Here is a 136,267-nt window from a genome sequence, read left to right as displayed (position 1 = left end):
TGGGCCCGCTTTGGCCCGATCCAGCTGCTGCAGGCCTCTTTGGGTGTTCATTCCCCTCCCCACTTCCTCATGCCCAGCACAGGGCTGTGTGGGCCACTGAGGCCCACAGCAGTCGTGTAATGCTCTGCCTCCAACCGCAAGCTGATCCATCATTGCCCATCCCTCCTGTGAGGCGGGACCGATAAGAGACCTCTCCAGTTCACATTGCCAAAGGCAACAGGAGATGGATGGCCCGGCCAGTGTGTCTGGGCAGTGAAGGCAAGCAAACAATGGAGAAGCCAGGAGGCTTGCTGGAGAGAGGAAGTTCTCCTCCTGAATTGGCTTTTCCTATTGAGATAAGGGAGCACACCATCGAGCCAGCCTCTTTGGACAGGCGGGAGTGCACAGCGGTGTTGCAGACCTGCGCTTGCCTTTCAGGGCTGCCCTGTGGGCGAGGGGCAGGGGATGGGCCTGTGTGCCTCACAGCTGAGCAGGACCCTGGCAGGGGCATGGTGCTTAGCCTGGGGACGGTAAAACAGACCTGGCAGCAGAGCGGGCATTCCTTTCGCCTGGGGTGGGCAGGCTGGCAGGTAGGCAGGCAATGAAGGCATGCCATGGGGCCGGGCAACTGGGCACCACCAAGCAGACAACAGATTCCATTCCCAGCCTCAAGGATCAACTGGTGCATAACACAGATGGTGGGCACCCCCTCCTTTGCCTCTGATTGCCAAGGCAATCTGAAGTCCCCCCCCCTTGTGGTTTATGGGTAAAATTTGGAGGTGCGTCTGCGTGGGGAATTAGTACTGCAAATGGGTCACTGGCAACAGGGTTAAAAAAATAAAATAACATTCTCCTCAGAAAGGATGAGAGAGAGAGAGAGACAGAGACAGAGAGAGAGAGAGATGGCAAGGGAGTTACAGGCTGCATTCTGATGCTGAGGATGTTTGTGTGGACAATGCAAAAAACTTGCATGCGTGAGGAACCCCCACGATAAACAGTCCTTTGGAAGCTCCCTTAGACGTGATGGTGCAAGGGGTGGAAATGTGCACAGCAGAGAGGCCCCTGGTTGAGATGGAGCTTGTGCGGGAGAATCATAGAATCATAGAGTTGGAAGGGGCCTTGTAGGCCATCGAGTCCAACCCCCTGCTCACAGCAGGAAATCCACAGCTAGAGCATCTCCCGCAGATAGCTGTCCAGCCTCTGCTTGAAGACATCCAGCGAAGGGCATCCCACCACCTCCCTAGGCAGTCGGTTCCATTGCCCAACTGCCCTTACTGTCAAGAAGTTCCTTCTAATGTCCAATCTGAATCTACGCTCCTGCAACTTAAAACCATTAGACCTAGTCCTACCCTCTGGGGCAACAGTGAACAAATCTGTACCCTCCTCTATGTGACAGCCCTTCAGGTACTTAAAGAGTGCAGTCATGTCGCCCCTCAGCCTTCTCTTCACCAGACTGAACATGCCAAGTTCCTTCAACCTTTCCTCATAAGACTTGTTCTCCATACCGGCTATCATCCTCGTCGCCCTCTTCTGAACCCGCTCTAACTTGTCTATATCTTTCTTAAAATGAGGCGCCAAGAACTGAACGCAGTATTCCAGATGAGGCCTGACCAATGCAGAATATAGTGGGACTATTACTTCCCTCGACCTGGAAACTATAGTTCTGTTTATGCAGCCTAAAACCGTGTTTGCCTTTTTTGACGCAGCATCACACTGCTGGGTCATGTTCAACTTGCGATCCACTACAATTCCAAGGTCCCTCTCACACACACTACTGCTAACCCGGGTATATCCCATCCTGTACCTGTGCATTTTGTTTTTGTGGCCTAAATGCAGAATCTTGCATTTGTCTTTATTGAATTTCATTTTATTAATTTCAGCCCAATTTCCTAGTCTATCTAGGTCCCTTTGGATTTTATTCCTGTCTTCCATTGTGTTAGCTATCCCTCCCAGTTTCGTATCATCCGCAAACTTCATAAGGCTTCCCTCCACCCCATAATCTAAGTCATTGATAAAAATGTTGAAGAGTATCGGCCCCAGGACAGAGCCCTGTGGCACTCCACTCGAAACCTCCTTCCAGTCCGAAGCAGAGCCACCGACGACCACTCTTTGAGTATGGTTTTCCAACCAGTTGTGAATCCACCTGACAGTATTTCCATGTAGTCCGCATTTGATGAGTTTGCTAATCAAAAGGTCATGGGGGACTTTGTCAAACGCTTTGCTGAAATCTAGATAGATGACATCTACAGCATTTCCACCATCTACTAAGCTAGTGACCCGATCAAAAAAAGAGATGAGATTAGTTTGACAGGATTTTTTCTTGACAAACCCATGCTGGCTCCTTCTAATCACAGCATTGTCATCTAGATAGTTGCCAATGGACTCTTTTATTATCTGTTCTAATATCTTTCCTGGTATTGAAGTCAGACTGACTGGCTTGTAATTCCCCGGATCTTCTTTTTTACCCTTTTTAAAGAGCGGGACGACGTTTGCCTGTCTCCAGTCCTCCGGCACCTCTCCCGTTCTCCAGGATTTCTCAAAGATGATGGCAAGAGGTTCCGAGAGTACATCCGCAAGTTCCTTCAATACTCTGGGATGCAGTTCATCAGGCCCTGGAGATTTGAACTCATTTAGGTTAACTAGGTATTTCCTGACTATCTCCTTATCAATCTTGAACTGCAATCCCGACCCCTTACTGAGATTGCTACCGATGCAAGGTTGCACACTGTTCCCTTTTTGGGAGAAAACGGAGGCAAAATAGGCGTTGAGCAGTTCTGCCTTTTCCTTGTTATCTGTCAACATTTTGCCATCCTCATTGAGCAGCAGTCCCACCGTTTCCTTGGTCTTTCTCTTGCTTCGAACATATCTGAAAAACCCCTTTTTGCTGTTCCTCGCTTCCCTCGCCAGCCTCAGCTCATTCTGGGTTTTAGCTTTCCTTACGCTATTCCTGCAAGCCCGAGCCGCTCGTCGGTACTCTTCCTTGGTGATGCGTCCTTCCTTCCATTCTTTATACATGCTCTTTTTTATTTTTACCTCCTCCACCAGTCTTCCGTGTAGCCATATTGGCTTTTTCCGATGTCTTCCGTTTTTCTTCCTCTTTGGAATTGTTTGCGATTGCGCTTTTTGTAATACCTTCTTCATGAACTCCCACGCTTCTTGGGCTCCTTTTTTCTTTAGTCTATCTAGCCACGGGATCCTACCCATCATTTCCCTGAGCTTGCTAAAATCGGCTTTCCTGAAATCCAAGGTCCATGTTTGACTATATTCTTCTTTGGCTTTCCCCAGAATCACGAATTCCAGCATTACGTGGTCACTTTCCCCCAAGGTACCAACCGCTTTAATTCCCGTGACCAATTCGTCCCTGTTAGTTAAGATCAGGTCCAGGATTGCCGATCCCCTTGTTCCTTCTACTTTTTGAAAGAGGAAATTATCAGCAAGGCCCATCAGGAATTTGTTGGAGGCTTTGTGCTTCGCAGAGTTTGTCTCCCAGCAGATATCCGGGTAGTTGAAGTCCCCCATCACTACTGCCTCTTGCCTCCTTGAGATTTCAGAGATTTGTTTGAGAAAGGCCTCGTCTACCACTTCTTCTTGGCCAGGGGGTCTGTAGTAGACACCTACTACCATGTCGGTTTTATTTGTTTCTCCATTTATTTTTACCCAAATGGTCTCTACTTTGTTCGCTCTCTTGGATTTCCATAGAGGTGTATTTGTCTTTGACGTATAACACTACTCCCCCTCCTTTTCTGTTGCTTCTATTCTTTCTGTAGAGTTTATATCCTTGAATGGCTATATTCCAATCATGGGAGTCATGGGAGTCATGGGAATTGTGTGCTGTTGCAACTCAGTTTTTGTCTTCCATTGCCTCTGATGTCCTCCTTCGTGGGATCCCAAGTCCGCTGGTTCACTTTTGCCTTCATGGGGAGATGGGTTGTGTGTGTTAGATTATTTTCCGTTTCTGATTTTAAAAAGCATCTCAGAAACCAAACTGGTATCTTAAATGCTTCCCTTCTAACTTTCAACCATTTAAAAGCCCACACTTTTATGAAAGTAGGTAGAATTTAGGGGACTGGACGTTGGCAAGACTTGTGAACCCCTGGATAGAGTTTCCAGGCTCCATTTGCCTGCTAGTAGGAAATGCTCAGTTTTGCACTTTGGTGCTTTAATTTACCTCAGCCATTCACCTTGGTGGAGTTCAAAAAACCAATGTTTTGAGTTTAGCCCTCTAAAAGACAGACCTCCGCTCATGTCTCTTTGCCCTGCCTGTTCCCAACTGGGGTAGGGAGAAGGTCTGACTTCCTCTCCTGCAGGTCGATATGGGCTGCTCATGCATCATCCATGGCCTGAAATTACCACCTCCCCCCTCTCCCCTCCAACTTCCGGAGGAGGCTCTCCAGGCAGGCACGACCCCTGGATGGTTGTGCAGAAGCCATTTCCTTGGTGCCCGGCCCAGCTGGGCCACCATGAAATTGGGTGTTGTTTCTGCCCCTTGCAGGAGGTGCTGGCTTGGGCCCACGGATGGCATGGGATGTGCATTTGGGCAGATGAACAGTCATCCAGCCAGTTTTGCCAGGAAACGCCAAAGTGGCTCCCCTCACCCCCCCCCCCGCCATCCCAAAAGGGCCTTTTCGAGGCCAGGAAGCATTGATGGATAATGTCTGTCACCACCAGAGTGCCCAGCTCCCTCTTGATGGGGGCCTTATCAGCTCTGCAAAGCTGGTGATAACTGAGGCCCCCAGCCACAAAGCCGGCCAGCCTTGGGCCATTGTGTCTGCAGGCAAGACAATGTGGCGCAGGCAGCCAAGGGAGGGCCCCTGGCTTGCACTCTCTGACCTCTCCCGGCTGCCATGCGCTGGCCACTCCAGCGCACTCACGGCTTGGGGACGCACATGGGCTAGGACAATAGGAGCAGCTAGGGTGGGAGCTGAGGGCTGGGAGGTGGGGCAGCTGCTGGGAAGTCACATGCTTGCTGCAGCCCATTTGTCCAGATCCTGGCCTCTGTCCCTTCCCTCCTGATAAGAGAGAGGCATGGGAGCCAGATAATCTTTTCCATGGAGACAATGCGCCCCCCCCCGCCTCTCTGTCCCTGCACGAGCGCCTCCTCCCTCGCTTTGCCCTTTGCAGGCCACATGGCAAGCGGTGAGATGGGCTCAGCAGGGCTGCCGCTGGAGGTCCTGGTCCTGGGGTGGGTGTCACAGCTGGATCTCCGGGCCATGGCCCAGAAAGGAACCCTTCAGGCCAGCCAACAGCAGGCTCCTTCACACCCTTTGAGCCGCTGGGCTAGATCATTGGCAGAATAACTGGCTCCAAAGGCAACCAAGGCTGGATGTGCCGCTTCCCATCCAGGTCCAGTTCAAGGTGCTCACGCTTGTTTAAAGCCGTCCATGGCTTAGGCCCCAAATACATGAGTGGCCGCCTCCTGCCTTACAGGCTCCCTCGGGTGCGGAGGTGGGCAGAGAGGGCTGTGGCAGCCTCTAAGTTGTGGGACTCCATTCCCGCCTCCTCCCCCCCCACTGGGGTGTGCGTGGCGCCTTCACTGTACTGCTTTTGGCAAATGCTGAAGACGCACGCCTTCACCCTGGCCTTTGACACCTGAGATGTATGTTTTCAAGACCCATCCTATTCCCGTGATTGTAATTTGTTTTGAAGTGTTTTTAAAATTAAAATTTCAGCAGCTGTGGCCTGCCCTGGGACCTGTTGGTGAAGAGGGTGGGTAATAAATCTGCTGCTGCTAGTGGGAATAATAAGCAGCTAAAACAAATTGGGAGGTATGTGGAGAGGGGGGGAGTCAGAGGGAAATATTTGAACAAATTCTCCTAACCATGCAGAGTGCTGAATTCAGAGGAAGAGAGACCAGACCTGCCCGCTGTGTGCAGCACCCAGCACCCCTGCCCAGCTACCCTGCTCTGGAGCAAGAGGCCCCTCCCCTCCCCACCCCACTGAATAATCTGGCCATAATGAAATGGCTGTGGTTGACTCGGGAGGAAGACAAATGGAAATCTTCTGCTTGAACACGGGGAAATTCCTAATAGTGGTTGCTAACTGCAGAAACGCACTTTAGAGAGTATGCACTAATAGGTAAAAAAACCCTTGTGGTTTAAGAATGTGCCTACAACCAGCAGATATTCTCTCAAACTTGGGAAATTGGGCAGCACCAGGGGGGCAGGAGACCTGGCTTCCTCTCTGAGGTATTGTACTACCCTACAAATTTGTAAAAATGCAAACACAACTTGGGTTGCTGTCCACTTCCTGTGTAGGTTGCAAGAATTTGGTAACGTGTCTCTGAGCATATGGTGATTGGAAGGGGGGAGGGGAGGATGGAAGAGGGGATGATGGAAGAGGGGACAGTAGGTTTGATCGTTTGCATGCTTATTGAGTTCAGTGGGATTTACTCCTGTGCAATCATGCTTAGGACAGGTGAAACTGACCTGGGGGAGGGACAGGGAGGGGATGAAGGCGGAGGGGAGAGAAGGGGAGGAGATTGGGTAGGTGGGCACTGGGCAGAAGAAAAGCCCCTTTCCTTTCCATTCCATTGTGAACAGTATCATTGCTTTTCAGGGTTTCCCCCACCTTTTTATTCTACAGCAGGCACAAGTAAGTTGGGACATGTACAGCAGGTGAGATTGATGCTGCTTGCATCACCGTTTAATTCTCAGGGTTCACATGACACTGCAGGCAAAGAGAAGCTAGGATGCAGTTTTTCCCTTTAAAATCTGCATTAAACCAATCTTGGGATAATGCGAAAAATGAAGGGAAAACCATCTCCGCTTCACAGCACTACTCCATGTAGTTGCTTTGCATCACTGTTTTTTGCTGGGGGCGGGTGGATGGTCACTTGCAGGTAGTCCCCTTTCTCCGCCCACTAAACTCTCCATGAATTCCATTTTACTTCCGGAGGCTCAAAAAGCAACTTCCGAGTGACGGCTCCTGAACTGCTGCAGCCCTGCTTTCTCCCCCCCCCCAGTAAACTGTCTTCCTTCACTCCTGTTCTTGTTTTCTTTCTCCTTTAAACTCTGGCACGGTTCGAACTCCTTCCACCCAAACTCCCTCAGGCTTTGTAAAAGCGAAGCTGAACTACCCCCGATACGTTTCTGCACAGCGCCTCCGATCTGCAGGAAGGAAGGGAACATTGGGCTGCAAAGCATGTGGTGTCGGTGTCATCTATGCCCTGGCATGATAAACGGGGCAGCCCAGAGTGCATAATGTGTTCTTCTGAAATCACTTTTATGGCCCAGGCTAACAACTTCGGCAGCTGCACATGAGGCACTGCTTTTCCCTTCCAGTTTGCTGCACGCCACCCCAGCGGAGGGGGAAAGGAGCAACTCTGGGGTAGCCTGAGACACCTCCACATCTCTCCAAAACCACAACGTTCCCTAGCCCCGGACTATTCCTTAAGGGTCCCCCCCCCTTGCTCACATGCACACATGGTTGTCCTGCAATAATATTTTTCTCTCCTAAGAAAGTTTCTTCATAAGACTCACAGGTGATCCTGCAACTCTCGTAAAGTAAGATCAGGGTCAGTATTAGCAAATGAGTGACAGTTTTTGACAAAGGATGTAACCCCCTCCCAAACATCGCTTTAGGCTCTCTCTCTCTCACACACACACAACCTGTCTTCCACTAGCTAATTTTAAAAAAGAGAAAGGAAGAAAGGGTTTTACTAGGAAGGGGGGGTGTCTAGTCCCATTTTCTGGCTGTTTCCACAGTTAATAATGCCCAGTTGTGAAAGTGGACCTCCCAGAGTGGAACAGGAACACAAACTCTGGCAAAAGAAATGCAAGAAGACAATAAGGGATGCTAAAAAAAGAATTTGAGGAGCACATTGCTAAGAACATAAAAATCAACAACAAGAAATTCTATAAATACATTCAAAGCAGGAGACCATCTAGGGAGGCGATTGGACCCTTGGATGATAAGGGAGTCAAAGGTGTACTAAAGAACGATAAGGAGATTGCAGAGAAGCTAAATGAATTTTTTGCATCTGTCTTCACAGTGGAAGATATAGGGCAGATCCCTGAACCTGAACTAACATTTGCAGGAAGGGATTCTGAGGAACTGAGACAAATAGTGGTAACGAGAGAGGAAGTTCTAGGCTTAATAGACAATATAAAAACGACAAATCACCAGGCCCGGATGACATCCACCCAAGAGTTCTCAAAGAACTCAAATGTGAAATTGCTGATCTGCTTATGAAAATATGTAACTTGTCCCTCAGGTCCTCCTCCATGCCTGAGGCCTGGAAAGTGGCAAATGTAATGCCAATCTTCAAAAAGGGATCCAGAGGAGATCCCAGAAATTACAGGCCAGTTAGCTTAACTTCTGTCCCTAGAAAACTGGTAGGAAGTATTATTAAAGCTAGATTAACTAAGCACATAGAAGAAGAAGCCTTGCTGAAGCAGAGCCAGCATGGCTTCTGCAAGGGAAAGTCATGTCTCAGTAACCGATTAGAATTCTTTGAGAGTGTCAACAAGCATATAGATAGAGGTGATCCAGTGGACATAGTGTACTTAGACTTTCAAAAAGCGTTTGACAAGGTACCTCACCAAAGATTTCTGAGGAAGCTTAGCAGTCATGGAATAAGAGGAGAGGTCCTCTTGTGGATAAGGAATTGGTTAAGAAGCAGAAAGCAGAGAGTAGGAATAAACAGACAGTTCTCCCAATGGAGGGCTGTAGAAAGTGGAGTCCCTCAAGGATCGGTATTGGGACCTGTACTTTTCAACTTGTTCATTAATGACCTAGAATTAGGAGTGAGCAGTGAAGTGGCCAAGTTTGCTGACAACACTAAATTGTTCAGGGTTGTTAAAACAAAAAGGGATTGCAAAGAGCTCCAAAAAGACCTCTCCAAACTGAGTGAATGGGCGGGAAAATGGCAAATGCAATTCAATATAAACAAGTGTAAAATTATGCATATTGGAGCAAAAAATCTGAATTTCACATGTACGCTCATGGGGTCTGAACTGGCAGTGACCGACCAGGAGAGAGACCTCGGGGTTGTAGTGGACAGCACGATGAAAATGTCGACCCAGTGTGCGGCAGCTGTGAAAAAGGCAAATTCCATGCTAGTGATAATTAGGAAAGGTATTGAAAATAAAACAGCCGATATCATAATGCTGTTGTATAAATCTATGGTGCGGCCGCATTTGGAATACTGTGTACAGTTCTGGTCGCCTCATCTCAAAAGGGATATTATAGAGTTGGAGAATGATCAGGGGGATGGAGCAACTCCCTTACGAGGAAAGGTTGCAGCATTTGGGGCTTTTTAGTTTAGAGAAGAGGCGGGTCAGAGGAGACATGATAGAAGTGTATAAAATGATGCATGTCATAGAGAAAGTGGATAGAGAAAAGTTTTTCTCCCTCTCTCATAATACTAGAACTCGTGGACATTCAAAGAAGCTGAATGTTGGAAGATTCAGGACAGACAAAAGGAAGTACTTCTTTACTCAGCGCATAGTTAAACTATGGAATTTGCTCCCACAAGATGCAGTAATGGCCACCAGCTTGGACGGCTTTAAAAGAAGATTAGACAAATTCATGGAGGACAGGGCTATCAATGGCTACTAGCCGTGATGGCTCTGCTGTGCCACCCTAGTCAGAGGCAGCATGCTTCTGAAAACCAGTTGCCGGAAGCCTCAGGAGGGGAGAGTGTTCTTGCACTCGGGTCCTGCTTGCGGGCTTCCCCCAGGCACCTGGTTGGCCACTGTGAGAACAGGATGCTGGACTAGATGGGCCACTGGCCTGATCCAGCAGGCTCTTCTTATGTTCTTATGTTCTTATGTCATGTCAATTTCATGCTGAGGCGCTCTGGGCAGCGGAACAGTCATGGGGATTGCAAACTGTTTTTTCAAGGCAAGGGGGAAAATTTACTCTGAAAAAAAGGGACCTTGGAGAAATGGGGGACAGATGACAGCACTTCTTTTCAACTGCCAAACGTCTGGAACTGATTGGGGGCAGGAGGTAGTTGAAATACTGTGCAGGTGAAGAACTTTTGCACATGCCCAGTAACTGAGCAACCAGAGGAAGTACACATGTAAAATTAGAGGGTGGGGCCAAAAGGAAGCAGTGATACTAAACCTTTTGAGAGGAACGCAGACTAGTGTGAATGGAAAACAGCAGATTGGAAGGTGGGAAGTGTGAACCTTGCAAATCTATCCTGATGGCAAAAGCTGGGTCTTTAATACGAAGTCCTGCTCCTGTGTGAATTAGCTCGTAGTCTCCCACCCAAATTGAAACCAAAGCTGTCACTGGCCACATCCACACAAAACCTTTATTCCACACAAAATAGTTCTGGCTTCCCCCCAAGAATCCTGGGAAGTGTAGTTTGTGAAGGGTGCTGAGAGTTGCTAGGAGACCCCCCCCATTCCCCTAACAGAGCTACAATCCCCAAGAGGGGCTGACTGTTCAACCACTCTGGAGCTCTGTCAGCGAAATAGGAGTGTCCTAACAACTATGCTTCCCATTACTTACTTACTTCCCCCCTCACCTACCTCTTCATTTGCACATTGTAATGTGCTTTGTGGGCTCCCGGAAGGAGGCAGGGAGAAAACCTGGGATCCTGCCTGGCTCTCGGAAGACCTCTGGGGTGGGGTGAGGAGAAAGAGGCAGGGGCTGTGGTGGTCTTGCTAGCAGACAAATGTCCATCCCTGGAATTGGTGCAACCCTGGAGTAAAGCATCAAACTTTAAGCAGTTTAATACGTAAATTAATTCTCTCCAGCTTTAATTGCACATTACCTTGTCTGCCCCCAGACTGATGGGTGGGACTGAGGTGTAGGGATTCATTTAGGGTTTGTTTAAAATATTACAATATCACTTTCGCCTATGCATAAAACAATTCAAACCACAACCAAGGGTAGCATCCTCAACCTCACATTATGGATCCTAGGCTGGCTTCCAGCTGAGGGGTTTACTTGGGAGACAGTTGACGGGTGGCCCCCAGAGAGCGGGGAAAGTGATCCCTGCTGACTTGCCTGCATGCCCATGACCATCCCAGGCACTCTAGGAAGAGAACTCTAGGAAGGGTAACGTTAGCTCGGCCAGCTGAGGCTCCCTGGGAAAGGAAGCCTCTGATCTTCAGCTGGAGCCACCTCGGATCTTGTTCCTAAAGAGGTGACGCTGGAATGATGCAGCGCACGCAGGCAAAAGTTTCTTTCAAAGTTTTTAAGAAGGTAGAGAGCACCGGGGGGGGGGGAGCATGGGGTCGTCTACTCTGCCTTTGACGCCCTTGGAACTTGCTTCTTGAACCAAAGGGCCATTTTTGCAAAGCTGAGTTTGACCTGTCTGCCGCAGGAGCTTTTGGAAAGAAAGGGGGTCGCTGTGAGATGACCCCACACTCTCCTTCTGAAGCTAGCACCAAGGACATCTCAGTAACTGGACATGGCAGCCATGCAGGAGGCCAGGCTCTGTTTCACCCAAAGGAGAGAGAGAGAGATTTGCCTGAGGTGCTTTTTCTGAGGGCTGGCCTTGTTGGGCGGCACTGTACTGGACCTTGGCTCAGCCTGCGTGAGCGTTTCTTGTAGGAACCCACCTGCAAATGTGATGGGGCTGTTTCCTGTAGACATGAGAGATTCTGCCTGTGGGGAGGAAGGAGTCCAACATGAGAGGAGGAGGAGGAAACATCTGAGGCTGGAAGGTGTCTCACATACTTGAAAGGTGATCCCCCCCCCAAAAGCAGGCTGTCTGATGAGAATGTGATACCATCAGGTGGTGGTTATTTTGGGAATTTGTGTCCTGCCACCTGAGCAAAGTGCACAGGCCTTTGGGTGGATTGGCGTGGTTGGCAGGTTCTGCTTGGTGATCTCTTGCAGAGTCACTGCCAGCCCACCCCTGGAGCCAGTGGGCATGGAGAGGTCCCTCCCTCCCTCAGCACTCTGCAGCTGAGATAGCAGCGTGGCAGCTGGTGGGCAGCAGCTTGGGCTCAGTGACTCATGGGCTGGCTTCCATTATTCTGACATTCTGTGAACTGCAGTTACTGTTGTGTCAGCAATAAAACATCACATGGCTTGTTTTCATCTGCTACATAAAACAGCTTATGCAAGGACGTGTTTACGTGACCTGCTGAATATAAGAAGAGCCTTCTGGGTCAGACCACAGCAGGCCCATCTGGCCCAGTATCCTGTTCCCAAGAGCCCCCTGGGCTTCCCAAACCTTCACCAGATGCTGCTCATGTATTTTCAGATTTTAAGAACACAAGAATCTCTTGCAGGGTTGGACCAAGATGGGCCCATCCAGCCCAGCGCCCTGTTCCCACCAGCATCCAGCCTGATGCTTCCAGGGAGCCTACAAGATGGATAGAGAGGCAGGGCCCCCACTTCCACGGCAGGTCTTCAGAGGGCGACTGCTTCTGACCAGGGAGGGTCCATTTATTTATTATTTGATGTATATCCCGCCCTTCCTCCTGGCAGGAGCCCATGACTAAAGGCCACTGGGAGCTGTACCCTCCTGCATCTAATCCTCCTTCAAAGCCATCCAAGCCGCGACCACCACCACATCTCATGGCGGCTGCTTCCCTGAGTACATGGGGTGTGTTGTGTGCTAGCTTTCGAAGGGGGGCCACCTGCATTTGCTCCACGTGGCAGTTTCATTAGGAAACATCACAGGAGCAGCAACAGCAACGAAGAGAGAAGAAGCAGAAGCCTGAAGGGACACAGAGAGAGGAAGGGGGCCTTGCGGGGCCATAACTGTGCGTGTGTGGGGTGAGCTTTGCCTTTGCCTCCAGCCATCCTCCTTCAAGGGGCCACCCATGTGAAGAGGGCCAATGGACCACCCTGTCTATCAGGCTCCTGTACACTCTCCTGGCAGACTTGACCTCTCTGCAGATACTCCTGGAAGGATAGGCACGAGAGGGCCGGGCGGGGGCATGGGATGCCTGCTGATGAGCTTCCGTTTCCACCCCGAGCAATTAAAAGTCCAATCAGAGACGCAGCCCGCAATTCAAGGGGACTGGGACTATTCTGCGGGGGACGGACAGATGCTCTGTCCCGAGGCAGAGTTGTGCCCGTACGGAGTGCTACTGGGGCAGAACACAAGGAACACCCTCCCCCCCCAAGCAGCCCCATGAGGGACAGCCACGCCCTCACTCCTGAGACCCATTCCTGAGAAGGCAGCTTCCTCCCCTCTCTTCTCTCACCTGTCCAGGAAAAGAGGGTTGTTCCACGGGTGAGGCTGGAGACTGTGGCAAGAGGGGTGGGGTGAGAATTCCACCCTGAGAAAGGGGAAGGCATGAGAATGGCAGAGGCCATGGGGGCACTTTCCGTGGCAAGGTGCTGGTGACATCTCACAAAGACATTTTTGTGTGCCCAGGAATGTTTAAGGGGTGGAGAGTGCAGCCCTCTGTGGTGTTAATGATGGTATTAGTTGCTCCTGCCTGCTTAAAGGAGTTTATATTAAGAACATAAGAAGAGCCTGCTGGATCAGGCCAGTGGCCCTTCTAGTCCAGCATCCTGTTCTCACAGTGGCCAACCAGGTGCCTGGGGGAAGCCCGCAAGCAGGACCCGAGTGCAAGAACACTCTCCCCTCCTGAGGCTTCCGGCAACTGGTTTTCAGAAGCATGCTGCCTCTGACTAGGGTGGCAGAGCACAGCCATCATGGCTAGTAGCCATTGATAGCCCTGTCCTCCATGAATTGGTCTAATCTTCTTTTAAAGCCGTCCAAGCTGGTGGCCATTACTGCATCTTGTGGGAGCAAATTCCATAGTTTAACTATGCGCTGAGTAAAGAAGTACTTCCTTTTGTCTGTCCTGAATCTTCCAACATTCAGCTTCTTTGAATGTCCACGAGTTCTAGTATTATGAGAGAGGGAGAAGAACTTTTCTCTATCCACTTTCTCAATGCCATGCATAATTTTATACACTTCTATCATGTCTCCTCTGACCCGCCTTTTCTCTAAACTAAAAAGCCCCAAATGCTGCAACCTTTCCTCGTAAGGGAGTCGCTCCATCCCCTTGATCATTCTGGTTGCCCTCTTCTGAACCTTTTCCAACTCTATAATATCCTTTTTGAGATGAGGCGACCAGAACTGTACACAGTATTCCAAATGCGGCCGCACCATAGATTTATACAACGGCATTATGATATCGGCTGTTTTATTTTCAATACCTTTCCTAATTATCACTAGCATGGAATTTGCCTTTTTCACAGCTGCCGCACACTGGGTCGACATTTTCATCGTGCTGTCCACTACAACCCCAAGGTCTCTCTCCTGGTCGGTCACCGCTAGTTCAGACCCCATGAGCGTATATGTGAAATTAAGATTTTTTGCTCCAATATGCATAATATTACACTTGTTAATATTGAATTGCATTTGCCATTGTTCTGCCCATTCACTCAGTTTGGAGAGGTCTTTTTGGAGCTCTTCGCAATCCCTTTTTGTTTTAACAACCATGAACAATTTAGTATCATCAGCAAACTTGGCCACTTCACTGCTCACTCCTAATTCTAGGTCATTAATGAACAAGTTGAAAAGTACAGGTCCCAATACCGATCCTTGAGGGACTCCACTTTCTACAGCCCTCCATTGGGAGAACTGTCCATTTATTCCTACTCGCTGCTTTCTGCTTCTTAACCAATTTCTTATCCACAAGAGGACCTCTCCTCTTATTCCATGACTGCTAAGCTTCCTCAGAAGCCTTTGGTGAGGTACCTTGTCAAACGCTTTTTGAAAGTCTAAGTACACTATGTCCACTGGATCACCTCTATCTATATGCTTGTTGACACTCTCAAAGAATTCTAATAGGTTACTGAGACAGGACTTTCCTTTGCAGAAGCCATGCTGGCTCTGCTTCAGCAAGGCTTGTTCTTCTATGTGCTTAGTTAATCTAGCTTTAATAATACTTTCTACCAGTTTTCCAGGGACAGAAGTTATATTTCATGATGTTTTATGTCACTGTAGGCATTTTAGTTTATACCCCATTCTGTGATCTTTCTGGATGCAGGGAGGAGTGAAAGCAGCCTTCACACACCAGTCAGTCTCAAGGCTGCATACAGGGGCTAGACTAGATGTGGATTAAAAAGTGCAGTGTGGATTGTCCTGTCTGTTCTGCTTCCGCTGCCTTGTTGTTGCAGCTGGTCACTCATCAGAGGCGGGGGGGGTGCCACCTGGAGGGTGCCTGCCTTCATTCCCTGCTTGTTCACCTGCCCTCACCTCCTCCTCCTCCTCCTCCTCCAGCTGCTGCCCTGCTGTGGAACACTTGCCTGAACTGGGAGTGGCGAGAGCTCCAGCAGGAGGGCCCTTTATGTTCCAACCAGACCGAGGAGCCAGCCAGTGGCTACAGCAAACACCAGCCATAAAACGATTACAAAGGGAGTAAGCAGAAAGGTGCACTTTCCAATGTACTGGAGGACATCCTCCTATCCAAACAGCTGGCTGGGGAAGTTGCCACGGTGTCCTCAGGGCTGCTTCTCAGCTTTCTATCAGTTGTTCCTTTCATTCTCCCTGGGATTTTGCCTGCTTTCCTCACAAGAGTATGGACAGCAGCAGCAAGGAGAAAGGCGCAGTTCCACTGGCTTTCCCAAAGGGAAGCTGCACAGCTCATGGCTTCTTGCAAGACCCCAAATGCGCTGCTGCATCAAACTACTAGTTTTTTCCTTGCCACTGCAATGGATTCTTCATCAGGGTGCAAAAATTCTTTTTAAAATTTTGTTTTTAATTTTAATTTTTAAAATAAAATTTAAAAACTTTTAAAAATTAGCAAATGTCTCTCTTGTTCTATCTTCTTACAAACATGCTAAATCTACACTTACAGTCTCATTAAAACAAATTAATGGCTCTGTCACACTCACACCCATTGAGTTACCTACCAATTAAACATGGGCATTCCTTTCCATTTTTCATCTCAAGTGGGTGAGTCTGCCAGGAAAATGGAACATTAAAATGCTCCAGCCTGTCTCTTCCATTCAAATTATATGTGACTAGAGAGCAACTCTCTTCACTCTCAAGACGTGATGGAAGTCTTGCAAAGCGGTCTGGATGAAGGGCATAACTAGACCTCACCCCCTCATACTTTGCTGACAGGGAAAAAAGTATCTCAAGGTTGCAATCAGCTGTGTAGGGGAATACAACTGAACAGAGGAATTATGCAGGATGCCCAGTACTCTGCACCGCTAACATCATCAGCAGTTATAGTAAAGATTTTAATTCATTTATATTGTCGACTAGGGGATGTTGCCCCTGCTTGCTTCGCTTACCCACCCCACCATCTAACCCCTTGCCCCAAACACTCTTCTCCTCTTAAATGTAAATGTACTGCCTTCAAGTCGATTCCGACTTATGATGACCCCATGAATAGGGTTTTCATGAGGCTGAGAGGCAGTGACTGGCCCAAGGTCACCCAGTGAGCTTCATGGCTATGTGGGGATTCGAACCCTGGTCTCCCAGGTTGTACTCCAACACCTTAACCACTACACCACACTGGCTCCTTCTCCCCATAGAGCTTGTCAAACACCTTTCATGTCCCTCTCCCCACTTCTCCTTTGCCTCCCACAATGCGGAAGTGCCAAGGAATGCCAACCCTACCCATCCCCCTCAGCAAATGCCCCCTCCCCTCAGACCCAGTCTCCCTTCCCCCCTCGCTTTACACAGCGCCGTGCCTTCATTTCCCCCATTAGACTTTCTCCTGGGAGGAGGGAGGTGGAGACGGGTGATGGAGGCAGCCCGCCCAGGAACACTTAGGGCAGGCCGGGGCAGCTCCTCAGCAACCATTGTGCCCTCCCACTGCTTCCCTCCTCCTTGCCCTTTGCTGCTGAGGCTGAAATGGCTTCGTCAGTCTGGTGTGCAGCAGCGGTGGTGGCAGCAACAGAGCAGGACAGTTGCTGAGGAGCTGCCCTGGCTTGTTGTGATTGTGCCTCTGTAGCTCGCTTGAGCTGCTGCCGCTGCCCTCAAGTGCTGTTGCTGTGGAGGCCTGGCAGCATTGAGAAAGGTGTCGCCACACTGTAGTTCGCAGCGCCACCTGTTGGTGGATGGCACTACAATGGCACTGTGAACTACAGTGTGATGACAGCCTTTGAAAAATGTTATAGGAAGGATATGATGTTTTATAGTGACACATTAGTGCAGTTTAAGACTGATAATGACAAGCTGTAACGAGTCCAGAGGAGCAACACAAAGATGGCAAAATTAGGGCTGGAGACCAAGTCTGATGAGGAACAGCAGGAATTCAGGAAAGGGGGAAAGATTATTAAGAGGCGACATGAGAGCCATATTCAAATATCGTAAAGGCTCTCTCACAGAGGACTGAGCAGATTTGTTTCCTTTTCCTTCAGAGGGCAGCAACTGAACTGAAAGGTTTAAGTTACAAGACAGTGGATTCTGAATACACATTGGGAAGAACACCCTTACGGCACAAGCTGTTAAGCCAATGGAAGAGGCGGGCTGCCACAGAAGATGGTGGTGGGCTCTCTTTCATTGAAGGTTTTTAAGCAGAGCCTGGATGGCTCGCCTCTCAAGGGACTCTGTCACAGTGAATCTCCTGCAGTGGTAGAGGGTTGGTGTGGATGACCTTTGAGGGACCACCCAGCTCTATAGTTCCATGATTCTACAAGGAAGGAAGGATGGGTAACACAGTGGGCAGTGTTATGGGGATCAAATATTCATAGCATGTATTAACTAGGTATACATCCGTCAACTCGGGTTTCAAGTATTGCAAATATTTCTGCACTGAATCATAGAATAGTACTGATTGATTGTACTTATATATTGCCCCATAGCTGAAGCCCTCTGGGCTGTTTACAATAACTAGTAGAGTTGGAAGGGGCCTCTAAGGCCATCCAGTCCAACCCCCTGCACAATGCAGGAATCCAATTCAAAGCATTCCCGACAGATGGCTGTCCAGCTGCCTCTTGAATGCCTCCAGTGTCGGAGAGCCCACTACCTCTCTAGGTCATTGATTCCATTGTCATACCGCTCTAACAGTTTAGGAAGTTTTTCCTGATGTCCAGTCAGAATGGGGCTTCCTGCAACTTGAGCCTATTATTCAGGAGGGGGCGTGGGCGTTGCCTGGCAACGAGGGCAGCGGCGCACCTGTGAACGGCCAGGCCACACGCGCGCGCGGTGGCGCCTCACGGCGCGTCCTGACGTCACATCCGCCGGAGCGCGGGCGGAGCCGGTTGGGCGCTCATCGCCGCCGGTGGCGCAGCCGGGCGACCGCCCTCCCCCCGCTGGGCGCGCACGCGGAGGAGCCCCCCCCGGGCCTCCGCTGCCTCGTCCTCCGGCGGTCGGGAAGGCGGAAGGGAGGAAGGACCAGCCAGGCACCGGCAGCAGGTGAGGAAGCCGCGCAGGAGGGCCGGATCCCCGGACGTCGCTTCGGAGCGGCTGACACGTGGAGGGGGCCTGGGCCTCGCAGCGGCAGAGGGACAGAGGGAGAAGGGCGTCCCCGGGGTCGCGGCGGCGGCGACCGGCTGCTTCCTCCTCCTCGGGACCCCCCCCCATTTGGCGTCTTTTGCCGGCAACGGCGGTGGGTTTCCCGGCGCAGGGCTGAGTCCCAGCCGGCTGGTTTGGCGGACACGTGCGCGTGTGGCGCCCCTTCCTGCCCGGCACACGGGCGGGCCCTTCTTCCCCCAGGTAAGGAGTCAGGCGTGGGGTGGGGCTACCCCTGCTCCCTCCGGCCTCCCTGCCGGGCTGGAGCTGCGGGTCGCGTCGGGGAGGGGGGAGGGGGGGAGGGGGAGGGCAAGGTCCGCTGACGGGCCGGGAGCTGCTTAGCAGGAACCTGAGAGCGGGAGTCGCGGGAAGGGCGAGTGGGGAGAAGAGGTGCTAGGCAGGGTGCCCCCCCTGCCTGACTCGACAGCCGGGCTCTGGGATGCCCCCATTCCGGGGTGTGTGTGTGCCTGGGGGGTCCTTTTGCCCTTTCAGCCCCACTGTGCCCCATCCACCGTTGATGCTAGAACCCCGCATGGGTCAACATCCGGTGAACCAAATGTCGGAGGATTCAGGGCAAGCGAGAGAAAGTCCTTCTTCACACACTGCACAGTTGGACTGCGGAACTCACTCCCACAGGAGGAAGTGACGGCCACCGGCTTGGTCTGCTCACCCTTGAGCAAAGTAAAATTACTACTGCTACTTCTGCCATCAACCTAGAGGACTTTACAAGCAGATTAGACAGATTCATGGAGCATAGTAAGGCTGTCAGTGACTGCTGTGCTTCCCAATACAAGAGGAGGGCAGAGTGCTGTTGACCTTGGGTCTTGCTTGCGGGCATCTTCCCTGTGAGGGATCTGGCTGGCCACTGTAAGAACGAGATATGCTGGCGTAGAAGGGCCCCCCTGCCCTCCCCAGCCCTTTGGCCTGATCCTGCTGCAGCACAGTTCTTCTTCTGTTCTTATGGCAGCAGGCAAAGGACTCAGTGGGGGTGGTTTCACTCCCCTTACAGGATCCGTCCCATGCTAAAAATCACAGTATTGGAAGCCAGTGTCTTGCGTGGCCACATTCCTGTACTATAGGCAATGTTTTATTGTGTTCGTTTTATATTTTAATTTTTATGCTGCTTGTTTCTTATGCATGTTGTGGTTTTATGGTTTGTTGTTGTTATGTGCCTTCAAGCTGATTTCGACTTATGGCGACCCTCTGAATCAGTGACCTCCAAGAGCATGAACCACCCTGTTCAGATCTTGTAAGTTCAGGTCTGTGGCTTCCTTTATGGAATCAATCCATCTCTTCTTTGGTCTTCCTCTTTTTCTACTCCCTTCTGTTTTTCCCAGCATTATTGTCTTTTCTAGTGGATCAGGTCTTGTCATTATGGGTCCAAAGTATGATAACTTCAGTTTCCTCATTTTAGCTTCTAGTGATAGTTCTGGTTTAATTTGTTCTAACACCCAATTATTTGTCTTTTTCACAGTCCATAGTACAGTATGCTCAAAGCTCTTTTTTCTCCTGTCTGCTTTGTTCACTGTCCAACTTTCACATCCATATACAGAGATCGGGTATACTATGGTCTGAATGATCCTGACTTTTGCGTTCAGTGAAACATCTTTGCATTTGAGGACCTTTTCTAGTCTCTCATAGCTGCCCTCCCCAGTCCTAGTCTTCTTCTGATTTCTTGACTACTGTTTCCACATTGTTGACTTTAAAGTTACATAAATCTTCTGTTATCATTACTTTAGTCTTCTCAACGTTTAGCTGTAGTCCTGCTTTTGTGCATTCCTTTTTAACTTTCATCATTTGTTTCAAATCATTACTGGTTTCTGCTAGTAGTATGGTATCGTCTGCATATCTTAAATTATTGATATTTCTCCCTCCAATTTTCACACCTTCGTCATCTCAGTCCAATCCTGCTTTCCGTATGATATGTTCAGCGTATAGATTAAACAAGTAGGGTGATAAAATACACCCGTCTCACACCCTTTCTGATTGGGAACCAGTTGGTTTCTCCATATTCTGTCCTTACAGCAGCCTCTTGTGCAGACTATAGGTTGCACATCAGAACAATCAGATGTTGGGGCACCCCCATTTATGTTAAGGCATTCCATAGTTTTTCATGATCTACACAGTCAAAGGCAGTAATCTATAAAGCACAGGGTGATTTCCTTCTGAAATTCCTTGGTGCGTTCCATTATCCAAGATATGTTTGCGAAGTGATCTCTGGTACCTTTCCCTTTCTGAATCCAGCTTGGACATCTGACATTTCTCGCTCCTTGAGCATTACTTTACTTGCATGGGATATGAAGGCAATAGTTCAATAATTACTGCATTCTCCATGATCCCCTTCTTTGGAAATGGATGTATATTGAACACTTCCAGTCTGTGGGCCATTGTTTTCTTTTCCATATTTGTTGACAAAATTTTGTCAGAATTTGGACAGATTCAGTCTCAGTTGCTTGTAGCAACTCTATTGGTATGCCATCTGTTCCTGGTGATCTGTTTTTTTCAAGTATTTTGAGAGCAGCTTTCACCTCACATTCTAACATTTCTGGTTCTTCGTCATACGGTTCCTCCGACAGTGAATCTGTCATCCGTACATCTCTTTCATATAGTTCTTCTGTGTATTGCTTCCATTTTCCTTTTATTTCATCTCTGTCAATCAGTGTGTTCCTCTGTTGATTATTCAACATCCCTACTCTTGGTTTAAATTTCCCGTTCATTTCTCTAATCTTTTGGAATAGGGCTCTTGTTCTACCCTTTATGTTGTCCTCTTCTATTTCTATACAGTAACTATTGTAATAGTTCTCTTTGTCCCTACGTACTAGTCGCTGTATTGTTGCATTTAGGGTTCTAAGCTTTCTATCTCCTCTTGCTTTTGCTTTCCTTCTCTAACCATTTTAAGAGTTTCTTCAGTCATCCATCGAGGTCTTTCTCTCTCTTTAACTAGAGGTATTGTCTTTTTGCATTCTTCCCTGATAACGTCTCTGACTTCACTCCATGGTTCTTCTGGTTCTCTGTCAACTAAGTTGAAAGCCTCAAATCTGTTCCCTATTTGATCTTTATATTCTTCTGGGATGTTATTTAAATTGTATTTTGGCGTTATGAGTGCTTTGTTGTTCTTCTTGAGCTTTACTCTGATTTTCGATACAATCAGTTCATGATCTGTACTGCAGTCTGCTCCTGGTCTTGTTTTTGCAGAAAGTATGGAACTTCTCCATCTTCTGTTTCCAATTATATAATCAATTTGATTCCTATATTGGCCATCTGGTGATGTCCACGTGTACACTCGTCTTTTTGGTTGCTCAAAAACTGTGTTGGCAAGAAACAAATCATTGGCTTCATAGAATTCAATAAGTCTTTCTCCTGCTTTATTTCTATCTTCTAAGCCCCATTTCCCCATAATTCCTAGTTCTTCTCTGTTCCCTACTTTTGCATTCCAGTCCCCCATGATTATCAGCACGTCTTTTGTTTTGGTGTGTCATCAATTTCTTCCTGTACTTCTGCGTAAAATCTCTCCAATTCCTCTTCTTCTGCATTTGCCTTTGGGGTGTAGACTTGGATCATGGTTATGTTAGTAGGTTTTCTGTTAAATCTCATTGATATCACTTGCTCAAACCTTGCGTTGTAGCTCCTAATTGCTTTTGCTACATCACTTTGTATTATTGAAGCAACCCCATTTCTTCTTGATTTCTCAGTTCCTTCGTAAAATATTTTGTAGTTGATTGAAAGTGTCCCATCCCATCCATTTTAATTCACTTGCGCCAATTATTCTAATGTTGATACATTTTATTTCTTGCTTGACAATTTGTAACTTTCCCTGGTTCATGCTTCTCACATTCCATGTTCCTGTTGTGTGTGTCGTACAGCTCTGGACTTAGGGGCAGGGGGAGAGGTGCTTTGGTGTAGCACGTGGCCTGGTAGCCTGCACTGAGTCCTGGTCAGGAGTCTGCCTACAGCCTTGCACTACAGCTGGGCCTGACAGAAGCGGGAGCCGGGTATTGAACTCTTGGGGCAGGGGCTGCAGCTTGCAGCTAAAAAGCCCCCACAACTGTGGCAAGCCTGCCTGCACTTATAAAATGAGGATTTCCCACTCTGAAGTGGGGTGGTGCTCCTGTACTTTCCCAGCTTCTGGTCCAGTGGAAGAAAGTTACTGGTCCAGTTGTTTGGATATTAGTGGCATCTCCCTCCTCAGCATCTGTGAGTAGGCACTGAGATAGCCTGAAGTAAAGTTGGAGGACAGCTGTGGTTTCCAAACATGTGGCAGCCTGAAAGGGATAATAGTACATTGAGCCAGGACCGAAATTGGTGCCAAGTGTGCTGAATAAGGTTCAGTGTCATTTTTTGATAGGTTTGTACTTCAGCAATTGGAAAATAAGTTGTGACCTTGCAGTTATCACCGTCTTATCTGTTTTTTATGATCCTGCATTTGGTGCCCAGTTCCTTTTTCAACAAATTGCTGTGTGAATAGCCTAGATAGTTTATTTGACCCTACACAACACAATATGAGTTATGGTACCTCATATCACACATCTCCATCCCCAGGAAACTCTCCCCTTTGAGGTGCATCATCATTCCTTGGGGGAAGAGGTGTTGTTTTTGCGCAAAGCACATAGAACCATAGAGTTGGATGGGGCCTGTAAGGCCATCAATTCCAACCCCCTGCTGAATGCAGGAATCCAAATTAAAGCATACCCGACAGGTAGCTGTCCAGCTGCCTCTTGAATGCCTCCAGTGTTGGACCCAACTGTGGTAAGCAGGACTTGAGTACAGAGTATGGTGAACATCTGTTTGCGAAGCAGATAGATTGTTATTACAATGACTAATTTTAAAATGAACAAGTTAGACCATATATTCCCAGGAGAAACTAAATAAACATTTAAGTTAACGTGAAATTGTGCAGTTGTTTGTGAAGTTGCTATCATTCACAGTGCCTTGCACACAAAGAAAGCAGTGGGCCGGACTCAAGTCTACAGCATGCTGTTGGGGACGTTTGCCTGGTGGTATGGAAGTGTCATTTGGGGGGACCCAGTGCTTATTTTGGGGTGCACAGCTACAGTTCCCTTACACTTAACTGCAGACTGTGGTCACTGCACACTGATGTGCTTTGTGCAAAAACAACAACACCTACCCCAGGGAATGATGATGCATCTTGAAGGGGAGAGTTTCCCGGGGATGGAAATGTGTGACGTGAGGTATCTTAGGTCACATTTTGTGGTGTAGGGCTGAATAAACTATCCAGGCTATTGACACAGCAGTTTGTTGAAAAAATAACTGGGCACCAAATTGACCATTGTAAAAAACACGTAAGACAATGATAACTGCAAGGTCACCACCTATTTTTCAACTGCTGAGGTATAGTCCTATCAAAAAATGACACTGTACCTAATTCAGCACACTTGATACCAATTCACTATTTCTGGTGGCGTTGCTCATGTACCCTGTATAATTCCCCCAGGAAGCCTAGCACTAAATGGAAGTACAAATCCCATGTGGTTTGGTGAGGTAGAACTTGGAGGGGTGTTGTTTCTATGTTTGGCTTTTCAGCCCTCCACTCTCTTTGGCTTTTGGTGTAGAAGAGACCCTTCTAGGAATACCTCTGCAGTTAGAGTGGCTGAGGAGCTGAAGTGGGGACTAATGTGCCCCTAACCTTTTTTAAAAAATGTGTAACGCATTGAAAAGAGATGGATGCGCTAAGGGCAGCGGCGGTGACTTGTCCTAGTGCAGGGATTGCTGTCCTTTTTGAGCCATTGAGCACGTTTGGAATTGTTAAGAAGTGCTGGGGGCAGTCTGTCACAAGATGGCTGCTGTGAGATATGTGGCATAACACAAAATGGCTGCCACACCTAAAAGAGACAAGACTACAGAATGGTGCTGGTATGCCTCCTCCCATCACTGGAAGTAGGAACACCTACATCAGCCACCTCTGCGCTCACTCACAGAGAGAAGATCTTTGCACCGCTTCTCTGTTCAGAATGGAAGCAAGGGTGGTGGGGGTGTGGGGGTCCAATTCTGGCATCCATTGAAATGTGAGCATGGTTCAATGATGGAGGGGAGCATTTCAGTGTAGGAGACGCTGAGCAGGTGGAAGCGGGAGCAGAAGAAAAAGAGCAAACAGTCTCTCATGCATTGAGGATTTTTGAGGGGCTAGTTACTGAGACCTGTTGTGGGTGCCATAGGAGGTGCTGGCGAGCCGAGGTGGCGATCCCCGCCCTGGTGTCTTTGCCCAGAAGGGGCACAAAAGAATGTTCTACATCACACAACTGAGCTTGTGCAATCAATTCATTGCCACAAGAAGTGTCTTTTTTGACTCCACTCAGATCTCCCTTTTTGTGCTGTAAGGCGCTTTGAATACATCTTGTTAAATAGTCAGTGAAAACAGAAACATTAAAATCACAATTAAACATCATGACGACCAAATGCAGCAGCACCAGTTGTCAGTGGTCAAACGGCCAGTTTCTAAGAAAGCATGTGCTTATAGAGCCCAGAGCTGCAGGTGCTGAGCCCTGTGCTAGCCAACGTCATCTGGGGAGCTGTATGGTGTCGCCCCTCTTTCAAGGGGAAGGGCCGTAGCTGGGGGGCAGAGCACACGCTCTGTGCTGTGTGAAAGGCCCCGGGAGGGGGGTCAGGTCTTGGCATCTCCAGGGAGGGCTGAGAGAGGCCCCCCGACTGAAAGTCCAGTCAGTGCAGACAATACTGAGGAAGGTGAACCAGTGGTCTGACTTGATGTATAAGGTATTTCTCTCTGCCCTAGAAGGTGAAAACTTGAACAAAAGCTCATCTTCTGTGTTTTATTTATTTATTTATATTTCTACCCAGCCTTTCTTTCCATGATTGAAACCCAGGTGACTGACATATGGTTCTCAGGCGGTCTCCCATCCAGGCACTGACCAGACCTGACCCTGCTTAGCAGCAGGGAGCTGGCCCCATGTGCCTTCAGACCATAACGTGGGAAGCTCCTCTCCATTTGGAGGAGGGGAAGCATTGCCTGCATTCATGGCCCACAAGGCAGCTCTAATGAGCCAAGCTGGGCAGGGGTCAAGTGCACCTGCAGCTAGTCTCATTCCCCCTGGGAGGAAGGGCGGAATATAAATGTAATAAATAAATTAATAGTATCCCATAGGCAGGCTGCATGACAGACTTGAGCGGGGGGGGGCGTCTATGTACCCAGGGTATATTCTGTGGCAACTGTGGTGTCCCAGGTCAACATGCAGGTGAGCAACTTTATCTGCGAAATGTTTTGCAAACTGGTCAAGTGGGCCGTGTGAGGGGACGTGCTTCTTAGCTCAGTGACAGGCAGATCAACTGCTTGGTGTGCGGAAGGGCCCAGGTTCAATCCCTGGCAGCATCTCAAGGTGGGTTGGGAGAGACCCCTGCCTGAAACTCAGGCTTGCGAGTTGTGTGGGTCACATCTCAGCCCCAGAATAATCAGTGCCAACCAGAGCAGCAGCCATGGGAAAGCTGCTGAGATAGTTTGGAGGGCTGGAGAGGGGTGTGTTGTGGCTGCTTCAGGATCTTGGGAATTGTGTTTCTGGGTGCAGTCAGACTGGGTGGGCTCTTGAGTTCCACCTATGATTCTGCATCTCCCAAGAGAAGGTTGCTCTTGTCCCCCTCCAAGGTTGCTATTTGTGCACATGTGTGTTCTCGCGCGCGCACACACACACGAGAATGTGTGTCACTTTTTTTGTTCGCTTTTTGCTGAAACACACTTGCAACAATGAGATGTGCTTGTTAGAGCCAACTACTGGGCATCCATCCAACATGCTCAGCTGGAAGTTTGCATATCCTTGCCAAACTCTGGAGATTTCCCTCATTATAAGCATTACATTTACAAGGAGTGGAACAGCACAGAGGAGGTGCTGAAATACGGGGCATTCCGTTAGCCTCTGTGAGAGTTTACTTTTTCCCATTTTTAAACACTTTATAGTTTTGCGGTGAAGATTCAGTTATTCTGAAGGTGATCAAAGTTTGCAGGATTTCTCTGGCTCATAAATGCTAAGTGCTGCTTGGCCTTGAGTTGAGCCTACCCAGGAACGAAGATACTGAGGGTAAAGTGCAGGATTAAGTGGGGAAAGGTAGGGTTGTCTCTCTACAGAGCTACTTGTTGAGAGCATTCACAACCAGACCGTGAGTGATTTCTTACAAAGGACTACAGTCCTTTGTAAAGCTCTAGCTCTGGCTAGTTGCCGCCGTGGGCTCCTGCTGGGAGGAAGGGCAGGATATAAATCAAACAATAAATAAATAGTTCGCCAACTATAACACCTTTTGGACAGAGGTGACTTGGCCATGGTGCTCCATACTCTGGTAGACTAGATTATTGCAATGCTCTCCTCATGGGGCTGCCCTTGAAGACAGCTTGGAAACGTCATCTGGTCCAAAATGCAGCAGCCAGATTACTGTGTGGGGTTCCTTTTAGAGCTCATATAACCCCCATTTTGAAACTGCTGCACTGGTTGCTAGTGTGTTTCTGGGCTGTATTCCAGGTGCTGATGTTAGTATTTAGAGCCCTAACCAGCTTCGGTCCCAAATGTCTGAAAGATTGCCTCCTTCCCTACAGACCCTCTTGGGTGTTGGCTGTCTTGGTAGTTCCACTGCCTCCTGAGGTCTGGGGGGTGGCAGCCCCTAAATTGTGGAATTCCTCCGCACAGAGGTGTGTCTGGCGCTGTAGTTATATAGTTCCCATCGTGTGCTGAAGATGCAGCTCTTTACCCTGGTCTTCGACACCTGAGTTGTATGTTTTCAGGGGACACCCTGTTGCTGTGGCTGTGATTTGCTTTAAACTGTATGTAATAATTGAATTTTAAATGGCAACCCGCCCTGGGACCTTAGGGTGAAGTGCGGGCAAGAAGTTAATCAAATAAATAGAAAGACAGGTTTGTGGAAGCCAATAGATGTATCGATAAGTATTTGCCTTGATAAGATGAGCCAAATGGAGCCTGCCTGATTCAGAGGCCACTTATCTCTGACTGATGGGGCGAAGAGGGTCTGGCATTATACTTGCCTAAGAGCTTCCAGGGTACTTGCCAGGATACCTGCTGGAGATGGGATGATGGACAGACAGGATGGACCTCCTGGCTCCGTTCCTTAAGGTGGTGGCTGCTGCAGCAGCTATAGCGATAGCCTTCTTGGCAAAGGTTTGTGGGTGTGTGTTACGTATTGCTAGTGTATGGTAAAGAGGATATTTCTATGGCTCCTTGATGTGTACGGGCATCAGGAAATAGCCAGATATGGTCAGGGCACACGGCTAGACTTTGCGAGTGTGCAAATTAGTCAACCCTTTTGGTGATAAGCAGAGGGTGTCTTAATGTAATTCATTTGCTCTCCACATGAGCAATTCCATCCCTGGGTATGTTATTGTGTGGAAAAATGTAGAGTCAGATTCTGTACATATTTAAATGTTGTGCCTGTTTGGTTGGAATTAAGCCCCACTGAGTCCAATAGGACTTTTAACTCTCACGTGTCTGTTAGACTGGAGCTGCAATGCGTGATTGCTGGATCACTGATAATCATCAGCAATTAGTGCGTGTGTTGCAATCTTTGCTTTTAGATCTAACTTGATGAATGGAATGTGGCATGAATTCTTTTGCAGTCCACAAAACATATAATTATGTAAAGAATCCACTTTTTACAAATGTAAATACCATTTTGGTTTGGTGTTTGCTAGATACAATGGTCTTCCTCAAGCCTAAACTCTGAAACAAAAGCCTGCATTATACCAGAAACCCCAAGATGGGAAGTGATAAAAGGGACATTGAGAGGAGAGCTTTGTTGAGATGGAGTTGGTATATGTGAAGCGTCCTTCCCTGGCTCTCCCTGTCAGGTTCCTACCTGCGCGTGGTTACTGCCTGTCTCTAGGCACCACCAGGGACTCCACCAGTCCGGACCGCACTCTCTTACGGTTTACCTATCCGCTCTAGCACAGATCTCAACAGATCCCCCTGCTAGGCAACCACCAGTCACGTCCTAATACTAGTATTCCCAGAGACTCTGAATACTGGTATTGTTATTCTCTTCACCGCTGCCACCATTTGTTACAGTTCCCCTTCAGCCTTGGTCATTACCTTACCCTCCCTTCTGGTCTGTGAAACCCCAGCCAAGGATCAGGCCTTTGGTAAACCAAATTAAGTATTTATTAAAGATAACAAAGCTAACAAGATTAACAAGATTTCTTCTTAAGGCACATAAGCATATGGTTTTACTCAATACTAATCCGAACTCCACCTCCCTCCTGGTAAACAACTCTCTAAACCCCACCAAGCAATCCACTCTTTCTCTTCTCCCCCCCAGATTCCACTCTCACTCTTCCTTTTATACATTCAGCCATTTTAAACACTCAGCCAATCATCTCGCATTCTACTGCCCATTCACTCCCCCTCTTTCACTCCACTTACCATGTATCTTCTAAAACAACAACACTTACCATATATACATTAATATAGGAACATCACATTCCCCCCCCCCCTTAAACAACAGCAGAGTATTATTCCTGTTCCAGGATTTATATGTCGCGTTAACAAATAAAAGTCTCTATGGGGAAAATGTCTTTCTTTGTTCCTCTGTCTGGTCACGTCACTGCAGTCCCAGCCACTTGCCTGGAAAGTCCATCGGCCAGTACATTGTCCTTACCTTTGATGAACTGGAAGTCCACTTGATAGTCCTGTAGGGCCCAGGACCACCTCTGCAGCATAGTGTTATGGTTTTTCATAGTCTGCAACCATAACAAGGCCCGATGATCCGTAGTCACTGTGAATCTTCGTCCCCACACGTATGGGCACAACTTGTTCAGTCTCCACACGACCGCTAGGCACTCCTTCTGGACTGACGAATAGTTTTTCTCCCTCGGCGTCAGCTTGCGACTCAGGTACGCCACTGGATGTCTGGTGCCTTCTCTCTCCTGCAGCAAGACGACTCCCAGCGCCAGGTCCGACGCATCTGTAGCCACGATGAATGGTTTCTCATAGTCTGGTGCTATTAATATGGGTCCTTGACACAAGGCTTGCTTCAGTAGATCAAAAGCCTTCTGACATTCATCCGTCCATACCACACGCTCAGAACACTTCTTCTTTGTTAATTCATGCAAGGGGGTTGCTATTTCCCCAAAATTTCTCACAAACTTCCTATAAAATCCAGCCACACCCAGAAATGCCCTTACTTGTTGTTTGGTTAAGGGGATCGGCCACGCTTGTATTGCCTCCACCTTGCTCCATAAGGGGGTGATTTTCCCACTCCCCACCTTATGTCCTAAATAGATTACTTCCTTTAGTCCAAACTGGCATTTCTTAGCTTTTATTGTGAGGCCTGCTTTTCTTAAGGCCTCCAATACTGTTGTCAGGTGTTGGACATGCTCAGGCACCGACTTGCTAAAAATGGCCACGTCATCGATATAGGCCACTGCAAAACCTGACATGCCTCGCAACACAGTATTGATTAGCCTCTGAAATGAACTTGGTGAGTTCCTTAGTCCCATGGGTAAGGTCACAAACTCATATAACCCATCTGGTGTACTGAAGGCAGTTTTGGCTCTGGATTGCTCGTCTAGTTCCATTTGCCAAAATCCTTTACAGAGATCTAGTGTAGAGATAATGGTTGCTGCCCCCAATAACTCTAACATAGCGTCTACCCTAGGCATAGGATACGCATCTGGGACAGTAATTTTATTGATTAGCCGATAATCAATGCAAAACCTTGTCGTTCCATCTTTTTTCGGAACCAGGACAATACTTGAGGCCCAGGGACTGATGGATTCCCTGATCACTCCTAATTCCAGCATCTCTTCTACCTCCTTTTTGATCTCATTCAAAACTTTCCCATTCGCACGGTATGGAACAGATCTGATTGGGGCATGATCTCCAGTATCAATGGAATGTATAACTATACTGGTTCGGCCAGGTTTGTTGCTAAAGAGATTCCTATAGGTTTTCAAAACTCTCAGAATCTCTTCTTTTACTTCCTCCTCTACCTCCTCTGACCATTCCACTTGATCTACCCCTCCTTTGTCTTTACTTTCCTGTACCAAATCTGGAAGTTCAGGCCCACTTCCCTCAGGGAATAAGGTAACTTGCAACACCTGTGCATCCCTGGTATGGTAAGGCTTCAACATATTTACATGAACCACTTTGCTTTTGTTTAATTGGTCTGTGGTGATTACATATGTCACTGTGTCAAGCCTTTCTCTGATGGTATATGGTCCTTCCCAGTTAGCCTGTAATTTGTCATGTTTCCTGGGTATGAACGCCATAACCATATCTCCCACATCATACACACGTTCTCTGGCTGTTCTGTCATACCAGTAACTTTGCTTCTCCTGTGCATGACTCAAATTCTCTTTCACCACTTCCATCATTTGTTTCACTGGTTCACATTCACCCTTTCTCTCAGCAGGCATCCACAGTCTATATAAAATCCCATTCTCACACACAACTTGACTCCTCAGCTTGTCAGCGAAAGGAATCTGCTGGGTCAGAGCCTGTTCCTTTATTTGACTCAAACTGGTATCCTTATTCAATTCTTCTCTGAAATGCTCTGTCTCTTCCCCAGAGACCACTTGATACAGTTTGTCTTCTTCAGCAGGCCTGCTAGTGGTTGCTATGGTGACCTGAGGCTGGTTAACAGATTCCACCCTGTTTGCTTCAGCCCCCCTTAATATGGCTTCTTTTTCTCTGCCAATTTGCTGTCTGGTCACTACATATATTTTCCCCTGTGCCCCCATAACATCTCTTCCCAGTATTACTGGTTCTTGTTGCTGGGCATTAATACCAACTTTATATTGGCCCTTTCGGCCTCTCCATTCCATTTTCACTAGGGCCACAGGCAAACTCTCTGGTTGACCCCTCACTCCTTGGATAGTCACTGTTTCCTGAGGTAATATTTCTTCAGATTTTATTAAATCTAGCCTCAGTAACGTCTGAGCGGCACCAGTGTCAAGCAATGCCCAATAAGTTGCCCCTTGTACACTCACTTCCTCTCTCAGACTTGAATCAAGGTCTGTTACTTCTGTCCAGTTTATCTGGCAGAACTGAACCTTTTTCGCTGTTTCTAAAGCCTTGGGCTCTGTTTTCACTGCCCTTGTCTGAGCAGGATTACTAATGGGGTTGGCAGCCTCACATTGAAAACGTAGGTGCCCTGGTCTACCACATTTGTAGCATAATTTCTCCTCACTTTTAGGGTACACAGATCCACTCTGGGGTGTCCTGTGCCCTTCAGATTTTAATGGAGGACTCACTCGCTGTGGTACCACATCGCTTCTGCCAGCACTATATGGTCTGGGTTTAAACTCTCTTGATGTTTTCCCCACCCAGCCAGTTCTATTGGAGGCGAAGTGATCCGCCATCTCTGCGGCCTCCTGCACAGATGTAGGGGAACGGTCTTTGACCAGGAGCCTTATTTCTGGTGGTAACTGATGGTATAATTGATCCAGTATCATGAGGCTTTTCACCTCTTCCACTGACTGAGCTTTGGCACTACTCATCCACTTTCCAAATATATCCATCAACTTTGCTCCCAGTTCCACAAAAGACCTCCCTGTCTGTATCTGGCAGTTTCTGAAAAGCTTTCTAAAATAATCAGGCCCCAGTCTGAATCTTTTAAACACTGCTTCTTTGAATTCAGCATAGGTGACGGGCCTGTCTGAGGGGAAATATTGGTATACCTCAGCCAATTCCCCTTTAATCAGGTTTGATAAATACTGCATGTATTTATCTTCAGGTAGCCCCCACAACTGAGCTGCTTTTTCAAAGGTGCTGAGGTAAATTTGAGGATCTTGACCAGGCTCATAGACAGCAAAGTCCTTTGGAGTAATTTTTATTTTTGCTCCATCTCTGTCTTTCCTTGTCTCCTCAGAGTGAAATTTCTCTCTATCAAATTTTAACTTTTCTACTTGTAATTCAGCATCCAATGCTCGTTGCTTCTCCCTCTCCTCAAACCCCAATCTCATTCTCTCAATTTCCAACTCCCTCTGCTTGTCTTTTTCCTCAGCTTCCATCCTCAATCTCTCAGCTTCCATCTTCAATCTCTCAGCTTCCATCTTCAATCTCTCAGCTTCCAACTCCCTCTGCTTGTCTTTTTCCTCAGCCTCCCATCTTAACTTCTCTCTTAAGTACTCTATATAAGCGGGATTGCTTAAATATCCTTCTGGGGTCTCTTCCCTGACAGGTTGTTTTTGCTGGGCAGTAGCAAATCCTATAAGTGCTACCCTCAATTCATCTACCCCTTTACCCTCGTGAGGTAAATTGAATGTTATGCACTTCTCCACCAGCTCCTCTCTTTTCATTTTTATGTATTCAGCCATGCTGTTTGAGTTCACTCACTCTTTAACACACACTCTTTGCCAGTCACTCTCACAAGAAATCTTGTTTTGTTATTTCTGTTTGCCACACCACTGTTCTGGATTCTCTAGTATTCGTATCTGGATTCTCTGCTGTTCGTATCCCACCGCTACTGCCACCACATGTGATGCGTCCTTCCCTGGCTCTCCCTATCAGGTTCCTACCTGCTCGTGGTTACTGCCTGTCTCTAGGCACCACCAGGGACTCCACCAGTCCGGACCGCACTCTCTTACGGTTTACCTATCCGCTCTAGCACAGATCTCAACAGATCCCCCTGCTAGGCAACCACCAGTCACGTCCTAATACTAGTATTCCCAGAGACTCTGAATACTGGTATTGTTATTCTCTTCACCGCTGCCACCATTTGTTACAGTTCCCCTTCAGCCTTGGTCATTACCTTACCCTCCCTTCTGGTCTGTGAAACCCCAGCCAAGGATCAGGCCTTTGGTAAACCAAATTAAGTATTTATTAAAGATAACAAAGCTAACAAGATTAACAAGATTTCTTCTTAAGGCACATAAGCATATGGTTTTACTCAATACTAATCCGAACTCCACCTCCCTCCTGGTAAACAACTCTCTAAACCCCACCAAGCAATCCACTCTTTCTCTTCTCCCCCCCAGATTCCACTCTCACTCTTCCTTTTATACATTCAGCCATTTTAAACACTCAGCCAATCATCTCGCATTCTACTGCCCATTCACTCCCCCTCTTTCACTCCACTTACCATGTATCTTCTAAAACAACAACACTTACCATATATACATTAATATAGGAACATCACAGTATACTTGTAAAATTTCTAGGTATTCATTAAGCAATGATGTCATGCGCATTGTGCCAGGTTTGTTAGTGGAGTAAAGTGTGAGCTTCATTTGCTGTTCAGCAATGGAGGAGAAGGTCCTGGTGGGGGCTGTCTGTGTCAAGGCAAAGCGGAGAGAGACAGATCACGAAGTTGGGAGGGGGTTTGGGGTGCACAGAGGTGGAAGCCTCTGAAACAGGGCCACAGCTGGAGGAGACAAAGGCGCAGGTTCTCCCAAGTCAGTGGGGAGTCGCCTGCCAAGCATGGCTGCTTTGCCATTTCCCATTCACCGGAGCTGCTTTTCAGGGGCACTGAAGTGAAGCTTTGTTTACAGGTGCAAATGGTAACCTTTCAGGCACGTGCTTGGGTGATTTCTGGAACTTCGCTGGGGAAGGGGCATTGCTCAGCGGTAGAGTGTCTGCCTTGCTGTGATAGATGAGATGGTGTCAGACAGTGAACTTCCAACTACTATGCCCTCCGAGACCTGTGTGGTCTGTAATTTGGTCTGTGTATTGCTCTAGAGTTAAATTTTGCATTAAAAATAACGGAGAACAGCATATAAGTGATCCTGAGACTGATTCCCACAGGGTTAGCCAGAATGTTTACTCAGCCACGCCAAGATGATTATATTTCCCCAATAAATGATATACTTATTTTGCATACATTGAAGCTCTAATTAAACTGTCATAAACTACTTTTTGCATTTCATTGCCATCTAAACCCCACCTTTTACAAACCACTCCCACACCCGTGTAGCTACCAGTTGAGCCAGAAGCAGCAAAGAGTCTTGTGGCACCTTAAAGGCCAAGGCACAGACTAGGTGCATCTGATGAAGTGGACTCAAGGCCGTGAAAGCTTATGCCATAATAAATGTGTTAGTAGCCTGCTATGCCTTTTTGGAGAGAGATTACTTGGCCACTGTACTCCATGCTCTGGTAACTTCCAGACTGGATTATTGCAGTGCACTCTGTATGGGGCTGCCCTTGAAGACAACTTGGAAACTTCAACTGGTCCAAAATGCAGCGGCCAGATTACTGGCTGGGGTTGTTTTTAGAGCTCGCATAACCCCTGTTTTAAAACAGCTGCACTGGTTGCTAGTTTGCTTCTGGCCCTATTCAAGGTGCTCATGTTCATATATAAAGCCCTGAACGACTTAGGTCCCAAATATCTGAAAGAGTGCCAGCTTCCCTACAGACCTTATTGGGTGTTGAGATCAGCAGAGGGGCCCTCTTGGTAGTTCGACTGTGTCCTGAGGTCTGGGGGGTGGCAGCCCGAGAGAAGCCATTCCTTGTGGCAGCCCCTCAGTTGCAGAATTCCCACCCCACAGAGCTGCAACTAGCACCTTCACTGAACAGCTTTCATCATATGCTGAAGATGGACCTCTTTATCCTGACCTTTGACACCTGAGATACACATTTTCAGGATCCACCCTTTCCTCCTTGTAAATGATATAGTTGTAATCAGCCCAGGGATCTCATGATGAACGCTGGGAAGAGTAATAATGATAATGTGCTACAAGGATCTCATTATTGCATTTCCTCATTGCTTTTTACAAAACGGCTCAAAAGTAAGGTAGAGAATATTTAAAAATAATGTAGTGTTATTTATTTATTTATTTATTTATTAAATTTGTGGGTCTCTTGGTTACCCAAAAGTCTCCAAGCAACTTACAATGCTGTTAAAAACACAAATAAATGTATTATACCACAATAACAACAAGCAGTATCACCTTAATCTAAAAAAAGCCTGGGGAAAAAGGCAAGTCTTTACCTGGTGCTGAAAAGATGTCAATGAAGGCACCAGGCGGACCTCACTGGTGAGCGAATTCCACAGATGGGAGCCACAACTGAAAAGTCCCTTTCTCTTGTCACCACTCTCTGAGCCTCCTTCGGGGAGGGGGGCTGGAGAAGGGCTTCAGACGAAGGGTCTGGGTAGGTTCATATTAGGAGAGGCATTTCAGAAGATATTAGGGTGCTGAGCTGTAAAGAGCTTTATAGGTTAAATTTCAAAACCAGCACTTTGAATTGGGCGTCGAACCATGCAGGCATATGTAGGCAGTGTAATTGGAACACAATTGGTGTTACATGATCTGTCCATCTTGAACCTGTCAACAGTCAGGCAGCCACACTCTGCACTAATTGAAGCTTCCAAACCGTTTTCAAAGGTAGCCCCATGTGTAGCGCCTTGTAATAATCCAACGTTAAGGTTACTAAAGCATTGATTACTGTGCCCAGGTTATCCCTGCCCAGATAGGGTCGCAGTTGGGCCCCACTCTAAGCTGATGGAAGGCACTTTGTGACACCAGTGCATCCAGGAGAACCCCCAAATGATGAACCGGCAACTTCAGAGGCGATGTGACCCCATGTAGACCCTTCACACCACTCAGCTAGTCAGAGGAACCACCCACCGACAGCATCTCAGTCTTGGCTGGATTACGCTTCAGTTGATGGACCTTCATCCAGCCCAACCAAGCTCCGATTGAGCACATCCACTGCTTCACCTGCAGACGATGAGAAGGAGGAATAGAGCCGCATGTGATCAGCATACTGATGGCAACGCACTCCAGAACTCCATGTAACTTCACTCAGAGGTTTCATGTAGATGTTAAATGACATGGGGGACAGAACTGATTCCTGCAGGACTCCATGCTGGAGAACCCAAAAAGTCGAGCAGTGCTCCCCAAGAACCACCTTCTGGAGACAGCTATCCAAATAGGAACAGAACCACCACAATGCAGTGCCCCCAGTACTCAGCTCAGGCAGTTGCCCCAGAAGGATGCCACGGTCGGTGGTATCGAAAGCTGCGGAAAGTTCAAGGAGCATGAAGCGAGTCACACTCCTCCTCCCTCTCTCCTGACACAGGTCATTGTACAGGGCGACCAAGGAAGTTTCCACACCAAAAGCCAGGCCTGAATCCCAATGGAAATGGATCTAGAAAAATCTGCCCCTTCCAAGAGTATCTGGATCTGATGGGTAACCAACATTTGTGTCCAACAGTTAAAATGAATACTAAAGAAGACTTCAAAGTGTTCATCCATCAACAGGAATAAAACAGATGAATCTTGACATGTCCCCGCTAAAAAATGAACTCAGGTTGTATTTGCTGCAGCAATCGTAAAGTGACAACCCCTCTGGCAGCTGTTAGCCATTATGTAAGGCATGGGTCAGGCAAGCAAGCTTCATTGTCGTACAGGTCGCCTAGATAGGAGTACAGCAGCACAAACTCACCATTTATTGTTTGGGTTTGGAGTTGCCGCTGTCCATTTTTCTTTATTGAGGGGTAAGATTGCCGGGGGTCTGCTTGCAGCTGGCTGGAGCAGAGTTGTCGTTAATCACTCTGCCTTAGCCCTAGGACCTCTGCCAGCAATTAGGAGATAATGCTGGATTGCATTCTGGAATTCTTGTATGCATAATGGGCTGCTTTAACCTTTGGACAGCAAGGCGGACAAGAATAAAAATGGACCACCTTGGAGGGTTGACATAAGGGCTACTGAGATAATATAGGTGTTTTCAGTGCAACTCCCAAAAGCAGAACAAATGCTAACCTTGGTGAAGTTAAGATTTGTCTTCTTGCCGCCGCCTCCTTCCTCCAAGACACGGGGGGCAAGCTTCATTTCTTTTTCATTTAACAGTTATTTGTCAGTCTCTTGCAAAAGCCAGTTTACTGATAAATGTGGGGCAGTGTGTGAACTTGGTGAATCAGGCTCTTGCCCTGACGCCCAGCTGTCCCCTATCCTGGTACTGCTGCATTTTCCCATTGTGGCATCTGGTTGGCCACCATGAGGACGGGATGCTTGGTGAGGTGGGCCCCCCACCCACCCCCTTTTACTGACCCAGCTGCTGCTTCAAGGCTCCCCTTGTGAATCTCTTCTGTCCACACATAGCCTCTCCCTTCTAGAGTTATAATTGGGTGCCACTCAAATGACGACAGCATGTGGGGGAAGTGGAGGGGTCTGTGTGCAGCTGGGGGGCTGCTGCTGGCCGGTGGGGTTTCCCTTGGTCTTCCAGCCCCGATCCCTTTCCTCTGGAGCTTGGCGCAGGGAACCTGAGTTGTCTGTGAGCTCAATAGGTGAGGCCATAGGATGTGTTTACTGCTTAAGGTGGGAGCCTTAACATGTAAATTTCATTTGGGGGGGCTGAGGGGGGGAAAGGACATGGTTTAATATGTAAAAGCCTTGACTCTTAACACCTGGCTGGTCTTCATAAATGTTCTAGCAAATGTTTGGCTGTGGATCTGGGCCCTGGCTGGTGTGGAATTTCCTCTTCGGTCTCAAGGAGTTGACTAGTCACTCCAGTGGGTAAATCTCTTCCTTCTGCATTGCGGAGGAGTCCCAAAGGGCTTGTTTGCATGCTTTGTGGCAAAGAAGGTGTTTCTGTAGTGTGTTTGTGGTTAAATTCATGGCTGAAGTTCCTCCTAATAAGTCTCTTTGCACACATTGAGGTTTCAGCCATCTGAGAGACAGACTTCACTAATACGTATTTATTTAAAACATTTATATACCACTTAATCATTGGCATTTCGAAGCGGTGTATATAAACACAAACTATGAATCCATCATAAAACTGAACACTACCTTAAAATGCTTGCTGGAACAGGCATGTTGCCGCCCTGGGCTCCTGCTGGGAGGAAGGGTGGGATATAAATCAAAGAATAAACAAACAAACAAATAAATAAAGCTTTAGTCATGTGTCCACAGTTCAGCAACTATAGGTGGCGCCATCACCTTGGCTCCCTCATGGAATAGGCTAGAGTGCAGTTCAGCACAAGGTCAGGAGCTCTAAGAAGATCTTGCCACCTGCCTCCATGGTTTCTCCTGCCCTCCTAGTCTTGATCTTTCTGTGCCCCTCTGGGAAACACAAGCCCTCTTCACCTTGTGAAGCTGTCCTCACCCTGGCCTTTAGCTGGGTGGTCTGGGAGATGGTGCTGCCTCAGTGGCCAAACTGCAAAATGGGAATAAGGGTAAGCTGTTTCCCAGAGGGGGTGAAGACAAAGACGGTGAAGCTTTTAGTGGAGCTTGGTGTTTGCTTGGATGTCACACTCTATCTCTAAATGAACCAGTAGCAGTTTAGCAGTAGTTAAGATACATCTGCTGATTCACTGGAGAGCAAAACTATGTTTCTGAGGCTTTTAAGGAGCCCTGGAAGCTTTTAAGTTTTTTTAAGGGCTTAAAGGCTCTGGAAGTTTTGAAAGTGTTAAGATCTGATTATGGTGGGAAAAGTTCTTATTTACTGCCTTTTAGTTTGTTTTTATGTTGCATTTGTACTTTTGGGTTTTTTAATTGGACTGCAATTTAAATTAAATTAATTTGTATGCTGTCCAGAGAACTTTGGCTGTGTATAAAATTGCTGAAAATGTGGAAGCTGTGAGCAGGGCATTTGCAGGGATGCTTCTGACTACATGCCCTCTCGATCCCTGCCAATCATGGCTGGTGCAATTGAGCTGATGGGGTTCATCGAGTGGGTCCCGGGAGTGGTGAATGCTTCCTGTGGTGGTGGTGGGGCAGGGTGGCCACTGCTGAAGAAGCCAGCCCTAGACCCAGTGGATTGCCACAACTATCACCCAGTCACAAAACTTTCTTTCTGGGGAAAGTGACTGAGAGGGTTGTGGTGGAATAACTGCAGACATTCTTGGGTGAGACTGACTTTCTGGATCTGTGCCAGTTTGGGGCCAAATCAGCCCTGGTTGCCTTGATGGATGACCTTTGTAGAGAGAAGGGCAGGGGGGGTGCAACCCGCTTCCTCCTGCTCAATCTCTCGCTGCCTTTCAGAACCACTGGCTTGATTACTGCAACACACTTCATGTGGAGCTGCCTTTGTTACTGGTCCAGAGACTTCAACTAGTGCAGAATGCAGCAGCCAGATTGCTCACAGGAGCAGATTACTGTCAACATGTCACTCTGCTCCTGTGAGGGCTGCTCTGGTTACTAATTTGCTACCAAGCCAAGTTCAAGGTGCTTCCTTTCATTTGCAAAGCAGGTACCTTCGGAACCATCTGATTCCTTATGCTACCCCTCGATCACTGAGATCTTCTGATAGGGCACTTTTGGCAGTTTTCCACATGGCCCCTGAGGTTAAGTTGGCCTCCACCAGGGTCCAAGCCTTTTGTGTGGCAGGCTGCCCTGTGGAACTCCCTGCTGGTAGAGGTTTGGCAGGAACCGTCTCTTCCTCCTTTCAGACATCTTGTGAAAACTGTATTGTTTAGACAGGCCTTTGCAATTTATTTATTTTCTTTTTAACCAATTTGTATTTATTGATGTTTTACTGATGTTTTAAATGATTTTGGGGGCTGTTTTTACTTATTTTATTTTTATATGTTGTACTTTGCCTTGTGGATTTTATCTGTAAGAACTCCTGTTTCTAAATGCTTTTATACTACTGTTTTACTGGTTTTATGTTGTATTTTTGTTTTAATGATATTGTTGACTGGTTTTTTATTTTGCACCACTTAGATATTTTTTAAAAAATATTAAGCAGTTTTTAAATGTTGTAAATCAATAAATACAGTGTATGGTGAAACTGCCAACAGATGTGGTGGTGGTGATCACCAACAGGCAACTTTAAAAAATGGCTGAACAAGCTCATGGAGAAGGAGGAGGAGGCTAGCAGTGGCTACTGGGCTACTAGTCACGACAGCTAGCTGTTTCCCCCAGTGTAGAGGGCAGGGATGCCTGTCAGTACCAGTTCTGGGGGAACATGAGTGGGATGGAGCTGTTGCACACGTGCCCTCCGTGTGGACTTCCCAGTGGGGCGTCTGGGCCAGGTGGGCCTTTTGCCTGAACCAGCGGGGGGGGGGGGAACAGCATGTTCTTGTACCTGTTTCCAAACCAGGGCTGCTGGCACTCTGTATGTAATACCCAGTCACTGTGAGGTCTAGCTCAGGGGTTCCCAAATTTTGTCCCCCACTCACCACTTGAAAGTTGCCGATGGTCTTGCGGGACCACTTTAATAATTTTTTTGCCTGCTGCAGCTATTGTAATCTGCTGCGCTAGGTGCTGTGTGGTTTTTAAAAATTCTTTATTGCTTCCTTCATATTACAGTTTGAATTCCATAGAATTCAGATTGTGATAAAATAAAATACAGTATAAGAGATAAAAGAAGCGATACCAGACCAATTAAAAATCAATATGAACACAGAGTGCAATGGATGTGCCATCTCCCATCGGATGAAACCATACGCTTGTTGACTGTACCTTTAAGTAAGTAATCTTGTTATTCCTGTGTACAGGAGGGCCCCACTTCCTGGCGCTTTGCTTCCCGGCATTCCGCTAATGTGGCAGCTTTCATTCCCCATTTTAAAGCCGATTGTTGCGCTTTTGCGGCATTTTGCTGCATTTTCGCATCTCATGATGCGCCTCATTATATTCAATGGGGTTCCGCTTTACGGCGATTTCTGGAACGGAACCTGCTGTATAAGCGGGGCCCGCCTGTGTATAGATAAATATTTCTTGGTTTACCTAACGCCTGATCCTTGGCTGGATTACACAGACCAGAAGGGTGGGCAGGGCATATACCAAGGTTGGGAAACAGTATCAATGGTGGCAGCGGTGAAGAGATAGTGTAACATCATCAGGTATCCAGAGCAACCCAGGGCTGTATGATTTGTAGGCACAAAGATACAGGGGGGTTGTGACCTGCAAGTGCACCCAGACACAAAGTAGCAATAAGCCAGGAGGAGACTAAGGCAAAGTCTCAAGGCAATATTGTTAAACAGGGAGTGGCTGGTGGTGCTGCCTAGCAGTGGGATCTTGAGAGATCTGTGCTAGAGCTGGTGAGAGAGAACCGTTTTGAGAGCGGGACCCTGAGGTGGGACTGTGACAAGGCTGTGACCACAGGCGAGATCCTAAAAGGTGGCGCCTGAGGTGGGATCCTGACAGGAAGGGTCAAGAATGTGGGCACTGGAATCCTCTGACTGGCCCACCCCACGCATATTCAGCTCAAGTTCCTAGCCATCATCAATCAACTCTTGGCCTCTTCCAAGACATGTTTAGGCTAGCTTGGTTGGTGCTGCCATGTTGCCCACTCCAGGTCTAGCCTTAAGATTTATTCCATGGAGCAAATGATAATGGGCAGTAAGGCTGACTTCATCTGTGAAGTGCTGGCGCCTGTTTCTCCATGTTTGTGTCTTGCCCTGTAAGTTTGCTCCAGTTCAGAGCACAAAGCCACCCATTGTCTGAGCAAGGAAGGGTTTGGTCAGCAACATCATATCCTAAATGCTTGTGGTGCTACAGATAACATCAGGCCTTGTGCCTGCCCATGGGGCTGGGGCCTTGGCCCCTCGCGGGCCATTGGCGTGCTTTGAATAGGGTGAGCGGCACCAGCAGCCTGGGGGCTGCAGGCACATCCTCCAGCCCAGCCCCACCATTCAGTCTCGCCATTGTTGTGGCCTGTTTCTTTTTGGGTGTTCCCCTCCCCCCCAAACAACACTCCAAGGCAAGGATGCCAAATGCTCTTTGATAAGGCAATGTGAGCAGCCTTTGGAGATTTTCTTTTTTAAGGTTTTAGACAAAATAGTTCATTGGCAGGACTTCCCTTGTAGATAGGGTGCTGGCGGTCCAGAACTGCTCTGGACAAGCTCCAGGGATAAAAACGGCCGCAGCTGCAGCAGGCGAGGGCAAAGCTGGTGGGAGCTGCCTGGTGCCAGGGGGCGCCTGCCTGCCTGCTGCCACGGCTCCCTTTCACGCTGACCTGCCTCGCACCCGCTTTCTCCCAGGCAGGTGCTGTCCATATCACAGGTACACTCACTGTGGGTGACAGAGGGGCAGCGAGGGGTGTGTGTTGGGCTTTTATACCAGAAAGCAGCCAGAGGTCTAGGTCGGAAGCTACAAGGGCCACTGACTAGTGAGTGACCCGGAATTAAGGTTCTGGTGGTTTCTGTTTAACCCTTAAGGCCTCATGCAGTTTTATGAACTTTTGCAATGCAAAGTGCTTTTACATTGGCAGTGGTGATTCCTCAGGATTGGAGTTGCTGAGGTCCAGAGGGTGGGGTTGTGTTTGCTTTTTTGGGCTGATCTTGTTTTATTCCAGAGCTCAAGCTGAGAAGGAAATTTTGATTTAATTTTAAGTTTTACCCTCAACCTTTCAGGTTCATAATTTCAAAAGTTGGCATGTTACTTAAGAAATACTTAATAGTGAAACCGTGTTACTTGTTAGACAAATGTTAAATTATTTTAGGAGCGAAGTATTATTAATTTCAAAGTATTTTCTCCTTTCTGTATTACACAACATTTTCTTTTTTACTTAGTGTCTTGCTGTGTGATTGTCAGCACTCTTACCTTTATCAGTGGATGAGGCGATAACATTCTCTGTTACAGAAACGAGCAGGACCGGCAACAAAAAGCTGCCTTGTGGAGTGGCCAGCCATGCCCTCCTCCACGATACTCCATTCCATTCCCTCCACTATCCACCTGGTTTTCTGTTTCTCCTCCCAACAGCCAGTCTGCATTCTGTGGCCACTAGGCATGCTCAGTCCTCATTGGCTGCTTGGGGCATTATTAAAAAATACGTCTTGTGCTTTTGCAAACCTTGGACCTCCTCCAAGTCCGCTGGTGCCTCTTTCCATTTTGGATCCTTACGGTTCGGCACTCATGCCTGCACGTCCGTGACTGAGGGGAGGGTGATCTCCTTCCCTCTTAGAAGGATGTCCTGCTGCATGCCTTCATGGCCTAGGGTGGTGGGCCGTAACGGGGTGTGTGTGTGTATGTTTTCCGCTGCTTCGTCCTTCCTTTCTCAATTCTCCCCTTCCAAAAGGTTAGCTTAACTCATGTTCTTTGTTCCATTAGTGTTCCCGTTTCTGAATCTGTAAGGCAGACTTTGCCAGCCTGGCACCCTCCAGATGTTTTAGACTATAACTCCTATCAGCCCCGGCCAGCTGATGGGGGGGTGTAGTTCAAAACATCTGGAGCGCACCAGGTTGGCAACGGCTGCTTTACGGTATGTAGACGGAGAGTTTTCCCTTCTCCATTTGAGTTTGTTGCTGCTGCTGTCAAGATGGCTTCAGGGATTGTCTGTGCAGAGTGCTGTGGGATCCAGAGGTGGCCACTATGAGGTTACAGTGCTCGGTGGCTGTCGCCCTCCTTTAGGGCTGCCCCCTGCATTGAGCTGCTGACCTCCGCGCCCGAAGCAGGACCCTCTCTGGCTCATGGGATTCCTTTCCTTTGGAACCTTTTCCTTTTCCTCCTAGATCAGGTTGCGTTGTCTTCTTTCCCTGTTGGCCTGTGTTGGAAACAGAGCAGTTGACCCATAGCTGTTTACAGACTGGTTGGTTGATGAATGCACAGCGCTACAGGGAGAGTATTGTACGGAATCCTTGGGGTTAATGACCCTTGGGAGGCCTTGGTTTCATTCCCTAGAATAACTTTTGAAGAAGGGGGTGTTCAAAGACTTGTGAACTGAAACAGAGATGTTTGACTGCCAGACCCAGAACAATCCCCTCCCCACTTGCAAGTCCTACGGATGCACTTAATGAGGTTTGTCCAAGAAGGCAAGAGCTGAACGTACAAAAATGTCCAAGGATGAAACTGATTAGTTCTGGTGCTTTTTTAATGAGCTGTCTCTCTTCTCCCCACACCCCCAATCGTGCTTGGCTGCAGACTTTGATGTAACTCTTCATTCATTATGCAGCTAAAGCCTTTGATTTGCAAAGCTACTGGAAGGATCTGTCTCTGAGCCTGCACAGACATTTGCCTTTGCTGTGTTGTTTGAGCCCAAAGGGCCGCATCTTGCACATCCCGTGGAAAGCCTTTCACAAATTTAGGGCAGTTGCTAACAAGATTTATGGGGTGATTGCCCTCTTCTCCCCTCCCCCCAGTTGAGCTATTTAATCCTGTGAAGGAATATATGACTATATGACAATCACTGTTCTTAAGAAGTATTGACATAGCCCCCCTTTTAAAAAAATCAACAAAACCCCACTGTTTGGAAGCTAAAAGCCCAACTCATGAGCCATTCTTCAAGGGGTCACAGGAAAGCACGGGAGGCTGATATGTCCAACGGATGCATTTTTAGCCATTTAGATAAGCATGGATGCTATACCGGGATGCATTCTGAAAACTGTTATTTTAATAGGGGTATGGGGAGGAATCTTTGCAGGGGTGGTGGTTTGGTTTTGGGGTCAGGCTAGCTTAGCATTTCATACAGTTTCTGAGCTTGGATTTCTAACGTAGCCGACAGTGGTTACGTTACGTTTGGGTCCATAGATGTTGCTGGACTACATTTCCCACAATTCCTGACCATTGGCCGTACTGGCTGGGGCTGATGGGACTTGTAGTCCAGCAACATCTGGGGACCTAAAGGTTGTGGAAGGCGACAGGATTTCTGAGCGTTGGTGCGAGTGGGTCTGGTAGATTTCTAGTACTTCAGTTCAGCATGCAGTGTGCAAAAGCTGTATGAAGGCAACCCCCCCCCCAACTGCAGCTTGTGTGGAGCCCAGTTTGATCTCTTGAAATGTTTCAGGAGGGCGGTGAGAGCAGAGGTTGGCCGAGTGTCTCTCAGGGTGGCATCAAAAGCTTAACATAAATCAAATGTGGATTTTGGGTTCTCCTGTCAAAATGACGTGTGGTGGCTGTTACCGTTCTCTTGCTGACTCATTGTTGACCCCTATTTCGAAGCACAACCCGGGCACCCTCTGCTAATCCTCCAGCTGTCTGTATAACAGACAGGAGAAGTCAAGAGGTCTGTTGCAAGGGCCACAAGGTGTCTGCACAGGAGGAGAAAGGTGTGCGGTGTGCTATACAATGTAGACGTAGTAGCTTGAACACTTAATACAGGCGGGTAAATATGACTTGACAGGTATAACTGAAACTTAGTGGGATGACTCCCACGACTGGACTACAGCAGTTGAAGGATATAACTTGTTCAAGAAGAACAGAAGGAATAAAAAGGGAGGTGGATTTGTGCTATATGTTAAAAATATATATCCCTGCACAGAAATACAGGAAAATGAGCTTGGTAGCTCCACCGAGAGTATCTGGATTAAAATTAATAGGGCAAGTAATGAAAGGAATGTGGTGCTTGGAGTCTACTACCGACCACCCAGTCAAGGAGAAGACGAGGATGAAATTTTGAAAAGCAAATTGCCAATGTTTCGAGGAGGCATGATGTAGTAGTGATGGGGGGCTTCAATTACCCCGATATTTGTTGGGAGACAAATTCTGCCAAACACGGCCCCTCCAAGAAATTCCTGACCTGTGTTGGGGATAACTTTCTCCTACAGAAAGTGGAGGAAGCAACCAGAAGATCAGCTATCCTGGACTTGATTCTAACCAGCAGAGATGATTTAGTGGATGAAGTGACAGTTACGGGAACTCTGGGGAAAAGCAACCATACCATACTTGAATTCTTGATTTTACCAGAAGCAAAAGCTGAGAGTAGCCATATTCGTACCCTGGACTTCAGGAAAGCTGATTTTAATAAACTCAGAACATTTGTAAGTACGGTTCCATGGCAAGCCACCCTAATGAGAAAAGGAGTCCAAGATGAGTTGGAGTTTCCAAAAAAGGAAATTCTAAAAGCGCAATGGCAAGCAATTCCAACAAGGAAAAAAGGGGGGAAACAGCAGAAGAAGCCAATGTGGCTTCACAAAAAGCTTAAGAGGTGACCTGGTAACAATGACAGATGCTCTTGGAGATCACTGATTCATAGTGTCGCCATAAGTCGTAGTCGACTTACAGGCACATAACAACAACAATAGGAAGTGGAAGGAAGGGCCCAGACCACAAAGGAAGAGTACAAGCAGGTAGCACGGAATTGCAGGGATAGCGTAAGGAAGGCTAAAGTTGAGATGAGTGAAGACTGGTTGACTGGAGAAGGCCTAATGTCCCTATCTTTGGAAAGGGCAAAAAGGAGGAACTTGGGAACTCTACACCAGTCAGCATGACATCGATCCCTGGGAAAATTCTGGAGCAGATTATAAAGCAGTCAATCTGTAAGCATCTTGAAAACAGTGCAGTGATTACTAGGAGCCAACATGGATTTGTCAAAAACAAATCCTGCCAGACTTACCTTCCCTCAGTTTTTGATCAGGTAACCTCCCTTATGGGCATGTGGTGGACATAATATATCTTGACTTCTGAAAAGCTTTTGACCAAGTGCCCATGATATTCTTATAGGCAAGCTAGCTAAATGTGGGCTGGATGGAACAACTATCAGGTGGATCCACAGTTGGTTCCAGAATCGTACTCAAAGAGTGCTTATCAATGGTTCCTTCTCAAACTGGGTGGAAGTAACGAGTGGAGTACCACAGGGCTCGGTCCTGGGCCCAGTGCTCTTCAACATTTTTATGAACCACTTGGAAGAGGAGTTGCCGGGAATACTTATCAAATTGCTAATACCTTCGAAGACAGAAGCAAAATTCAAAGGGATCTAGATAGGCTGGAGCATTGGGCTGCAAACAACAGAATGAAATTTAACAGGGATAAGTGCAGAGTTTTACACTTAGGAAAAAGAAACCAAAGGCACAGTTATAAGATGGGGGATACTTGGCTCAGCAATACCACGTGTAAGAAGGATCTTGGAATTGTTGTTGATCACAAGCTGACTATGAGCCAACAGTGTGACATGGCTGCAAAAAAGGCAAATGCTATTTTAGGCTGCATTAACAGACGTTGAGCTTCCAAATTGTGTGATGTACTAGTTCCCCTCTATTCAGCACTGATTAGGCCTCATCTTGAGTACTGTGTCCAGTTCTGGACACTGCACTTTAAGAAGGATGCAGACAAAATGGAACAGGTTCAGGGGAGGGCAACAAGGGTGATCAGAGGACTGGAAACACAAGAGAGAGAGAGAGACTGAAAGAACTGGGCATGTTTAGCGAGAAGATAAGACTGAGGGGAGTATGGTAGCACTCTTCAGGTCCTTGAAAGGTTGCCACACAAAGGATTGTCCCAGAGTGCAGGACACGGAATAATGGGCTCAAGTTGCAGGAAGCCAGATTTTGACTGAATATCAGGAAAAACTTCCTAAACTGTTAGAGCCATACAACAGTGGAACCAATGACCTAGAGAGGTAGTGAGCTCTCCGACATTGGAGGCATTCAAGAGGCAGCTGGACAGCCATCTGTCGGGAATGCTTTGATTTGGATTCCTGCATTGTGCAGGGGGTTGGACTGGATGGCCTTGTAGACCCCTTCAACTCTACTGTTGTATGATTCTATGAACTGTATTATTTTAAAAGGCCTGAAACTGCTATTCCTGTACAAAAATTTAAAGTACAGCATGACCTACTTTCTCTCCAGGCTTCCAGTTTCCAGCATTTCTGTTGTCATATAGAAGCTTAGCAACGTGGATGATGGTGGCGTAAATTTACGCCAAGTTTGTGGAAAGTTATTGTGAGAATAATTCAAGAGAGTGTCGGGGCTGTTTGTCATAGGTGATAGGATTAAATGAAGCGATGGTGAGGAATTTGTTTGGGGGCAGAATCCATGGGGTGAAAAGGCTGAGGAGGTCTCATGAAAGCTTCACAGGGAGAACTAGAGCATGCAAAGATGGCGTGTCATGAGTGTGCACACATTGGCTGCGTGATCCAGGCAGGCAGAGAATGAATCCAGCGACAACTTTCCTGGAACAAACATGCACTGTGTAGAAGCAGAAAATATCCCAGGAAGGAAATCCTCCCTCACATATGCTATGTAGGTTTGGGAGTCTGAGCTGCTTTGCCTGGTTGACCACCCATGAAAATGCTTTCTCTCTCAGTTCATTTTTTAAAAATACTTGTATTTATTATAAGACACACAATTAAATGTATGCCAAGAGTTTCACACTTAAATGTTACTATATCCGTGTTATTTATATCTAACTGTAAACCTACCTTCTACTGTAATGATTTTTCTATGTGAGAGTGCTGTTGTTGGCGTTGTGTTTGGTGAAGCTGACCTTTAAGCGGGCTGTTGTTTTAATGTGTGCTGACACAATTGGGATGTGTGTGGTGCATGTCAGTGTGATCTGGTACTTGGGATTAATTGGAGAAAATTCAGGCAACAGCTGCAGGTTGAGCAAATCTTTTGTAAAATGTGTCTTTAAAGGCTTGTTTTTCCTTTCTCTCTCAGGACAGGCCTTCCTGTGTCTGACCACATTACGTTGAACATGGAAAATGAGGAAGAGTTAGTGAATAAAGGCGAGGAAGATGAGATGGTAATTGGCTTTATGACCTCGTCACTTAATCTTAAAAATAAAGTGTGTGGGTGGGGAGCCTTTCTTTCCTCTCTGGAGCAAAGAGCCGCACGGCCTCATCCAAAAGGAGATTGCAAACTCTGAACAGTCCTTGTGAGACTTTTCAAACCCAAGGCTTTTTAGCACAGAAGTGCTTTCCTTTGGAATTAAGATGTGAAGTGTTGCTTGCACAGGACATCCGCTGCCAAGCTGAGCCTGGGAGTTCCTGTTCCTCTCCCGCACTGGCACCTGCAGGGTCCCAACCCCCGCCCCTCCCTGCACTGCAAGAAGACGCCTTTAGCCAACAGAAAGCTTTTTTCAAGCCTAGTTGTGTGTGTGTGTGTGATTTCGGATGGTGGTGGTTTACAGCTAATGAGGGGAGAGTTGTGAGTTGCATTGCGTGTGTTGTGCCCACAACGGGCATTTCTCTTCTTTGCACATGTGCCCATAGGCCCTAAAAAGTTGGTGACCCCAGTCTTGGGTCTCTGTAGCTGGCTTGCCAACACAGAAGCCTTTGCCTTCCCTCTTGCCTCTCACAAAGGAGTCTGCTTTTGTTTTAGGATGAGGAATTCAAGTTGTAGATTGCACCCCAGAGGAGAGATCCAGAGGGATCTCGCCAAGCAGGAGTGCCCAATAGTCAATAAAATGGCAGATCAGGTTTATCGTGAGCAAGTGTGAAACGACGCATGTTAGGCAAGAAATCTTACCTTTGCATGTACACTGATCGTAATGCTGTTATACAAATCTGTGGTGTGACCACACTTGGAATACTGGGTACAGTTCTGGTTGCCTCACCTCAAAAAGGATATTGTAGAGCTGGGAAAGGTTCGGAAAAGGGCAGCCAAAATGATCAGGGGGATAGATTGACTCCCCTGTGAGGAAAGGTTGCAGCATTTGGGGTTTTATAGTTGGAGAAAAGGTGGGTAAGAGGCGATGTGACAGAAGTATATAAAATGAAGCCGACAGAGAAAAGCTTTTCTCCTTCTCTCATAACACTAGAAGTTGTGGACATCCAGTGACGCTGAATGCTGATAGATTCAGGACGGACAAAAGAAAGGACTTCCTCACACAGCGCATTGTTAAACTATGGGATTTGCTTCCACTGGAGGCAGTGACGGCCACCAACTTGGTTACTAGCCACCGTGGCCATGTTCTGACTCCGCTGTTGGGGGCAGCTTGCCTCTGAATAAGACCAGTTGCTTGGGATCGCGAGAGGAGAGCGCACTGCTCTTGCGCTCAGGTCCGCTTGTGGGCTTCCCATTGGGGCATTGGGCCGGCCGCTGTGAGAAGAGGATGCCTGGCCAGATGGGCCCTCTGTGGCCTGGTCTCACAGGCTCTTCTTGCGCAGTTCTGAGCTGCTGCTTGCAGAGTGGCCACTGCAGAAAAGGCCAGGAGTCCCTTGTGGCCTTTCTCGGTTGCAAGATGCGGCTGCTGCTCTTTGGGGTCTTTGCTGCATTCCTCCTTTTGCCTGGTTGCTTCGCCTACCCTTCCTTTGGCCAGGGATTGCCAGGTCGCTCACCTGCCTGCCACCTTCTCATGGCGAGGCTTCTCAAGGTGCTTTTGAGCTTCTGGCCTGGATTGAGGTTTGTTTTGTTGGACGGCCACAGCTTCCCACATAGCGCTGTTGTGCAAGAGGCTGCTGACCTCCTGCTCCCTGCGCTCCTGCCCCGTTGGCTCCTGTTGTGGCCTCAGCCCTGTTGCTGCTGGAGCTCACAGACACTGTCCGCAGCTGCTCTGGACAGGTTCCTGCCCAGATGTCCTTCCTGCTGGAGTGGGCCTCTGCCGCTTCCGTTTCCTCTGTGCTACAACTGTGGAAATAAACCCATGGCTGTTGTCCAAGTTACCTGCCTGTGTCCGATGCCTGCTGCTGCCCCCTCCCTGTTAACTCTTCCAGAGAGTCAAATCCTGTCCAGATGGAATAGACCATGATTAGATTCATTTGAATTATGTCTTCCTGCTTTATAATTTTTAACTGGGCATGCGCTGAAAAACGTTGCTGCCCTCCTCAGGTTATGGGGATGATGCCCTTGAGTGACTAGGATGTGGTGATGTGGCATTTCTCTGACAATTATGCCCTATGCCTTTAATTGTTAGTGTTTGTCTTCCATGTATCGCATGTGCAAAAGTGTTCCACTGGGCAGGTGTCACCACACCCATAGTCAGGAAAGCCCATCCTTGCAGAGGCTGTAGGATTCTGGGGTGGTGGAACTTGAGAGAGCAGAGGTGGGTGGGTGGAGAAGTCTCAGTGTGTTGTGCATTGGGGAGTTGGCAGTAACAGAGGACAGGAGCAAACTCTCTTCGCTGGCCAGAAGTTTTTTCTCCGAAGTGTTCAAAGTCCCCGTCCCCCCATAACTTTGGTCTGCATTCTTCCAAAACAGAGAGAACTGCCTGGAACAAGTCCCTGCTGTCACTCTGTTTTTTATTTTAAAAGAGGTGGCAGCAGCGTCTGTCCCCTGCTGTTTGTCTGCCGCCTTCCTCTTGCACTCGTGTGTGTGTGTGTGTGTGTGTCTGTGTCTGTCCCCTGATTGTGCTAGCTGGTGAGCGGCAGAGCAGGGTGACTGGGCGGCTTCTTCCTCCTGCTCTCCAGGTGCTGCCGGGAGTCTGATCAGACCAACTGCTCTTGCAACAGGCTGCGTCAGTGCGGGGTGCTTGGTAGCACTTCCTTCTTGGCACGCACAGCTCGCTGCATCTGGGCCAGAAATCTGCCTGAAGCAGCTCCGACAACACTGAACTAAGCAGTCTCCCGGAATTCCCCTGGGAAGGAGGAAGAGCTCAGGCACCCGGAGTCTTTTCGGAGCTGAAGAAATCGCTCCTGACGCGGTTGATTCTGAGCTGTTCCGCTGAAGCTGTCAGGATGCCATTGTCTCTCTCTGATATGTTTCCCTGTTTCCGTGCAGAAGATTTATGGCTACACGTTTTGCCGGTGGAAGCTGGTCCTCGTGGCGGGGGGGGTGCTCTGCACGGGCGGCTTCCTCCTCCTCCTCCTCTATTGGATGCCTGAGTGGCGGGTGAAAGCGACATGCAAAAGGACTTCGCTGAGAGGCTGCAAAGTGGTGCTGCTGAGGACCACCGTGAGTTTCTGCTCTTGGTCCTGAAGTGCCCGATTTGGCAGAGATGCGAGACCTTGGACCGATCGTGTCATCTTGACAGGGGAACAGACTTTGTCTCGCATCAGAGTTTTTTGCTTGACAGTATAAGCTTCTTATCCACAGGGCAATCTCTTGGGTTGCTGTTCCCCCACCATTGATTTTATCCTAATATTGTATTTTAATCTTGTTTTGTACACCGCCCAGAGAGCTATTAGCTATGGGCGGTTTAGAAATGAAATAAATAAATAAATAAAATTGTTTAAAATACAGCAGGAACTAGCTAATAATTCTGGAAGTTTGCAAGCTGTCACGTGGGCTTGCTCTAAAAGAGTGTTGTGAGCAAGCAATTCTCAAAGTGTGCAGTGAGGGCCTTTGGTGGCCCTGGGCTTCTTGCCTTCACTCGTGGCCTGTCTACCCCTTTTTCTTTGCTATGCAGAGATCTCAGGGTAGGAAGGAAACAATAAAGAACAAAGTGACTTCCAGTGCCATCTCTGACAAGAGGCTTACCCATTCCTTGGCCATATTCATCACAGCCTGAAATTGCCACCACCTTCCTTATCTGTTCTTTTTTTTTAATAAAAGCACCTAAGAAGTGCTAGGTAGTGTTAAAACATTAAATGGCCCTGTCCCTGCCTGCAAGCTCACAATCTGAACTGTGCACCAAAAAGAGAGGGGAATGGGTGAGACTAAAATAAAATAAAAAGTAAGGAAGGGGCCTCTATAGGTTGTATATGCTCAAGATGACCCCCCTCCTCTTCTGAGCATGTTTGAGACTTTACCAGCTCAGTAGGCAGGAAGCCAGAAGCCGTATGCAGAAGAAAGGGTGGTTCTCTCTTTGCCTGTGTATCTGTTGGGGAGGGGGATGTCGGGGAGAGCTCTAAGCCCCTGAAGTCCCCCCCCCGGCTTAGCTGAATGGTGTAATCCCGCCCATCCTCTGGTGAGACAGGCCAGCCTTGCCTTCTGGGCTGGACCTCCCTTGGGGGTCCCACACACACCTCCTAGCACTGTAGTTAAGCATCTCCTCATAGATTAAATTAGTTTCTGGGTTCAATTCAAAGTGCTGGTTTTGACCTATAAAGCCTTATACGGCTCAGGACTCCAATACCTCAAGGGCCACCTTTCCTTGTATGTAGCAACCCGTACCCTGTGCTTGGCTTCGGAGGCCCTTCTTCTTGATGTGCCCCTTCTAAAGGAGGTGTCAAGAGTGGCAACATGAGAATGGGCCTTCTCAGGGGTGGCCCCCCATTTGTGGAATGCCCTCCCTAGGGAGGCATGCCTGGGGCCATCATTATCCATCTGTAGGCACCAGGCAAAATTACACCTCTCTTCTCCCAGGCATTTGGAAGCCTTCTGGAGGGCTTCTGTTGTGTAGCCTTCCTAAGAAGGGTTGTTCCACTGCCTTATGCACTGTTTTGTCTTTATCTTTTAATATATTTTTAATATTTTACTTCTTTATTTTAATTTTTTATTAACCTTAAGTCACTTTGAGTGCACATATATGTGTAGAATAGCAACAACGAAATGTAATAAAATCAATCAATCAATTGCCAGCCCTGCTGACCAGCTGCCAGTTCATCGGAAGGTGTGAGAATGTCATTGTACATGTTCTGTTCTGTTCTGAAAATCTTTTTCCTGGTTTGTTTTTTAAAGGATGAATTCCAGATATGGTTTTGTGCAAAGGTTCGCATTGTGCTTTCTTTGGGACCAAATCTGTTGCAGACCCCAAAATATGTGTCGGAGAAGATGAGAAATGGCTGCAGTGGTCATTTATGCATAAATCCGGCTGAAGAGACAGGAAATGATTTGGACAGATGCTCCCAGGCTCACCTACAAGAGGTATCACTGCCCAAGTTGTGGAATTGTCCTCTTTGTGGCAATTTCCAAAATGTAGCATTATTTATGTATGTTTGCTTCTGCCTGGGACAACTGCTGTCCACAAGGAGAGTCTTGGGGAGGACTGGGGGGTTCTAGCTGTGTGAGCGGAGTCCTCGCCCATCTTTTCCCCTCAGCTGGACCTCCTAGTTAGGGCATGGAACCCTAAAATATTTCTTACACTAGCAAATAGCTCTTGAAATGCTGACACACGTTGTAAGCTTTAACTGTATGTGGATGCTGCAGACATGTATGTTGATTCAGAATTGTGAAGAATGTAAGGACCTCTGATGCGAGAGCAACTGCAGGGCCTTTCCTCTCTTGCTTCACCTAATAGTAGACAAAATTAGATTATTAAGCGATAAACTGGCAACATGGAGCAGCCAGAACTCCACACGTTTTTTTATTTGCTTTTTAAAACTTGTTTGTTTTTATTAGTGATCTCTGTCAAGCCATGCTCTTTGACTGCCTAATTGTATTCATGTGTCTTCCAGATCCGTTATTTCACCCACCACAGTGTGAAGTATTTCTGGAACGATGTGGTACAAAACTTCAGCATCATAAAGTAAGAATTGCTGCTGTTTTCCATTCCTGTCAGCTTCAGGGCTGGGGGCTGGGCAGTAACGGAGCAGCCGGCAGTTAGCTGGCAATAAATCAGTCAAGGCCAGGCAGATAACGGAGGCTGGCTGGCAGAAGGAAGGCTTGACAAACTACCCAGTAGCAGTGTCCAAGAGCGTCGTCCAGGTAGGGAAGCAGAGTCCAGAAAGCCAGGGGTCCAGTCCGAAGGTTTAGAGGCTAGCAACGGCGTCACACGCGAGGGGTTACAACCGACGTTGTAGTCAGCAGTCTGCTGCAGCCACGAACTGCCTTTTATAACAGACTCCCTAAACCAGGTGCCCGTGATTAGTCTCCCAGCTGCTCAGAGCTGCTTGTTCTTAAACGACCCGACCTCTTCCTTCGTTGCTGTGCTACTCGCTGGCGTCTCCTTTCTGCAGGGGGGAGGGGAGCCTCCTGTTCATGCCCAGAATCCGATTGAGGGGCTTCAGCCAGGTCCTGGACATTCTCCAGCTGCGGAAGAGCCAGAGCTGTGTCCTCAGGGGGTCCACTAGTTCCTTCTGCTGGGTCTGCCAGCTCTGCCTCTTCCTCTTCCTCCGAGTCCTCTGAAGGGGCCATGACAATTCCCTTCTTTAGCGGACACTGATGAAAGGGCTCTTCTCTGCTAGCAGGTGTGTGTGTTTGTGCGTGCATGCGTGTCATCTTAATAAGCTCTGTTTCTTTTAGGGGTCTGGATGAATCTACTTCCTGTTCTTCAATTCACAATGAACACAGTGCAGGCCTCACAAAGGGGATGCAAGATTACAGGTATGTGGTAGAGCTAGCAACTGGCCAAAGACATGTCGCTCTTTGTTAAAATGTGAAAGTTGTGCAGTTACACTCAACAATTGGTAGTGTGTATAATTTTTTTGTGTTGTTTGAAGTCTTCTGTGTGGGTTTCAGAAAGTGGTTTGAACTGGTTCACCTTGTGTTGAGACACTGTGACTTTTGGGACTGGTAGAAACATGCATTCATTCATTTATTTATTTAACAAAATTTGTATACCTCTTAACTGCAAATAAAACCTCTAAGAGGATTTTTGCCTTGAGCAAATTAAAGGAAATGTGAGATATAAATGGAATAAATAAGGCCAATATCCACAGAGTTTGGGGGGGGTAGGGTTAGTCCTACTCAGAGTAGACCCAGTGAAGTTACATGACTAACTTAGGTTCATTAATTTCAGTGGGTCTACTCTGAGTAGGGCTTAGCCTTATGTATCCAGAAGCTCTTGCATTGAGCAGGGGGTTGGACTCTATGGCCTTATAGGCCCCTTCCAACTCTACTATTCTATGATTCTGTGAAATCAGACTCCAGGGTGGATTTTTCCAGCTGGATCAGAAAGACGAAGATCTCTGGCTTGCACAAGACAAGACTGTGACCAGGACAGTGGAGCTATTTCACCTCAGCGATTCCTAAATGTTCCCTGACAAATGCATTGGGCCACAGTCCACTGTGATTGGCCTGCAGTGGTCATGCTGTCCGTGGGATGATTGGCTGCCTCTGTCAGTGCAGCCACTACACCCGCCTGTCCCCCTGCAGCCAGGGTCGGAGGCTGGGCAGGAGGGGAAGCGCCTTTGTGCTGCCAGGTCAGACCCTTGGCCTGTCTCCCTCAGCGCTGTCCGCAAACGGGCTGGCTGGAGCAGTTCTGTAGGGTTTTCAGGCAGTGTGTTTTCCTAGCTTGTCTGGAGGTGCCATCGGAGATTGAACCTGTGGCATCTGCATGCAAAGCAGATGCTCCACCCACTGGGCCAGGACCCTCCGGTGGCATCAAGACAGCGCTCATTCAGGAGTCTTTATAGCTGCAAAAGGGGGTGGTGGGATCTTTGCAGTTAGCTCTCTCTCTGCCCCGCCTCCCCCGCCAGAACCGAGATTCCAGTACTTGTCTTGGACCTCCTCAGCTGGGCCTGACGAGGCTCATCATTCAGTTGGACCGGACTGAGCTATTTTGGGTCATTGGGTTTGCAGGAGGCACAGCCTTCCTCCTCACCCTTCATGCTCCCTCCTTCCTACTCACTTACATTGCTGTTCATGTTAATGCTCATGTAGGCGTAGCACAGTATTAGTAAGCCAAATTTAAATGCTTCTGTTTTCATCACCTTTTGATACAGAAAATTATTCTATGGAGTAAATGAAATTGCCGTGAAAGTGCCTTCCGTTTTTAAACTTTTGATTAAGGAGGTAAGAATTGCATGTGTGTGTTTGAGAGAGGAGAAGGTGCACTTGTGGGGTCTCAATTTGGGGAAAACTGTGTGTGAGAGGATTAAAGGCTGTCCAGGAAAAGCTGCTCAGATTTCTCTTCTGCTTATGAAGACCTGAAAGTGCAGCTCTGAATCTCACCGGCTAATTTGCAGCAAGCTGGGCAGATGGTCTGCTCTTGTGGGGCTGTTGCTTTTCAGGCTTTATTTAGTCCATTCATTCCTGACTTGCAAACACTCAGCCTGATCCCTATGAGCCATAAGCCTCTTAAATGAAGCCAAGCACACTGCAAGTGTGTCGTCACATTATGCTCGGATGTTGCAATGGGGCCTGAATAGTCAGAATTCCAAAAATGTATAATAAGAGGTCATAAATTTCTTCGCCTTCAGCACTCCAGAGAGAGATGACTGAGGCTCTTTCTTGCAAAGGGCATAATCTGGTGTTTTTGTTTTTCGTCTCCCCGTCCCCTTGTAGGTTCTCAACCCTTTTTACGTTTTCCAGCTGTTCAGTGTGATTTTGTGGAGCACAGATGAATATTACTACTATGCAGCAGCAATTGTGATAATGTCTCTGATATCCATTGTTAGCTCACTGTATACCATCCGGAAGGTAAGTTCAAAAGGTGTCTTCAGCTGCCCGCCTGCCTGCCTGCCTGCTGCAGCCAAAGGGCTTGAATGCTCCCAGTTGTGAACTTTCACTTCTGTGGCCTTTTAAGTTTTGGGGCCAGCGGCTCTTACGTGTAACTCAACCCCAGGAGCTTGTTGTAGGATGTTCATTGTCTTCCCCCTCAGTTGTCTGCGTGACTGGAAGATCTCAGCGGGAGATGATTCCACCTTGCAAAAGCACTCCTGGCTGAAATAGCACCTGCACTTTCAAACACGCTTCTGAGGGTTACGCAGCATAGCTTGGAATCAGAGAATAGTAGAGTTGGAAGGGGCCTACCAGGCCATTGAGTCCAGTTGCTGCAGTTTGTTGTAACAAACACACACAGCAGCTAACTGGGCTGGTTGGAAGTGCCACGTCGTGTTCTAAAAGATGTGTGACTCTAATTATGATGTTAACGAAGGAGGACAGGTTGGCCTTGCCTGATTTGGCCCTCCCCCAGAGGGATCTGTCCAGCCACGGAGTACTTCCGTCAGCTCAAGGATTTCCATTTGTGCAACGGAGCGTCCCCTCCCCAGACCTGCTCCAGGGGGGTGGAGGGAACCCCAGAACAGAATGAAGGGGCCCCACAGGGAGAGGAGAAGGTGGGGAAGCACCATTGCACAGCCAGAAGTCCTTGCGCTACGGAGCTACTTCGTTGGCTCCGCCCAGAGTCATTTGGACAGCCGGTGCTGGTGGAAGAGAATATTCTGAGCTAGGTGACCCCTGGCCCAATGTGGGAAGGCTCACATTATTTCTTCTCTCCCCCCCCCCCCGAAAAAAAGTAAAGGTAGCCATGTTGGCCCAGAATAAAATTTCAAAATCTATAGTAGAGCTAGATGGACCATAAATACCTTTATTAGGGCAACCCAAATATCAAAATAGTGTGCAAGCTTTTGAGTTCTCCAGGACTCTTCATCAGGCCACATGGTAAACAGATCAAGGGATGGGGGTGGGTAATGGTGGGTTGGTTGGATGTTGAAGCCATGGAGTCTGCATCTGGTAACAACAGTCTTAAGTGTCAATATGTGTGCGTGTGTGAGCAGACATGCAGCGGAGGCCTCCTTAGCTGCCCGGCAGGGATCACCATGCACCAGGGCCTTGCACACTGTCTTGTGATGTTTTGGGTGGCCTAATAAAGGTACTGCTGTGTTACAGATTTTTGGGATTTCCGTTCCAAGTACTGGCAAGACTGGTCTGTTAAGAGAATGGAAGTGTGTGGGACGTAGAAGATTTTGGTTTTCTATAGGGGTGTGTGTATGTGATACGTTGGGTTTGTTTAAAGTCACGTTGTTACACTGCGTTGCTATTGCTGCTGTTGTGTTCAATTCCTACCTGCTGCCTCTCGGTACCCTTGAATCCCCCTTATAAAGCACCAGATAACACAAGATGTATACTGTTCCATCCCCCCAGTTTAAAAGCCTTTAAAAACGAAATCCTAAACTGCACTAAGAATCGGAGATCTGCAGAGCACAACTTCCTATTCCTCGCATTTTTCACATGAGGGAGGAAAAGCCTCCTGAAAAATCTAGTCTTAATCAGCTTCTTAAAAGAGGACAGCAAAGTGGCCAGTCAGGCATATCCATGGGCAGGGAGTTTCAGAGATGAAGCACCACAACGCTCTAGTCCTTGTTGCTGCCTAGTGGGCTTCTGAGCATGGCTGTATCCTCAGAAGGGCCTCTTTGGATTAGGTGAATGCATGGTGTGGGGCAGAAAGGAGGAGCCATTCCTTAAGAGAAAGCTGGGCTTTTAAGGTGAAAACCAGCATACTTTGGACTGAGCCCAGAAATCAGCTGGTTGCCATTGCAGCTCTTCCAGGGCCTCTGGGGTCAGTCCCTGCCATGAGGCCGCCTGCTGCCTTCTGGGCCTGCTGCCAGTTCTGAACAGTCTTCATGTGACTCGTCTAATCTGCAGCTTGCCAAAGCATGCATGATGGAGGCCAGGGGTGCAGCTGGTGCAGCAGGTCTCGCTGAAAACTTAAGGCACCCCTTGGCACAGTTGCCACCAGAGTATCAAGGGGCACCTCCCCACGCTGACTCTGTTCCCCTTCCAGAACAGATTGGCCTCCTGTGTCGCTTGACAGATTTGCCAGCCATAAACCTCCCTCCCTCTCACTTGGACTGGCATTCTGTTCATTGGCCCTGTTCCTGGCGGCAGGCCAGGAGCGCCGCTTCCTTGCCAGAGCATGAGGGGTGGGCGGGTGGGGAGTTGATATGATGGGGTGTTCCTGGCCGGTGTGGTGGTTTGCTGCCAGCTAGCGATGCCATCTGCTCCTTCTCTCTCCAGCAATACATGATGCTGCATGACATGGTGGCGGCTCATAGCATCGTCCGGGTATCGGTCAGCAGAGCAAACCAAGGTAAGTTGGGTGGGTGAGTGGGCAGTTTATCTGAAAGGGAAAGCGAGAGGAAGTGGACTCCTCCATGTCTGGATGGATTCCCTGCCTAAGGTCCTGATATTCGTTCTCTGAGCGGGGGCTTCCCTGAGGGAAGGGGCCAGTTGCCCCATGGCTTCTCCTCCAGCTCAGCTCAGCTCAGCTCAGCTGAGTGTCTTGGCAGGGGTGGGAGGGGCTGTCTGCCCAGGCTGCTTGGTGGCAGAGTGGCCGTGGCAGTCCTCCGGGAAGCATAACTGGAGGCTACAGGCCGTGGACCAGCCACCTTCGGCAAGGACCCGAGAGGGAGGCCGTAGACCACCCCTGCCCTGGCGAAGGTGTTTTTAGCCTTCAGCCATCGTGCAGTGCTCTTCCTCAGATTTCCGTTCAAGGCGCAAATGTTCTGTCTCCTACACACGCACACATCCTCTAGCTCTGACGGCAATCTCTGTCAAAATCCCAGAGAGATCTCCAGGTGCCTCAGTGAGCCACTCTGGGCTGTTGGCCTAACGGAAACAGAGCCAGAAGCGGTAACGTCAGGATCCTCAGTGATCCTTTTGCATTTGGGCAAATGTGTTCCTCACCTCCAGGTGTGGAAGAGATCCTTTCCACGGACCTTGTCCCTGGAGACGTCATAGTGGTCCCTCTGAATGGGATGATCATGCCTTGTGATGCGGTGCTTACCAGCGGAACCTGCATCGTCAACGAAAGCATGTTGACAGGTAACGTGGAGCAGCTTGTCTGGAGGGCAGTGGCCCAGAGCTGGGACGCTGGACTGCACCAGCGCTGGCGTCTGGGAGTGGTGTTTTGGGCACCAGTCAGGCTTTGCTCTCGTTGAAGGCGAAAGTGTTCCTGTGACAAAGACCAACCTGCCACATCCCACCACGGAGCCCAAAGGAGGCCCGGAAGACGAAGTGTACAGTCCTGAAGAGCACAGGAGGCACACGTTGTTCTGTGGCACGACCGTCATCCAGACTCGCTTCTACACTGGAGAGCTTGTCAAAGCCATTGTGGTCAGAACAGGTGAATCTACTAGGAATGCGCAGTTAGCAGATGCTGTTGGGTGTATATTTGCATGAATGCCCTGTGTAGAATCCTTATGGAGCCGTGTTAGGTCAACAGCCCCACTATTTATTTATTTGATTATTTTGGATTTCTTTTTCTCTCCCTCTACCGTGACTAAGAGAGCCAGTGTGATGCAGTGGTTGGAGTGTTGGACTAGGACCTGGGAGACCGGGGTTCGAATCCCCACACAGCCATGAAGCTCACTGGGTGACCTTGGGCCAGTCACTGCCTCTCAGCCTCAGAGGAAGGCAATGGGAAACCCCCTCTGAATACCGCTGACCATGAAAACCCTGTTCGTAGGGCAGCCATAAGTTGGGATCGACTTGAAGGCAGTCCATTTCCATTTTTCCATTTTCCATTTCCACCATGACTCATGATCCTTTACGACATCCAGTCTAGCTTGGCGCTGGCAGCTTTGTCGACTGTTGAGGCAGAGGTGTTCCTTTGACCCACATGACATCTCTGAGCTGCCAGGGAGTCCGCCAGAAACTCAGGAACCTGCCTTATGTCTTATGCCAAGTCAGGCTGCTGGCCGTTCTGACTGGCAGCAGGCTCTCCAGCCTGCATGCTCTGGCATTTCCTCAGCAGAGAGTGGGGTGGGCATCTGTTCAAAGGGTGCTCTCTCTCAGATTGGAATGGGTCAAGATAATCTGTTGCATCCAAGAGTACTTGCAATTGCTTTGCCACAACCTTCTCAATCACCTTCCCTAAGAAGGGGGTATTTGCAACCGGGTGGTAGTTGTCACAAACCAGTGGGTCCAGGGTGGGCTTCTTTAAGAGTGGTCGGATCATGGCCTCCTTCCGGGCAGCTGGGACCACTCCCTCCTGCAACGACACGTTGGCAGCACCCTGGATCTGCCTAGTCAAACCTCCCTGGCAAGGTTTGATAAGCCAAGGCGGGCAAGGGTGGAGAGGACACGTTGCTGGCCGTGTTCTCCTCCCCTGCAGGAGAACATGTCTGGCCACTATGGCTGAGCTGCTGCTGTTGCTGCTGAGTGCCATAAACGTCAGTCGACCTGCCTGCCTAGAGAACGTTCCTTTGCTGTGTTTGTGCCCCATTAACGAAATGCCCTCTTGGCTTTCTAACTTAGCAGGATTTTTGGTGGGCTTTGCTCTTCTCATACCTTCTCTGGAAATCCCCTCCTTCGTTACAGGCTTCAGCACTTCTAAAGGGCAGCTGGTCCGTTCCATCTTGTACCCAAAGCCAACGGATTTCAAGCTCTACAGAGATGCTTACTTGTTCTTGCTCTGCCTTGTGGGGGTGGCAGGTGTTGGATTCCTCTACACGGTCGTCATCAGCATTCTCCACGAGGTACGATTTCCACCCCTCTGGTCTCCTGCCTGATGCAAAGAATTCTGCAGAGCATGGACTCCCCCTAGTGGTGCACATGTCAAACTGCACCTGTGCCAACTCTGGCCCCTGAGGACACGTGGGTGCCCTTGCCCAGCCTCCGAAGCGTGCCCCCCCCCACACGCCCACATGCCTGCTCAGTTCCTTTCTGGACCACCCCAGAAACAGGAAGAGGGAGATTGCCTGCTCCCAACGTTTCCAGTTCGTTGAATTCAGCACAGACAGGCAATTGTTCGCTTTGCTAGGCTTTACTTTTGAAACATAAAAATGCAGACCCCCCCCCCCCGCTGCCGTGCTTCCAGCGTGTGGGATGCCTGTTGCATTATAATCTGTGTCTAAAGCTTTTTAAAGAAAATGTTTTTAACGTTTTGTTTTAATGTATTTTAAGGTCTGTTTTTATGATGTTTTAAAGTGTTTTTAGCGTTTGTGTTTGCCGCCCTGGGCTCCTGCTGGGAGGAAGGGCGAGATATAAATCAAATAATTAATATAAATAAATAAGGAGGATAGAAAGCGGCCTTGTCCCAGATCTGCCTGTTTGTCTGTCTGCTCTGACTGGCAGCATTTCCCCAAAATGTCAGGCAGCGAGACAGAGACCCTTCATACCAGATGCTGCCTGATTTGGGGGCCTTCTGCATGCAAGACAAATGCTTCTCTCTCCCCCCCCATTTCTGAAGTGGTGGCCCCTCATTCCCCTCATGCAAGGTCTTGTCCGGGGGGAATTGTGCCACAGGGGGAAGGGCCATAGCGCAGTGGTTAGAGCATCTGCCTTGCATGCAGAAGGTCTCAGGTTCAGTCCCAGCGTCTCTCTGTCTGAAATCCTAGAGAGCTGCTGCCAGTCAGTGTAGACAGTGCTAAGCTAGATGGACCACTGGTCTGACTTGGGATAAGGCAGCATCCTCTGATCCTGTGCTTCACTAGATCAACAAACCAAAGGCAACACCGAAACGTTTCTCAGAAAATGACTTCAGTGGAACCGGAGGCAGATTCCCTGATGCTTCTGCCAGTGCTGGACCCAGTTTAGCCTCTTCATCGCTGGGTGACTGGAGCTGGCAGTGACTGGCCCTCTTTTGTCTTTCTTCTAGGTTGCAGCCCACATCATTGTCATTGAGTCTCTGGACATCATCACCATCACGGTGCCCCCAGCTCTTCCTGCTGCAATGACTGCGGGGATTGTTTATGCGCAAAGGAGGTTGAAGAAAACTGGAATCTTCTGCATTAGCCCTCAAAGGATCAACATTTGCGGACAGCTAAATCTTGTGTGCTTTGACAAGGTTAAAGCTGCTTTTCAAACTTCTTTTGCTTGGGGAATCCTGTGCTGAGTTCAGGGTGAGGCTTCTGAGGTCACCCCGTAACTGTGCTTTTAGAATAACCTTGCTGTGGGTCCTTTCCTGTATGAACCAGTTGGGTGGATTGTCCTGAGTTGAGAGCAGACCTAGAAAGTGGACAGTGTGAGACCTCCACATTTTCTCTTTATTTCATGCTCATCCTGAAGTTTCTGGGCAGGAGATTTAATTCATTGAGATACCCATGAAGAAGCAAATCACAGAGATAAAACACACACATTGGGCTGGGATTAGTCTAAAAGTCTTACTCCTCTGTTGCCTGACAGGTGTGTGAATCATTTAGTAAATGTTAGAAAACTGGAGAATGTTGATAACTCCTTGGGAAGCCAGTGCAATGAACTGGGAAGCTGTGATGCTTCCCAGTATAGAATTCTGGATTCTCTTTGGCCAGTGCCCAGATTCCCCCCACCCCAAGCCTTTGGTCAAAGTCAACTGTTAGCAGTACATCAGAGAAGAAGAAGGGAAGAAGCATCCCTCCAGAAGGAGCCCAGGGCGCCAAACAAAAACACTAAAAGCACTTTAAAACATCCTCTTTATAATCCGCTCCATAATTTCCCCAGGAATTAATGTCAGGCTGAGTGGTCTGTGGTTCCCAGGTGGTCATTTGTGATCATTTGGGGGGGGGGCTTTGCCTAGTACATGCAGAATTTCGCTTTCTTCCCTTCCCTTTAACTGACCCCCAACATTATTTTAACTAAACCCTCAATTTAAAGTGCGCACAGACAGAATAGAAGGACTGAAATGCCACAGAACAGTCTTCCTTTTTATTGCAAGAGAAAAAAGAGTTTGAAGTGGCTCAGCTTAGAGGAGAAGTTTTGTAAAACTGTTTGATAATTCTCCCTATGGGGCACTTATAACCACAAAAGCATTGGGGAGGGGTTGATTTTTTTTAGCGACTGAGTGACCCTTTTAAAAAACAGAACATGAACATGAACCTGATCTCTGAATACATTGCTTTTTGTTTTAAAATGTGTATTTCGAAGGCACTGTGCTGCCTTTTCCCAAAACTTACTAGAGACCTCCTTTGATTTAGAAGAAAGGACAACCAAGCAAACTGAGGGGCAGGGAAAGAGAGTTCACCAGGAAAAAAATGTGGCTGTTTTTCTTTTTCAAAGGACGTTGGAATGCAAACCTTGGATGGTGTTTGAATTCCTGCAGCTCGTTTTGTGCACGGCTGATTACTTTTGATTCATTACAGTTACATGTTCTCAGGAGCTTAAGAGCAGCGCAGTGCTGACCCTTGCTGGGGGGGTATGTGTGGCACCATCAAGAGAAACCTTGCCTTCCTCTCTTACTGCTGCCTGTTCATGGCTATTCTCAGATGAGCCCTTCCGCGCAAGAGCATACTCCTGCTCCTCCCCCGTCTCTTTTCATCTGCTGCTGCTTTAAGGGATGGGAGGGGTGGACGTGCCCCCCTGCCTGGGCAGCTGGGTTGATGCTTCCTGCCTTTCCATGCTGTGCCGGAGCTTTCAGCCCTTGCCAGTGCCGTGTGGCAAGAAGGCATTTGCCACAGCCCTGCTTTTAGCCTCCTGTGGTCACGCAGGACTGGGTGGGGCTGCATTTCCAGATGCAGGTATTCAGTTGCACTGGATGATCTCTTATTTATTTGTTTTTTGATATATACCCTGACCCTTCCGAGTGCAGCTTCCTCAGGACAAAGGAGTGTCTTGCCCCAACCCCCTTGTGAATAGTTCCATAGTTACTTTTGCAAACGGGAGCCAAAATCACACCTCCATTTCAGCATGTGTTGGGAGGAAGGTGAAGTGTTTGCAAAGTTTCCCCCCTCCCCAGTTTTGGCTTGCAGCTGTGTTAGGGTGGGGGTCCCTTCTGGATCCCAGGCAGCAGACAGGGCAGACTTGCTTACTTCCAGGATCAGTCCCGTATCCGTCTAGACCATTTTGTGGGCCACAAATTTGAGATGCTGCTCTTTGTGTCTGTGCCCATGGTCAAAAACTTTCCTTGGTATCTCAATCTCTCTTAAATTTCATTTCCCCCCCTTTTTCCCATCAATAGACAGGCACTCTAACTGAAGATGGCCTGGATCTTTGGGGGATCCAAAGGGTTGAAAATGCTCGGTAAGTTGCTGCACGTGTAAGAGTTGTTGCCGTGAAGTGTAGGCAAGTCCAGGGCTTTCTCCTCCGCTGACATGCCCAGTAAACAGGGCTGTGTGTGCTACTCTTTGTGAACACCTTTGTGATGTCCTTATATGTTAAAACCTGTAAATATGGTAAGTGCAGGTTTATTAAGGGATATATGGTAAGTGAATCGAATGAGAGGGGGGAGAGCATGGGTTGGAAGGCTGGAGAATGCTGGATGATGATTGGCTGAGTGTTTGAATGGCTGAAGGTATAAATGGGAGGATGACAGTAGAGAGGAGGTCAGTTGGTGAGAGTTGTTGGAGAGTCGTTAGTGGAGAGTTATTTGGATGGGTTGGTTAGCAGAGTTCTGAGGGAGGGTTGGATTATATTTGGCTGATATTTAGACAGTATATGTATGACCAGAAACATAAAGAGTGACACTATATGAAATCATACGCTTGTTAAACATTCCTAAATAATCTTGTTGTTTCCTGGTGTTATCAAATAAATACTTTTATTGGTTTACCAAAAGCCTGATCCTTGGCTGGGGATACACAGACCAGAAGGGAGGGCAGGGCAATTACCAAGGCTGGAGGGAAACCGTATCATATGGTGGCTGCATCATATGGTGGTGAAGGAAGAAACTGTAACAATGTCAAGTATCCAGAGCAACCCAGGGCTGTATGCTCTATAGACAAAGATACAAGGGGGTTGTGGACAGCAAGGGCACCCAGACACAAAGTAAAAAGCTATAGAGAGACTGAGGCAAAGTCTCTAGCAGTATTGTTTACAGGGAGGGACTGGTGGTGCTGCCTAGCAGTGGGATCTTGAGAGATCTGTGCTAGAGCGGGGTGAGCTAAAGAAAAATAAAAACTACATGTCTCCCTGGTGGTAGCCGCGGGTGGAAGCCTGACAGGTGGTGCCAGGGGAGGAACATTACAACCTTCCTGCCCCAGGCTACCTGCTCATCCATCACCCATCGGGCTCTGTTTAAGCGCCAGGAATCTTGATCAGGTTATGCAAGAGGAGCCCCCCTTGCAGAGGACTTGTGATCATTCTTTAAGATAAGTTGAAACTACATTAACTGAACCTTGCTCCTCCAAAATGCTTGATTGTCCAAATCCATTTTGTGTTCTTGTAAGACTGTGTGGTGGTCTTCAGTGTTTCCAATCAGAATTTATCCAACTTTTTGGCTGAATGACATTTGGGTTTCCTGTGAAATGCAGACTTGAAAGGTCTATTTGGGTGTTTGGTTTCAGAGAGAGAATCAAACCTCCTGCAACCAGCTCATCTGTGAAACCACAGTCATGGGCACGTTAGTAATGACCCCTTGCCAATCTTCCTTCTTTTTCTGCATCTAGTTTCATTTTGCCAGAACAAAACGCTTGCAGTGAGAGTTTGGTCAAGTCTCCCTTTGTTGCTTGCATGGCAGCCTGTCATTCCCTGACAAAAATCGAAGGAGTCCTTTCAGGAGACCCGCTTGACCTGAAGATGCTCGAAGCCACGGGATGGGTGAGAAGCAGTGTTAGCCCCAGGAGGGCAGCTGGGGGGCGGGGAGGTAGTGGAAAGGTGGGTGTTCAGTATATCAGAGAGTTAGCTGTGCTTGCCTGTGAATGCACCCCCCCTAAAATGGCACCTGCTCCCTCTTAGGAGCCGGGGACAGGGACATGGGTGCGGTGTGGGGAAGGAGGCTTCCTTCTCCACTTCCTTGCTTTGGTTTTTATTCTGAGAATTTTTGGAGGTTTTGGGTCTTAGGAGAGCTCCTTCCTTGGGTTTTGGCAGCTGTTCTGTGTTGCAATTTATGACTGTTCTAGTTAGCATTTTTTAAAGTTAAAGCATTTATAAAAGCCACCTTTCTTATAACCCTTCATTGAGCGGCTAGCAATCTTCATAAATGCAATACGCAAATGATGGTTTTGAAATGACAAATTGACATTAAAATTCAATGTAACGGTAAGAGAAAGGATAGGAAGGTAGAGCCCTCTTGCTCAGTTCCAAAAGCCCATATGAATAAAGGATGGTTTTAGCGTATGTGTGGTGACAGCCAGATCTCCACTGGGAGGGAGTTCCCCAACCTGGGCCCTCCCACTGAAAAGGCCCTGCTATGTATGGTAGGCCCCAGGCTGCACTTGCCAAAGGCACCACAAGCAAAGCCTCCTCCACCGATCTTTAAAGCCCAGGTTGGTGGGTACTAGGGAAGGCATTCCTTCAAGCACTTGCATCCTGGGCTGCTTAGAGCCTTGTACACTAGCGTTTGCACCTCGAGTTAGGCTTTGTACTTCATTGGCAGCCAGTGTAGTACTTTCAGGGCTGGTGCTCCCATCTCGTTGCTCTTGAGAACACATGGACAGTGGCATTCTGCACTGGCTGCAGCTCCTGGACAGTCTTTAAGAGAAGCCCCAGGTAGAAAGCATTGCAGTAGTCCAGCCGGGAACTTAATCATGGACTACTGCAGGCAGGTTATTCTGGTCCACGAACGACTGTAGCTGGACCCATTAAACCAAAAGGCAGGGTAGAAATATTTTAATAAAGTATCTGATGCCTCTTCTCGGCCCCCAAGGTCATGCTTCCAGCCGATTGACACGCAGGCTTCCAGAGGAGTGGCATCCAGCTCAGAAGGGGGCAAATATAAGCCACCTTCCCAGTGCATTTATTCTGCCTGGGCTCAGCCCAGGGAAGGCCTCCACCGCATGTGGTTCACCCAGGTGGTCAGAACGCAGCCGTGCATTGTGACCTGCCAGCAGTTGATGACCCTCTCCCTGCTGGTGTTTGGTTTGGTGCGTTTCAGGCTGTGCCAGTGCAAATTAAACAGGAATTTCAGTGTTCCTGACCAAGAGATCTGTGGGTGTGGGGCGAGATGCAAATAGAATAAAGAGATAATTATGCAGCCACGCCTGTTCTGTGGCCATTTAATGGGAGCCAGGAGCTTTGCATCAGAACTGTTGATCCTGGGACTGAAATGGTACCATGTGCTAATGTGGGCGTATGCGTATTTCCTTTAGATTCTCGAAGAAGCGACAGAAGAGGAAACAGCCCTTCATAACCGGATTATGCCCACTGTTGTCCGACCGCCCAAGCAGCTTCTCCCGGGCCCAAGCCCTGCAGCCCCAAAAGAAATGGTAGATCCGTGCAGAGCCTTCCTTTCCCTCTGTCCTTTTAGCGACAGCAGGCTCTCCGTCCTCCGGCACAGCTGGCCGGGCCAGGGAGCTGTAGCAGCTGAGAGCTCTGGCCTCCTGCAGCACACTTGGCTGGTCCAGGGTGTGTGCGTGTCTGTCCGTCCATCCCATGGTTGATCCCAGCAGTTTCTGAGCTACATGGCCCAAGGGCCTGACTCAGTTATCAGGCACCTCCCTGCGTGAGGACGTTGTGGGTGTGCAGAAGGGGCAGGTGGTGGAGCAGAGCAGAGCAGCGTGAAGACAGTTTCTTCAGCCTTATTTGTGTATCAGGCGCTGGTGAAGGGAAGGTGCCCTCCCATGTTTCTGCTGTGCACAATGATGGAACAAGACAGTAATTAAGGTTTTTTCCCCTTTCCCCCCGCCCTTTGCAGGAGCTCTTCGAGCTTTCGGTGAGTGTTTTCTGTTGTCATTGTGCCTTCGTCACATTTCCTCAACCCTCATGCTGGTGAGTAGGCCTAACGCCCTCCCTCTCATTTGGTTAGGCCAGTTACGAAATCGGCATTGTGCGGCAGTTTCCATTTTCTTCTGCTTTGCAACGGATGTGCGTGGTGGCAAGAGCCCTTGGGCAGAAGCGGATGGATGCCTACGTGAAAGGGGCGCCAGAGGTGGTCGCTGGGCTGTGCAAGCAAGAGACCGGTACAGTGAGAGACCCTCTTGCTCCCCTCCAGCTGTCCAAGTGGGATTCTGTTTGCCCTGACAGGTTTCATTGTGTTTCCTCTAGTACCTGTTGATTTTGAAAGAGTGTTGGAAGAGTACACCAGGCAGGGCTTCCGGGTCATCGCTCTTGCTCACCGAAGGCTGGAATCCAAACTGACCTGGCACAAAGTCCAGAATGTTGGCCGGTGAGTTGACCCGAGGGGGTGGTTGAGCTCATCCCTGAGCACACGGCTGTTGCTGCAGAAGAACGAGTTCCTGGTGGGTGGGATGGGAATACTCTGCGTGACTTGAACTTATACCGTTGACTGAGCTCAAAGTTCTGCAAGGCTACAGGGAGCGGCCCCAACAACTAAAGCAGTGTCCTACATTCTGCCAGCGAGGCAGCATCCTGCCCGTGGCCCCTCTGGGCTTTGCCTTTCCCCTTTGGGGCATCCCAAGCACCTTGTTGACAGCCTCTGACGGCTTTTAACTTGTTAGCCGTTGACAGAGCTATTTCCCACAAATTTGTATAAGTTAGGGTTTTTTTTGTCCCAAGGTGCATCACTTTCCTTGCAGGAGCAAACTACCACCAGCAGGTAACACTTTGCTTGCGAGACTTGCACTGGCTGCCAAACCGCTTCTCGGCCAGGATCAAGTTTTGGTTTTAATATATAAGGCCCTAAGCAGCTCCAGACCAGGTTACGTGAGAGACCACCTTGTCTCTCATGTACCCAGTACGAGGTCACCGTATTCTGCCGGAGAGTCTCTCTTTGAAATCCCTAAAATATCAGGAGCCTGCTCCACAGTCACTCAGGGCAGGGCTTTCAGTGTGGCTGTCCCTGTCTTGTGGACAGGCACCCGCTATGTGTACTTTCCAGAAACAGTTGAAGACACTTTTGTTTTGTCAGGCTTCTCCAGCTAGGTGAAAAGGTCTCTGCCTTGGGTGTATTATTTTTGAGTCTTTTGTGTGTGTGTGTGGGGGGGGGCAGCACTGTTTTAAAAACTATTTTTAGTTGTTCTTATGGTATTGTATATTTGTAAATCACCCTGAGGCACATGTAAAACATAATTCATCAATTAATATAAAATAATCTCATGTGCTGTTTCGCTGTCTGTTCACCCGGTTTGGACAGGGCCTTTGGAACTCTGCACAGTCTGTGTGGGATTTTACTGCCCTGAGTAATGTGGTGCCTCCTGCATTTCCAGTCACGTCTCTGCCCCCTGGCTGCTTAACCTTGATTACTTTTCAGTGAATCACCTACTGGAGGTAACTGTAGCTTTCTGTCTTTGCTCTCTCTCTCCCTTCCTTCCCCCTGTGTTGCTGCAGAGATGCCATTGAGGGCAACTTGGATTTCATGGGTTTAATTGTAATGCAGAATAAGCTCAAGCAAGAAACCCCGGCTGTGCTTGAGGTTTTGCATAAAGCCAACATCCGGACCGTCATGGTTACAGGTTTGTGAGCAGTTGCTACAGCACTTTCAGGCCACCGGGACGTCTGGCCGGCAGCTCTTTCTCTGTTGCTGGAGTTTGCATTCTAGTACAGCCCTCTGCAGCCAAATGCTCTGAACTGCTTAGCCATGGTTGGGCTGTGGGAACGGCACCCTCCCACGCTACCAGCCCCTTCCCAAATCCCCCTACCCAGAACCGGAGTCCAATTAGGAACCTTCTCCCTAACTTTCTGTCTATGAAGTAGGAAGCGTGTGTGGTGGAGGCTGGTCCGGCTGTAGCCACTGGCCAGGACTGTCACCCAGCAAGAGAGGTGTGTGCTGTGCAAACCTTTCCCAACACAGTGGAAAAGGTAACAATGGAAACAGACGGAGCAGCTCCTGCTTATGAAGGGCTGGTGCATGAGTCACCCCCTTCCCCGCCTGCAGCCACACACAGATCTCACTGGCAGAGCTTTTTCTGCAGAGGATCTCAGGTTTGATCCCTGAAGGTCCTGTCTAATTTAATTCCAAGTTTAAAAATTAGCAAGTGCAACATAGTATTATTATCATCATCAACAGCAACAACAACAATAATAAGGGGAAAGTGGAGAAGTTCAAAACTGGGCTGGTAATTGGAGCCCAGTTTAATGAAGGGCTGTGAAGTCACTCCTGGTCACTTTGACCCCAACCCTCTAAGGCAGCCTTTGCCAACATGGTACCCTCCAGATGTTTTGGACTACAATTCCCATTAGCCCCAGCTAGCTGGACAATGCTGACCGATGCTGATAAGAACATAAAAAGGGCCCATATCTGGATCAGGCCAGTGGCCCATCTAGTCCAGCATCCTGTTCTCACAATGACCAACCAGGTGCCCATTATGGGAAGCTGGCAAGCAGGACATGAGCGCAAGAGCACCCTCCCTTCCTGTGGTTTCTAGCCTCTGCCTCTGACTGTGGAGCATAGCTATTGTGGCTAGTAGCTATCGATAGCCATATATCTGTCTAATCCTCTTTTAAAGCCATCCAAGTTGGTGGCCAACACTGCCTCTTGTGGGAGTGAATTCCATAGATTAACTATGCAACGCTGTGTGAAGAACTTCCTTTTGTCTGTCCTGAATCTTCCAACATTCAGCTTCATTGGATGCCCTGAGCTGTAGCATTATGAGAGAGAGAGACTTTCTTTGTTCACTTTCTCCGAAATGAAAAATGGAAATGGACTGCCTTCAAGTCGATCCCGACTTGCAGTATTCAGAGGGGGTTTCCCATTGCCTTCCTCTGAGGCTGAGAGGCAGTGACTGGCCCAAGGTCACCCAGGGAGCTTCATGGCTGTGTGGGGATTCCAACCCTGTCTCCCAGGTCGTAGTCCAACAACACCTTAACCACTACGCCACACTGGCTCTCTTTACACTGTGCATAATGGGAGTTGTAGTCTAAAACAACTGCAGAGCACCAGGCTGACCAAGGCTACGCCAAGAGGTTAGACTGTAAATGGAATGAGGGAACAGCTGAGCAAGAGTGGTGGGGAGGAGGGGAATGAGAGGGACGGGTGAGAGGCCAGGCAGCAGATGTCTGCTGGCTGCAAAATGGAACCCAGAAGGAAGAATGGAGGCTCAATGAAATGTGCTGTACTTTCTTAACAGGTGATAATATGCTGACTGCCATCTCTGTGGCCAGGGATTGTGGAATGATTCTACCTCAAGACAAGGTGATCATTGCTGAAGCGCTACCTCCAAAGGATGGGCAGACAGCCAGGATCAACTGGCATTATGCAGATGCCCTTGCCAAAGGCCCTGATTCCTCACCAGCCATTAACTCAGAGGTAACTGCAGATCTCCATGGGCCACAGAAAGGGCCAGAAACAACTTGTTTTCCCCCATGTTTGGGTAGCTCTGAGGCATGCGTTATAAGTGAGAAAGACACTTGTGGTTTATGTCAGGAGGAAATGTGGCTCCTTGGAGCCCTGAGAGGCGTTCAAGGGACAGTCGGCAGAGGAGGAGGTGTTTCTACACATTCCACCCCATGGCTGTTGGTTATGTCCCTATGTGTCAAAAGCAGTCATCCTAGAAGAGGCCTTCCCTCCTCACTATGGGATGAAGATGGAATGCCTCTTCCAAGGTGGCACCTGACACCTGTGGTTTTTGTTAATACTTTGTAAGTGTTGTTGAACCGATTGGGAGCAGTGAGCACAGTGCTATTAAATTAAACATACATGTAACTGGCCAATTGCCAAGAAAATCCAACACGGTCACATTTGACTTCAAAAGAGGAAACTTCACAAAAATGAGGGGATTGGTAAAAAGAAAGCTGAAAAACAAAGTCCAGAGGGTCACATCACTCGAAAATGCTTGGAAGTTGTTTAAAAACACTATATTAGAAGCGCAACTGGAGTGCATACCGCAGATCAGAAAAGGTACCGCCAGGGCCAAGAAGATGCCAGCATGGTTAACGAGCAAAGTCAAGGAAGCTCTTAGAGGCAAAAAGTCTTCCTTCAAAAAATGGAAGTCTTGTCTGAATGAAGAAAATAAAAAAGAACACAAACTCTGGCAAAAGAAATGCAAGAAGACAATAAGGGATGCTAAAAAAGAATTTGAGGAGCACATTCCTTAGAACATAAAAACCAACAACAAAAAATTCTATCAGTACATTCAAAGCAGGAGACCATCTAGGGAGACTATTGGACCCTTGGATGATAAGGGAGTCAAAGGTGTACTAAAGAACAATAAGGAGATTGCAGAGAAGCTAAATTAATTCTTTGCATCTGTCTTCACAGTGGAAGATATAGGGCAGATCCCTGAACCTGAACTAACATTTGCAGGAAGGGATTCTGAGGAACTGAGACAAATAGTGGTAACGAGAGAGGAAGTTCTAAGCTTAATGGACAATATAAAAACTGACAAATCACCGGGCCCGGATGGCATCCACCCGAGAGTTCTCAAAGAACTCAAATGTGAAATTGCTGATCTGCTAACTAAAATATGTAACTTGTCCCTCGGGTCCTCCTCCGTGCCTGAGGACTGGAAAGTGGCAAATGTAACGCCAATCTTCAAAAAGGGATCCAGAGGGGATCCCGGAAATTACAGGCCAGTTAGCTTAACTTCTGTCCCTGGAAAACTGGTAGAAAGTATTATTAAAGCTAGATTAAGCACATAGAAGAACAAGCCTTGCTGAAGCAGAGCCAGCATGGCTTCTGCAAGGGAAAGTCCTGTCTCAGTAACCTATTAGAATTCTTTGAGAGTGTCAACAAGCATATAGATAGAGGTGATCCAGTGGACATAGTGTACTTAGACTTTCAAAAAGCGTTTGACAAGGTACCTCACCAAAGGCTTCTGAGGAAGCTTAGCAGTCATGGAATAAGAGGAGAGGTCCTCTTGTGGATAAGGAATTGGTTAAGAAGCAGAAAGCAGAGAGTAGGAATAAACGGACAGTTCTCCCAATGGAGGGCTGTAGAAAGTGGAGTCCCTCAAGGATCGGTATTGGGACCTGTACTTTTCAACTTGTTCATTAATGACCTAGAATTAGGAGTGAGCAGTGAAGTGGCCAAGTTTGCTGACGACACTAAATTGTTCAGGGTTGTTAAAACAAAAAGGGATTGCGAAGAGCTCCAAAAAGACCTCTCCAAACTGAGTGAATGGGCAGAAAAATGGCAAATGCAATTCAATATAAACAAGTGTAAAATTATGCGTATTGGAGCAAAAAATCTGAATTTCACATATGCGCTCATGGGGTCTGAACTGGCGGTGACCGACCAGGAGAGAGACCTCGGGGTTGTAGTGGACAGCACGATGAAAATGTCGACCCAGTGTGCGGCAGCTGTGAAAAAGGCAAATTCCATGCTAGCAATAATTAGGAAAGGTATTGAAAATAAAACAGCCGATATCATAATGCCGTTGTATAAATCTATGGTGCGGCCGCATTTGGAATACTGTGTACAGTTCTGGTCGCCTCATCTCAAAAAGGATATTATAGAGTTGGAAAAGGTTCAGAAGAGGGCAACCAGAATGATCAAGGGGATGGAGCGACTCCCTTACGAGGAAAGGTTGCAGCATTTGGGGCTTTTTAGTTTAGAGAAAAGGCGGGTCAGAGGAGACATGATAGAAGTGTATAAAATTATGCATGGCATTGAGAAAGTGGATAGAGAAAAGTTCTTCTCCCTCTCTCATAATACTAGAACTCGTGGACATTCAAAGAAGCTGAATGTTGGAAGATTCAGGACAGACAAAAGGAAGTACTTCTTTACTCAGCGCATAGTTAAACTATGGAATTTGCTCCCACAAGATGCAGTAATGGCCACCAGCTTGGACGGCTTTAAAAGAAGATTAGACAAATTCATGGAGGACAGGGCTATCAATGGCTACTAGCCATGATGGCTGTGCTCTGCCACCGTAGTCAGAGGCAGCATGCTTCTGAAAACCAGTTGCCGGAAGCCTCAGGAGGGGAGAGTGTTCTTGCACTCGGGTCCTGCTTGCGGGCTTCCCCCAGGCACCTGGTTGGCCACTGTGAGAACAGGATGCTGGACTAGATGGGCCACTGGCCTGATCCAGCAGGCTCTTCTTATGTTCTTATGGATAAAAAATTATTTTTTAAAAAAATCTGCTACCCTATTGGCTGAGGCTCCTTTTGTAATCACTTAAGAGGTTTTTGATCATAGAGTTACAGTGTTATCCTCAAAGTACCTTGGATTAAAATGCATCATCTCAATATTATAATGGATTCTGAAGTTTGATTTTTTTATTTCAAATGAAATATTGCTCATTTATTTGTTTCCAGTATTTATTGTCCACTGTAAAAACAATCTCACATCAGGGTACAGAAAGTTTTTTAAAAATACAATACATCTAACAAAACACAAGAAAAATCTACTATTCACATTCTTAAACAACTAGTAAAATCTAATATACATTTGGAAATTAGGTTCAAGTACTAATACCCACCAAACTCCAGAAGGAAGAAGGTGCATCTTCAGCTGGTGCCAGAAATTCAGAGTTAGCTCTGGCCATACATGTAGAATCATAGAATAGCAGAGCTGGAAGGGGGCCTATAAGGCCATCGAGTCCAATCCCCTGCTCAATGCAGGAATCCAGGTTAAAACATCCCCGACAGGTGCCTGTCTGGCTGCCTCTTGAAGGCCTCCAGGGTTGGAGAGCCCATCATCTCCTGAGCTCATTGGTTCCATTGTCGCACCACTAACAGTTAGGAAGTTTTTTCCTGATGTTCAGCTGAACTCTGGGTTCCTGTAACTTGAGCCCATTACTTAGTATCTTGCACTCTAGGATGATTGAGAAGAGATCCCGGCCCTCCTCTGTGTGACAACCTTTCTCAAGAGGCAAGGGAGTTCCATAACTGTGATGCCCCCACCCCCTTCAGTTTCATATAGCTGTGGTCCTGCAGGAAGGGCGTCCTGCCATAGGTCGTAACTGATGGGCAGGTCTATCTGAGAGAAGCCCCCGCCCTTCAAGGATTCAGGTTCCAAGTTCCAATGGGCTTTGTAAGTTGAGGCAAGCCCCTTGAGTTTGACTCAGAAGCAAATTGGCAGCCAGTGCAGTCATTGCAGGACTGGGGTTAGATGTTTTCAGTAGACTGCCCCATGTGGAGCACATTATAATAGTGCAGCGTTGAGGTGACCAGAGAGTGGATCACTGTGGCCAGGCTATCGCTGCCCAGGAACAATTGTAGTGGCAAACCAGCCAGAGCTGGGAGGAGGCACTTTTAGCCACAGACGCTACCAGCACTGGATCTAAGAGCAGCCCCGGACTACATGGCTGTTCTTTCAAAGGGACCTGCACAACCCTCTCAATGAGCTCTGGGTCCCGTGCGGGTGATTTTGAGAAGTAGGGACATTGTTGCTTCTTTAACGGTGGCAGGGACCACACACACTGGCGCTCACCACAGCCTGGGTCCACCCCCCTGTGCCAACGGCTGAGAGGACAAGGGCTGTGGTTGGTCTGATGGCCCCAAGTGCCTAGTCTGCATCTCCTGGCCTCAGCAGCTGCAAACCCACCTTGCCATCCCAGACCAGACGCCTTTCACCAGTGAGCGGCTTCTCCCCAAGCCTGCTAGGCAGCCAGTAACCAATGCGGTTTTCTCTATGCCCCCAGCATCATTCTTTCAGAAGGTGTTTCCCCCTTAGCATGTCTTAAACATGTGCTGGGTGTTTAGCCTCTGTTGGGAGGTGGGTTGTTCCACCACTGTTGCATGTATGTGTTTTTAACCTTTTGTTAAGTTTTTATACTAGTTTTAACTTTTTTATTGATTGTAAGTCTCTTTGGGTTCTCTTTTGTGAAGAAACGCAACTAACACATTTAATGAATAAATATCAGTAAATAGAGGCTTTGCCAAAGGAAAGGAGCAGCCGGTTTCCATTGTGAGCCAATGACCCTTTGTGTTTTGTTACAGGATATTCCTATTAAATTGGCCCAGGAGAGACTTGAGGACCCCCAAATGACCAAATACCACTTTGCTATGAACGGGAAGTCCTTTGCGGTGATCCAGGAGCACTTTCAGGATCTTGTCCCAAAGGTTGGTATCTGGGATGGCTCCCCCCCCCCCCGCCCCCGGCTCCCTCCCTGAATGCTGTTAGCTGCTTTGATTACACTCTGAGACAGAATTAATGCGCTTCTTCACTCTTGCTGTGCACAAACAGCTGGATGGGGGGGCATTTCCTCCGTGCCTCCCATTTGTGTCTCAAATGGAAAGACAGATTATTATGTATTTATTTTAGAAACACTGAAATGGTATGATTCCTCTCAGTATGAGCTGGAGCCTTGAGCGCTGTGTCCTCCTGTTTCCGCTGCTGGCTGGGGCTGATTGCAGATTAGCGTGGAGCTCAGTCTTGTTCCAGCAGTGCTCTTAGTTGTGTAACCAAAGGCTGAATGCTAACCAAGTTATTGTATTCCAGCTAAAAGGCAGAGTTTACGTTTGAGAGCTGTGTGGTAGCCCGCTGCATTTATTTATTTATTTATTATTTATTTTATTTGTATCCCGCCCTTTCTCCCAGCAGGAGCCCAGGGCGGCAAACAAAGCACTAAAACACTTTAAAACCTCATAAAAACAGATCTTAAAATACATTAAAACAAAACAGCATTAAAAAACATTTTTAAAAACAACCTTAAAAAGGGTTAAAAACATTATTAAAAAACATACTAAACAGTTCTGACACAGATGCAGACTGGGATAGGTCTCCACTTAAAAGGCTTGTTGCATGAAACACCGAGATTCCATTTGTCCTTCCAGAAAGCGCCCAGGCAAGGCAGCCACGTGGCGACAGCTCCTTGTGCACTTAGCCACTCTCCTCAGACGGCTTCACACCTGAAGGCTCAGCACTTCCATGATTACTAGCAGCCACCTGTAGCCTTTCCTCCTCCATTGGATTTGTCAAATCCTTTTTTAAAGCCATCTCACTAAGCCTCCTCTAGGATGCACACCTTAACGTGGTGAGGGGGCTTGAGAGTGTTGAAGAAGCCAAGAGCAAGGCCGTCAGGAGTCTAGACCAAGAGGCTACACTCCAAGCAGGGGCACCAAGGCGGAATGGTCAAAGCTGAGACACCAGATTAAGATGCATCCAGACTCAGAGGAAGGCAATGGTAAACCACCTCTGAATACCTCTTACCACGAAAACCCTATGAACAGAGTATCCAAAATGCAACACGAGATAGTGCTGGAAGATGAGACCCCCAGGTCAGAAGTCATTCATCAAGCTACTGGGGAAGAACAAAGGACAAGTACGAGTAGCGCTGTGACTAATGACGCAGCTGGGTCAAAGCCGAAAGGAAGCCCAGAGGCTGATGCGCACAGATGCGAAAGGAGAGTCCGGAGTTGTACGACGCACACAATAGGAACATGGAATGTGAGAAGCAAGAACCAGGGAAAGTTAGAAATTGTCAAGCAAGAAATGGAACGTCTCAACATTACAATCCTTGGTGTGAGTGAATTGAAATGGACGGGAATGGGACATTTCCAGTCAGGCAACTACAAATTCACTCCATTTTAATACACTCACATTGGCTCAGACATCCTTTAGAGGCAGCAGAGGCTTACATTGGATTCCAAGAAGGATTGCAGAAATTTCCCCCCATAATCACGGCCGGTTCTAAAGGGCGGCCAGGTTGGGCACTGCCCCGAGGGCCCCAGAGCTACAAGAGCCCCTGAGGGGCCCTCTGCTCCCCTTCCGCAAACCACGCCCCCCCCCATCTACCTGTCAGCCGGCTTTTTAGCATTGCCCTTAATGAAGATGGCGGCCGCAGCTTCCCTAAGGTACTGAAGCCGCTGCTGCCATCTTATATGATGGCAGAGATGTGCGCGCATAGCATGCACGTGTGCCATCAACAAAGATGACAGCGGAGGCTTCATTCCCCTTAGGGAAACCGCGGCCACCATCTTCATTAAGGGCAATGGTAAAGACTAGACAGGTAGGGGGGCTGGGGGGGGCGCGTGCGCATACGTGTGTGCACGCACACCCACACACCGGGGGGGCAGGGCAAGCTGATGCCCAAGGGCCCCCGGATGCCTGGAGCCGGCCCTGCCCATAATTAAAGTTTCCCAGAGAGACGTGTGCCCATGCTGTCAAAATTTCTCAAACATCACACCAGTGTTATTCGATCTACACTGGCTTCCAGTTGTTTTCCGGACCCAATTCAAGGTGTTGGTATTAACCTTTAAATCCCTATACAGTCTCGGCCCAGTTTATCTAAAGGAGCGCCTTCAACGCCACCAATTATGCCGCCCGACAAGATCAGCCACACAGGGCCTTCTCTCAATCCCACCGACAAAAACAGCTAGATTGGCGGGAACTAGAGAGAGGGCTTTCTCAGTGGCGGCCCCCACCCTTTGGAACTCCCTCCCACAAGATCTACGGCACGCCTCTTCCCTAAATACATTCCGTAAAGCCTTAAAGACATGGCTCTTTCAACAGGCCTTTGGGATTTCCGGGGAGGGTTAACTTTTATGATTGAAATGCCTCCTACCCTGCACTAGTATTGTTATCGCCCCTGTATCGTTGTACTGTTCATATATTGTATTATTGTATTTTACTGTATGGTGTTTTAACTGTTTACATGTACGTCGCCTAGAGTGGCCATTGGCCAGATAGGCGACACATAAATTAAATTTTATTATTATTTATTAACTGCGTGATCACTGATCTTTTCTGTGATCTCCGTTCAACTGTTGCTACAAGAAGTCTCTCTCATCCCCCCCCCCCCCATTTTCCAGCTTGTATTGCATGGCACAGTGTTTGCTCGCATGGCCCCGGAGCAGAAAACGCAGCTGGTGGAGGCTTTGCAAAATGTAGAGTAAGTATCCCTCTGTGCTGCTGGTGGGGGCGGCTGGTGACAGACCTTTGCTGTGACCTAGTTATCTGTAGAGAGCCAGTGTGGTCTAGTGGTTAAGGTGCTGGACTACGACCTGGGAGAGCAGGGTTCGAATCCCCACACAGCCATGAAGCTGACTTCGTGATCTTGGGCCAGTCACTGCCTCTCAGCCTCAGAGGAAGGCAATGGGAAACCCCCTCTGAATACCGCTTACCATGGAAACCCTATTCGTGGGGTTGCCCTAAGTCAGGATCGACTTCAAGGCAGTCCAATAAACTTTTTAACTTTGAAGCTGTAGTTTTAAGGTTTAAAGGTCAGGATTGCTGTTGGGAAGAAACAGCACCACCTAGTGAGAGAAGTGGTCCCTGCTTGCCCTTTAAAAATAGACACGATTGCCCTGGGCAGGTGAGGCAGGTGACCACTGCCCAAGGTGCTCTGCGCTGGTGGCGTGGAGTGGCCATCATTTGACGCCCCAGTACTGAGCCCCCCCGTTAAGGAATGAACGGAGACAAGAAAGCAAGTCACTTGGTTGAAAGAGAAAACTGTGTTGGAGAGACTCTGATGGCTGCAGTTCTTTCAGGACAGCTCTGCTCCTCTTTGTGTCCCATCCTCGGAGCTCTCTGGTGGGAAGACAGTTGCTGGGGTCACCCCGACAAGATAATGGACGCTGGCCTGGAGCTGTTGGATGGCTTGGCTCACAAGCGGGGTGAAGGAAGTCTCTATCCCAGGTGTAGGCTGCAGAGATTGCCTGTGCTGCCAGCCATCGGGATGAGTCCGTCTCAGAACTTAAAGAGCCCTTAAAATCATAGAATAGTAGGGTTGGAATGGGCCTATAAGGTCATCCAGTCCAACCCCCTGCTCAATGCAGGAATCCAAACCAAAGCATTCCCAACAGATGGCTGTCCTGCTGCCTCTTGAATGCCTCCAGTGTCGGAGAGCCCACTTGAATTCCAGGGAGAGATGGTCTCCGGAACCAGCCATTTCAAGAGAAGCCTACTTGGAACACCCCCCACCCTGGCTTCATGGGGAAAGGGGGTCCTGGAAGTCCTCTAGGCAGCCGGTCAGGCCACTGACCTTGCGCACTCCTGCCCAGGAGTCTGTGTAAAGGGGATGGGGAGGGCATCCCCTGTGGCTGAGCTGTCTGCCTTGTGAGGGAGGCCAGCCTGGGCGGTCTCCTCCACTGCCCAGAAGATTCGCACAGAGCTGCTTCTTCTGGCTACTACTGCTCTAGAACAGAACCATGGAATGGTTGAGTGGGAAGGGGCCTCCAAGGCCATCGGGTCCAACCCCTGCTCAATGCAGGGCTCCAAGCTTCCCTGCCCTCCAGTTTTTCCCAGCTTCCCAAGCCCAGCCCTCTCCCAGACACCACCACCATCCCCTCTCTGGAGTCCTGGGCTGAAGAGGGCTGTCCACTCCTTCAGTTTTTTCTCACTGTGGGTCAAGCGTCAGCCTGGGCTGATGGGCAGCCGGTCTGTCCCTTGGGACAAAAGGCTGTCTTTTAGAGACCTGCTCCTGCCCTCCACGCTGCTCCTTGCTGCACCTCGTCCGTCTGATCCTCCCTCGGGACGCTAAGCTGGAGCTGCCCTTTTGTGGACACAGTTGACTTGAAGATCAATTGGCAGGTCGGAAGGGTCAGGCCGAAATGCTGCAGCTGCCCACTTTCTGCCGCGGATGGTGCTTGAGGCCATGCAAAGCACCCTGGTCCCCTCTGGCTCCGCAGGGCTTGCCCCCACCCAAGTTTGGATTTTTTGTGGAAGGACGTTGGTTGTGAAATGCCTTCAGCTCCTTGTGCAAACAGTGGGATACAAATATGCTGGGCATCTCAGGCAGTTCAGCAGTGTTGGCTTGTTGCTTTGCCAGTCCTTGTCATGGAGTGAAATGCAGTCTCCCCCGCCACCCGGCCCCAAGCAAAAAGCCCCCAAGCGCTCTTGGGTTTTCCAGCCTCCCTTAGTGGGAGCATGAAGCAGCAGGGCTCTGGTCAGCCTGAACTTGGCTGGCCAGTCTGGAGGCCTCTTTCGCTCCGGAGTGCCCTCGCCACGTGCTTTCTCCTGGTTGCCATCTCTTCCCAGGAGTGCTGGCGTGCTTTTTCTCACACACATAATGCATGTCAGACAGCATTACTTTTGTGTCACAGGAATTCACATCACAGTGAATAGCGGTAGTGATTTTGGCATCTCATCGTCTTTATTTTTGCATGTAGATTTAAAGTTTTAAAAAGACTAGTCTCCGGATGTGCCCCATCTATAGGTCTAGATTTCTCTTCTCCCTGGGAATGATGCCCTGAAATCATCTTCGCAGCACAGGCCTCGTCTTGACCTCTGTGTAAGCTGCCCAAACTGTCGGGCTGAAGAAGGTGGCTCAGGGACGATGGGGCTGCATTTGGGGTGAGGTGCCGTGGGGCCCTGACTCTCTCCTCCTTCCCTCCTTCCACAGCTACTATGTGGGCATGTGTGGCGATGGGGCAAATGACTGTGGGGTGAGTATCCTTGTTCTGCTCCCAGAGGCTCCTGCTCAGCTGGCCGTTCATTCTGACAGCAGAAGTAACTCTTCCCTTTGCAAATGGGCAGGCGCTGAAGCGGGCGCATGGTGGCATTTCCCTGTCGGAGCTGGAGGCGTCTGTGGCATCTCCATTCACCTCCCGGACCCCCAGCATCTCCTGTGTGCCAAGCCTGATCAGGTAAAGGTGGCATGCAGGATCCTGAGCCAAGGTGCCTGTCCCTGCGCAGGCCCTGGGAGTTGGTACCAGGATGGGCATGAGGGGGGCCTGGATGAGCCCCAGAGACTTGGGCAGAGATGGGGAAGCCATGCCCCGTTCGGAAGGAATGCAGGGTTTGATGCACTGCGTTGCTTCTAAGGAGGCTGACGGTCAGTGCTGTGTGAACTCGGCACCAAAGCTGCCCAGATCCTATACCCCAAATGGCCACCATTTGGTGGTACAAGTCAAGCTGCTCAGGCTGATAAGCGCAGAGGTTTGCACGCCTTGCTGGAGGTCAACGCTCTCAGTGCCAAACCCGAACCAAAGCCCCCAGCCTGCCCTCTGAGCTTCCACCAGGTGCCAAAGGGCTCAGGACTGAGGTCGCTGGCCCTGCACCCCTGGGTGCGGGAGGGGGCAGTTGGGCAGCTGCCTTTCTTTGCCGTTCTTTAATTTTTATTTTTTCTTCCTGAGCAGTCATCCTGCTGCTTGGAGCGAGGCTCCAGAGAGTTGTGCCCAACCCCGTTTCCCAGGGTACCTCTGAGGCCCGTGTGGGTCTCGCAGGCATCCTGAGAGCTGACGAGAGCAGCTGCACCTGTGTGGAGCTCTCTTCCAGCCGCAGTGTTGCTGCCCCCTGGTGAGGAGGAGGGAAAGCGACTGAGAGCTGCTTCCAGGTGTGGGGAGGGAGAGAGCGGCCAGGCAGGCGGGGGGAGAAGGGAGGAACAAAGGGCTCTTCCCTAGTCTCTGTTGAGCAGTTGTTAGCGAGGTGGTTGTGCGCACGGGCTCCAGCATGCCTGAAAACCTTTGAAGAACTACTGAGGAAAACATTAGGAAGTGGGGTGGGCATCTTTCTTTGCCTGCTAGACAGAAGGGGGGGATCTTTTTCTTTCATTTTGGAGAAGAAAAGAAAGAAAAAGGGTCTCCTCTCTCTTCCACCCATCCTCTGCCCAGGGCCCCTCCGACCGGGCAGCCCCACTGCCAGGGGCTGCTCACAGAGGCTCAGGCTTGTCCTTACGGTAATCAGGGCTGCTGCAAATGCGCTCTGAAAATGAAGCTGGGCTTCTCGGGCTCTGAATTAAATGTTGCCGGTGCCTGGAATCCACAGCTGTATGTTGCTTCCTTTTAATAACATGGTCTTTAGCCCTTTCTTCCATCACAGGGGGAGTTTCGACCCACGTGTCCTAACCCCGAGAGAGAGAGAATGTTTCATGAGGAAAGCCATCCTGTCATTGGCAGCCCTTGAGGGCATTACGGTGGTTTTTTAGGTCACGTGAAATGAGCCGTGTGGTCTCTTCTCTTGCTGAACCGCCTCTGTTGAGGCAGGAACATGCGCTGGCTGCCGAGTTGCACAGTGTGCTCCTGTGCAGGAATGCCAGATGCAAAGACGCCTTGGGAAAGTGCCCTGTTGGCAAAGCTGTTTGTCCCCTGTTCCCTCGGGAAATTCATGGATGCCCCCAAAGCCCACAGGTTGTCTCTGTGCTCTGGGAAAGAGAGGCGTGTTGTGTGGTGCTTGGTGGCATAATATGTGCCCACAAGTCTAAATTCCAGCCTTTCCCTCAGAGTACAAGGGGGAGGTTGATTCTTTTTGCTAGTCCCTGCTTGACAGTATTTTGAAAGGGAAAGATGCAAGTCTCAACACGTGGCCAGAGACTTCTCTATTGGATGCAACATATGTAGGGTGTTGTTGTTGTTGTTATTATTATTATTATTATTATTATATTTAATAGTAATTTGATACCTTGAAGGTCCCCAAGCAACTTACACAATGTTAAAACAAAAATAAAATGTACTGTAGAAACGTAAACAGTAAACAACAAAACAATAGCAATAGCACCCCCAACGCACCCACAGGAAGGTTTGGCAGCATATTAAACAAAACATCATCTCAGTCTATCAAACGCCTGGGAGAAAAGGTATGTCTTTACCTGGCGCTAAAAAAAAGTCAGTGAAGGCGCCAGGCGGACCTCACTGGGAAACATATTCCACAGGCTGGGATCCGTCACTGAAAAGGCCCTCTCCCTTGTCACCACCCTCTGAGCCTCCCTCAGGATCACCTTGTCAAAAGCAGCCCTGGGCAGGCAAGCAGCCTCCTTAATCCCCTTCCATCTCCCACCCCCTGCTATGTGAAGGGAAGGAATAGCTCTGGTGCAGAACAGAGTCACGCCTTCACTTGCCCTGTAGATTTGCCATTGCCATCCATGAGCGAGCAACACTCACGTTGATTGCCCTCTTGCAGCAGGTGGGATTTCTTGTTGCACATGAAAACTTAGCAGCAAGCTCTGGATGTGGTGGGCTCTGCTGTCCATGCCGCTCTGTCCTCTGCTGGCCCCGTTAAGCCTTGAGCAGAGTTCTCCTGAAATGTGTTGGGAGGCTCAGGAAGAAAACCTCCATCCCCAGGCCCTGCATCAGGTGAGCAGCTCTTGGCTTGCTTGGATTGTGTCACTCAGATTTCTTTGTCTTCACAGGGAAGGCCGTGCTGCGCTAATAACGTCCTTCTGCGTGTTTAAATTCATGGCTTTGTACAGTATTATCCAGTACGTCACTGTCACCCTCCTTTACTCTGTGAGTATTTGAGTGTCTTGGTGCAGCCCCTCTCCTCTCCCTGTTTCTGGCTCTGACTTCCACCCCCTTGTCTCCCCCAAACTCTTGCCTCGTACCCTGCGCAGAGTGTGTTGCGTTCTGTCTCTCTCTCTTGCCTCAGCCACAAATGCTGCAAAACAGGTGGTGTTCTGCTATGTCCTACTCAGAGTAGACGCGTTGGAATTAATGAACCTCCAGTTAGTCATATCTGTTAATGTGAATGGGTCTACTCTGCGTAGGCCCCAGACTGAGTAAGTAACTTGCTGAAGTTCACTAGCAATCCTGCAGCAGAGGTGGGATGTGACCTCCCAGGTCCAGAGCAACACTTTCATTGGCAGTCAGAGTGTAAATAAAGCCTACTGTCATCCCCTGTGAAATCCCACTTGTGGTTTCTTTGTAGATCCAGAGCAACTTGGGAGATTTCCAGTTCCTCTTCATCGATCTTGCAATAATTTTGGTGGTGGTCTTCACCAGTGAGTATTGTCTTCCCTTTCTGTGGCCGCCTTTTCCAAATGGGCCAGGTTGGGTCAGCAGGCCTCCTTTCTTCACCAGCCGCATGCGGAATTGCCCTGCAGAAGCGGCTGTGCTTCCCCTTGCTCTGTCTTCTGTTGGCTCCGAGAGGCTTCCAGGGCCCTTTTGCGCCTTCTGGCTCCCCGGGCCCCGTGACTGTGGTCATGTCCCCAGAATAGCAATCAGAAAGATGGATGCAATGAGTGAGTGACTGTTGTGGCTTCAAAACCCAGGATTTCAGCCCCGTGCCGAGTTCTAGTGCACAGTTCCAGTAAAACAAATAAAGCTTCTAGCTGTGAGGAGCAGAGCCTCGGACAACGTAGCCATAGTTCCTTACCAGCCTGTCATGACATGCAGCGTTGTGTCAAAATGGCAACTGTATGCACTTTAAGTTGCCTAATTTATAAACCATTTCGCCTGCTCTGCTGACATGTCTTCATTTTAGCCTTGCTTTTTCCCTCCTCCTCTCTCTGCAGTGAGCCTCAATCCTGCCTGGAAGGAGCTTGTGGCACAGAGGCCGCCTGCCGGTCTCATCTCGGGGGCCCTCCTGTGCTCTGTTCTGTCTCAGATCCTCATCTGCCTTGGCTTCCAGACCCTGGGATTTCTATGGGTCAGGCAGCAGCCCTGGTACGAGACCTGGACCCCACACTCGGAGTAAGTCGCTAAAGGATGTCAAGCCGGGGGAGTGGGGGGATTTCACATAAGATGCCAGTTACACTTTGGAATGGGTAGAGTCTGTTTGCCCTTAACGTGCCCTTAACGTGCAGAATTGCCGTGGGTTACCCTGCCTTTCCTTGTATCTGGATGGATGAGCTTCTTTGTTTCTGTGGCCCTGCCAACGTGCACACCTCTTTTCTTTCCCTGCAACAGCTCTGGGTAGATCTTAATGGGGTGTGAGAGAGAGAGTGAAATGTGTCTTCCAGGATCATGTGTTGTCATCTTTTTTCTTTGTTTAACCACTTGAGGCAGCCTTTCCCAACTAGTGGGCCTCCAGATGTTGTTGGACCACAACTCCCATCTTTCCTGACCATTGGCAATGCTGGCTGAGGCTGATGGGAGTTGTGGTCCGACAACATCTGGAGGCACACTGGTTGGGAAAGGCTGAAGGTTGACACACTGAGGAGTCCTGGAGGGTTTGTTGGGTTATGCAGTGAGAAACTTTGGCTCCAGTCCCTACGACGCTGTGAAGCTCTCTGGGTGGCCTGCTGCAGCGCATTGCTGCTCCTCTTTCCCCACTTTCCTTATAAAAAATCAGATCGGGTCACTTACCGAATGCTTCCTCACTGGGTCGTTAGAACAAAACGAAGTAATCCATGTCTGCTACCTTTTTATTATTACTTCATTAAAAGCACTTCTTGAACAGCTGAATGTTTAAATTCTCTAAGTGTGTACAAAGTACAGACATAAAGAACAGTCAAGTAGCATCATGAAAACAGGTTTCAAAAATTACATTTAGTGATAACAGGGTCCGATATGTCTTTGCCAGACATCTGATGGATGATGCTTCACATGCGGCAGAAGGAAGAGGGGGAATTCCAGAGTGCAGCATAAGTGGATGTCTTGGAGGACACAGTGAGAGAGAGAAACTAAGAGTTAATCAATTCATTTTGCAAAGGAATAAAAATGCTTCAGAAGTAAAAGGCCTACTTTCTCTGTTTTAGATGATGAGAGACACCATCTCAGAAGAGGCATTTTCCAGTCTCTGTATTTATTTATTTAGTGCCCTGCCCTTCCTCCCAAGGGAGCCCAGGGTGCCAGCGGAGGCTGCTTCATTGGGGCAAATGGAGCAGTGCCCCACGAACCTCATAGAATCATAGCATAGTAGAGTTGGAAGGGGCCTACAAGGCCATCGAGTCCAACCCCCTGCTCAATGCAGGAATCCAGATTAAAGCATTCCCGACAGATGGCTGTTCAGCTGCCGCTTGAATGCTTCCAGTGTCGGAGAGCCCACTACCTCTCTAGGTCATTGGTTCCATTGTCGTGTGGCTCTAAGAGTTAGGAAGTTTTTCCTGATGTCCAGTCGAAATCTGGCTTCCTGCAACTTGAGCCCATTATTCCGTGTATTCCGTATTCCTCACTCTGCCCTCAGCCAGCCCCCACCTGCCTGCCCTCTTACCAGCCCAGAGGGTGGCCCTGCCAGTTAGTTCCCCTCTCCTCCTCAGGCACAGAGGCGTGCCTGGCACCTTCGCTGTACAGCTTTTGGCAAGTGCTAAAGAGACCCTTCAGCACTTGAGGTGTCTTTTTCAGGACCTGCCTATTCTTGTGAATGTAATGTGTTTTAACAGTTTATAGCATTACAAAAATTCTATAACGGATGAAGGGCAGGCCATGTTGTTGTTGTTAATAATAATAATCCGTAGTTGTCCTTGTAGAACTCAACAGAGAGGAGGGTGGGGACAAAACTAGAATGAGCAGGTTCTGCCTGCCATAGGTTCTGGCTCTGCCAATCATCATCTCTGGCTCCACCTGCAGTGGGTCTCGCTGCCTCTCCCCCCCCACCCCCCAAGGAACATCGCCCATCGCTGCTCCTGAGATGGTACCTCTTGCCATCCACAGCTTTTAGAAGTAGTAATAGTAGTAGGAATTTAAAAAATTGTCCAATTAATTGGGGCACCTCTGTTGTTGTTAAAAATGTTTTTTTTATTGATGGAGCTAACATATTAATAAATTAAATGTTGCAGCCCTCAAAATAATATATAAATAGACCAAGAGAATGTAGGGCGGAGGTGCTAGCAGCTCTCTGGGCTGACTGCAGCCTGGGCCTCACAGGTTCTTCTCTTGCTACCGAGAGACAAAGGGAGGGTGGGTGTGTTTGTGTCTCTGCTTTCTGTGGGCATGGGCGGCCTGGTGCTTCTACAGGGTGGCTGACAAGTTGAGAGATGGCTGCTCGTTGATTAACCCCTCTGCGTGGGATGGAAGGCAGGCTCTAATTCCATGTTACCGGACATGTGTGTTGCAGCGCGTGTGACGTGTCGAGAGCCCCCTTTGCCAACGCATCGCAGGACAAGAATGAGTCTGTTCACGACGAGCACAACATCAGGAACTACGAGAATACGACTGTGTTCTTCATCTCCAGCTTCCAGTACCTCATTGTCGCCGTTGCCTTTTCTAAAGGGAAGCCCTTCAGGCAGCCTTGCTACAAAAACTGTACGTGCCCTTCCGGTGCTTCCTTGGGTGGCAGTGGGGCTGGGCGAGTTGGATGGGAGGGTGGAGAGGGCGGCTGTGCCGGGCAGCACAATCTGAGCAGTAGCAGCAGTTGGATGGCAAAGCGTTTCCTGCAGGCATTCCCACACTCAGCAGGTTTTAGTGCCCTTGCAGATGAGGTGCTGCTTTGGATTAATAGCATGCGTTCTGTAAGGAGAAGCAGTGGTGTGCTGTCGTCACTGCTGGTAAGACTGCTTGAATCAGAAGCGGGGGAAATGCTGTGGGGTTAGAGGTGCAGGAAGGAGCAGGGAAAATCACAGAATATTAGCCAATGAATAGGTTGCTAAACAATTCCTCTCTGGATTGGTGGCCGTTGCTGGAAACTGCTTGAGGGAGGAAGAGCGCTGCTCTTGCGCTCAGGTCCTGCTTATGGGCTTCCCATAATGGGCATCTGGCTGGCCCCTGAGAAGAGGATGGTGGACTAGAGGGGCCCCCTGTGGCCCGGTCCAGCTGCTTCAGTGCCCTTCTTACAGAGTTAGGTCTTGGAAGGCTTCCATTGGGCAGGGCAGAGGAATGGTGCCTCCATGAAGGAGGGAGAGGAGTGGGGTGGGGTTTTTGATGCCCTCCTGCCTTCACTGCATGGCTGGCAGGAAGGAGAAGCCCCTGCTTGTAGAGTCAGCGACAGGCACCAGGGTTCGGTAAACAGGCTCTGGGAGATGTTCTCCTCGCGTCTTCATCCTTTTACAAAGGGAAACGGCAGCAAGTTGCAAGTGTTATGATGTCTTCCCCCCTCCCATTTCTCTGTCTCCTTTACAGATCTCTTCGTGGTTTCTGTCATTGTTCTTTATGCCTTCATACTTTTCATCATGTTGCACCCAGTGAAGTCCATTGATTGGTTCCTTGAGGTATGTCTAAAACAAACTGTTACCTGCCCTCCACTTTTCCATGTAAGCCCCATGAGTCCTCCAAACCATTGCTCGAGCCAGTCTCATCTGCTGAGGCTCCTTTTGGCTTCTACCTCTGCTCCCTGCAGAGCCAAAGCAGGGCTTGCCCTAAACCAGAATGCAAAAGAAGAATTAGGAAAGGATCTGCAGCTTCTGTAGAGCCAGAAACCACCAGAGCTGATCTCTGGTGCACTGCATGATAGCCACACAGCAGTTTTTGCCTTCAGTTGCTGTATGTCCAAAGGGAACGTCTTGAGGACAGCTGGATGGGCTCAAGGGAACCTTCACTGTGGGCCAGCAAGAGCTGGTCCATGAGGGCGAATGGGGCGCTGCCCGTCAACTTCAGTCCTCCCTCAGCCAGGCACTGCCTGCTTGCCTTCTTCCTTTTCTGGCTGTATGTGCTATTTGGCTCCAGCTACTGTCGGTCTCCTTGTCTCCCATCCTGCCAGTCCGAATGATGGGCCCCAGCCGCCACTGCTGTGGACTAGTCTGTACTTTGCCACGACTGCATTTCCAGCATGCCAGCTGGTGGGGAACTGGGGTTTCTGTCATGATGAAAAGCCTCTCTGAAAGGACTGACACTCTGCTTAGTAGTCCATTTGGCTGCCTTTTTCAGTGTGGAAAACACAATTTTCCTAGCCAGCTCATGCACGTAACCACTTCGGGTTATTACACTCTAGCAGCCCAGGCAGGAAATCTCTATGGTTAATTTGAATGCTCCTCCTCCTTTCCCTGTTGGCGTCTCAGTTTCAGTTTTGGTTTCCTGCCAGGCCATTTGTTCCTTCTCTGTTTTTGTTGTTTGCTATAACATTTTCTGTTTTTCCTTCACCTTTTTTACTTCAACTTCAGCATTTCTCCTTCACTTCTAGCTATATAAATAAAAATTAAAATCTTTTACTTCCAGCTTTCTTTCTCCCCATCTTCCCCCATTCCTCCTGTTTATGAGTCTGTGGGAAAGCTGGAAGAAGTGGTGGCTCCTTGCAAGAGGAGCCAGAGGATCTTAGAGAAAGCAGCAAAAGCTACAGCTAAACCAGCACTTCTGTCACAGGGACGCTGCCACAGAGTTGGCCTAATTGCAGCAGGCAGCTCTTTCAGAGGGCAATCAAGCCGGCTCTTCAGCGATCCCCAAGGGAGACGCTCCAGAGCCAGAGGGGAGGGGGAGCGCCTCTATGTAAGAACAGTTCCCCCCACCGCCGCCTTCCAACATGAGCGTGCGCTCTCAGTTTCAGAGGTGAAAGCTATTACCACTGATGACTGCCAGAGGCCCTCAGTGGACCGCATGGATTTGTTTGTTTATTTATTAAATTTATATCCCACCCTTCCTCCCAGAAGGAGCCCAGGGCAGCAAATAAAAATACTAACAGCACTTTAAAACATCTTTAAAAAATACTTTAGATCATATTAAAACAAAATATCTTAAAAACATCTTAAAAAGAAATTCCAGCACAGATGCAGACTGGGATAAGGCCTCTACTTAAAAGGCTTGTTGAAAGAGGAAGGTCTTCAGTAAGCGCTGAAAAGGTAACAGATGGCGCCTGTCTCATATTCAAGGGGGGGGATCTCCAAAGGGGAGGTGCCACTGCACTAAAGGCCTGCTTTCTACGTTGTGCAGAACGGACCTCCTGATGAGATAGCACCCTCATCTGTGATCAAATCATGGATGAGTGTAGTCTTGTGCCCCTTCGGGAGAGCTGCTCTCTGTGTTATACCTTTGGAATTGATTAGGCCCTTTCCTTCCACCCAAGGGGTTGTGGATGTGGGGCTCAGAATTGAAAACCCCAAGCCTCCCTTGTTTCCAGGCTCTGTCACGGCTATTAAAGAGGCCCTTGGTGAATGGCGGCACTCCCCTTCCTCCCCCCCGGCACAGGCAGAAAGCCAGGAAGGCTAAAAGCAGATCCCCAGAAAACTCCTTGGGGCTACCCCGGGGGACTCCACCTCTGCCCGGGATGCCTGGCAGTGGAAGGGTGCAGAGTGCCCCAGCGCACCAGCTGTGGGCCGCAATAGGGTCCACTAGTGAGAGCAGAGGTTGATCTTCCTGTTCCAGATGTTAACCCTGCGGAGACTTCTGTACTCTTCAAGCCCACCCTTAGTGAGGTGCTTGAGGGGGAAGTGGGACGGTGGAGCCCCATGCCTGACTAGGAAGGGCTCCCCCCTTGCTCCAGAGCCTTCACAAAGGACAGGTTATGAGCCACTTTTCCAGAAATCCCTTCCTGCCTTAGGAGTAAAACATTCAAAACAGTACCAGAGGAACCCCCCCTTCAAGGGGTTGCGGTTCTTCCGCTCTTGGTGATCCCTTCTAAGCCAGTGGTTCTCACACTGTGCTCCACAGCACACTGGTGCGCCGCAAGAGGCAACTAGGTGTGCCGCGAATATTATGGAAGTATATTTTAAAAATGAGAAGAAACCCATTTGTATAGAGATTTATTACATCCATGATCAATTAATATGTATACTTAAACTTTGTACACAAAGTGCGCCAGAAAATCTTTGTTTTACAGCGCGCCACGAAGCAGAAAAGTTTGAGAACCACTGTCCTAAGTCCACCCCATCACAATAGCAGGATGGAACACCCCTTTAACCAGTAAGAAACCCACCACATTCACCACTGTGCTAACGTAACATGTAGGGCGGTTGCCTCCCTCTCTTGGGGACCAGGGCTTGCCTTATGTGGATCTCCCAAAGAATAGCTGATGCGGGCCTGGATGCTACCAAACCATTCAACTTATTGTGTAAATTAATGACAGCCCAGGAGTTTATCAGATGCTTCCCTAGTTGCGTTGATTTTTACAGCTAGGAATGTGGTCACTAGCATGGTTGCTAGGAGAGCCTTTTGGTTAACTTATTGGATAGCTGGCAATACTTCTAGAAATAATCTGGCTCCATTCAAAGGATTCAATCTGTTTGCGGAAGAAAAATTTAAGTGAAACCCTAGTTGAGACAAAAGACCAAGGAAAAGCTATGCCTTCGCCCCCAAAAGTTGATCAGTGTCCTAATGAAAGCCCTTACTCCTTTTGCCCCCAGGACCTGAGCGCCTTGGCCATTCGGGGCGGCCTCTACATTTTTCATATGGACAGAGTGATACTCAGAACTGACCCTTCTTACATTCCTTCACATTCTTCCATTCATAGCTCTGAGGAACTGATCCTCCCTTCCTTTTGCCCTACCCCTCACGTCCGTCAGAAAAATTATGGCACAAATTGGATGTGAAGATGTGAAAATACACATTAAGTGCAAGAAGGCATTTAGACTAACCACTAGCCTATTTGTTTCCTTTCACGCTTCCTGCATGGGAAAGAAACGATGGCCATGTGGATTCAGGCCGGTATTGGCCTAGCCTGTGAATTCCAGCACCTTCAGGCTCCCAGTCACGTCTCGGCTCACTCCACCAGCAGCCTTGGCATTAGCAACTAATACTAGATTGCAGGAATGCGCAGAGCAGCTATCTGGGCAACGCCACCCACATTTACTAGACACTACAAAGCGGACACACATGCTTCAGCTGAAGTGGCCTTTCAGCGCCGTGTCCTGCAGTCAGTAATACCCTCACAGTGAGTGGAAGTGCAGATTCCCACCCAAAACGAACTTAAGCTGTGGTGAGTCCCAGAGTGGCTACGTGGGTGAGTCTGCTAGTAAAATGGAGCATGGGTCACTTACTGTGAAGGGGCCTTTTCTCGCAGATGAAACCCATACAGCCACGCCACGCCCTGTTCTCATCTGCTCAGTGCGGCAACCCATCGGCTCTTACGGTTAGGATGAGGGGGTTTCATGTTTCTTGTGGGCGTGGCTTGGTTTCTGTGTTCTTTCCAAAGTTTAGCGCCACAGGTGCACACAGTCTTTGGGCATGGCCAGCATGGAACAGAGGAGGTGCCGAGAGGGAAGGGAACATTCAGATTAACAATGGAGATTTCCTGCCTGGGCTGCTAGAGGATTATAACTCTATTATGGGTCTACTATGGGTTTGGTCTGCTAGGAAACGCCCTTTCACAGTAAGTGACCAACGATCCATTCTGACCCAGGTTCAGAAGCGATACAAACAAGGGCAGCAGCTGTGGTCAGAACCTGCCACAGAACCACCTGGTCCCTTATCTCCACATGTAGTCCTTCCAGACATTCATGATTTTGTCTCCTCGCATGGTTTGCGTTAACTTGCCCTCTTTCAAAAAAAAGCCTGCTTGGCCCTAAGGTTGTGTTTGGAGCAGGGGAAAGTTAAAACATTCAGAAGCAGCAGACACATTTATTTCATGTTTATCCTGCCTTTACTTGAAGGCGTTCAGCGTAGCATGATGGGGAAGGATGGTGGCCTGCAGAAATTTTCATAAAGGCTAAAACTGGCACACACATTAAGTATATAACACCCCCTGCACCCCCCTCCTAACCCGAGCCATTAAGGCTTCTCAGAGAACTCCAAAACGGGTTGGAAATTCACCTCCCCCCCCCCCAAGAAAAGCCACATTCCCTTGGGGGTTGCATGCTGGCAGTGTCCAGAGCCACGGCCCTGCCCTTCCTTGCTCAATCCACACATGCACTCACTCCGTTTTCTCTCTCTCTCTCTCTCCCCTGCCAGACCCTCTCCTTGATCCTGCCAGCCTTGCTTCTCTTCTTCCCCAGATCATTGCAAGTTGTAGGGGAAGGAACCCAGAGCTCTGGAAAGGGCAAGTCCCAGGGGTCCATCCTGGTCCACCACCAGGTTTGCTTCCCTGACCAGGTTTTTTAAAAGAACAATGATGGCAAAACCCTCCCGAGCAGAGCCTGAGTATGAGAAAGATGGCTGCTCTGTTTGGATCAGGTCTGTTGGGCAAGAGCGTCGTGTTCTGCAGGGCCCTAAAGGCCAAGGCTCTTTGGAGGAAGGGGATGTATTGAAGATGGGGGCCTGTTCTCTCTCCCTTGAGTTGCTGAAACTTTAAACATAGTAGCCAGTGGCATGCAGAACTTGGAAGGTGCCTTAACGTGGTGCCTGTGCAGGGTAAGGCTGGACTTGAAACCTCCGTGGTCACCTATCACATGAGGTGGGTAAATAAAAGCATCTTCAGAACCATTGTGTGGGCCACTGACCTGGAATGTTCTCTCAGAGTGTGTGAACGGGTTGACTCGCTATCTGCTGCCGCTGCTGCTGCAGATCCTACCTCTGCACACCTTCTACACACGTGTGTGTTTGTGTGTCTTTGTTTCGCAGCTGGTCTGTGTGCCACATCACTGGCGAGTCACAATTCTCCTCATCATTGTCATCAATGCCGTTGTATCAATTCTGGTGGAGGTAAGTCATTTGGGGCTTTGAGCATTTCCCCCCGTCAGGTTGGAAGCAAAGACAGCATGTTTTCTGCTTAAAATCTGAAACCAGGTGTTATAATTTGCACAAAGTTAGTTTGCACTTTATTAATTCTCACGGAAGCCATGTGAAGGGGTGGGGTGGGGGTCTGTCGTTAAATATCTCTTTTGTAAATGTGAATGAATGTTCTGGGCGGAGAGTTGTGGTGGTGGAATAAAACAGACCCTGTGAGGTGTCCCAGCTATGTAACTTGAGCATATTTGCATCATTTTTCTGCATTGGACTCTTTGCCCAAGAAGGGTTCCGGGGGGGGGAGTGCACTTGAAGCTCCCCCCCATCCTCTTCAGTCACCTCCTCTCTCTGGCTTCCAAGGTTTCTGCCACCATGGCTCACATTTCAAGCATATATGTGCAGCCAAGGTGGCTAGAAACTTGGTTAGTCTTTTTTCAAAAATTGAAAGTGGGGACTTTCTGTTCCCTGGACCACATTCTGGATTTCTTCTGTGCTCCCAGAAAATGTTGGTCTGCTCTGTGCAGGCTCATGGCTACGTCTGAGCTTGTGTCAAGTGCACCCACCCTGATGTGATCTGTAGGACAACCCACACCTGAAGTGGAGTTGAGTGGATTAAAGCGTCACATGGACAACTGTCTGTCATAGCACCCTCGGCACAGTTATTGGAAAACATCAGACTGATCAAACCAGGGTTTGCATAAGATAGCACAATCCTCAATCCAGATCTGACCAGCGGTACTTAAGATAGTTTTGGGATTGGTCCCCAAACAGGAGGTCTCCTTCCTGTTGAGGAAGGAGCGGCAGCAGCAGCTGTTTCCATGATGCTTATGAAAGAGAATCCATCCACGCCTCTCCCCCCTCCCCTTTAAAAGAGCAAAAAAGCAGAGCATTTGCTGTCTCGCTGTTAACCTAACCTTGCCACACTGTAAGACCGCTGAGCCACTCTTTTCTGCCGTGACTTTGCTGTTGTTTATGAAGTTCATACTAACCCTGAATGATCACTGGTCTTCTTGATTCTCCCTGCTCCCTGGAACACGCCACAGAATTTCCTCCTTGACACGGTCCTTTGGAAAGTTGTCTTCAGCCGAGACAAGCGAGGGGAATACTGCCTTGGCTCCTCCTCCTCCTCCTTCATCACCACCTCTTCCTCCTCCTCCTCCTCCTCCTCCTCCCACCCATCGCAGGTTGGAACTCTGTGCTTTACTCTCTCTCTCATTCAAGCATGCCGCCATCAATGTTGTTACCTGTGCCAAAGATTCTGGGTGGGGTGGGAGGCTTTGCTGAGTTGGCCAGCCTTCCCCAGCCCTGGCACCCTCCGGGGCCCTGTGGGCTGCACAGAGCTTGGAAAAGTTACTTTTTTGAACTACAACTCCCATCAGCCTCAGCCAGCATGACCACTGGATTGGGCTGGTGGAAGTTGTAGTTCAAAAAAATAACTTCCAAGCTCTGGGGCTGCAGCCCCATCAGTCCCAGCATCAATGCAGCCCACGCTGGCTGATGGGAGTTGTAGTCCAAACCATCTGGAGGGCCACCAGATGGGGGGGGCTTTCCTTCCTCCTGAGAACTCCTGTGAGTTGGTGGTTGAGTTTAAACATTCCCATTATAATACCCACTGAAGACCAGGTGGATGTGATGGAAGGTGGGGTATGGTCAGTGTGAGGTCTGTTCCCATCCATAGTTCTCTTTCTTGTATCTTTCCCTCCCTTCAGAAAGCTCAAGATGGCATATGTGTGAGTCACAATAACCCTGCGAGGTAGGTTAGGGTGAGAGAGTGGGGTTGGCCCAGGGTCTCATTCAAGGCTTTTGGGCTGCCCCCTTCTAGCCCAGCACTGTGGTTTCCTCCCCAATGCAAGGGACAGCCAGGCAGATCTTAGGACACCCATTGGGAGAATGAGAAGAGGGTATCCCTTTGAGAGGAAGGACTGCATGCTTTGAGTGGATTCCTGCACTGAGTAGGAGGTTGGACGCGATGGCCTTCTAGGCCCCTTCCAGCTCTGCCCTTCTAGGCCCCTTCCAGCTCTGCCCTTCTAGGCCCCTTCCAGCTCTGCCCTTCTAGGCCCCTTCCAGCTCTGCCCTTCTAGGCCCCTTCCAGCTCTGCCCTTCTAGGCCCCTTCCAGCTCTGCCCTTCTAGGCCCCTTCCAGCTCTGCCCTTCTAGGCCCCTTCCAGCTCTGCCCTTCTCTGAACTCCTCCTGGGGGTAGAAGCTAGCGAGGCCCATCAGAGACAGACTTGATTGCATTTTCTGTTGTTGGATTGATCCAACACAGCCAAGCTTCACTGCTCTGAAGCCAAGCGCAGGAACTGTGACCTGCAGCCACAGGTCTGCTCTCAACTGAGCTGCTGAAATACTGCAAACCTGATACATGTATATATGCCAGAAAGGCCCCCTCGTGGCTTGACTGACATGCCAGGCAGCGTGGTCAGAGATGTGGTTCCTTTCTGCGCAGCCACCCCCACCCCCTCCTCTTCCATGCTGTTGCTGCTCCACGATCACCACTACTGCCATGTCCGCCGGCAGCGGCAGGGTGTGGCTCCTTCACACACCCACACGTGTTTTTGCACTGGTGCCCTGAGGGACTCCTGCCTCACTCACTGGGGGCGTTCTAGGCAGCTGTAAGCCAGAGTAGACCTCTTGTGCCCCATCATCTCCGTCATTCCTGCAGGGGGTGTTGGAGCGCTGCCGAGGGTGTGCCATTCCCTCTCTGCTGGGCTGCAGGAAGAAGCCTCCAAAAGCCAAATACATGCACCTGGCGCAGGAGCTGCTGGTGGACCCCGAGTGGCCGCCCAAGGCCTGCACGACGACAGAGGCCAGAGCCTCAGCCCACGAGAACGGCTCCTGCCAAATCATCACCGCAACGTAGCAGTGGACTGAGCACGTTCATTCCGGACTGCTGGGCTGGCCCCACTTTGCTGCCTTGGAGACAGACCTTTCTACAAGCGATGCAAAATGTTGGTGTTTTTTCAGCTGGCTTCCCAGAGCTTTGTTCCATCAGCCAGTTCTATGTTCGATAAATACTTTGGGGCCCTTCAGGGGATCTCTGGGTTCAGGGCAGGCAAGCCTTTGATCTTTGATGAAACAAAGGTTGTTCCTCCTGCCTGCAGTTGGACTGCAGGACTCTCAAAGTAAGACGATGAAGGCTGTGAGTCGCTTCCACCACCATTCCTATCAGGGCGAAAGTGTTTGCCCAAACTTGGTGCTAGATTACACTAGTCCGACTGTGTCAGCGTAGAATGCCCTACGTAGCCTAGCCCAGCCTCACTGCACAGAGAAGGAGCTGGACGTCATGGCTGGTCTCCAGATGCCTTGCCCGTTTCCCCCTCAGCTGGAGGAAGGAAGAACAGTGCCCCCTCTTGCCTCCCCCTGTGCCCTGGCCTGGCCCTCCCAGCTTCCAACTCAGCTGAGCCTGGGCTGCAGGCTCTGTGAAGGAAAGATGCAAAGGATCCACGCTTGCTCGCCCTTGATCAAAGCCTCCACATCCTGCACAAGTGCTTTAAATCTGCTGAGGCCGCTATAGACCCCAGACTTGTCTGTGTGTTGTGTGTGAGCACGCAAAAGGAGCACACACGCACACACACAGTTGCTAGTGGGGTAAATGCAGGTGAAACATTGAGCAACTCCAAGGTCGCAGATGTCAATTGGCCTCTTTCTACTTTCTGGATAAGCGGAGGGTGCCTTGACCCCAGTGGCTGCACCTTCATCTTCCCACCATGAGGTGGTGCTACAGGGGCCTTCATGAGATGGCCGAGGTGATGGCCACTGTTCCGTAGCAGCAGGGGGGATGCACAACGGAAGCTCTTAGTAGCAGGAAGAGTCCCAATTCTTACCCAGTGCAGGCACGCCTGTCTCCCTTGAGACAGACGCCCACATGTGCACCCACTGCCACCCTTAATACAGGGGCTTTGGGTTTAAAGCTCTGTGTGTGCACATGAGTCCAAGACAGAGCACCAAATCCAGGGGACCCTGATCTGTGCTGAGGGTGGGATAGGAGGTGGGGATGGTGCTCTTTGGCTTGGTCCAAAATGTCTCTGTGCCTGTAAAACCTTCAAAAAGGAATAGCCCCCCACTGACTGCATCTCTTTTGGATGGCAACTAAACAACAATACTGTAACTTCTGTCGTTTTATACCTCAACGGAAAAGACTGGGCGTGTTGGGGAGACAGGATGAGAGGCCGGAGGCCAGGATGCACCAGCATCTTGCAGGAGAGGAAACGGCCCAAGGCGTGGGCTATGCCAGGCCCTCCCGCTCTCCTGGCTATAGAGTCCTGCTTCCCGCTCCTCTTCCTGTGTCTCGTAGGGCCTGGTCCACAAGAGTGCAAATGCTTTTGGCCCCGCCTGTTCCCTTTGTGAGCGGCTGTGCTCTGCACTGCCTGCCAGCTGCAGGCCTTTCCCAGACACAGAGCGCTTGGTTTGCAGTCTCTCATTCTCACAATGGTGCTAAATCGTGGAGGAAGGTTGGGATTTGGAATTCTAACACCTCAGGGTGCCTACGAATCTGCTGTCCCTGGCGAAGGTTGGCTGCTGTTGAGTTTTGTATCAGCCCAAGGTGGGAAGGAGAGGAGCCTGTTGAAATCATTTCCCCTGCCATACTTAAAATATATCCAGTTATTTTATTTCAGTAGAAGACATTAATGAAGCTATGCATCATTTGACCTTGGAACTGTGACTTGCAAGCACTTCGTCTAATTGTACAGTAACCATGTGTGCTTGTGTGTGTGAGAGAAGAGTGTTTTGTGGACAGAAAGATGCAGGGGAGAGCCTTGATCACTTGTGTCTTTCACACCGTGTTGCGTGTTGTGCTTCTTCCCCCACATTTCCCATTAAAAAAACTGCTGGGAAGCAAAAATGAGGGAATATTATGGACAGCCTAGGATCTTGGAGCAGGGGAAAGCAATTTGTAATGGGGGGGTTGGGAAAAAGAAGGAAGCTGGCCCTTGGGAGCTTAATGTGGATTTGCACTGCGTCAGCTGTGCAGAGGGTTCCCAGCACCTCTGTGAAATTCCCAGAAATCCCTGCATCGTTCCTGTTGAGTTGAGTTTGAAAGGAAGGTTTGTCTTCTCACGTCTGCAGGAAGTGGCTGGCATCTTAACTCTGGTTCCACCATGCTGGAAAATTCAGCTTGCACACCAGATTTCTGAGTGGGTGACTTTTTTTAAAAAAAGACTCCTTTTCTTGTTGAATCTACCTTGAAAGCTTGTGAATTCAGGTGAACAAAACTTTAATGGGCCCCTTCAGCACTCTGCTGAGGTCTGTCTTTTATCTTTCTGCAGCGAAGTCCAGTGTCACAATGATAACTTGGATTCAGTGTTCCTTATTAAATTATTTGTGTTTTGCAGACCTAAAATCTAAATTCGTTCATTGTTGTGTTAGGACTGTAAATAAGGCCAATTAAATATTATTAATTTTATTTTTATTATTATTATTATTTATGCACATACCTAAAGGACTAGCTCAAGAAAACAGCAACTGTTGCTTAAAAAAGATAACCAGATTTTTTAGATGATATCTCCCGGAGGGTTGTTTTTAAAGCTTTGCTTTCCCATGATAATGAATTGTAGCTGTATAGGATCTTCGGGTGTCTCCCCCCCATCTGTCGAACCATTCTCCTCTCTCTTGGTGTGTGCAGTGCTGGTGATGGAGGGACACGTGGTGCACATCTCTTGCCAGCTGTGCAAACAGACAGAGCCTCACGTCTCTGGGGAGCTGTTTGCCCCAGGAGAGTGGCCACTGGTGGTTGCTTCTGAGGAAAGTGCACGTGGCACTTTGCTCCCTCCCTCCCCACCCCCAGACTGTCGTCAGGCCCCCTGGCATTCGTCTTCCAGCCTTCAGGATGGAGCCTGCATGGTAGGGTGTGGGGGTGTCCTTTTCGATATTGGAGCGCTAAAATTCTACTGTAAAATATGGTGCAAATAATGCTTGATTAGAAAGTGGCAAAAGCAGCTACTAAACAAAGATTTCATTTCTTACTGCAGTCTTTAAATTGGAAACTTAACAAATTGCACTCGTTTTTAATTTATTTTTTTTAAGTAGAGTGTTTATGAAGATTGCGCTGATCAGTTTACTCTAACTGGATGAGTTAGTCTACTGTAGTATTATGTCTGTATATACAGTATCCGTATTAAAGAGATGAATCCTCTTTCTCAATGCTGCAAGTTCTTTCTTCTTAAATGCCTTCCTTGATTGTATCAGGTCTTGAGACTGTAGAAGAGCTTCATGATTTTATCCGTCAAAAATCCAATTCTAAAGTTAAATGTTTGTATATTTGATGAAAATATTTATTTAATGGCTTCTACATGCTATATATGCCATATAATGTCAGCCTTTTAAAATAACTATTTCCAATGAACTTCCAAACCCTCGGATAGATTATGTAGCCCCGCCTCCAAATCCTCCTCAGGTTAAGTCATGCCATTGCTTGACAGGACCCCATTGTCTTAGAATGTTCTAGAAATTAGAAATTTATCTTTTTGTTTAAGGAGTGACTCTGCATCTTCCTACATAAAACATGTTTTTTGCTGCTTTTATAATGGTACCCAGTTGTAATAAAGGCATTTTTGTGAAATTGTACATAGTAAATAGCCTTGTAAACTTTTTTTGTGATTTAACCTATTTGAAATAAAAACGTGATTCGCTTGCCCTTTCTTCTTTCTGCGGCTGGGTGCCTGTCATTCATTCATGAAACCACTCCTTCATTTTCTCCCTTCCCTTCCCTAGCTCAGCCAGGACTTGGCTCAGATGCTCAAGTAAGGTGGAACTATTTCAAGAGATGTTCCTCAAGAAGGAAAAAATTAAAATTTGGTCATTTCCCCTTCAAGAAGGTTTTGGAGTTATTTTAGAGGCGCTGTACCAGGTACTGCAAATAATATGTGCATCACAGATCAGGAAAATCCCAAAAGAATCCATCTGCATTGCAGGTCATGATGGATGAAACAACTGTTCCTCCGCTCTACTGGAGCAGCTTGATTCTGTCTTGCCAGGTGCGGCATAACTGAAGAACTTTGCCACATAAAGGCAGCCTGGATGTTAGGTGTTCATTTTGCATTGTTTTAAAACTTCTCTCCAGTTATTTTTGTACTGTTGTTTTTGTGGTATGTGTGTAAACTGCCTTGACACATTGTGCAAAAGGTTATTCAATAACAGTAACTAACTGGCAAATTTAAAAAGCATTGTGTTGCCAGGAGCTGATGCCATTATTCACCAAAGCGTTCTTGACTAGAGTGTGAAATTTCTGGACTGCTCATTAAAACACGCAAACCCTTGCCCCAAGCCAGCCTCCCTGCCTGAAGACAGAAAGGTGGCCAATCCAACACCCAGTTCTTAAGACGGAGTCTGGGGGAGATGTGGAAGCACCAGCCTCCCACTCTGGAGGGATCAGAGCACCTGGAGAAGATCCAGGTTCAGTCCCAGTGGCAGCATCTTCAGGCAGGGCTGCGAGAAACCCCATTCTGAGACCCTCAAGAGCTGCTTCCAGTCAGTGTCGGCAATGTGGAGCTAGACTACTAGTCTGAGGCAGTAGATTAAGGCAGTTTCTGCTGTTTTAATTGGGCTGATCTGGATGAAATGGCAGAATGCTTCCTTAATGAAAAGTTGCAAACCATATAGATAAGGAAAATGAGTGTTGCTCTTGGAAAACAGTAAGATGGTCTCGTAAGAACATAGGAAGAGGCTGCTGGATCCGGCCAAAGGGGCCCATCTGGTCCAGCATCCTGTTCTCTGAAGTGGCCAGACAGATGCCTCAACCGGATGCCCACAAGCAGGACCTGAGCGCAGGAGCTCTGTCTCCTCCTGCGGTTTCTGTCAACCATGGAGGCAGGGCAGAGCCATCATGGCCAGTAGCCATGAGAGCCTTTTCCTCCATGAATTTCTCTAATCCTCTTAAAGCCATCCAAGTTGGTGGCCACCACTGCCTCTTGTGGGAGTGGAATAACTATGTTCTGTGTGAAGAAGTACTTCTTGTGTCTGTGCTGAATCTTCTCTAAACTAAAAAGCCTTAAATGCTGCAACCTTTCCTCATAGGGGAGTCAATCTATCCCCCTGGTCATTTTGGTTGCCCTTTTCTGAACCTTTTCCAGCTCTACAATGTCCTTTTTGAGATGAGGCGACCAGAACTGTACCCAGTATTCCAAATGCGGCTGCACCATAGATTTATATAACAGCATTATGATATTGGCAGTTTTGTTTTCAAAACCTTTCCTAATGATCCCTAGCATGGAATTTGCTTGTTTCACAGCTGCCACAGACTGGGTCAACATCTTCATTGAGCTATACATTATGACCCCAAGGTCTCGTTCCTGGTCAGTCCCCACAAGTTCAGATCCCATGAGAGTGTATGTGAAATTAAGGTTTTTTTGTTCCAGTATGCATAACTTTACACCTGACATGTCTCTACATTCTGTGTGGGTATATGCAAACGAGACTGGAAAGGGTGGGGTATAAAGAAAGCCTGGTTTTGCTAATGAAGATGGTTCTGTGGCAAGGAGTTATGGGTGAAACGTCTTGCCTGAATCAGGTCCTCTAGCAGGCTGTGGGACTGTCAGTTCTCACAGCGGAATTCAGTTAATGAGGCAGTGAGTGACAACACCTGTGCATCAGCTTGAGGCCAGTGCCTCAAGGCCACAGGGCTGGGAAGGGAGGAGAAACCACAAATGTCAGGTGTGAAAGCTTTAGAATATTTCGTCATCAGAAAGCCCCCTGACTGGCTAATAAATTCCTGGCTGTTGCCAGGCCTTTTCTCATAAAAGTAGAGTTGAGAGTTTGGCTTGATGCTGACGCTCCAGGTTGCATACCTGATGCCGTTCCCTGATGTTCTTTGGTGATACCTGATGTTGGGGTTCCATCTTCCTAATGCTATCCAGGCCATACCTCTCTGGGGAGATGTGGAACCAGGAAGTTACTCTGCCTGTCTTTCTATAATGTGTGAGTCTAGAACAGGCTACACAGGTTGGTTGTTTTTGTCCTGTGATTGAACTCTTTGTATTTTCCCTAACCTGGGTTTTTGGTTTAAGGAACTATTTTGCTGCTATATTTTTGCACTTAATTTTCTTTTTTAATGAAGACTACCTCTTATTTACCAGTGTGTGTTCATTGCAGGGGGAATTTTGGCTCTGAATCCAGCACCTTGGCCATTTAGCCACAGACTACCGTATAACTGGGTATTTTTGCCTCAGGCTCCAAAACAAGGAGTGCAATTTGGCTCTTGTCCTTTGGAATCCTTGGCAGGTCTATTTCTGGCATTTTGGGTTTCCCTTGGCCCAGACTGGGTGACCAGGTTTAAAGGGTGGTGGCAGTCTACCTACCTTACAGGGCTAGTGTTGTCTTAACTCAGCCCTGGATCAATTGCCCTGGAGTTGGGAGTTGACCCCGGGAATTCTTTATAGGGAGGATTAGTGGGCACGTTTTTAACAAGGGTCTCCCACAGACTCTGAGGAATGTGTCGCAGTTATGGGTTAAGAGGATAGGACCTCTTTGGGATTAAAAGTTGAGAAGCCAAAGGTAGGAATAAACCCATTTTGATACTCAAAGGAAGTTAGCAATGGGATTCTGCAAACCTCAGAAGTGAAGCTCCTGCTAATTCAGTCCTGATCCATAAATGACTTACACAGTCGTCGTTGTCGTTATGTGCCTTCAAGTCGATTACAATTTATGGCGACCCTATGAATCAGCGACCTCCAAGAGCATCTGTCATGAACCACCCTGTTCAGATCTTGTAAGTTCAGGTCTGTGGCTTCCTTTATGGAATCGATCCATCTCTTGTTTGGCCTTCCTCTTTTTCTACTTCCTTCTGTTTTTCCAAGCATTATTATCTTTTCTAATGAATCATGTCTTCTCACTGTGTGTCCAAAGTATGATAACCCCAGTTTCATCATTTTAGCTTCTAGTGATAAGAACATAAGAAGAGCCTGCTGGATCAGGCCAGTGGCCCATCTAGTTCAGCATCCTGTTTTCACAGTGGCCAACCAGGTGCCTGGGGGAAGCCCGCAAGCAGGACCCGAGTGCAAGAACACTCTCCCCTCCTGAGGCTTCCGGCAACTGGTTTTCAGAAGCATGCTGCCTCTGACTAGGGTGGCAGAGCACAGCCATCATGGCTAGTAGCCATTGATAGCCCTGTCCTCCATGAATTTGTCTAATCTTCTTTTAAAGCCATCCAAGCTGGTGGCCATTACTGCATCTTGTGGGAGCAAATTCCATAGTTTAACTATGCGCTGAGTAAAGAAGTACTTCCTTTTGTCTGTCCTGAATCTTCCAACATTCAGCTTCTTTGAATGTCCACGAGTTCTAGTATTATGAGAGAGGGAGAAGAACTTTTCTCTATCCACTTTCTCAATGCCATGCATAATTTTATACACTTCTATCATGTCTCCTCTGACCCGCCTTTTCTCTAAACTAAAAAGCCCCAAATGCTGCAACCTTTCCTCGTAAGGGAGTCGCTCCATCCCCTTATCATTCTGGTTGCCCTCTTCTGAACCTTTTCCAACTCTATAATATCCTTTCTGAGATGAGGCGACCAGAACTGTACACAGTATTCCAAATGCGGCCGCACTATAGATTTATACAACAGCATTATGATATCGGCTGTTTTATTTTCAATACCTTTCCTAATTATCCCTAGCATGGAATTTGCCTTTTTCACAGCTGCCGAACACTGGGTTGACATTTTCATCGTGCTGTCCACTACAACCCCGAGGTCTCTCTCCTGGTCGGTCACCGCCAGTTCAGACCCCATGAGCGTATATGTGAAATTAAGATTTTTTGCTCCAATATGCATAATTTTACACTTGTTTATATTGAATTGCATTTGGCATTTTTCCGCCCATTCACTCAGTTTGGAGAGGTCTTTTTGGAGCTCTTCACAATCCCTTTTTGTTTTAACAACCCTGAACAATTTAGTGTCATCAGCAAACTTGGCCACTTCACTGCTCACTCCTAATTCTAGGTCATTAATGAACAAGTTGAAAAGTACAGGTCCCAATACCGATCCTTGAGGGACTCCACTTTCTACAGCCCTCCATTGGGAGAACTGTCCATTTATTCCTACTCTCTGCTTTCTGCTTCTTAACCAATTCCTTATCCACAAGAGGACCTCTCCTCTTATTCCATGACTGCTAAGCTTCCTCAGAAGTCTTTGGTGAGGTACCTTGTCAAACGCTTTTTGAAAGTCTAAGTACACTATGTCCACTGGATCACCTCTATCTATATGCTTGTTGACACTCTCAAAGAATTCTAATAGGTTACTGAGACAGGACTTTCCCTTGCAGAAGCCATGCTGGCTCTGCTTCAGTAAAGCTTGTTCTTCTATGTGCTTAGTTAATCTAGCTTTAATAATACTTTCTACCAGTTTTCCAGGGACAGAAATGAAGCTAACTGGCCTGTAATTTCCGGGATCCCCTCTGGATCCCTTTTTGAATATTGATGTTACGTTTGCCACTTTCCAGTCCTCAGGCAGGGAGGAGGACCTGAGGGACAAGTTACATATTTTAGTTAGCAGATCAGCAATTTCACATTTGAGTTCTTTGAGAACTCTCGGGTGGATGCCATCCGGGCCTGGTAGTTCTGGTTTAATTTGAACACCCAATTATTTGTCTTTTTTGCAGTCCATGGTATGCGCAAAGCTCTCCTCCAACACCACATTTCAAATGAGTTGATTTTTCTCTTATCCTCTTTTTTCACTGTCCAACTTTCACATCCATACATAGAGATCAGAAATACCATGGTCTGAATGATCCTGACTTTAGTGTTCAGTGATACATCTTTGCATTTGAGGACCTTTTCTAGTTCTCTCACAGCTGCCCTCCCCAGTCCTAACCTTCTTCTGATTTCTTGATTATTGTCTCCATTTTGGTTAATGATTGTGCCAAGGTATTGATAATCCTTGACAAGTTCAATGTCCTCATTGTCAACTGTAAAGTTGCGTAAATCTTCTGTTGTCATTACTTTAGTCTTTTTGACGTTCAGCTTTCCTCTTTAACTTTCATCAGCATTCGTTTCAAATCATTACTGGTTTCTGCTAGTAGTATGGTATCATCTGCATATCTTAAATTATTGATATTTCTCCCTCCAATTTTCACACCTCCTTCTTCTTGGTCCAATCTTGCTTTCCGTATGATATGTTCTGCGTACAGATTAAACAAATAGGGTGATAAAATACAACCCTGTCTCACACCCTTTCCGATGGGGAACCAATCGGTTTCTCCATATTCTGTCCTTACAGTAACCTCTTGTCCAGAGTATAGGTTGCACATCAGGACAAGCAGATGCTGTGGCACCTCTATTTCTTTTAAAGCATTCCATAGTTTTTCATCATCTGCACAGTCAAAGACTTTGCTGTAATCTATAAAAGCACAGCGTGATTTTCTTCTGAAATTCCTTGGTCTGTTCCATTATCCAACGTATGTTTGCGATATGATCCAGCTTGGAGGTCTGGCATTTCTCGCTCCATATATGGCAAGAGCCTTTGTTGTAGAATCTTGAGCATTACTTTACTTGCATGGGATATTAAGGCAATAGTTTGACAATTACTGCATTCCCTAGGAACCCCTTTCTTTGGAATTGGGATGTATATTGAATGCTTCTAGTCTGTAGGCCATATATAGTTTATTTGTTTATTATAAGAATTCCATATCAGTGGCACCCCCATTTCTTTTAAAGCATTCCATAGTTTTTCGTGATCTATTCAATCAAATTTTCTGCAATGTATAAAACAGAGTGATTTTCTTCTGAAATTCCTTGGTCCGTTCCATTATCCAACGTATGTTTGCAATATGATCTCTGGTACCTCTTCCCTTTCAAAATGCAGCTTGCATTTCTTGTTCCATATATGGTAAGAGCCTTTGTTGTAGAACCTTGAGCATTACTTTACTTGCATGGGATATTAAGGCAATAGTTTGACAATTACTGCATTCCCTAGGAACCCCTTTCTTTGGAATTGGGATGTATATTGAACGCTTCCAGTCTGTAGGCCATTGTTTTCCATATTTATTGACAAACTTTTGTCAATTTGGACAGATTCAGTCTCTGTTGGTATGCCATCTATTCCTGGTGATTTGTTTCTTCCAAGCATTTTAAGAGCAGCTTTCACCTCACATCCTAAAATTTCTGGTTCTTCATCATACAGTTCCTCCGTGAATGAATCTGCCATCCTGGCATCTCTTTTATAGAGTTCTTCAGTGTATTGCTTCCATTTTCCTTTTATTTCATCTCGGTCAGTCAGTGTGTTCCCCTGTTAATTATTCAACATCCCTACTCTTAGTTTAAATTTCCCTTTAATTTCTCCAATCTTTTGGAATATGGCTCTTGTTTTTTCCTTTTTATTATCTTCTGTTTCTGTACAATAATTATTATAGTAGTTCTCTTTGTTCCTATTTACTAGTTGCTGTATTATTGCATTTAGGGTTCTAACTGTGCTTCTCTCTGTTAAGAAAGCCTGGTTTTTAAAATGGTTTTGAGGCAAGGAATTGGGGGCGGGGGGGACATCTTGATTGAAATGGAGCCTCTAAGAAGGCCATGAGACCAGTTCTCGCAGCTGAAGCTAGTTAATTAGGCTACAAGCAAGAACACTTGCTTATCAGTTGAGGCTGGTACTTCAAGGCCAATCGGCCTGGGAAGGTTGGTGAGTGTGAGAACATTAGGCATGAAAGCTCCAGAAGGTTTCATCTTCAGAAAGCCCCCTGATTGGCTAATTAATTCCTGGCTGTTGCTGGGTATTTCCCCATAAGAATAGGATTCAGACCTGAGCCTTTCTCCCCCAATGGTCTCCTATGGTTGCTGATGCTTCCTATGTGGGGTTCCATCTTCATCCGCTATCCAGGCTATGCATCTCTGGGGAGATGTGAAACCATGAGGTGGTTTGCTGTTTACCTCTATTGTAAGCATAGATTAGGGTAGACAGTTTTGTTATTTTTGTATGTGACTGTAACTCAGTATTTTATCTGGCCTTCAGGGGTGTGGATCTTAAGGAACTATTTTGCTGCTATACTTGTGCACTTATATTTTATTTAATAAAGCTACTTCTTATTTACCAGTGTGTGTTCATTGTGGGGGAGATTTGCCTCTGAATCCAGTACCTTGGCCAATTAGCCATGGGCTACCGTATATTTGGGTATTTTGCCTAAAGGCTCCAGGACAAGGGGTGTACCTTTGGCTCTTGTCTTCGGAATCCTTGGCAGGTCTATTTCTGGCACTTCGGCTTTCCCCTTGGCCCAGAGTGGGTGACCAGGATTGGGGGCGATGGCAGTCTACCTACGTTGCAGGGTTGTTGTTGGTTTACTCAGTCCTGGTAAGGAAGGCACGGAGTGTGCCTTGTCAGGATCGATTTCTCTGGGTTTGGGAACTGAGTCCTGGATTGAACTGGCAGTGGTAGTTCATGACACACTCTCCTTTTGCTTTCCTTCTCTCTTTAACCATTTTAAGAGTTTTGTCAGTCACCCATTTAGGTCTTTCTTTTTAAATAGAGGTATTCTCTTTCTGTGTTCTTCCCTGATAATGTCTCTGACTTCTTTCCATAGTTCTTCTGGTTCTCTGTCAACTAAGTTTAAAGCCTCAAATCTGTTTCTTATTTGATCTTTATATTCTTCTGGGATGTTATTTAAATTGTATTTTGGCGTTATGAGTGCTTTGTTGTTCTTCTTTAGCTTTACTCTGATCTTTGATACGACCAGTTCATGATCTGTGCCGCAGTCTGCTCCTCGTCTTGTTTTCGCAGAAAGTATGGAACTTCTCCATCTTCATCCAATTATATAATCGATTTGATTCCTATATTGACCATTTGGTAATGTCCACATGTACAGTCGTCTTTTCAGTTGCTTGAAAAATGTGTTTGCGAGAAACAAATTATTGGCTTCACAGAATTCAATAAGTCTCCTGATTCATTTCTATCTCCTAAGCCCCATTTCCCCACAATTTCTAGTTCTTATCTGTTCCCTGCTTTTACATTCCAGTCCCCCATGATTATCGGAGCATCCTGTTTTGGTGTGTGATCAATTTCTTCCTGCACTTCTGCATAAAATCTCTCCAATTCCTCTTCTTCTGTGTTTGCCATTGGAGCATAGACTTGGATGTTTAATTTCTCATTTCCTGCATAAAATATTTTGTAGTTGCCTGATTGAAAATCATCCTCCGTGGCGCAGAGTGGTAAGCGACGGTAACGCAGTCGAAGCTCTGCTCACGGCCGGAGTGTGATTCTAACGGAAGGAGGAAGTCGAATCTCTGGTAAAAGGGGTCAAGGTCCACTCAGCCTTCCATCCATCCGTGGTCGGTAAAATGAGTACCCGGCATATGCTGGGGGGTAAAGAAAGGTCAGGGATGGAACTGGCAATCCCACCCCATATATACGGTCTGCCTTGTAAACGTCGCAAGATGTCACCCTAAGAGTCGGAAAACGACTCACACTATAAGTGCGGGGACACCTTTACCTTTTTTGATTGAAAATGTGGGAGAGAGCTTTTGAAGCTGTGGCCCCCCAAGCTTTGGAATACCCTACCCCAAGAACTCCGCTCTGTTCCCTCCCTGTTGGTTTTCCAGAGACTTCTGAAAACAATCTTGTCCTGGAGAGCCTTTGGGAGGGACTGAAGGTAGAGCCTGACAGTGATTTTATGCCTTCTATGTTAATTTTTACCTTTGTAGTCCCTTTAGTACCACTCCCTATATATATGCGTGTGTGTGTATGTATTGTATTTTATGTATTTTAATTTATTTTAATGTTTTTGTAATTTTATTGTTTACAATTTTATTATGTACGTGTTTGATTTTATTTTTGTAAGCCGCCTTGAGTGCCCTATTATAGAGTAGAAGGGCGGGATAGAAATATTTTTAAATAAATAAATAAATGTCCCATTCCCGTCCATTTCAATTCACTCACGCCAAGGATTGTAATGTTGAGACGTTCCATTTCTTGCTTGACAATTTCTAACTTTCCCTGGTTCATGCTTCTCACATTCCATGTTCCTACTGTGTGCGTTGTACAACTCCGGACTCTCCTTTCGCATCTGTGCGCATCAGCCTCTGGGCTTCCTTTCGGCTTTGACCCAGCTGCGTCATTAGTCACAGCGCTACTCGTACTTGTCCTTTGTTCTTCCCCAGTAGCTTGGTGAGTGCTTTCTTACCTGGGGGTCTCATCTTCCAGCACTATCTCGTGTTGCATTTTGGATACTCTGTTCATAGGGTTTTCGTGGTAAGAGGTATTCAGAGGTGATTTACCATTGCCTTCCTCTGAGTTTGGATGCATCTTAGTCTGGTGTCTCAGCTTTGACCATTCCGCCTTGGTGCCCCTTTGGAGTGTAGCCTCTTGGTCTAGACTCCTGACGGCCTTGCTCTCGGCTTCTCCAACACTCTCAAGCCCCCTCACCACGTTAAGGTGTGCATCCTAAAGGGGATTGTCATCCTAACTCAGCAGCTAATCCTCCATTTCTTTTCTCTGTCTTTTACTATGGATGTACCTGAAGAAAGCTTTTTTGTGTGTGTGTGTATGCTAATTTTGGCTCATTCTCAGCTTTAGCCTTCCTGACGCCATCCCTGCCATTCCAGGCAACCTGCCTGTACTCTTCCTTTGTGGCCTGGCCTTCCTTCCACTTCCTGTATATGTCCTGTTGTTTTCAGGTCATCTTGGCTTTCTGTGAAGCCACATTGGCTTCTTCTGCTGTTTCCCCCTTTTGTTCTCATGGTGTCTTTAGAATTTCCCATCCATTTTGGACTGCCTTTTTTCATTAGGGTTGCTTGCCACAGAACCTTACTTACCATTGTCCTGAGTGTATTAGAACCAGATTTCTTGCAGTCCAGGGTGCGCGTATGGCTACTCTCAGCTTCTGCTTCCTTTAAAATCAAGAACTCAAGTATGGTATGGTTGCTTTCCCCCAGAGTTCCCGTAACTGCCACTTCATCCACCAAATCATCTCTGCTGGTTAGAATCAACTCCAGGATAGCAGATCCTCTGGTTGCTTCCTCCACTTTCTGTAGGAGAAAGTTATCCCCAACACAAGTCAGGAATTTCTTGGAGGGGCCGTGTTTGGCAGAGTTTGTCTCCCAACAGATATCGGGGTAACTGAAGTCCCCGTGTATTGCTACACTCAGCTGTGTTTCTCTTTTCCTCCTCCCTCCTGTGAGTGTGCACACCACCTGGGTGGCTGTAAGTAAGAAGGCAAGCAGGTGGGGCAGATTCTGGTTGGTGGGGCAGTTCCCCATTGGCCCCAATCTGGGCAGCTGTTGCCCCAGCTGGTGGCAGGGAATTCCATTGTTTTCACCATGTGGTGTGTGAAGAAGTACCCATGGGAGTTGGGGGTTGATCATCGAATTGGTTGAGAGAGTACGGCAGCTGTGAAAAAAGGCAAATTCTATCCTAGGGACCATTAGGAAAGGTACTGAAAATAAAACTGCTGATATCATAATTCTGTTATACAAATCTATGGTGCAGCTGAATTTGGAATATTGTGTACAGTTCAGGTTGCCTCCTCTCAAAAAGGATATTGCAGAGCTGAAAAAGGTTCAGAAAAGAGCAACCAACACGATCAAGGGGATGGAGTGACTCCCCTGAGGAAAGGTTGCGGCATTTGAGGCTTTTAGTTTAGAGAAAAGGCAAGTAAGAGGTGACACGATAGAGGTTTATGAGATTATGCCTGGCATGGAGAAAGTGGAGAGAAAAGTTTTCCTCCCTCTCTGCTAACACTAGAACTGGTGGACATCCAGTGAAGCTGAATGATTCAGGGAAGTTCTTCTCACAACTCATAGTTAAACTATGGAATTCACTCCCACAAGAGGCAGAGATGGGCACCAACTTGGATGGCTTTAAAAGGGGATTAGACAAATCCATGGAGGAGGAGGAGGCGTCTCTTTATGGCAGCTAGCCATCATGGCCATGTTCTGCCTCCTTCAGCGGAGGCAGTATGCTTCTACATACCAGTTGCTGGAAACCACAGGAGGGGAGAGTGCTCTTGGCATTCAGGTCCTGCTTGTGGGCTTCCTATTGGGGCATCTGGCTGGCCACTGTGAGAACAGGATGCTGGACTAGAGGGGCCACTGCCCTGATCCAGCGGGCTGTTCTTATGGGAGACCTACAGGCTCTTGTCCTGAGGGTTTAATTTCTAACCTTGGGAGCAGGGGAAACAATGCCAAGACCTCTTAGTCTGGGCACTGAATTAAAGTAGCCGCCCCTGTGTGGCTGCTGCCCCATCATCACACGCTGTGGCTCTAGTAAGCGCTACATCTGATCCTGTGTGGTTCACTGCTGGTTTTTCCAATGATGTGATTCATCCTTCATAGTAGTTAGAGTCTTTAGCCAGAATAATTTATAAGAAGGTTCACTTAAATGAAATATGAATCCTGTGTACAGAAATCTGAGTGAGGGAGCCTGTTCCACGAGCTAGAATAACAGAGTTGGAAGGGCCCTTTAAGGCCATGGAGTCCAACCCCCCATGCAATGCCATCTTCAGGGGTTTCCCTCTTCACTAGGAGGGTTGAGGGGCTTCCCCCAAACATTGTTTGTCAGCTTGGCCTCCTAAAACCTTTTACCTGGGCTGGAGACGTCTTCTCTGCCCAGATCGCAGTTTGCAGGAGGTCTGGCTCACTGACAGGCCTTAGCATTGTGAACATGCTGCCTTAAACACTTGGCTGTTCTGGAAGAACTCTGGTGTCGTGCAGAATGCCACAGCCTTGACTATGATACGTGCCTGTGTTTGCTATCCCAGAGGGCTGGTTGTTGCCTGGCCACCATAGCTAGTCGTACACATTGCTGAATATGAGCCAAGAGTGCAATGCAGTTGCAAAAAAGGCAAATGCTAGTTTCCAAATCACATGAAGTACTAGTTCCCTTTTGGCATTGGTTAGGCCTCATCTTGAACATTGCATCCAGTTCTGGACACTGCACGTTAAGACGGCATCTGTGACCGTAGCGGTACTGGTCACAAACCAATGAGTCCAGGGTGGGCTTTCGCAGGAGCAGTCGGATCACTGCCTCTTTCAGGGCAGCTGGTCCAGTCCCTCTCGCAAAGACTACTTCAAAAAGCCAAGACGTTGTGGAGAGGCAGAACTCTGTAATTGCAGAAGAGACAAGTTGACTCCTGAGGATAGCATCCCATCTATATCATCCAAGCAGTTTGGTAGCAGCAGGAGATAAATGTGTAGACATTGAATTCAGTAATTCAAGGAATCTCTCTGACAATGAGAAAGGACAGTTAAATGGTGGCAGTGACAGAGAAGCAGAAAACAGTATTCAAGCCTGGCCAGATTCTATAATTTTAGAAGGAGGCATGGCTGGCTTGATCATATGAAATGCTCAAAAATGACCTCTTCACCAGTCCTTGTAGGGAATCTTCTGCCACCTACAGATGGCTTTGATCACCGCTCTGTAGTGTAGGAGTGTGTGATGTGTGCAAAGGCCTTGACGACCTTGAGACAGTTTCTGTATACCTCATCAGCAATCTGTCCAGCCTCCAGCATCATAAAATCATAGAGACAGGCCCAGCTGACAAAGTGTCAAGGCGAGTTAAGCAACAGACCAAGAAGAGGGGAAATGGAAATGGAAATGGACTGCCTTCAAGTTGATCCCAGCTTATGGCGACCCTATGAATAGGGATTTCATAGTAAGCGGTATTCAGAGGTGGTTTCCCATTGCCTTCCTCTGACGACAGCTCCCATAATCCCTAACCATTGGCCATGCTGGTGGCAGGGGCTGCTGGGAGTTGTAGTCCAGTGCCCTCTGGAGGGCACCACATTGCCTACCCCGATCTGGATTCTCCTCTAGAGATGGTGCACACAAGGCACATGGTTATTTACGTGGAGATGGAATAGAGACATGGGGACTGGGAACGTGGGCTGCATCTCTCAGGCTCCCTCCCATGCCTTTGCAGAAGGGCCAGCTGTAAGGGGGATGAACAGAATGCATAAATTGCGCACCACCCCAATCTCCAAGCAGTGAGATTTCCAGGGGTCCCTGCGCTCGCCCAGGGTTTGGTTTCCTTGGGAAGAAGGTCAGTGGCGACTGCAATGTCCTTATGAAATATGGTTTATTTATTTACACACATTCCAGCCTGAGCTTAGGATGGAGGGGTTCAAGGCATCAGCAGTCCAATATCCAGCTTTTCCATCAGGGTTAGAGGAGGCATCCTAAAGCCATGGTGCAGAGAGCCAGTCTCTCTGCCTGCCTCCAGCTCCCAGCCTTTCTCAGACACAACTCCAAACACACACACACACAGAGGGGGAGAGAGAGAGAGAGGGAGAGCACTGCAAGCATCGCCTCCCCCCTCCTCCTGTCCTGCCCCCACTTCCAGCCCACTTGCTGGAAAACCCAACACCACCAGCGGAGCCAGAAAGCAGTGATGGCAGCTGGAGTCCTAGCCTTGCTCGCCTGCCCTCTTGCCCAGCTTGGACCCAATCCCCGCTGCCAGCGGCTCAAAGGGAGAGTGAGGTTGGGGGGGGCAACTGCTGCTCTTCCTTGCCAGCTTGCTTGCCCACCCCTCTACCTCTGAAGCGAGTGGGCAGCAATGGCAGAGAGCAGCTGCCGCTGGGATCTCCATTTGGTGCTGAGCCACCAGAGGTGTTCCTGAGGCTGTCGGTGCTGGTGGGGTGAGTTGAGGGGCTGTTGTCGGAGTCTCTGGTAGTGAAGGGCTCGCAGGTGGCTGTGGTTAAAACACCAGCAGTGGGTGGAGGAAGTGTGGTGGCAATTCCTGTCATGGAAGTCTTTGGAGCAGAACCCGCTAGTCATCTTGGCCCGGGTGCAGCACTTTAGAAGGCCTGCTTTGCCCGGAGAGATGCCTTCCTTAGCACTGAGGCCAGGACTTCGCTGGTGCCACGCTTTGGGACAACAACAGCCAGTCAGTGCAGGTTATCTTGCCAGGCAGAGCAGCCTGCCTCACAGCTGTGCGGTGCAGATCCTCGCCCCCTACCCGCTCTCCAAAGTGGGATGTCTCCCTAAGATAAGGCCAAAGACTTCTCCCTTTGCAGCCTGCGTGTGACTCCAGCAGCTCAGTGACATTCCCTGGGACTTGGCAGGTAAGTGAGGATCATGCACTAAATTGCTCCGTGGGGTTCGGAAGGACCGTTGCCGCCTCTTCTTTTCCAGCACGCCTCTTGCTATCAGGTCCTTCCATTCAATTCAGGGGAGGGATTCTGGGGTGGGGGCAGTCTGGGAGGACAGCCTGTCTAGTTATTTCAAAGCAGGGGTGGCCATCTCCTGGTATGGGGGCCTCATGCGGTCCCTCAAGACGCCACTGATTTTGGTGGCATCAAAGGGGAAAAAATTAAAGTCGGCCCAGAGTCTTTGGGTTGAGCGGAGAGGTTTCCACCCAGCTCCCTCCTAGGTGTTTAAACCGGCCCTTTCTCATGGGATGAATGGGGGAGGGGGGGACAACCTCCCTCAGCTAACCTGATCCCTGCCTGTGTGTCCTGCACACCTCTCTTGCTCTGTGCTACAGTGTGTGCGTGCCCACACCCATGTCTGACCACAACCACTCCTGGTATGTGCAGCCCCCAGAGGCTTGGCCCTTGGACCAAAAATTGTTAGCCATCCTTAACGCTACAGGCTGGGGCCTCCCAGCTAAGCTGCTGTCATCTTGAAGACTGCATAGTAAGAACATAAGAAGAGCCTGCTGGATCAGGCCAGTGGCCCATCTAGTCCAGCATCCTGTTCTCACAGTGGCCAACCAGGTGCCTGGGGGAAGCCCGCAAGCAGGACCCGAGTGCAAGAACACTCTCCCCTCCTGAGGCTTCCGGCAACTGGTTTTCAGAAGCATGCTGCCTCTGACTAGGGTGGCACAGCACAGCCATCATGGCTAGTAGCCATTGATAGCCCTGTCCTCCATGAATTTGTCTAAGCTTCTTTTAAAGCCATCCAAGCTGGTGGCCATTACTGCATCTTGTGGGAGCAAATTCCATAGTTTAACTATGCGCTGAGTAAAGAAGTACTTCCTTTTGTCTGTCCTGAATCTTCCAACATTCAGCTTCTTTGAATGTCCACGAGTTCTAGTATTATGAGAGAGGGAGAAGAACTTTTCTCTATCCACTTTCTCAATGCCATGCATAATTTTATACACTTCTATCATGTCTCCTCTGACCCGCCTTTTCTCTAAACTAAAAAGCCCCAAATGCTGCAACCTTTCCTCGTAAGGGAGTCGCTCCATCCCCTTGATCATTCTGGTTGCCCTCTTCTGAACCTTTTCCAACTCTATAATATCCTTTTTGAGATGAGGCGACCAGAACTGTACACAGTATTCCAAATGCGGCCGCACCATAGATTTATACAACGGCATTATGATATCGGCTGTTTTATTTTCAATACCTTTCCTAATTATCGCTAGCATGGAATTTGCCTTTTTCACAGCTGCCGCACACTGGGTCGACATTTTCATCGTGCTGTCCACTACAACCCCGAGGTCTCTTTCCTGGTCGGTCACTGCCAGTTCAGACCCCATGAGCGTATATGTGAAATTAAGATTTTTTGCTCCAATATGCATAATTTTACACTTGTTTATATTGAATTGCATTTGCCATTTTTCTGCCCATTCACTCAGTTTGGAGAGGTCTTTTTGGAGCTCTTCGCAATCCCTTTTTGTTTTAACAACCCTGAACAATTTAGTGTCGTCAGCAAACTTGGCCACTTCACTGCTCACTCCTAATTCTAGGTCATTAATGAACAAGTTGAAAAGTACAGGTCCCAATACCGATCCTTGAGGGACTCCACTTTCTACAGCCCTCCATTGGGAGAACTGTCCGTTTATTCCTACTCTCTGCTTTCTGCTTCTTAACCAATTCCTTATCCACAAGAGGACCTCTCCTCTTATTCCATGACTGCTAAGCTTCCTCAGAAGCCTTTGGTGAGGTACCTTGTCAAACGCTTTTTGAAAGTCTAAGTACACTATGTCCACTGGATCACCTCTATCTATATGCTTGTTGACACTCTCAAAGAATTCTAATCGGTTACTGAGACATGACTTTCCCTTGCAGAAGCCATGCTGGCTCTGCTTCAGCAAGGCTTGTTCTTCTATGTGCTTAGTTAATCTAGCTTTAATAATACTTTCTACCAGTTTTCCAGGGACAGAAGTTAAGCTAACTGGCCTGTAATTTCCGGGATCCCCTCTGGATCCCTTTTTGAAGATTGGCGTTACATTTGCCACTTTCCAGTCCTCAGGCACGGAGGAAGACCCAAGGGACAAGTTACATATTTTGGTTAGCAGATCAGCAATTTCACCTTTGAGTTCTTTGAGAACTCTTGGGTGGATGCCATCCGGGCCCGGTGATTTGTCAGTTTTTATATTGTCCATTAAGCTTAGAACTTCCTCTCTCGTTACCACTATTTGTCTCAGTTCCTCAGAATCCCTTCCTGCAAATGTTAGTTCAGGTTCAGGGATCTGCCCTATATCTTCCACTGTGAAGACAGATGCAAAGAATTCATTTAGCTTCTCTGCAATCTCCTTATCGTTCTTTAGTACACCTTTGACTCCCTTATCATCCAAGGGTCCAATCGTCTCCCTAGATGGTCTCCTGCTTTGAATGTATTTATAGAATTTTTTGTTGTTGGTTTTTATGTTCTTAGCAATGTGCTCCTCAAATTCTTTTTTAGCATCCCTTATTGTCTTCTTGCATTTCTTTTGCCAGAGTTTGTGTTCTTTTTTATTTTCTTCATTCGGACAAGACTTCCATTTTCTGAAGGAAGACTTTTTGCCTCTAAGAGCTTCCTTGACTTTGCTCGTTAACCATGCTGGCATCTTCTTGGCCCTGGCGGTACCTTTTCTGATCTGCGGTATGCACTCCAGTTGAGCTTCTAATATAGTGTTTTTAAACAAGTTCCAAGCATTTTCGAGTGATGTGACCCTCTGGACTTTGTTTTTCAGCTTTCTTTTTACCAATCCCCTCATTTTTGTGAAGTTTCCTCTTTTGAAGTCAAATGTGACCGTGTTGGATTTTCTTGGCAATTGGCCAGTTACATGTATGTTTAATTTAATAGCACTGTTGTCACTGCTCCCAATCGGTTCAACAACACTTACATCTCGCACCAGGTCCCTGTCCCCACTGAGGATTAAGTCCAGGGTTGCCGTCCCTCTGGTCGGTTCCATGACCAACTGGTCTAGGGAATAGTCATTTAGAATATCTAGAAACTTTGCTTCTTTGTCATGACTGGAACACATATGCAGCCAGTCTATGTCCGGGTAGTTGAAGTCACCCATTACTACCACATTTCCTAGCTTGGATGCTTCCTCAATTTCATATCTCATCTCAAGGTCTCCCTGAGCATTTTGATCAGGGGGACGATAGATCATTCCCAGTATTAAGTCCCTCCTGGGGCATGGTATCACCACCCACAACGATTCTGTGGAGGAGTCTGTCTCTTTTGGGGTTTCGAGCTTGCTGGATTCAATGCCTTCTTTCACGTATAGAGCGACTCCGCCACCAATACGTCCTTCCCTGTCCTTCCGATATAGTTTATATCCAGGGATAACCGTATCCCACTGGTTTTCTCCATTCCACCAGGTCTCCGTTATGCTCACTATATCAATGCTCTGTCTCTCTTCAAGTGTCTTTGGCACTTGTGGTTAGGCCTGTGGTAATTTTGCTCTTCTGAATTTATATCCTGTGCCCCTGCTCTCACAATGCCTACTTCTAGGCCTACCCCTTTTAAAATTTCATCATTTCTTTGGTTTTTATCCCAGGGGGGAGGTTTATTCCGAACCGGACCTTTCTCAGCTCCTGTCGGGTTTCCCCCCTCAGTCAGTTTAAAAGCTGCTCTGCCACCTTTTTAATTTTAAGTGCCAGCAGTCTGGTTCCATTCTGGTTCAAGTGGAGCCCGTCTTTATTTAACCCTTTTCTTCTGTTAGGTTAATGGAAAACCATTGGATCCTTTAGGAAAGTTTAGGAAATTAATTTTTAGGGGTGCAAGCATTATTTTAATCAAAAGAGACATGAGTCAGTTCTGAGCCTCTTAAAATGAATTTTACTAAGCAGGTCTAGAAGCTCTTTGATGGAGGCAAATCCGGCTCCCAGTTCATGGCTGGCTGGCCTGGGAGAGGGGCGAGGAGGGGAGGGGAGGGGGCCAGGCTCAGGCTGAGAAGAGGCCCACGCTAACAATGGGCATGATGGAGCAGAATCCTAGAAATTAGGATGCCCAGCTGCAGAGGGCAGGGTTATCAGGCACGGGCTCTGCTGGGGCAAGGCCTAACAGACTGCCTTGTGCTCCTCTTCTAGCATGCTCCCCGTGGACTGTGTCCTCCTCTTGCTGGTCTTTGAAACTGGCCAAGCTGAGGAGCCCTGCAAGGGCCAAGAGGATTATGAGTGCCCCAAGCCATACCAGGATGTCTACAGCAAAACTAGGGATGTCACGGAGATTCCATCATCAGCAAATCCCATCATCACGGAGATGTTCTTTGTGGAGACCAGCCTTGCTGAAATCAAGGAGGGCGCCTTCCAGAACAGGCCCAACCTGGAGAAACTTCTGTTTATTGGCAACAAGATTAAAGCCGTGGAGGTGGGAGCGTTTGACAACTTAGAGAAACTGGTGGAGCTGGAAATCACTGGGGCAGAGCTAGGCGACCTCCCCTTGGGCACCTTCCGATCTCTTCCTCGGCTGCAAAAGCTGAATCTGCGAGACTCGGGCGTCAAAGGGATCGAGAAAGGACTCTTTGAAGGTCTTGGGGACTTGGAGGAGATTTATCTGCATTGGAATGATATTCCTTCTCTCCCTGATGGAGTCTTTGATGGGCTTCCCAACTTGTCCTTTCTACACTTGGCCAAAAACAAGATTGCAGGCATCTCGAAGGACGTCTTCCAGCAGCTTCCTCGGCTGAAGACCCTCCGGCTGTACGAGAATGAGATCAGCGGCCTCCCAGAGGGGCTCCTGGACAGTCAGCACGGCCTGACGGAGCTCAGCCTCCAGAAGAACAAGATCCGAACTCTGCCTCCCGACTTGTTAAGGAATAAGCCCAGCCTGGAGAAGCTGTCTCTGGACAGCAACCACTTCGAGACCCTCCCAGACAAGGCGTTCTTTGGACTGAGGAAACTGAAAGTGCTGAATCTGGCTTCCAATCGGCTTAAACACCTCCCTGGTCAGCTGTTTGGAGAGATGCCTTTGCTCACGCAGCTGGACCTGAGCAAGAACAGTTTGCAGGCTCTTCTGGAGGGTGTGTTTGTCAACCTCACAGGTGTCACAAAGCTCACCTTGTCCCTGAACCAGCTGACACGTCTCCCTCCCGGTGCCTTTACAGGCCTCGACAAACTGTCGGAGCTCAACATAGAGGCGAACAATCTCTCATCCCTGGAGGCCCTGATGCCGCCTTCGCTGGCAGGGCTGAAAACCCTCAGGCTCCGCCAGAACCACCTGGAGAGCGTTCCTGTGGGTCTCTTCGACAACTTTGCAAAGCTCGCCTCTGTGCATCTCAGTGAGAATCCATGGAGGTGTGACTGCCTCCTTCTCTACCTCCACCAGTGGCTGAAAGATAATCCCAAAAAAGTGAAAGACGACACAAAGGTAACATGTAGAAGCCCCAGGGATCTGGCTGGGAAAGTGGTCAGTTCGCTGGACGAAAGCCAACTGATTTGCCCAACAACCACACCCGCTTCAACCACCCCTGAAGGCACTTCGCTACCCACTACCACTTTCCCTCCTGCTGCCACGACAAGGATCACCACCACACTTCCTCCACCCACTGCTGATGTTTTATCCACGGCCACCTGTGAGCCCTTCACTACCAAGGAAGCAGCCACAATCCTCAAAGAGACTCTGACAACAGCCCCTCAAATCACCACCCCCACCACTGACAGCCCCAAGAAAAGCTCTGGAACTACCAGTATCACCAGCACAGAAACTCTAATCACAACCCCCCAAATGACCACCACGACTCAAAGCCCCACCTCAACCACGATGAGCCCTGAGATCACCACTGAGGTCTCAAGCACAATCTCTGTATCCATCACAGAGACTCCAACAACAGCCCCTCAAATCACCCCCCCCACCACTGAGAGCCTCAGGAAAACCACTCAGATCGTGGCCACCAGCAGGCCATCCCCTGAAACTACCAGTATCACCAGCACAGAGACTCTAATCATGACCCCTGAAATGACCACCATGACTCAAAGCCCCACCTCTACCAAGACAAGCCCTGAGATGACCACCCCCACTACCGAGGTGTCAAGCACACCCGCTGTATCCATCACTACCATAAGAACAGCCCTGAAAGTAGCCACAACTACCACTGAGTTTCCACCCACAACCCACGAAAACACAACTATCACAAATATTCAAACCACAGCCTCTGAAATTACCAGTACCAGGGTTGCAACTACCACACTTGACATCACAACTGAGACATCACTTGCCACCACATCCACTGTCAGCTCATCTACAACTGCTCAAATCTTCACTACCATCAGGCCATCCACTGCAACTGCTGATACAACCACAAGCAGCCCTGAAGCCCCTGCCACTAGACCTGTGATCTCCATCACAACCAGCAAGTTGGCACCTATGACAGCTTTATTGCTTGAGAGCACCCCTGTGGAGACATTCTCTTCAGTGGGGGCATCCACCCCAGGAAGCTCTGTGATGTGCCACTACAACGCCAGCCTCCCAAATGGATGTGGCTCTTTGACAGCAGAACCAACCACCAGGCTGGAACTGACTGCCCCTGCTGCAACATCCACATCACTCACCTCTGCTGTGACACAGCCCCACGTGCCCACCATTGGTTTGGACACAACCCCTCGAGCTGCGACCAGCTGCACATTTTGCTCACCGTCTGTCAGCCCAGCAAGGACTTCCCCTCCAGGCCCTGGGACCAGCCACCCAGCCAGCCGTCCTCTCCTCCAGTCCCAGCTCCACTCCTGGGGGGTTTCACTCACTTCCAACTACCAGTATTGCAAGGTGTCTCTGATGATGTATTTGTCCATGCTCGGTGTTGAAATTTGCTGCACAGTTGCCTTGGGAAGATTTGTGTATGCCTTGTACAAAGCCACGTGCTCAATGGACTTGCCGTCTGTCCCAGTACAGCTGGTGGACATAAAGCGCTGGAAAGAGAAGCTTTAATGGGATTTGGTCAGCATGAAAGAAAGTCCTCAAATCTCCCCAGGAGGACCCACCTCTCCAGAGGTCAGCATTGGCAGGCACCAGAGGGAGAGTCCAGCTGCTGCTGCTGCTGCTCCCTTTGCCATCGCTGCCCACTTGCTCCAGAGGGAGAGGGGTGGGCGAGCAAGCTGGCTAGGGGGAGGAGGAGCAGTGCCCCCCCACAACCCCACTCTCCCTTTGAGCAGTTGGCAGCGGGGATTGGGTCCAAGCTCGGCCCAGTCCCCACCCTCACTGCTCATTGCAAGAGGGCAGGTGAGCAAGGGCATGACTGCAGCTGCCATCACTGCCCTCCTGCTCACCTGGTGATGTTTGGGTTCTTTGCTAGGGCCTCCTGCTGATGAAGAAGTGAGGAGGAGCCTCTGCTGCCACCTAGTGCCCTTCTGCTCACACTCCCTTTTAGCCCTGGACGGAGAGGAGGGAGGCCAGCAAGTCAGCTGGAAGTGGTGTCAGGAAAGGAGGAGGAGGAAGGACGAGGAGGTGATGCTTGCAGTGTTGCACATATTTGTGTGTGTGTGTGTGAGAGAGAGAGACGGGGAGACGGGGAGAGACACACAGAGACCACCCCAGGGGGAATGTCCTCTTCTGCACGTATCTTCTGTTCCTCACATGCTGGGGCCATGCTAGAGTATAACAGGTGAGGCAGTGGCATAATACCCCCCCCCCAGTGGTTGGCTTGGCCTGTGCCTTGCAGAGCAGGCTGATCTGGAGCATGGAGGGAAATGCTTCAGCTGTGTCTCTCGCCTTCCCCGCTAGCGTGCCTGCAGATCAAGCTGCTATGGAAGGGAGGAGGAAGGCGGGGCGACTGACAGGTGGCCAACCCCTGAAGATGAGGAAGGGTGCGGGGCCTGTCCTTCCCCAGGGCCAGCTGTGGCCAGTGAGTAAGAGTTAGCGAGGAAGAGGGGAAGGGGGCGGTGCAGAGGCATTGGGGTGACTGGCTGATGTTACTTCAGGGCTTTAGCTCACCAGCATAAGAATATACTCCACTTACAGACTCTCCTTTGCAATGTTTATCTCTTAAACTCTCCAACCCTATAGCTGTTATCCTGAAGACACACATGGTCCATTCATGCAGTGCTTTTAGGGTTGCCAACTGACCAGGAAACAAACCAACCTGTGCCTTTAACAACTTTGTGATTTGCAGAAATCAGCAAGGCAGATTTTTGTTATCTCCATGCCTTTAAAAAAAATCTTCCTTGCTGATATCTGTAATATGAACTTGCTAAAGTGAAATTACATAATGAGAAGACATGATTCTCTAGAAAAGACAATAATGCTGGGAAAACCAGAAGGGAGTAGAAAAAGAGGAAGGCCAAGCAAGAGATGGATTGATTCCATAAAGGAAGCCACAGACCTGAACTTACAAGATCTAAACAGGGTGGTTCACGACAGATGCTATTGGAGGTCACTGACTCAGAGGGTCACCATAAGTTAAAATGGCCTTGAAGGCACGTAACAACAACAACAAAGTCTACCCGCAAGAGGCAAAGGTGTAGGGGCTGGTAAAAAGGGTATCAACCTCACTGATGCTCAGTAAAACCCACTGAGTTCCGTGGGGCTTGCCTCCAGTGGAATCTGCATGAGGGCACTGCTGCTTTGAAGGCCAGTCCTATGCAGAACTATACCTTGTAAACGTGCATAGGATTATTGCAGCTCCTGGACCAAAGCACAGCCTTGGCATGAGTTGGGTTGGTACTCAGAGGCAGGTTCAGTTGTAGGATCTAATGGAACATCTGTCCGTTCACATCTAGTATTATTAGGACCAGAGGCAGCTGCCTTGTACTGAGTCAGACCACTGGTCCAAGCAGCTCAGTATTGTCTACACTGACAGGCAGAAACTCTCCAGGGCTTCAAGGAAGAAGTCTCTCCAAAGCCCTTCTTGCAGATGCTGCTGGGGACTGAGCCTGGGTCCTTCTGCATGCAGGCAGGTGCTCTGCCACTGAGTCCCAGCCCTTCTCTGAAACTGCTGCTGCCCCCTTTGGAATGGGGAAGGTCAGGGGCCGGACAATCATCTGTTTTGGTCTCTCCGGGTTATCTGCCTTGGGTTCTGCTACTGCCTCGCTTCTCCTTGCCCCTCCATTAGAAATCTCAGCCTCCGGGGGCGGCGGCAGGGAGGCGCAATTGGTAGTTGGTAGTTATTTAATGGAATAACTGGGAAAGTGCGGGCAGCAGCAAGCAGATTTCATCAGGCAGGAACCTGAATCATAGGAAGGTTGAAATCCCTGTTCTTCTAATATTCAATATTAAACTGAGAAAAAGCAATGCATTTTAAAAGCATTTGATGTGGTTTCTTTTTGGTGGTGGTGGTGGTGTTACCTCATAATAATCAGACATACAAGATGCTTGTGAGGAGTAGTCACATGTCGTCTGAAACACTGGGGAGGGGGAGAGTTATCCCGTTTGAGATGGCAGGCACGGTGGGGGGGGTCGCCTGTGTGCAATGGTATGCTCTAAGCAGAAAGGATGGGCCTGAACCCTGCAGAGTTGCAGTGAACTCCTGAGAGCGGAAGAGCCCCGCCCAGCTGAACCAGACCAAGCCTGTTGGGCCCGATCTCCCCCCCAATGTGGCCTGATCCCGTTGCCGTGGGGCTCCTTGTGGACGACTGCGGGCATTCCCCTTCCTCCTCCTGGTGGTGGCCCAAGGGAAGCCCCCTCCCTGCGGCTTGGGCCATAGCCTGCCGCGCGGACAGCAGGAGGAGGGAGGGGGCCCTTGCACGCCCTGGGCCGCTCCGTCGGAGGGAGCCGCTTCCCCTTGAGCCGTCCGTCCCTCCCCCGCCCTGCAGAGCTGAGCCTGGGCCCTCTTGCCTCCTCGTGCGGAAACGTGACTTGGCGGGCCGGCCAGACGGGCTCTTGGTCCGCTGCCCTCCCATCACGGGCGGGGGGGGGGCTCCCCAGAGGTTCCGGAGTGGGACTGGCTCCCTCCGCCTGGCCGAGCGGACCGGGACGAGGCTGCTCGTCCGCCCCCCCTTCTTTTAAGGCAACGAGGAAGAACAATGGATTGATGCCGGCGGGGGAGGGTCAGAGCGACTTCCCGGCCCGTCTCCTCCCCCCATTGCCCCCTCCCGGGGCCCGCACCAAGAGAGTGAGATGCAGCGAGCATTTCCCCGCCCCGAAGCGGAGCACCCACCCTGCCCCCTTCCACCCAGGAGCCTCTTCTTCCCAGCCCACTTCCAAGCCAAGATGCCACCCCGCGGGCAGCTCCGGATCTTGTCCCGCCTCGCCAGCCCTGTGGCTCATGCCCTGGAGCTGTGCATTGACGGCCTTGGGGCGGGGGGAGGCGAGGAGACCCCCCTTCTCCTTGCAGACTTGGAAGGTGCAACTCTGGGGCCTCACGGTGAAGGGCAGGGAAGAAATCGGAAGGATAATAATTAATTATTATGCTGGTTGTGCAATTGAGGTGAATTTACAAGCCCCCACCCCACCCCCGAAAATCATGGCAAGGTGCGCTGGAAAGACAGGCAGCGCGATTGTTTGACGTGAGGTCATCTAACCTCCCCGGCGAGACGCAGAAGGAGTCCTCAGTGGAGAGCGGGTCGTCGTCTAACCTCCCCGGGGGCCTGTCCTGCCCTCTCCCTCCTCCTCCTGCCCCCGGATTGAGCCAGGATCGGCTCCCGGCCCAGTTGGCATTGTGGGATGCCTTTAACGAAGAGGAGAGGTGACCCCCTCGTGTCCGAAGGTGGCCGCCTGGCCGGGCCGGATCCTGCGTCTCCAAATGGCTGTGCTGGCTGATGCCTGCGGGAACCAGGCCGAGGGAGCCCCGCCCCCGCCCGCTCACCCCCCCCCCCCGCCATGGCTAATTTTAGCAGCTGCTCTCATGCACAAAGCAGCTGAATCTCCAAAGGGCGCCTTGAAGAAGGGGCTGCGGGGGGGGAGGCTTGGCGGGGGAGGGTCCTGATGGAAAGGCGAAGGGCCGGCTGTCAGGTTGCCCAGAACTCTCTCTTCAGGCAGAAATGAGACGGGGGGGGGGATGGAAAAGGGCTTGCTCCTTATCTTGGTGTCTGTGCGGGGATCTTCAGAAGGGGGGAGATGCATCTGCGCTGAGGCACTTAGAGGCTGGATTTCAACAGTGGAGTGGGGGGGAGGGATGGAGGAGATGGCAAAGGGGGGGAAGCAAGGGGGTAAGGGGGAGGGCAGCCACTGAAGGCATGGGGCTCCTTTTCCTATGAAGCCAAAAGAGGCTGGCGCTGTTGGAATGTATGAGGTTCAACTCCAACTTGGTGGGTTGAGGCTGCATGGGGTTAATAAGGGTAGCTAGAGAGAGCTAGACCTCTTGCTGGTTGAGGCTATACCTATCCCTTTGATTCTCTGCAGTCTCTCCCCTTCCTGCTAGGCTGATAAGCAAAGGAATGTTGATCCCAGTTCCTTCCCGCCTCTCTCAGTGTTCTCTTTCTCTCAAGAGGGGAGCAGACATCTTCTGTTTGTCTCTCCTCTCAACCAGGATGACAGCTGCACTGGGACCAATGCAGGCTGCTCCAGCATAGCCAGTTAGCTAGATATAGAACTCTTTCCTATCGAGCATGTACTTCCAGAATAAAGTAGTTGTTTCTTATTTTAAAGCTTAAAGTCTCTGACTAATTTGCAGGGAAGGTAGAATCTTAGCAAAGATTCATACACACACACTAAGCTCGGTCAATACTCTCCGTTCCACAGCGCTACGCAACTCTGCTACGCATCTCAATAGAGAGCAAAAATCCGACAGGCACTGTAGCCTTGCTGGAGGGCGGAGGGCAGCCAGTGCCTCACAGGGGCCCCCTGACAGAGCTGGTAGCTCTTGGGGTACCGTAGCCAGTTATGAGCTCACAGAATCTGTGGCGGGGCAGCCCACATGGTGCCCTCCAGGTGGCGTGGGCTCTGAAGCCATGGCAGCCAGCAGGGCAGATGGGGGGGTCTGGCAATCTCAGGAGGGCACCAGGTTGGCTATCCCTGATCTGTGACTGCCCTTCAGTGTCTGAAAGGGGGGGCTGTGACTAGTGGCCACATTCAGGGTTGTAGCCAGTGCTAGCCCTACTCAGAGTAGACCCACTGAAGTCAGTAGGCATGATTTGGGTTCATTAATTTCAGTGGGTCTACTGTGAACAACCCTCGGTTCTTGAGAAGGAATGACAGAGGGCATATCCCCCCCACAGCCCCGGCTGCCATCACATGGCTGGTGCACTTCTGTCCTTCACCATCTCCCTGCTGCCCCCCACAACCCCTCTGGTCAGCACCACACATGGGGGGGCCACATGCACTGCGCCGCCTCTGCCTCCCTCCTTCATGGAACCTCCCTTGCTGTGGAAACTCCAGGGGAAGTGACACAATCCCCACATCCTGTACAGTGAGAAGTACTGGGACAGCACCAGCCGGATTTGGCTCTTTTGGCAGAGATATTGCTGGAGGCATGGTCGGTAGTGTTTGATCTCGGCATGCCTGAGAAGGCAACCTGGTAGCCCTCTGCATGCTGCTGGACTCCCTCCCATCAGCCCTCCAACTCTCCCCAAGCTGTCACAGCTGAGGGGTCAAGTTGTGTGTGAGGCTGTGTGTTTTGGAGGAAATGGGGTGTCTTGGAAAACCCGGGACTCTCCACCTTCCAAGGACCACACAAACACACCCAGCTTCACCTCTGCACGGGAAATGAATGCTTTGCTGTGCTTACTCTTGACTGCAGTGTACTGAGATTAACGTTCCCTCCACAAGCCGCCAGCAGCTCCCCAGAGCTCAGGGCCTGACCAGGTACCAACACTGCCTCTGGGAGGGTTCGAGGCCTCCAACAGCAGGGCCGGCACAGGTTGCTCACCTAAAGGGTTCTTACAGATAAAAGAAAAGTACTTCTTCATGTAGTGCATGATTAAACTATGGGATTTGCTCCCACATGAGGCAGTGATGGCCACCAACTTGGAGGGCTTTAAAAGAGGGTTAGACAAATTCATGGAGGACAGGGCTATCAATGGCCATGATGGCTCTGCTCTGCTTCCAAGGACTGAGGCTGTATGTTCCAAATACCAGTTGCCAGAAGCCGCACTCAGGTCCTGCTTGTGCTCTTCCCACAATGGGCACCTGGTTGGCCATTGTGAGAACATGATGCTGGACTGGATGCGCCACTGGCCTTGACCCAGCATGCTCTTCTTATGTTCTCATGCTCAGGGGAAGAGCACCAGATCTGTACACAGACGTTTCCAGGTTCAAGCACCAGCATCTCTACGTAGGACTGAGAAAGACACTGCCAGTCAGTGTGAGCAATACTGAACTAGATGGAGGAAGGGATTGACTTAGTATAAATGTTTTTTTAAAAAAAATGTTTTTAAAGATGTTTTGTTTTAACATATTTTAAAGTCTGTTTTTATGATGTTTTACAGTGGTTTTAGTGCTTTTGTTTGCCGCCCTGGGCTGCTGCTGGGAGGAAGGGCGGGATATAAATTTAACAAATAAATAAGATAGATAAATAAATAAATATAAGGCAGCTTCCTCCATCACTATGAGGATGGATTTGGCCCAAAGGGTCCCAGTTACTCCTTCCCTTTCTCCGCACCTCACAAGTCATTTGGAAGGTGAAGACATCGCCCAAAGCGCTCTCATCAAACACCCCTTTTGGGAATTGGATCCATATCCTCCATTCATGTCTCAACTCAGTCTGTAATTTGCACAACTAAAGGACACTCCTTGGCAATAAGTTCTTTCAAAGCAGCCTGTTGTGGGACAGCACTGAGTTTTATCCTTTGTCAAACATGATGCAGAACAGATTTGCTCTGGAAAAGGTTTTCCTCATCCTGAGTGCCTCCAGATGTGCCAGCTGGAGGTCCAGATATGCCAAGCCCTTGCTGCATGGGGCTGTCTGCTGAAGTGTGTGCGTGCTCGTGTGCCACTGCTACTGAGGGCAGCTCCCAACAGGAGGCCATCGAAAAAGTACTCCTAAGGAGACGTACCCAGCAGGTGTGAGCTGTACTTCTCACGAAACAAAGGGCCATCTCAAAGCCTTGTTTCAGAGCACAATGCTTTCCTTTGCCGGCTCAGCCCAGCACAGCAAAGTCCCTCTGGGAAATCCCTGTTTCACCCTCCATTCCCTTGAGGATGGGGGGGGAGAGAGAGAGGACCAGTCGCTTGGATTTGCAACCTCCGCCTGTTCCAGCATCGTCACATCTGAGCACTTTCCCTCTCCATCTGGATTGCACAATGCTGGTGAAGGGGGCACTTTCAATGGCTTGCTGGCACCCCTGATTCATGTGTGGCAGTGATCACCCCCCCCCCTGAGAAGGGTGTGGTTAAGGGGAGAATCACTGCTTCTGCTGATTTGGAAGACATTTCCAACCACAACTCTGGTGCAATCCGTGGGTGACATGACAGTCCCTCCATGAGGCTATTTTTTTCTCCCCTGCCCTCCATGACCTCAGGGCCACATCTTATTTTTAAAAGGTCCAAAGTAGGCAAAGCTCAATGGGTGAGGATTTGCTGCCACCAGCGCTTGTGGGAAGCAGCTGGAGGAGGCCAAAGGTCAGAGTTTTCTTCTTTGCCACCGGAAGCGGAAGAGGGCAGGAACAGGCCTAAGTGCCCGAGGCTCCCTCCAGAGGAGGCTTCAGGATCCAAGGACTCCTGGATACATTTATTTTTAAAATTAAAAACCTCTTGGTAAAGAGCTGCATGGCCATCCCCCACCCCACATAATCTAGAGTTATGTTATCAGTTGGTTACATGAGAACCCGCACCCCCGTCTCCCACCCTCTAGTACATGGTAGCAGATGAAGGCAACCAGGCCAACCTAACAACTGCCCCAGAGAACAGCACAGGGAGGGCTGCAAGTGGCACAGACGACTTCCCACTGAAGCGCCCGTGGGCAAATCTTTTAACAAAATGCAAGCAAAACAATAGCAAGATTTTTGCACACGTTTAAAATTATGCCGACCATGTGCTGAAGTGTAAAGGGATGGCGATTCAGCATCTGAAACAACCGTCACTCGCTGCACACATCAAGACCGTGTGTCTTCAAGAAGACTGCAGAGGAGTGGAAAGGTGATCCACACCTGAGGAGGGTGCGCTACAATGCTTCCATTTCCAAGCGCCTGGTTCTTCTGTGGTCTGCAAAAAGAAAGAGAAAGAATGGGGGAAACACGGGTGAGTCACCATTTGGTGATGGTGTCAATGTAGTAGCACTCTTAGCCTTGAGAACTGGGGGAAATGTCTTGTGCTTAGTTGTTGTTGTTGTTAATTAATTAAATTTATATCCCACCCTTCCTCCCAGTAGGAGCCCAGTGCAGCAAACAAAAATGCCAAAAACACTCTAACACATCTTAAAAACAGACTTTAAAATATATTAAAACAAAACCTATTTTTTAAAAAAGCTTTGAAAACATCTTAAAAAGCAATTCCAGCACAGATGCAGACAGGCATAAGGTCTCTGGTTAAAAGGCTTGTTGAAAGAGGAAGGTCTTCAGTAGGCACCAAAAAGATAAAAGAGATGGTGCCTGTCAAATATTCAAAGGGAGGGAATTCCACAGGGTAGGTGCTGCCATACTAAAGGTCTGTTTCCTATGTTGTGTAGAACGGACCTCCTGATAAGATGGTATCTGCAGGAGGCCCTCATCTGCAGAGCTCAATGATCGACTGGGTATATAAGGGGTAAGATGGTCTTTCAGGTATCCTGGTCCTGAGCTGTATAGGGCTTTGTACACCAAAACCAGAACCTTGAACTTGGCCTGGTAGCAAAGGGGCAGCCAGTGCAATTCTTTCAGCAGTGAGGTGACATGTTGGCGATACCCTGCCCTAGTGAGCAGTCTTGCCGCCTCATTTTGCACCAGCTGCAACTTCTGGACCAACCTCAAGGGCAGCCCCACACAGAGCGCATTACAGTAATCCAGCCTGGAGGTTACCAGCGCATAGACAACAGTGGTCAGGCAATCCCAGTCCAGAAATGGCCGCAGCTGTCTTACCACCAAAGCTGGTAAAAGGCACTCCTAGCCATTGAGGTCACCTGGGCCTCCAGTGACAAAGATGGATCCAGGAACCTCCCTAGACTACGAACCTGCTCTTTCAGAGGGAGTATGACCCCATCCAAAGCAGGCAACTGACCAATTATCCAAACTTGGGAACCACCAACCCACATCGCCTCCGTCTTGCTAGGATTCAGGCTCAGCTTATTGGCCCTCATCCAGCCCACCACCAAGTCCAGGCAGCAGTCCAGAGCTTGCACGGCCTCTCCTGATTCAGATGTTGCAGAGAAACGGAGCTGGGTATCATCAGTGTACTGCTGACGCCTCACCCCAAGTCTCTTGATGACTGCTCCGAATGGCTTCATATAGATGTTAAACAGTTAAAATATGGTACCCTGCGGCACCCCACAGCACAAATGTCAGGGGACTGAAATACAATCACCCAATGCTATTATCTGCAAATGACCCTGGAGATAGGATCGGAACCATTGTAAAACAGTGCCTTCAGTACCCATCTCACCGAGTCAGCCCAGAAGGATACCATAGTCAATGGAATCAAAAGCCACTGAGAGATCAAGTAAGAATAACAGGGTCGCACTCCCCCTGTCCTTCTCCCGATAAAGGTCATCCATCAGGGCGACCAGGGCCAATTCAGTCCCATAACCAGGCCTGAACCCAGACTGGGACGGGTCAAGATAATCTGTTTCATCCAAGAGTACCTGCAATTGCTGCGCCACAACCCTCTCAATCACCTTCCCTACGAAGGGGGTATTTGCAACCAGTAATTGTCAATGGGTCCAGGGTGGGCTTTTTCAGGAATGTTTGGATCACCAACTCTTTCATGGCAGCTGGAACCACTCCCTCCCGCAATGATGCATTGACCACACCCTGGATCCACTTGGTCAAACCCCCTTGGCAAGCTATGACTCTTCCATTTCCGAGTGCCTGGTTCTTCTGTCATCTGCAAAAAGGAAGAGAAAGAATGGGGGAAACACAGGTGAGTCACCATTGGTTGTGACCTGCCTGCACTAAGGGGAGGCTTACTGAGCTTCTACTTTCTCTTTAGGGGCTGCTCCAGGCAGCCTTTGCAATGCTACAAGGGACTCCCTCTCCGGCTCTGCGCTGCTGTCCATCCTCCTATCCTGGCTGACTGTCCTTCCTTGGGATGCCTTAATAGTTGTGAGAACATGTCACGAGGCCTCTGGCTTGCCGCACCATGAAGCCATTCAGGAGAGGAGGTACCTGACTTCTGCTCCTGTGACACACAATTGCTGCTCAAGGACTGGGAGGTGATGCTGCTACTGAAGGCCTCGCAGAGCCGTCCGAAGCATAACTACAGTGGAGAAGATGAGATCTCCAAAACCATTTGCATCCTGCAGAAACTGAGGAAGTGTCTGAAAATCCTCTTTGTCTTTGTTCTGCTAGTTCCAGGAGAAGAAATGTTTATGCAGGTCTGGATTCATCCATGGCCTAGAATGGAATTCAGCCCTGCCAGAGAGGCCCTGCACACCCAGGATCAGAGGCTAAGAGAAAGATTAGGTGCTCAGCCCTTTCTTTTTATTCTCCAGGCCGGGTGCAAGACAAGCCATACCCATGAACCTCCCGAGGAACCTCTTGGAGGGTCTCCTGGTCAATCCTCCAGTTCACCCTGGAGGAAGCCGGCTAGGCCATGAGAGAGCCAGCGTGGTGGAGTTGTTAAACGTGCTGGACTAGGGCCTGGGAGGCCAGGGTTTGAATTGCTCCCCAGCCAGGAAGCTCACTGGGTGACCTTGGGCTAGTTGCTGTCTCTCAGCCTAACCTACCTCACAGGATTGTTGTGGGGAGGGGGAAAAGAGGCATTTTTGTAGCCCACCTTGAGCTCCAGGGAGGAAACGTGGCATATAAGTGTAATAACAAAATAATACAAATAAATAAAATATTGGGATAACAACTCTGTTTTTCTCCTCAACAAGAACATCTGAGCCTTGTTTGTATGAATGGGTTCCAAGGCTGGGAGTGTCACTCAGTGCATGTGGGGGAGGGGGAGATGCCCCTCCTCTCTGATATTCAAGATCTCTCCTCTTAAAGAAAATGACTTTGGAGCAGCCAGACTTGAGATGAGAATTTTCAGGACTGTATTCAACAAAGTCCTGTTCAGAGCAAACTTATTGAAATTAACGTAATACAACTAACTTCATGTCTCTGAGCAAGACTTAGTTGAATACAACCCAATGAACCTAAGTTAGGAATGTCTGTTAACTTCAGTGGGCCTACTCTGAGTAGGACTAGCCTTGAATACTACCCTGTGGCTCCAGGTAGCGCCTGGCATTTGCACTGTGGTTCCTGGATCCCGTAAGGCCCTCGGGGGGCACCTGGGCCAATAGGTAAGGGCCACCCCCTCCTCCTTTCTGACAGTCACTCCCCTCCACGTTGCCAAAGACAGAGTAAAGCAGCAGGAAGCACCTTTTCTGCACCCTCGCCTCATTCAAAGGAAACGCGTGGAGGAAGTGGAGTTCAGCAACAGAATGACTGAGCTGCAGGAACCTGTTGCCAAATCCCACTCGTCCTGAGATGTAGAATTCTCCCACTCAGGGTGGGTCGCAGGGTTACTGAGACAGACATGATTTGTCAGGAAGAAGCCTGGGAAAGTCCCAGGATGGTTGGCAGGCGGCTGCTGCTGTTTAAAGCTAATTGCTTGTACTGGAAGAAAGAGAAACTGTCACTGAGCAGGTCAGGTCAGTTGGAACTCTGTACATGCCCCGGAAACAATGTGAGTCATTTGGCCTTGTTTTGAGTTATGATAGCATTTTTGGGGTGTGCAAAGAAAGTCCCCATGTGTGCAAGTCATTGATAACCCCCGTGCATGTCAGTCACAAGGAGGTAGTTGCACCCTGCCTCAGTTAATCCCAGAATCCAGGATCCCGTCTCATTGATTCCGCAAATAGTCTGCCATGGGAATATTTATTTATTTATTTTATTTTTATTTATTTTATTTTATTCAGCTTATATCCCGCCCGACTAGCAAACAGCTCTCTGGGCGGCAAACATAGAAACATACACAATAATAAAATTACAAGATCAATATAACAAATATAAAAGTACATCATCTAAAATACCAATTACAACATTTACATAAATAACTTAGATTAAAATGCCTCAGAGAAGAGAAAGGTTTTAACCTGGCGCCGAAAAGATAATAGTGTCGGCGCCAGGCGTACCTCCTCGGGGAGACTATTCCACAATTTGGGGGCCACCACTGAGAAGGCCCTAGATCTTGTTACTACCCTCCGGGCCTCCCTATGGGTCGGGACCTGGAGGAGGGCCTTCGTAGTAGACCGTAGTGTATGAGCCGGTTCATAACGGGAGAGGCGTTCCTGCAGGTATCGTGGTCCCACGCCGTATAAGGCTTTATAGGTTAATACCAACACTTTGAATCTGGCCCGGTAGCATATTGGAAGCCAGTGCAGGCGAGCCAGAACAGGTGTTATATGCTCAGACCGCTTAGTTCTTGTTAGCAGTCTGGCCGCCGTATTTTGCACTAGCTGTAGCTTCCGAACCGTCTTCAGAGGTAGCCCTACGTAGAGCGCGTTGCAGTAGTCCAAACGTGAGGTTACCAGAGCATGAACCACTGATGTAAGGTCCTCCTTACTCAGATAGGGACGTAGCTGGGCTACCAACCGAAGTTGGTAAAACGCATTCCGTGCCACCGAGGCTACATGGGCCTCGAGTGATAGGGAAGAGTCTAAAACGACTCCCAAACTACGAACCTGACCCTTTAGGGGGAGTGTAACCCCGTCCAGGACAGGGTATGTATCCACCATCTGACCAGAGAAACCATCCACCAGCAGCATCTCAGTCTTATCCGGATTGAGTCTCAGTTTGTTAGTTCTCATCCAGTCCATTGTCGCGTCCAGACAACGGTTCAGCACATCGACCGCCTCACCTGAAGAAGATGAAAAGGAGAAGTAGAGCTGCGTGTCATCAGCGTACTGATGACAACGCACTCCAAAACTCCGGATGACTGCACCCAACGGCTTCATATAGATATTAAAGAGCATGGGAGACAAGACCGAACCCTGCGGGACCCCATATTGGAGAACCCACGGGGTCGAGCAATGTTCCTCAAGTATTATCTTCTGGAGATGGCCCGCCAAGTAGGAGCGGAACCACTGCCAAGCAGTGCCTCCAACACCCAACTCCGCAAGTCTCTCCAGAAGGATACCATGGTCGATGGTATCAAAAGCTGCTGAGAGATCAAGGAGAATCAACAGACTTACACTCCCTCTGTCTCTCTCCCGATATAGGTCATCACACAGGGCGACCAAGGCCGTCTCAGTGCCAAAACCAGGTCTGAAACCCGACTGAAATGGATCTAGATAATCGGTTTCATCCAATAGCGCCTGGAGCTGGTCAGCAACCAATCGTTCCAAGACCTTGCCCAAGAATGGAACATTTGCCACTGGTCTATAGTTGTTAAAGTCCTCTGGG

General features: G+C 48.7%; 2 protein-coding genes across 8 annotated transcripts; both read left to right on the top strand.

The window, feature by feature from the left end:
• Positions 1-18,028: 18,028 nt before the first annotated feature.
• Positions 18,029-101,507, top strand: ATP13A3 (ATPase 13A3). 5 transcript variants are annotated; one of them, XM_061637645.1, is made up of 33 exons: positions 18,029-18,226; positions 48,482-48,566; positions 51,482-51,655; positions 53,324-53,509; positions 54,040-54,110; positions 54,827-54,907; positions 56,248-56,317; positions 56,810-56,944; positions 59,264-59,336; positions 59,939-60,070; positions 60,189-60,371; positions 61,568-61,725; positions 62,847-63,035; positions 65,121-65,182; positions 66,547-66,697; positions 68,188-68,304; positions 68,733-68,750; positions 68,844-68,997; positions 69,083-69,203; positions 70,325-70,449; positions 72,064-72,242; positions 76,817-76,939; positions 79,631-79,710; positions 82,162-82,204; positions 82,296-82,405; positions 84,886-84,982; positions 85,401-85,473; positions 85,987-86,164; positions 88,470-88,657; positions 89,471-89,559; positions 94,772-94,852; positions 95,920-96,060; positions 97,539-101,507. In XM_061637645.1, the coding sequence occupies exons 2-33, from the start codon at positions 48,519-48,521 to the stop codon at positions 97,734-97,736; spliced, it is 3,828 nt and encodes a 1,275-aa protein (XP_061493629.1). In that variant the 5' UTR covers positions 18,029-18,226; positions 48,482-48,518; the 3' UTR covers positions 97,737-101,507. The 5 variants fall into 5 exon arrangements, with proteins under 5 accessions (XP_061493629.1, XP_061493628.1, XP_061493632.1 ...); XM_061637644.1 differs by having other exon boundaries at positions 18,029-18,526; XM_061637648.1 differs by lacking the exon at positions 51,482-51,655 and having other exon boundaries at positions 18,029-18,526.
• Positions 101,508-103,680: 2,173 nt separating this feature from the next.
• Positions 103,681-125,191, top strand: LOC133389633 (platelet glycoprotein Ib alpha chain-like). 3 transcript variants are annotated; one of them, XR_009764147.1, is made up of 3 exons: positions 115,339-115,846; positions 120,032-122,927; positions 123,229-125,190. XR_009764147.1 is itself a non-coding variant. In XM_061637643.1 (2 exons), the coding sequence occupies exon 2, from the start codon at positions 120,033-120,035 to the stop codon at positions 122,862-122,864; it is 2,832 nt and encodes a 943-aa protein (XP_061493627.1). In that variant the 5' UTR covers positions 103,681-103,813; position 120,032; the 3' UTR covers positions 122,865-125,191. The 3 variants fall into 3 exon arrangements, 2 of the variants coding, with proteins under 2 accessions (XP_061493627.1, XP_061493626.1); XM_061637643.1 differs by lacking the exon at positions 115,339-115,846 and adding an exon at positions 103,681-103,813 and having other exon boundaries at positions 120,032-125,191; XM_061637642.1 differs by having other exon boundaries at positions 120,032-125,191.
• The last annotated feature ends 11,076 nt before the right edge of the window (positions 125,192-136,267 follow it).

The sequence above is a fragment of the Rhineura floridana genome, chromosome 7 (genome assembly GCF_030035675.1).
Source record: "Rhineura floridana isolate rRhiFlo1 chromosome 7, rRhiFlo1.hap2, whole genome shotgun sequence".
Lineage (NCBI taxonomy): Eukaryota > Metazoa > Chordata > Lepidosauria > Squamata > Rhineuridae > Rhineura > Rhineura floridana.
Note: the sequence above shows the minus strand (reverse complement) of the source record. Positions and strands in the feature narration are given on the sequence as shown.

Excerpts from the sequence above, each read along its gene's own strand:
- ATP13A3 (XM_061637645.1), top strand. The coding sequence starts at position 48,519 with ATGGAAAATGAGGAAGAGTTAGTGAATAAAGGCGAGGAAGATGAGATG. Across the intron at positions 48,567-51,481 it reads AAGGCGAGGAAGATGAGATG|AAGATTTATGGCTACACGTT; the intron begins GTAATTGGCTTT and ends GTTTCCGTGCAG. Across the intron at positions 54,908-56,247 it reads AAGGGGATGCAAGATTACAG|AAAATTATTCTATGGAGTAA; the intron begins GTATGTGGTAGA and ends CTTTTGATACAG.
- LOC133389633 (XM_061637643.1), top strand. The coding sequence starts at position 120,033 with ATGCTCCCCGTGGACTGTGTCCTCCTCTTGCTGGTCTTTGAAACTGGC.